Source organism: Salvelinus fontinalis, chromosome 3 (assembly GCF_029448725.1).
Source record: "Salvelinus fontinalis isolate EN_2023a chromosome 3, ASM2944872v1, whole genome shotgun sequence".
NCBI lineage: Eukaryota > Metazoa > Chordata > Actinopteri > Salmoniformes > Salmonidae > Salvelinus > Salvelinus fontinalis.
Genome location: NC_074667.1, coordinates 21,583,426 through 21,700,677, shown reverse-complemented (window position 1 = coordinate 21,700,677; position 117,252 = coordinate 21,583,426). Strand labels below are relative to the sequence as shown.

The window sequence follows — 117,252 nt, the reverse complement described above, 5'->3', positions numbered from 1 at the left end:
TTATTTCTTACTTTTCTAGGTATTTTCTTAAAACTACATTGTTGGTTAAGGGCTTGTAAGTAAGATTTTCACTTGTCGTATTCCAAGCATTTGACAAATAACATTTGATTTGATTACGTTCTCTGTTTGTTGAGGTTTGTTTGTTTAGATTGGTAGTGACCAGATGTACGGTGTCCATACTAGGATATAAATGAGTTGTTAAATCAGGTACAGGGGTGTGACATTTGAGGTGGACACTGGTGTGGCCTTTGTTTGGAACCGTCTACATGGAGACAATCTGTTAGATCACAATGGAAACTTTTCCACCGTGGTGGGGGCCTTGGTGGAAAGAGTCAAACCCTCTTTTTTTCTGACAAACACATTTTTTTTTTTCATTTGCTCTGTTGTGGTCGCGTAACGTACCAACTCTGGATTCCAAGTTAACATTTTTAGCTCACCCGACCACATGAGAGGGTGCCTAGCTAGTGAGCCTCAGTGGAGAGTTAGAGAGTAGAAGGTCAGTGTTAGGTGCGGCCTTCAAAATCACATGGCCACCTGACAAAAAACTTGTCAGTTGCAACTTTGGTTCTGTGTTAGAGCGAGAACAGGAAATGTAGGCGGTTTTGACAAGAACAGGGTTTCACTTTGTGTTCATTTAATCTGTTTGGTGTCTGGAGATTCAACAGTATGAAATGATTCCTAAAAGTGCCCGTGCAACTTGCACTTATAGCATTTCTTTGGTAGAAATGCAGTTATTACAAAAAAATGTGTCGAGACCAGGCTGTGAAAAATATGTGAGGTTTCATACAGTCAATGTTATATTTATGATCAAATGTGCAATATCAAAAATGTTCCTTTGATATACTGTATGTGTATGTATTGTATTCTATCATAACAATAATGGGAAAAAGTTTTATTGTACAGATTATTTTCCCATCCCACTATCAGGTTGAGTGTAAATGAAAGGATATGTACAGTATTGTGACATAATTATCTAAGAATATGGCAAGGTGCCATGTTTCTGATGCTAAATGCCCCTAAGACAGATTCTGAAACTCCAGGTAAGACTGAACTTCTCTCTATGACTGATCACCAGAGCAGTGTGCTGAATATTACCGTTGCCTTCAAATTACCATATTACCAGTATTTAAGAAGCTCTTTAAGATCTTGATAACACTACCTCATAAAATGTACATCTTTATGTCTCTTTTAGTCTCTTGTTTGATTATATTGCCTTTTCTCCTTTTTGTTTTTTCCTGACAGCTGAATACCTTTCGCAGCTCTGCAAATGTACTGTAGTTATGGCCTTAACAAAGGAAATCATGAACGGATAACATACATTGATTTAGTTCATGATCAATGAATGTATTGTAACGACCCTGTGTTTATAAGCGCGGAAATCGACTCTGCCGCTCGAGCATGCTTTTGCGGCACAGTCGATAGCACGCCGGACCTCGGGCTAGAAGGTTGAGGGTTCGAGACCTGCTCCCTGCCTGTTTCATTACATTGGTGTCAGAAGTGGGATCGGACCTCGCATCCACGACAGTGCGTGTGCTTGGCCGGTGAGCGCGTTCCTGTAAGACGTAAAGTCGCAAGCTAGCGTGAGGACGCGCTCTTTGAAAGAAGGGAGTAGTGTAACGACCCTGTGTTTATAAGCGCGGAAATCGACTCTGCCGCTCGAGCATGCTTTTGCGGCACAGTCGATAGCGCGCCGGACCTCGGGCTAGAAGGTTGAGGGTTCGAGACCTGCTCCCTGCCTGTTTCATTACAGTATGAATGAACTACAGGCCTTAGGACTCTTCCCGTTGAGTGGGGATACCATTTATGATGTTTATTCCACATCGAAATAGCCGCCATTTTACAACTTCAGGAAATTAATAGCATTGTTCATCAAGGACTATTTAGAGGGCCTTCAGAAAATATTCACACCCCTTGACTTTTTCTAGTTTTTGTTGTGTTACAGCCGGAGTTTAAAATGGCCGACACACAATACCCCACAATGTCAAAGTGGAATTATGTTTTTATGATTTTTACAAATAAATGGAAAATGAAAAGTAGAAATTTCTTGAGTCAATAAGTATTCAACCCCTTTGTTATGACAAGCCTGAATAAGTTCAGGAGTAAAAATTAACATGTCACATATTAAGTAGCATGGACTCACTTTGTGTGCAATAATAGTGTTTAACATGATTTTGGAATGACTACCTCGTCTCTGTACCCCACAAACGTACGGTCCTCAGTCGAGCAGTGAATTTAAAACACAGATTCAACCACAAATACCAGCAAGGTTTTCCAATGACTCGCAAAGAAGTTCACCCAATGTTAGATGTGTAAAAAAACTAAACAGACATTGAATATCCCTTTGAGCATGGCGAAGTTATAAATTACACTTTGGATGGCGTATCAATACACTCAGGCTCTACAAAGATACAGGCATCCTTCCTAACTCAGTAGCCGGAGAGGAAAGAAACCGCTCAGGGATTTCACCATGATGCCAATAGTGACTTTAAAACATTTACAGAGTTTATTTGCTGTGATAGGAGAAAATTGAGGATGGATCAATAACATTGTAGTCACTCTACAATACTAACCTAAATGACAGAGTGATAAGAAGGAAGCCTGTACAGAATAATAATATTCCAAAACATGCATCCTGTTTGCAATAAGACACTAAAGGAAACCCAGTCTGCTTTCCAACAGATGCTGGGAGACAAATTCACCTTTCAGCAGGACAATAACTTACAACACAAGGCCAAATATACACTGAAGTTGCTTACCAAGACAACATTGAATCTTCCTGAGTGGCTTAGTTACAGTTTTGACTTAAATCGGCTCAGAAAATCTATGGCAAGACTTGAAAATGGCTAGCAATGTTCAAAAACGAACTTGACAGAGCTTCAAAAATGTGTAAAAGCTTAATGTTCAAATATTGTACAATCTAGGTGTGCAAAGTTCTTAGAGACCCACCCAGAAAGACTCACAGCTATAATCACTGCCAAAGGTTTTTGGAACATGTATTGACTCAGGGGTGTGAAAACTTATGTAAATGACATATTTCGGTATTTCATTCTCAATAAATTTGCAAACATTTCCCCCAAATTTTTTACACTTGTCATTATGGGGTATTTTTTTAATTATTTTAACCAGGCAAGTCAGTTACGAACAAATTCTTATTTTCAATGACGGCCTAGAAACAGTGGGTTAACTGCCTTGTTCAGGGATAGAACGACCGATTTTTACCTTGTCAGCTCGTGGATTCGACCCAGCAACCTTTCGGTTACTAGTCCAACGCTCAAACCACTAGGCTACCTGCCACCCCACGTATTGTGTGTATATGGGTGAGAAAATGTTCATGCTGTAACACAACAAAATGTGGAATAAATCGAGCGGTGTAAATACTTTCTGAAGGCACTCTTTGTGTAGTGTCACTCTTGGGGGCTGGCTATTGGGGCAGCAAAAATGTCTTATTTCCGTTTGCACTTGTTCTTTTTCGCTTGCTACAAGATATATTGCTATATTGAGGAGTATGATTCATGTAGGTATTGCTTTGATTTAATAGATAAATGGCAATGTAGATATATTACTTTATTCAGGAGTACAATCAATATATTACATTGTTTATAATATACACTAAAGAATCAGGACTAAGGGCGGTATCCATTACTTTATTGAGGAGCACGATCCATATATTGCTTCGTTGTAATGTATCAATAAAATAAAAAAATATGATGATCCAGATATTGCTGGTGTGTCCCCAGGTTTGAGAGCACAGTCCACATCATCAAGCTGCTGCAGGACCTGGTGAACCGTAGTAAGATGGCCCGCTGCCGAGAGAAGTTCGTCTGCCCAGTCATCTTCTACAATGGCAAAGTAGGATGTATACAGTACCAGTAAAAAGTTTGGACACACCTACTCCTTCAAGGGTTTTCCTTTATTTATACTATTTTCTACATTGTAGAATAATAGTGAAGACATCAAAGCTATGAAATAACACATACGGAATCATGCAGTAACCCAAAAACTGTTAAACAAATACAAATATATTTTAGATTCTTCAAAGTAGTCACCCTTTGCCTTGATGACAGCTTTGCACAATCTTGGCATTCTCTCAACCAGCTTCATGAAGAATGCTTTTCCAACAGTCTTGAAGGAGTTTCCACATATGCTGAGCACTTGTTGGCTGCTTTTCCTTCACTCTGCGGTCCGACTCATCCCAAACCATCTCAATTTAGTTGAGGTCGGGGGATTATGGAGGCCATGTCATCTGATGCAGCAATCCATCACTCTCCTTCTTGGTCAAATAGCCCCTACACAGCCTGGATGTGTGTTGGGTCATTGTCCTGTTGAAAAACAAATGATAGTCCCACTAAGCGCCAACCAGATGGGATGGCGTATCGCTGCAGAATGCTGTGGTAGCCATGCTGGTTAAGTGTGCCTTGAATTCTAAATGAATCACTGACATTGTCACCAGCAAAGCACCCCCATACCATCACACCTCCTCCTCCATGCTTCACAGTGGGAACCACACATGCGGAGATCATCTGTTCACCTACTCTGTGTCTCACAAAGACACGGAGGTTGGAACCAAAAATCTCAAATTTGGACTCATCAGACCAAAGGCCAAATTTCCACCGGTCTAATGTCCATTGCTCGTGTTTCTTGGCACAAGCAAGTCTCTTCTTATTGTTGGTGTCCTTTAGTAGTAGTTTCTTTACAGCATTTCGACCATGAAGGCCTGATTCACGCAGTCTCCTCTGAACAGTTGATGTTGACATGTGTCTTTTACTTGAACTCTGTGAAGCATTTATTTGGGCTGCAATTTCTGAGACTGGTAAATCTAATGAACTTATCCTCTGCAGCAGAGGTAACTCTGGGTCTTCCTTTCCTGTGGCGGTTCTCATGAGAGCCAGTTTCGGCATAGCGCTTGATGGTTTTTGCGACTGCACTTGAAGAAACTTTCAAAGTTCTTGAAATGTTCCGGATTGACTGACCTTGATGTCTTAAAGTAATGATGGTCTGTCGTTTCTCTTTGCTTATTTGAGCTGTTCTTGCCATAATATGGACTTGGTCTTTTACCAAATGCAGCTATCTTCTGTGTACCATCCCTACCATGTCATAACACAACTGATTGGCTCAAACGGATTTGGGAAGAAATTCCACGAATTAACTATTAACAAGGCACACCTGTTAATTGAAATGCATTCCAGGTGACTATCACATTAATCTGGTTGAGAGAATGCTAAGAGTGTGCAAAGCTGTCATCAAAGCAAATGGTGGCTACTCAAAATATATTTTGATTTGTTTAACACTTTTTTGGTTACTACATGATTCCACATGTGTTATTTCATAGTTTTGATGTCTTCACTATTATTCTACAATGTAGAAAATAGTAAAAATAAAGAAAAACCCTTGAATGAGTAGGTGTGTCCAAACTTTTGACTGGTACTGTACATTGGTCCTGTTCTAATACTCTTCAAATACACCCTTTTTTTCTCGCATTGCTTGAGGTAATCACTGATCTGATGAGGCATAATTAGTGAAATCAATCCAGCACTAGCCTAATCCTGTCATGTCAGATCAGTGACCACTCTGAGGAAGGAAGGATGCATTTTAAGAGTACTTGAACAGGACCCTCAAGTCAGCGCTAGCCGGCTAGGCACATTCCACATTCCTTTCTGAGGAACTTTTGAAAGTGTAATTCATAGTTAACAGTTCAAATCCCCCATATTGTTTGATGATCTTGTTCCTGAATGGGAATGCCAACACAGGGACGTCTTTACTTCACTTATATCATTTTGACGACTAGGCCCATTACTACTTTGTTATTAGCCTCTATGGCTGTTATGATCAAGTCTGTCAATTCAAATCAAATTGTATTTGTCACGTGCGCTGAATACAACAGGTGTAGATTTTACTTTGAAATTCTTACTTACAAGCCCTGTCCCAACAATGCAAAGGTAAAAAGTAAGTAGACAATGGCAATCAGTGATATCAACATTAGGTGGTCAGACTGAAATACTTTGGTAGTGTCAACATTTTTGACAGATCTCGAAGGGATGGTTTTTGATTGACACAAAAAACGGCACGGACAGTTGAACTGTCACGTTCCTTCTATGTGAAAACTGTGGTGGCGGTTGAGAACATTGAACGTTTGGTGGCCAGTTAAGACTTGACTGACAAGAAGTACTCTTTCGTTTATTAACTCTGTTTCATTTTGCTGCGGGCTGCATAAACCCACATCCAAGCAGAGAAACCACTGTGCTCACTTAGTGTGAGCAGAAAAAGAATAGCACCACTGTTCTTTCTTGTCTCAGTTGTTGCTAACTCTCCCCTTGAGGATGACTCAAATGGAGAACCGCAGACATAACTATCTTCTCATCACATTGTGTACTGTGAAAGTAGGATCGTGTTATTTCTGTGAGGGAACTTTTTTTATGTTCACCACAGATATGGCCGTGGATAAACTCAAATTAGAACAAGTGAAGTTGGAACAGTTTTTTTGGAGTCATTTTAAACACTTACTAAGCGTTGAGATACACTATTTCAGCAATATCACCCGTACATATATTTTAGACCCTGTGGCAGATTTTGAAAATGTTCAGGAGGAATAGGTATTTGATCCAGTTTGTGAATATATTTGTAGTAAAAAGCATGATGTATTGACATGACTGCAAATATTGATGCACTTTTGATTGGTGCAAATAGAAATATTTGATCATTGCTTTGGGATGCATCTTGTTCAAAACAGCTAAGCAATATTTTTGGTAAACTATTAGAATTCAGAACACAGCCAACATGACACGTTGACCTCCAGAGTTGCAAAGGTAAAGTAAAGGTAAGCTTTGGTAAGGTAAGGTAAGCTCTATTGGGTTCAACATTGACTAAAGGACAGTTGGCGAGGACAAAATAGATTGTATTGTTAGGCTTGTTGTGTCCGTTGTCTTTTGCCTCTGCTGGTTAGAAGAGAGGAAGTGTCCTTTTTCGAAGAAAGTTAGAAAGTTCAATGCGATATTCATATTTCATGGCCATTCTCTTTCTCGTGTTCTACTCCACCCTCTCTCTCCCTATTTCCTTCTCTATCTATAAGTGGCAGTGCTTCCACTCAAAACCTTCTTCATTCAGTGTCACATATATCAAAGAAAGCCAGAGGTGGTGTTTGGACTTAAAAGGCAATGGGGTAAAAGAGGGTTGGATTAAGAATCAACCCAAGGCAATGTCATTAATGCCAATCAAACTAAACCAGGTAATACCATGCTTACAAAGGGTACACAATAAAGTCTTACAACTTGGGAACTGCTAGCGATGAAACCTCCTTTGTAGAAAGAGCAAAAATACCCCTTCTTACAGTTTGCTCAAACTGACTTAGAGATCCAGAGACACCCTATGGCCCGGGTCTGTACTGCTGAGAATGGGCTTGAAGCCAAAATGGAGGGGCTGTTGCTAGGCTCTTGGGCCAAGTCTGGTGCACTGTACTGTAACTGCAAATAGAGGATGAACACTTCACGCTGCAGCAGACAGGAGGACTTCACTGAGTAGGATACTGTGGGACTGAGACAGCTGTATCCACAAATTGGGCCAAGAATTGCCTCTACTCAAAGCTTATACTTTGGCTCTTACAGTCCAAAATAGGGTTTCCCCTTAGCCACTTTACAGCTTTAAGGGGAGCTAAATTGTTTGATATTCATAGCAGGAATCAGATTTTATAATCCCAAAGTGGGTGTCCTACCAATCCTATCTAGGCTGATCTAGTCCAATAGAAGCATCGATATGGGGAAAGGAGAGCTCTCATTGGTTTAATAAGAGTTTGATGATTGACAGGATATGATAATCCCACCCATCAGGGGGTTTAGAAGCTTCAAATCCCCCATATTGTTTGATGATCTTGTTCCTAAATGGGAATTCCAACGCAGAGGCGTAGGGACATGTCAAATTAGCAGTTTCACATATGAAAATCACATGCTGAGTTTAAAATTAATGTAAAAACATTTATTCACATGCATTAAATTTAGAGCTCACATGTATACACCCCCTTCTCACGTGAGAGGAAAAACATGTTTTCACCTCACATGTGAATCTCAGTTGCACGTGAAATTTACAGTTTCACATGATAAAAACTTTCACAGGTCTAAATCAAATTTGCAGTTTCATATCTAAGAAAACTCCACGTGAAAATGTCACTTTCACATATGGAATTGCCTTTTTACATGTAAAGAACAATCACAGGTAAAAATCACATTTGCAGTTTAACGTGTAAGAAAACTCAATCTCAATATCACACATGTGGAATAGCAAGTTCACATGTGAAATCCATTCACATGTGACGACAAAGTTGCAGTTTCCCATGTAAGAAACATCCACATGTGAAAATCTACCTTTCACATGTGGAATTGCAAGTTGACACGTGGTGGTGAAATAATGTTATTCTCCTCACATGTGAAATGGTGGTGTTAACATGTTGCAGTATCAATGTATCTACATATGGAATCACTAATTCTATAATGCCATTCTGTAAAAAGGTAATTTAGCCTGCCTGAATAAAATAATTCAAGCGTGTTAAAAATGATCATCTCTTAATTCTGAGCCATCTATTTTGAGTGTTACTTCCGCAGGCGCACATTTCTCTTCTTCATACGTTGGTCAGTGACCATTGGAAGAAGCCCAAAGAAAAAAATAGCACTGTCAGAGTTAATCAGTTAACTCAAGTCAACTTTTTGTCATTTTAGTGCCCACTTTTTTTTTTGCGCATTGTCTGAAAGCATTCAAAATACACTGAAAACATTCAAAATACATAAACTATACAGCTAAAAACAACAATGTGATGTCAAAACAAGCTGACTTCAAATCAAATCAAATCAGGCTCTAACCAACAGTGCAAAAAAAAGGTATTTTGAGGTTAAAGAAAGTGTGTTTTTCGATTTACCTACTTTTGCTAATGGTTACTTTGGACAAAATCAAAACAGCAATATTCTTGTCATGCTTTTTGTACAATAAATATCTTAAATTAGAGCTCAATTTAAGCAAATTAAGAATTTCAATCATGATTAATCACAACAAATCCTGCAACAAGCTCAATATTTTTTTTTTTGTTTTTTTTGACAGCTGTAGTTGACATTAAAATATCAAAATATTAATGAAGGTGAAGTGGTCATGGTTGCTCATAGTCACCTGCATCTTCAAAATGAATGTTGGTCCTCTTGGTCCAATGGTCAAGACTTTGGCTTCCAAAAGTACATGTAAAACTCATAATAAATATCACATGTGAAATGTTGGGAAACCACATGTCTGAGTCCTGTGAGAAATTAACACACACAGGTCTTACTAGAATAGTGTTGAGTGCCCTGAAATCCACTCGTATTTTGGGGACGTTTGTGTCTGTTTTTCCCCCCACATCAGCCAAGAAGCATAATGACTTAATCTTGTCGTTCAACTCCCACTCCATTCGCCTATCACGAATGACAGATAATATAAAACTAGAATCCACTGGAAAGGCATAACGTTTTTATTGGATTATCAAATTAATCGAAAAGACCAAATAAACAACGTGCATCAACGTGCCATCCATGAATCCTCCGCCCTAATTGAATTACGTTTTCTTATTTTATATTTTCTGTGTTTGTTTTTGGCAGTCGCCATCTGTTTGCTTGGACTCTATTAATATGCCATTCAGTTTTGATTGGGCCTTCGTTTTTTTCTCCTCCACCAGCATTTCTCAGCTTCTCTCTCTCCCTCAATTGTCATGGAAATCATTAGAGGCGCCAAAGCAAGAAACAAAAGAACGAGCGTTCGTTCGTAGACCTGAGCCAAACCCCCCAGAACTGTAGCCTAATTATGACGGAACAATTAAGGACTGTGCATATTTATTGACGGAGGACTTTACACATGAACATATGCTCATGAATACCAACAACGGAAGAAAAAAATCCTCTTGAATGTCTATCTGATGTCGTCGTTATCAAACACCCCTGGTTTTGATAGGCCCTCACACCTTCCCCCTCCCCTCCTTTTTACACTCCATGGTTGACAGTCATATTCTCCTTTTTTTTAAGAGCCCGTGGAACAAGAATTTCCAATCTCGGCATTACTCAGAATTCAGATCACAACCCGCTCTCCAACAGTAATACCAGTCTACTTTAAAATTCATAACTACATTTGGAAGAATAAAAAGGCTCTGATGGAATATTTCCAAGAAGCTTACTTGAGCAAAAATAACATATTTAATAACCCTAACCTGGGTCTTTAGTACATACTGTAATGATAACAATAATACAATCGAAAAAAACTCCCAGCCATGCTTTAGTCTTGTTAAAGTTGGCCAAGTCAGCTCACTCTGTGATTCGCTCTGTCCTTTTTCATTTGTCCGGGAGCCAGTTTGAATGGGATCAAACAAACATGATTGAAGCTCGGCTGAGTTGCGCTATGCTGACAAGGGTTGCTGTTTTAGCCTGAGCTCCCCACTCTGCAAATAGTCAACGTTGTTATTGAAAGTGGTGTTGATTTGAAAATTATTTGATAGTCCTTCATGTGGGGATAATGTAAAGCCCAGAATTCCTCTTTTTGAATATTTACCAAACTGTCATCTTTCATCTGATTATTGAAAGTCCTGTTCTGATTTGACAATACCTCATAGGAACAACTGCACAAGTGTGTGAGGTAAAAAAGATAACATGCTTTTCCAATATGAATTGCACTGCTAGTATTAATCTCACACACTCTTTCTGGCCTTTCTCCTATTGTGCTAGTTGCTCTCTCTCTCTCTCTCTCTCTCTCTGTGTGTGTGTGTGTGTGTGTGTGTGTGTGTGTGTGTGTGTGTGTGTGTGTGTGTGTGTGTGTGTGTGTGTGTGTGTGTGTGTGTGTGTGTGTGTGTGTGTGTGTGTGTGTGTGTGTGTGTGCGTGTGTGTGTGCGTGTGTGTGTGTGTGTGGTGTTAGAGAGAGCGCATTGTGGGACGTCCTGAGCTGAATTAGGTCATCGCTAATCAGAGCTCCAATTCTCTCTCTCTCACTCTCTCCACTGTCTATCCCCCTCTTTCTCATCAAACACTGATACCCTTTGTGAGGCAACATGAATAGAGACACAGAGACCCCTAGTGGTTCTGAATAATAGTACATCAAGACCACAGAGAAGACTAAAGATGTGTACTCCATATGCTCTTGCACCATCTGTTTCTTGCACTTAGCACTGCAGCAGAAATGAGCAAAATATGATTTCCTTTTTTTATCACTTTTGCACCACATCTGTAGTAACAGTTATATGCTGTAATTAAACATGGTATTTTAATAAACGAAAGGGGGGCAGCACTAGCATTGACGCTTTATCACTTTAATATACGGTGTTGTATATGTTGATGTACTGGATGTCCAATCATCAACAATAGTCAACAGAGGTCATTGTTTTTTTTTATTTAAATGTATTGCTAATGCATCTGTTGCAGGTCAGCATTATGGTTCATTCCAAAAGAGATTCCACAGTTGGTATCTCTAGTCCCTTTGTTTGCTCGGTAAACAACATAGCAAATATTCCATTTTATCTCCACTTTCTACTTTAATGCCAAAATGACCACCTCCGAGCACATTCACCATTGGACCAAAGCAATTTCTGAATCATGACGCCACCAGGTCAACGAGATGGCTAAACGTAAACAAAGTGAGAGCATGAGCAATGTCACCGATATTCCATTCTGGGCTTCCGTTAACAAGGCCCTTTGAGAAAGACATAGGTCATTCCCGAATTCCCTAGTGTGCTACTTTTGACCAGTGCCTTATACTGTACTGTATTTGAGAAATAGAGTGTCATTTGAGACACAGCCAGTGTGCAATGCCTGCAGGCAGAGAATCCTGTGTCATCCCCTCATGCTGCTGTGTGGCTGTGGCTCACTGCATGGCTCAGTGAGCAGTGGAATGGACTGATGAGGTGACCTGAAAGCAGAGGTGAGGGGAGGAAAGGAGGAGGAGGAAGAGTAGGGGGGGGTGAGTGTCAGGCAAACTGTAGAATCACTGCTCAACGTTCCCCTGGAGACCGGTTGACATGAGTTGACAAAGGTGCGAACGGACAGGCAGAGAGGTTAGAATAGCCTCCGGTGAGGCTTGTGAAGCCGTGTTTGCTGGTGGTGGGCGACATGACTGTACAGGTATTAGTCTGACAAGGAGAGGTTCTGAGGTGTTTTACCAGCTGTCTGTAGAGGCAACAGAATAAATACCACAGGTAAACCTCCCTTATTCAGTTCATGGTATTTATTCTAATACATTTCTATATTTATTAATTGAAGAGTAGTAAATAATACTGCCAAATTGACAACAAAAATTGGCGGGAAGAATCTATATTGAAATAGATTTATATCAATATATCAATATCCTAATCCTTCTGTCTAAAATCTAAAAATGTTTTACTCTCCAGACAACGGCTAGCCATAATTGTAAGAAGCCCGATGCGACCTTTGCTGAATACTGATGCGGATCCCACCGCTGCCACCAATTTTCTCCTTTTTCTCTCTCTCGTAAGTGGCCTCCCATTTTTTAATCAAAATATATTCACACAATCTTCCGCGGCCTCCCTTCCAGACGGTGGATCTAACGGGCTGATTGGCAATTTTTCCAGCTAACTGATAGAACACTGAGGCCGCTGCCAATCTCCTAGACCCCAGTTGCCATGGCAACCCCTCAACCACGGTTATCGACGGGGGCTAATATGGATTCTCCATCCTGATTTGGTAGTCTGATATACACTATTATTATTCCCTCTCTTTGTTGTGCCGTGGAGCTAGTGGAGCCATTGAGACTAGATTTACCGGCATGTGGCGCCTGCACTTCACTGATATTGTGCCATTACTGTAAAAATCTAAAAGGAGGTGTTATTTGAAATACTGATTTACAATGGAAAGGGTATCACACTTCATGGATATCCTACTGTTCCCTCAGCAGTAGACTGTAAAGCTATCATGGGCATCCCAAATAATATCCTATTCCCTACATTGTGGACTACTTTTACCAGAACCCTAGTCAAAACTAGTGCACTACACTCTTTTGGTTTCAGGCAGAACCTTTTTGGGTTCCATGTAGAACCCTCCGTGGAAAGGGTTCTACCTGGAACCAAAAGGGTTCTATCTAGAACCTAAAAGGGTTCTTTGGCTGTCCCCATAGGAGAAGCCTTTGAAGAACCCTTTTCGGTTCCAGGTGGAACCCTTTTGGTTCCAGGTAGAACCCTTTCCACGGAGGGTTCTACATGGAACCCAAAAAGGTTCTACCTGAAACCAAAAAGGGTTATACCTAGAACCAAAAAAGGGTTGTCCTATGGGGACAGCCGAAGAACCCTTTTGGAACCCTTTATTCTAAGAGTGTAGGGAATAGGGTGCCATTTGGGACATAGAATCATCTCAGCTGTAGTGGCTGGGGCCAATTTGCCTTGAGTTAATAAACTGTCAGATTACCCACTGGTTTTGAGACTGCACACATCTGCTGTACATGCAGAGTAATTTTGTAAATTTTGGGGTTTCCTTTGTTGCCAACCAGAAATGTGAGAGAATGTGCACTATACACTCAGTGGCCAGTTTATTAGGTACACATCGAGTACTGGGTCGGGCCCCCCTTTGCCTCCAGAACAGCCTGAACTCTTCCAGGCATGGAAATGTTACTCAATTGGTATCAAGGGATCTACTGTGTACCAAGAAAACATTCCCTGCTCTACTACACCACTGCCACTAGCCTGTACCGTTAACACCAGACAGGATCCGGACTCTGCCATTAGCATGATGCAATAGGAAGCGGAATTCGTAGGACTAGGCAATGTTTTTCCACTCCTCAATTGTCCAGTGTTGGTGATCGGATGTCCACAGGGGCCGCTTCTTCTTGTCTTTAGTTGATAGAAGTGGAACCTGGTGTGGTCATCTGCTGCAATAGCCCATCCATGACAAGGACCGACAAGTTGTGCGTTCCCGAGATGCCGTTCTGCACACGACTGTTGTACTGCGCCATTATTTACTTGTTTGTGGCCCGCCTGTTAGCTTGTACAATTCATGCCATTCTCCTTCAACCTCTCTCATCAACAAGCTGTTTTCGCCCACAGGACTGCCGCTGACTGGATCTTTTTTATATGTCACACCATTCTCAGTAAACTCTAGACAATGTCGTGCATGAAAATCCCAGGTTGGCCCAGGTTGGAACCGGTGCACTTACCACCGACGATCATACCACACTCAAAGTCGCTTAAGTCACTCGTTTTGCCCATTCTACCGTTCAGATAAAAAAAAAATACTGAAAATGTCTGCACTGGTTGGAAATATAGGATAATTTGATGAATCTGTGGAACAATGGAGTTCTTACACAGAATGTTTTGAGTACTTTGTGTTGGCAAATATAATTAAAGCAGAAGTAGTTGTGCCAACATTTTCGACTGTTATGGAAAATACAAACTACTGCGCAGACTAGTAATGCCTGAAAAACCTGGTGACAAATCATATGATGAAATTGTGGCTACCTTAAAAGGACATTATTCTCCCAAACCACTGATCATGGCAGAGAGATTCAGGTTTCATAAGAGAAATCAAGAGGAGGGGGAGTCAATTTCACAGCTTGTGGTTGTATTGAAAGTGTTACAAATTCTCTGCCGGTGACTGTTATCAGGACCTCACAACCTTGAGCTGCACACTACATTCCCCATCCCCCAGCCCCCACGACCGGAGCCTGAGAGTCTAGAGGGTACCATAAACCTGTCTCTCAAACTCTCTCTGACCTGAATGACCTGCACCCTGATAGGTTGCTCGGGAGGTTACTAGGGGGCTGGACATCTGTCCATCCTCTTGACTCTGCAGGTCACACAATACTTGCAGTCTGCGGTGGCAGAGAGCAACATCTCTGTCTCTGCCCATCAACAACTGGACTCACTCATATCTCTGGACTTGTGGGGTGGAGTGCGTGCCCAAAGTGAGTTGTGTGACATTTGTATATTGTTCTTCACAGTTAGTTACTACTATTGCTTATTGCATACTACACCAAAAAAAAAAAAACGCAACAATTTCAAAAAAATGTTACTGAGTTACAGTTCATAGAAGGAAATCATTCAATTGAAATAAATTCCTTAGGCTATAATCTAGGGATTTCACATGGGTGGGCCTGGGAGGGCATAGGCCCAAGAGACAGGTCCACCCACTGGGGAGCCAGGCCCAGCTAATCAGAATTAGTTTTTCCATACAAAAGGGCTTTATTACAGACATAAATACTCCTCAGCACCACCCCCCTCCCAGCTTCTTGATATGCCACACCTGTCAGCTTTTTTGTGCGTATGGAACATTTCTGGGATCTTTTATTTCAGCTCATGAAAAATGGGACCAACACTTTACATGTTGCATTTATATTTTGGTTCAGTATATGTTCCCCTTCTGAGTTTACTGTGTTGTGTAATACTCTGCAGGTGACAAATGCAATTTATACAGTCCTTACTGCTATATTTTGTAAGATTCTGTATCGGTGCCTTTGTGCCCTGGTGAATTCATTCGGTATGTGTGTATTCATTACCTCTGTTACAGAACCGCTACCATTCCATTACCTTACCCACTTTTCATCCCCAAATTCATCTTCCTCAGTGTGTTTAATTATTTAGAGTCGACGCTGACATATGGAATAGTTTTAAGATGGTCATAATATGGATAATTTAGCTATGTCACGTTCCTGACCTGTTTTCTGTTGTTTTGTATGTGTTTAGTTGGTCAGGGCGTGAGTTGGGGTGGGCATTCTATGTGTTGTGTTTCTATGTTGGGTTTAATGTGTTGCCTGATATGGTTCTCAATTAGAGGCAGGTGTTTGACGTTTCCTCTGATTGAGAACTATATTAAGGTAGGCTGGTTTCACTGTTTGTTTGTGGGTGATTGTCTTCCGTGTCTGTATGTATGTTCGTACCACACGGGACTGTAGCGTTTGTTTGCAGTCTGTACCTGTTCGTGCGTTCTTCGTGTATTTGTAAGTTCTCATGTTTTAGGTCAGTCTACGTCGTTTATTTGTTTTGTAGTGTGTTAAAGAGTTTTCGTGTTTCGTCGTTCTGTTAATAAATATTCATTATGTATTCATCACCCGCTGCGCCTTGGTCCGCTCATTCACCACAAGACGACCGTTACAAGCTATTTGATTTTAGGTATCAAAAAACTATATAAAAAAATGTATTTTATAAAATATAGATTTTGGCCTTTACTACTAAAGCCCATTGAAATGCATTGAATAACATCAATAAATGGCAAAACATTTATCATAACATTTATCATAATGATATCTGTCCTAAATTTAGGAGATATTAAAAAAAACTCTGAAAAAAAATATATATTGACACATATTTAACCCCTTTTTTAGGTAGGCTCAAAACTACCTTTATACTTGATTTTTTTTTTTACCATACCGGTTACCTTCAGAGAGTCCCTTGTGGAGGTCCTAGAGCGAAATGGAGAACACCATGTTCGTGAGAGTCTCCCCTTTCCATAGACTAGTTTAAAGGTCAAACCGTTCAGACGCTACGTCTGAAAAACACGGCTCTAGCTCTGCCACCTCTCACTGCAGATGCGGAAGTGCGGCACTGGTGGGTGTGGTGGATTGAGACGCATCCAATGCAAAAAAACAGATATCTCTAGCTTAAATTGACTGATTTTGATGGGGATTTATTGTTATGTAACTTAGATTGACGCTCCAGCGCGTCAATCGACACTATGGGGTTAAATAACGTTCCTGTGTGTTAACTCTTGGGCTGATTTATTCACCTTTAACCGGGGGTGTAACAATTGTTGTCGGGAGAAGGAGAAGAGGACCAAGGTGCAGCGTGGTAAGTGTCCATATTAACTTTTAATAAATACTAACACTTCAACAAAACGACAAACGAACAGTTCTGCAATGTGCACTACACTAAACAGAAAACTACCCACAAACACAGGTGGGAACAGGCTACCTAAGTATGGTTCTCAATCAGAGACAACAATTGACAGCTGCCTCTGATTTAGAACCATACCAGGCCAAACACATAGAAATACAAAACATAGAACAAAACATAGAATGCCCACCCCAACTCACACCCTGACCAAACCAAAATAGAGACATAAACAAGGAACTAAGGTCAGGGCGTGGTGCCAGTGAGTCACAAACCAGTAAAATATATACAGTTGAAGTTGGAAGTTTAAATACACTTAGGTTGGAGTCATTAAAACTAGTTTTTCAACCACTCCACAAAATTCTTAACAAACTATAGTTTTGGCAAGTCGGTTAGGACATGTACTTTGTGCAAGTAATCTACTTTTGTTACGCACGCCTCTGAGAAGAGGGAACGCAACTCCCTGCTATAACTCAACTCCCTGAAGTGCAAGAGGTATGGACTGTAGGTGCGAGCAAGGATGACACAAAAGCAGATTTTACCGTTTACTTGGATTTATTTTCTTACACGGTAATATGGGGAAAAGGGGCTGGACGGAACCAAAGCAAAGAAAGTAAATATCAAAAAGTTCCCCCTCTCCTATCTAACCTGCCTACCCACTTAACTTACCTAATTTAGCACCGTCTGGTGCCCTAACCAAAATACAGGGGGTGGTCCGCCCAGGTCTTACCTAGTGTGCCTAGACAGTAAATATACTACGGGTATATGTATGCCCGCGGGCCTCTTGCCTAAGCACTCCCAAAGTGCCTTCTCCTTCCCCCCTGGGAACAAATGAAACAGAGTAATTATTAATGATTTCACAAACACTCAAACACAGGACATAGAAAAACTGCTACCAACAATAACGGTACATACCACACTTTCTGATACACAACCCACACTATATCACAATCTAATTTTTCTCTCTCTCAATCTCCAAATCTCTACTCCTTATCTCATCTCTCTCCCCTCTCTCTCTCCTGGGCAGAACACTGGCTTTTATCTTCAGGTGGCAATGGTGATTAGAGTCAGCTGCTTCTTGACGAGGGGGCGGGGTCAGCTCCAATCACCAATTAGCCTGGGGTTGACCAATCAGCTGGTTGGGGAGTACTTCAGGAAGCCATCTCCTGAAACACACACTCAAATACAAAACAGAACACAGAAACTGGGGAACGTAACAACTTCGTACAAGTAAAATTTCCAACAATTGTTTACAGACAGATTATTTCACTTACAATTCACTATATCACAATTCCAGTGGGTCACAAGTTTACATACACTAAGTTGACTGTGCCTTTAAACAGCTTGGAAAATTCCAGAAAATATGTCATGGCTTTAGAAGCTTCTGATAGGCTAATTGACTTCATTTGAGTCAATTGGAGGTGTACCTGTGGATGTATTTCAAGGCATACCTTCAAACTCAGTGCCTCTTTGCTTGATATCATGGGAAAATCTAAAGAAATCTGTCAAGACCTCAGAAAAAAAATTGTAGACCTCCACAAGTCTGGTTCATCCTTGGGAGCAATTTCCAAATGCCTGAAGGTACCACGTTCATCTGTACAAACAATAAAAGTAAGCAAGTATAAACACCATGGGACCACACAGCCATCATACCGCTCAGGAAGGAGACGCGTTCTGTCTCCAAGAGATGAACATACCTTGGTGCGAAAAGTGCAAATCAATCCCAGAACAACAGCAAAGGCCCTTGTGAAGATGCTGTAGGAAGCAGGTACAAAAGTATCTCTATCCACTGTTAAACAAGTCCTATATCAACATAACCTGAAAGATTGCTCAGCAAGGTGGAAGTCACTGCTCCAAAACCGCCATAAAAAAGCCAGACTACGGTTTGCAACTGCACATGGGGACAAAGATCGTACTTTTTGGAAAAATGTCCTCTGGTCTGATGAAACAAAATAAAACTATTTGGCCATAATGACCATCATTATGTCTGGAGGAAAAAGGGGGAGGCTTGCAAGCCGAAGAACACCATCCCAACCGTGAAGCACGGGGGTGGCAGCATCATGTTGTGGGTGTGCTTTGCTGCAGGAGGGACTGGGGCACTTCACAAAATAGATGGCATCATGAGGCAGGAAAATTATGTGGATATATTGAAGCAACATCTCAAGACATCAGTCAGGAAGTTAAAGCTTGGTCGCAAATGGGTCTTCCAAATGGACAATGACCTCAAGCATACTTCTAAAGTTGTGGCAAAATGGCTTAAGGATAACAAAGTCAAGGTATTGTAGTGGCCATCACAAAGCCCTGACCTCAATCCTATAGAAAATTTGTGGGCAGAACTGAAAAAGCATGTGCCAGCAAGGAGGCCTACAAACCTGACCCAGTTACACCAGCTCTGTCAGGAGGAATGGGCCAAAATTCACCCAACTTATTGTGGGAAGCTTGTGGAAGGCTACCCAAAGCGTTTGACCTAAGTCAAACAATTTAAAGGCAATGCTACCCAAATACTAATTGGGTGTATGTAAACTTCTGACCCACTGGTAATGTGATGAAAGAAATAAAAGCTGAAATAAATCATTCTCTCTGCTATTATTCTGACATTTCACATTCTTAAAATAAAGTGGTGATCCTAACTGACCAAGAACAGGGCATTTTTACTAGGATTAAATGTCAGAAATTGTGAAAAACTGAGTTTAAATGTATTTGGCTAAGGTGTATGTAAACTTCCGACTTCAAATGTATGTCGCTCTCTTTCAGAAACAGTTATCTGAACACTGTGAATTTGGGCGATGACAGAGTGACACTATATGTGATAGGTTAGTGTGTGGCACATGCAGTGAGGCAATTCAGAAACACCTTTTTACTGGGAGTACCTTAACACTGCAGAGAGCAATAGAAGTGAGTACGTCAATGGAAATGACAAATAAAGACGCACAGCAGCTAAGTGCATCGGCCCAAGTGCATAAATTATCTACGGATTAAAAAACAAGGCAAGCCATGCTATCGCTGTGGGAAACCAAGGGCCTCATTTACAAACCGTGCATACCTACAAAATATACCCCCAAAATGTGCGTTGGCATTTATAAAGTTGGCATTTATCCAAATTTAACTTGACGTGAGAATGTGCTCACCTCCCCGCAAACTTTAGACCATGCTAGGCTTGGGAGGTATACCGTATATACGGTGTATTTGGAAATAGCCATGGGATGGTTTTTCAATACTGTCACGTTTCTGACCTTATTTCCTTTGTTTAGCCTTGTTTAGTTGGTCAGGACGTGAGCTGGGTGGGCATTCTATGTTATGTGTTTCTATGTTGGGTTCATTGCATTAGCCTGATATGGTTCTCAATCAGGGGCAGGTGTTTTACATTTCCTGAGCCTTCAAAGCTGCCCGTCTGTCCTGAGCCTTCAAAGCCGCCCGTCTGTCCTGAGCCTTCAAAACCGCCAGTCTGTCCTGAGCCTTCAAAGCCGTCCGTCAGTCAGGAGCCGCCAGAGCCGTCCGTCAGTCAGGAGCCGCCAGAGCCGCCCGCCAGACAGGAGCCGCCAGAGCCGCCCGCCAGACAGGAGCCGCCAGAGCCGCCCGCCAGCCAGGAGCCGCCAGAGCCGCCAGCCAGCCAGGAGCCGCCAGAGCCGCCAGCCAGCCAGGAGCCGCCAGAGCCGCCAGCGAGCCAGGAGCCGCCAGCCAGCCAGGAGCCGCCAGCCAGGCAGGAGCCGCCAGAGCCTGCAGCCAGCCATGACCTGCCAGAGCCGGTAGCCAGCCATGACCTGCCAGAGCCACCAGCCAGCCATGACCTGCCAGAGCCGTCAGCCAGCCATGACCTGCCAGAGCCGTCAGCCAGCCATGACCTGCCAGGGCCGTCAGCCAGCCATGACCTGCCAGAGCCGTCAGCCAGCCATGACCTGCCAGAGCCGTCAGCCAGCCATGACCTGCCAGAGCCGTCAGCCAGCCATGACCTGCCAGAGCCGTCACTCAGTCCGGAGCTGCCCCTCAGTCCGGTGCTTTTTTCTCCTCTCTGTTGTCAGTCTGTCTGCTCCTCCCCCCTCTTCTCCAAACAGAGCAGGCAGGCCCGTTGTCCTAGCGAATCCACACAGACACACCCTGTTGACATGCTGTTGGAGAGCCAGTACTGTCAAAACTTTGCATCAAACTTTGTTCATTTGCACAAAAACACTCTTGGTAGATTAGCTGTAGACCACACTATCTACCAAGAGAGTTCTCATCTATATTTTTCATAGCCATCTATGTACCACCACAAACCAACGCTGGCACTAAGACCGAAATCAACGAGCCGTAGAAGGCCATAGGCAAACAAGAAAATGCTCATCCAGAAGCAGCACTCCTAGTGGCTGGTGACTTTAATGCAGGCAAACTTAAATCTGTTTTACCTCATTTCTACCAGCATGTCACGTGTGCAATCAGAGGAAAGAAAACTCAAGACCACCTTTACTCCACACACAGAGATGCAAACAAAGCTCTCACTCTCCGTAGCCGATGTGAGCAAGACCTTTAAACAGGTCAACAGACGGATTACCAAGATGTGTACTCAGAGCATGCGCGGACCAACTGGCAAGTGTCTTCACTGACATTTTCAATCTCTCCCTGACCGAGTCTGTACTACCTACATGTTTCAAGCAGACCACCATAGTCCCTGTGCCCAAGAAAGCAAAGGTAACCTGCCTAAATGAATACCGCCCTGTAGCACTCACGTCGGTAGTGCTTTGAAAGGCTGGTCTTGACTCACATCAACACCATCATCCCGGAAACCCTAGAACCACTCCAATTCACATACCGCCGCAACAGATGATGCTATCTTAATCGCACTCTACACTGTCCTTTCCCACCTGGACAAAATGAATACCTATGTGAGAATGCTGTTAATTGACTACAGCTCAGCGTTCAACACCTTAGTGCCCACAAAGCTCATCACTAAGCTAAGGACCCTGGGACTAAACACCTCCCTCTGCAACTGGATCCTGGACTTCCTGACGGGACGCCCCAAGGTGGTAAGGGTAGGCGACAACACATCTGCCATGCAGATCCTCAACACGGGGGCCCCTCAGGGGTGTGTACCTGTTGTATTCGGCGCATGTGACAAATAAAATTAGATTTGATTTGAAAATGTCCAAACTCACCAAAAATGTAATTAGGTAGATCCTACCTATATACGTATAACTTTGAGCTGGATTGCCTGTATTTGCAATTATTTTTTTCCCATTTGCGCTCGATAGCATATGTAGCTAGCAGCCTCCATGGAAATTCGCTATTACTTGTGCTGATTTTGCTAGCATTCTGGTAATAGGCGCCCTTTTTTGTGATTTGTTTGGCGGCCCCTTGTGAACTGAAATCCCAGGGCGAGAGAAGGATGGTATGATGAAGTGAAAATCTGGATACCGCCCAACCCTAGACCATGCGTATGCACATCTGCTAATGGTTGAAATATTGTATTACAAGTAAGTATTTTGCGCAAATGGGGGATTAAAACATTAGATTAGATTAAAACATTTTGCCAACACAGTGAATAGACTGGTAGTTTATGTCAAATATTTGACATTATGGGTAGGTTACAGTATTGCTGTGCATGCGATAGGAGCGCGACATCATTGCCTATTTAATCTCAGAGCCTATACCAAGGCAGGACATTGAAACCCAATAATCTATTGATAAACTAAATATTGAACAACAATTTGTCTTTTGCATGCCATGACCTAATCCCAATAGTTCCCAAATATACAGCAAATAAAGGGCATTATTGACACCATAAAAGGTGAATGGAGGTGTTTTCCCGGTGTTGTTTCAATGCTCATTCACGCGTTTTACCACAGGTGTTGATTTATAACGAAGACATGCGTATGTATGGACGTGCAGCAAGTTTATAATCTCAATATTGTTGTACATGCCCAGACTTTTCTGAAATGGAGCACGCATATATTTAGTGTGACATTTACGCAATGGTTATAAATGAGGTCCCTGGTCGCCAAACGGAGAAGTGTTGGTGCAAATACTGCAGAAGTTGTGGCCAAAAGGGTCACATTGAACGTGCACGCAAAAACTAAAAGACACAATCAAACAAAAGTACCGAACAAACGAAAAGTGACTTCAGGAAGTACAAAAAGAAAGAGCATAAAATGGAGCACACAGAGGGTGAACAAAGTGATACCCTGTCTGAAGTGGAAGAATATTTGCATATTTTGCCCATTTCAGACAATGGAAACGGAGCTCAACAAACAGAAGTTAAATCTACCACCCTACATCATGAGAGGCAACCATCCAGCTTTGTTAGGACAAACCTGGCTGGAACAGATCAAACTGGCATGAAATTCATATAATTCAAACCTACAAGGGATATTGAAGCAACACTGTGTTCAATGGAAAACTTGGCAGTATAAAGGACATAAATGTTAAACTGACCGTAAAACCAGACAGCAAGCCAAAATGCTTCAAAGCCAGAGCCATTTGCCATAAAACCCGAAGTTTAAAGTGAGCTAGACAAATTAGTTAGAAGTGGAGCATTGGATCCAGGTGTTAGTGAATGGGCTACACCCGCCGTTCCACTCCTGAAAAAAGACGGAGCCCTCAGACTCTGTGGCGACTTCAAAGTCACCGTTAACCCTGATGAAAACTATCCATTACCCCTCAATGATGACCTCTTTTCTGGTTTAGCTGGAGGACACAAATTCAGTAAGAAAGACTTGTCAGGCCTATCTACAGATGCATGCTGACCAAGAGTCACAAGAACTGTTGACCATAGTGACTCACATAGGACTGTACAGGTACCGGAGGCTTCCTTTTGGAATCACCTCAGCTCCAGTCTTGTTTCAGAGAGCTATGGACCAGATACGGAGAGGGCTCACCACGGTCCAATGTTACCAGGGTCCAATGTTATCTACTCAACACCGGCAAAGACGAGCAGGAGCACCTGAGAAATCTGGACGCTACACTACAGAGACTGGAAAGGTACGGATTGAGGGTCCGGAAGGACAAATGTGAGTTTTTCCGGCCTTCCGTTGAGTACCTGGGCCACGTCATCGACAGTTCGGGGCTCAGTATGGCGCCATCATGGAAGCTCTTACTGTGAATCAGCTGAGATCATTCTTAGGACTACTGACATATTACGCAACGTTTGTGCCGGACTTAGCTAACATGCCAAAGCCGCTGCATGTGCAAACCGTGGAAGTGGACAGACAGTTGTGAGGAGGCCTTCAAGTGAAAACAGCCTTAGCTCAGTCAGAGGCCCTAACCCACTTCAACCCCAACTTGCCATTACAGTTGGCATGTGATGCATCACCGTATGTGTTGGTGCTGTTGTCTCACACATCATGCCATCATGAGAGCCAAGAGCAATTAAGCACAGATAGAGCGCCATCGTGTTCAGAGTTAAAAAATTCCATCAATTTCTGTTTGGACAACGATTCACACTGCTGACAGACCAATTACTTCCATCTTTGGTCCCCACACCAGCATTGCGTCGCTTGCAGCCAGCTGCATGAAGCGATGGGCCTTACTGATATCTGCTCACCAGTACAACATCAAGTATAGAATGTCTAAGCATCACTGCAATGCAGACGGCCTCCCAAGGCTTCCCTTACCTGTCGCACACCACACAGAGCACTCCCAGGCTGAAATCTTCTACTTCAAGGAAGTGATGAACACCCCGGTTACGTCAGCCCAAGTGAAGAAGTTCACCTGCAGTGATCCGGTGACGTCTGTGGTCATGGACATTGTCAATCGTGGGAAAGGACAGGAGCTGTCGGACAGCCTCAAGCCTTACCCGGTGAGCAAAAACGAGCTCACAGTTCAGTCCGGATGCTCGTTATGGGGCTTTCGAGTCATCATACCACTGCCACTGAGAAAGCAGGTATGTGAAGAAGTCCATTCAGGGCACTTTGGCATGGTGCCAATGAAGGAAATTGCATGCAGCTACTTTTGGTGGCAAAAGGCTTGAGCGCAGCTATCGAAGACAAGGCTAAGTCATGTTGTGCAATGTCAAATTATGAGGAACATGCCTAAGCTAGCGTCGCTACACCCATGGAGCTTCCCAGAGGAGCCTTGGCAGCGAGTCCACATAGACTATGCAGGCCCACTGGAGGACCATATGTTATTTTTTATTTGATGTATTTTTTTTAGGGGGAAGATCAGCTTTAATATTGCAGATAGATTGCGGCTTCTATCGGTGTAATTGTATTCCTCATTTCCAATCTCCAAAATATATTTTTTGTGTATATACACACGGTATATATTATTTCGAAATCGTAGTCGACACACACAGCAAACGGCCTGAGGTCACAGTGATGAAGAGCACTTCAGCTGAGCGAGCCATCAAAGAACTGCGATCAGTCTTCCGTCAGGAGTGTTAGCGATAATGGCCCTTCAAACTGTTGTCTCAATAGTTCCTGTCATTCAAGGAAGCAAACGGAATCCAGTACATAAAGTCAGTGCTATGACCATATTACTGCCACACTGGCAGTCATGAGTCATGACCGCAGTAACATTTTGTCACGGTAATCTCCTCTTATGCACTCTGGATATGTGTTGGTAGCACCCGACTCGCTAACGACCGTCAGGTTGCTAATGGCCCGGTACTCAGCGCTCTATTGTTCCTCTGACATCAATGCAAGTGAAATGAAAATCACATCCAACAATTATCATTAAAACGGTATCATGTTTTTAAAACTCATCTCACCGTGCTCGATCAATTTGAAGAAAGAAGTTCAACAAAACAGGTTGAAACTGAGTGGAAAACATGGTCGTTGTGGGTCTTGTTTCAAAGCCTGACACAGCAAAATGGACTTTCTAAGGTGGTGATTCATTCAAAACATCCAAACATGCATAGGTATAGGCCTATATATGAAGCCCAAGCCCGATAATGTTATTATTAATTTAAATAACGATTGTGCCCTTATACAATACATAGCCTAATTACGCATGGCAGATTTAAGATGTTTTGTTACATTGGTCTAGCCTATACTTCAAAATTAAACAAATTCTAGTAACCACCTTAATTAAGTGTGGACTGTATTATTATGCATACTGGATGGACTGGTTACCTTGTGCTACCCACCAAACGTTCTATCCATGAGTCTGGGAGAGAACGTATAGACCTAGGCAATGCTATTGGCTCATTGATGTGCAGGGCGGCTTACAGTCAGCCTAGAATTATAGTGAGTTTGCATTTGATTTTGAATAGCCTAGTAATAGGGTATTTTTTATATTTTCAGAATTAACAGGTCGATGCATTACCTTAGCTACAGAATATCTCACCACTGTATGTTTTCATCTCCTCCTCTTTCTCCCTCATTCCTTTCCCGAGCGCATAAAGAGAGGGATTGTCAACAGTTTAATGACATATGTTTTGTTGTGAAAACATGTTACTATCGATGTTCTCGAACAGATATCACTTGAAACAGTCAGAGTGCCTACTCGGGGTGCTGTTGTACCCTAGTCTGGCCATACAATGTGACTTTAGACTCACCTGTACGTCGTCATTAGCCTGCAAGAGAAAGACGACCCCCTGAAAGATTGAACATTTGGTTTAGAGACTAACCTCAGACATTAGGGCAGAATACAACCCAGTGTTAAGTGAGAACTGAGGCATTCTACCCTCTTTCCCTAGTTCAGGAAAGGTTATACTGAAAAGTTACATTGTTACATTGGGAGAACTGTTCTGGTAAAAAAAGATATGTTACTTAAAGATAAAGACTATAAAGGGCCTCCCGGGTGGCGCAGCGGTCTAAGGCACTGCTGCGCAGTGCTAGCTGTGCCACCAGAGACTCTGGTGCCCAGGCTCTGTCGCAGCCGGCCGTGACCGGGAGGTCCATGGGGCGACGCACAATTGGCCTAGCGTCGTCCGGGTTAGGGAGGGTTTGGCCGGTAGGGATATCCTTGTCTCATTGCGCACTAGCGACTCCTGTGGCGGGCCGGGTGCAGTGCACGCTGACCAGGTCGCTAGGTGTACGGTGTTTCCTCCGACACATTGGTGCGGCTGGCTTCCGAGTTGGATGCGCGCTGTGTTAAGAAGCAGTGCGGCTTGGTTGGGTTGTGTTTAGGAGGACGCATGGCCTTCGTCTCTCCCGAGCCCGTACGGGAGTTGTAGAGATGAGACAGTAACTACTAACAATTGGATACCACGAAATTGGGGAGAAAAAGTGGATAATGTAAAAAAAAAAAAATAAAAAAAAAATGAGGACTATAAAGAAACTAAAGAAAATAATATGCAAAACAGTGAATATTTACTTTTTCCTTATGAGGCATCAAAAGTAAAGAGGGAATTCCAATGTCCCTTAAGTACATTGGAATGCTTGGAATGTCTTGTCCTGTGAAATGCATTACAGAACGCCCACGTTAATTTCTACTCCTGTCTCATGTCCGGTCCTTATACTTGTTGTATAAGTAATACAGTGTGCTATACAACGTCTTTGCGGTGAGCAAGTTATAAAGCATAGGATAGGAAACACCAAGTTAAGCGGAGTGTAATAATATTATTGTTGTTCTTTTTTTATGACGTTTTGATAGTTTAATTCATTTATAAAAACCTATTAGCATAGAAACAGAGGACTCCAACGAAGGTTCACACAGTGTACCGCAATTGTAACTTGCGGTTGTTAAGGATATGTTTAGAAAACTGAAAATGACATGATGAAAATGTATTTATGAGAAATGATTATCAATAGCTTTTTACAAATTGCTTAGTATGATGGCTATTTAGTAGACTAGTTAGTTGAATGAGAGAGAGAGAGACAACTGAAAACTGTATTGAAGAGAGAAGCACCAGATAAACATTATTTTAAACCTTATCTTCAAGGTGTCAGACTACATTCTTCTCACCGTACCCTATTCACATCCAAAGATTTAATCGGGTACACTACACTACTAGACCACCGGTTCTCAATCTTTTTGGGGCCGTGGACCCCTTTTTGATGGCTACAACCAATGGCTACTAGTAGTAGTAGTTTGAAGGATAATAAAAAATATAAAAAACTGTGGCGCACATTGTTATAAACTTATCATTCTATTCATCACTATCGCATCAATTCAGGCAATTTATCGCATTACGGATTTTTGTCCCTATCGGCCAGGTCTTTTTGTCTCTATCTCCCAGCTCTTTTTGGCCCTATTGACCAGCTCTATGTACTACCATGGTACATTTTTGGAAGAGAAAGAAGCCATGGCCATCCAATGAGGACTACCTTGATAGTTCATTTGATGGCATGTCAAAATTTTGCTTTGTGGGTATGAAGTGGACTCGGGTTCCCATCCTGGGTTGCCCGTACGTTCCTTTTACAAAAAAAGATTGTAGTTAGAGTGCAGTATAACTGCAGTACACTATACTGCAAGTACTGTGTCCAAAATAACACTGTTTTTCTGTTGTGCAGTATGCTTATTTTGCAGTATATAACTGCTGTTAGAGGAAGTTTAACTGCAGTACAATCCACCAATAGAGTACCTTTCGGGTAGTGAAACTTGGTCCAAAAAAACCTATTAATTTCACCTAATTTTAACATTCTGTCATAAAGAACACATGTTCAACTTCATAAAAAACATGTTTTCCTAACTCAAACGGTTAAATAAATAAAAAGATTATAGTAAGTGCCAATTAAGTGGGTTAAAATGTTCCTAGAAGTCTGAAAAACATGAGGGATGCAGATATTTGGCACATTAGCAAGTCAGATTTAATTTTTTCCCCATATGGTCTATATTAAAGGGCCGTTCACTTAACATAACAGGCTTAAATATCTGTGAAAAATGTCTACTTAAAATATCAAAGGGAAGCAAAACGTACGCTACTCATGGAATGACCCAGTTATACTTCAACTGCAGTACACTGAAGTTATTAGGAAAGCACTGCTTCCAAAATAACACAGTACACTCCAGCTACTCCACTTTTGGGGGCGGGATCCCTACTACATATGCAGCTTGTTAATCAAACTGATATCTAAAGATCTACCAATAAAACCCTGTAAAAGTTAACAATCAAAGTTTATTACACTTTTATATACAAACAACCCTGCAAGGCACACCTTTTGTTGAAATAAGAATATACAATAAATGTTTCTTATTGAAAGCAAACAAGTTTTAGTTTGAAATATATATTAATTTAGGTTTGTTTAGCATTGTAGAGAGAAGGCCACGAGTAGTGAATAGTCCGTTGACACAAAAGAAATGGGGGCAATTGAACACAGATTGTCATGTAAACTATAGACCCCATCTCTGTTCATTTTAAGTTGGTGTGATTTCTGTAAATGCACACTCCTAACAAAAGGACTAACACTGTATAAAAACTGCATCATGAGTCCCCAACAAGCTTATATCGTTGAAATGCATCAGCGATTTTGGCTGTAGTTGTTAAGAAGAGAACATAATGTGTATTCAACTAGGACTTAAAAAAGGTTTAAATATAACACAACTCAGTACCTGTAGCATATACTCTGATAACTCTTTTAATAGGAAACACTTTCAATGTATTCATTGATAATGTTATACCCAGAGCCAAATACATACATATACGTATACTATAGAGTTACATACACCTATATGGCTGGTTATACCTATGGGAGAACCATTCCATCGATCTTTGCTCAAACGATCTAGTTTTGAGGGACAACTTCCTAAATCAAAAGAAGTCGTAGTATGCACTCCTTTGACAGAAATGATAACGCATCAAATTCTGTATATACTGTATCTATAAATGCATAGTAATCTTATGCATAAAGTAATTCCAGTTAGTTGGAGGGTGGAGCTTTTGTTAAGTGAAATTACAGTGGCAACAATCCGTTTGGTGCCTGTATCTAAATGTCTGGATTTAGGTGTTAAACTATATGTCAGAAAGCACATTTTAAGTTATTTTCATGTTGATATTGGTTAAGGGAAACATTTATAAACCTACTAAAGAAATGCAGAGTCAAAAGGCTTTTCGCTGCACTCAAAATGTATCTGAATCAGTACTTGGAAAACTGCTCTAATAGCAGACATAAAATAATGGTTCTCCAAATGTTTTATGGCAAAACAGTAAACCCTCTGAATAGTTCAACACAATCAGTCAATAGTGCATGTAACAGTTTAAAATTGTGTAACTTTTTTTGAAGCCGTTGTAAAATCAATGGTGCCTGTTATAACCACTTCTGAGAGGTTATATCAATTGACTTATCACTTATGACAACGGACATGCTATGACCCATGAAACAATCAAATGCAATTCAAACATTTAGCCCCTTGATCTTGGCAACAGTGCTATGTAGGCTGTCATAAGTGTACTTTTGGCTCTCGTAAGTTAATATCCTCTTAGGACAGATGTTGCCCTTACGACTGATAAGGACCTTTGAAAGCATCATTATTGCAGGTACAGTATATCTTCAATCCACTCGCTTCCCACTTTGATTCTGACCAACGGTGGCCCTTGGTAAGAGTTTGGTGAGGTTTGAAACAGAGCGGTGACATCATATCCTCTGCAGTGACGTCACATCCTCCTAACGTTAGTCATGGCTGCGTGTAAATACGCATGGGTGGTTCGGTGGTTTTTCAGGGAGGGTGGGGGAGGTTATCATGCTAACAAGCCTAGCCGCTTGACCTTAGCGGAGAGGAAGGAGTGGATGATGAACACCATGGTCTTGGGACAGGAATGGAGGTCCAGTTGCTGCAGGAGAGGGAAGAGAGGGTAAGAGAGAGAAAGAAGGGGGGAGAGAGAAGTTGAAAAGTTTAGTCTGTATTGAAATGTTTTTGGGGGTTTGAAAATGGGGTTCATCATGGGCCCGATTCAGACTTAGGAAATCTATTTCCTTTTTACACGTTTTGATTTAAGCTGGTGCAGGGGGTGCTGAGATGTTGGCCAGGGTAGGGGTAGCCAGGTGGAAAGCATGGCCAGCCGTGGAAAAATGCTTTAATGAAATGATCGATTATCGTAGATTTATCGGTGGTGACAGTTTTTCCTATCCTCAGTGCAGTGGACAGCTGGGAGGAGGTGCTCTTATTCTCCATGGACTTTATAGTGTCCCAGAACTTTTGGAATTAGTGCTACAGGTAGAAAATTTCTGTTTAAAAAAAGCTAGCCTCAGCTTTCCTAACTGACTGAGTATATTGGTTCCTGACTTCCCTGAAAAGTTGCATATCGTGGGGGCTATTCGGTGCTAATTCAGAACGCCACAGGATGATTTGTGCTAGTCAAGGACAGTCAAGTGTGGGGTGAAAAAAGGGCTATATCTGTTCTTAGTTCTACAATTTTTTGAATGGGGAATGCTTATTTAACCTCTCTGGGGTAGGTGGGACGCAATCGTAAAATTATATAAAAATCAAACTTTCATTAAATCACACATGTAAGATACCAAATTAAAGCTACACTCGTTGTGAATCCAGCCAACATGTCAGATTTCAAAAAGGCTTTTCGGCGAAAGCATAAGATGCTATTATCTGATGATAGCACAACAGTAAACAAAGAGAGTAGCATATTTCAACACTGCAGGCACGACACAAAACGCAGAAATAAAAATATAATTCATGCCTTACCTTTGACGAACTTCTTTTGTTGGCACTCCAATATGTCCCATAAACATCACAAATGGTCTTTTTGTTCGATATATATCCAAAATGTCCATTTATTTGGCGCGTTTCATCCAGAAAAACACAGCTTCCAACTTGCGCAACGTCACTACAAAATACACTGCTCAAAAAAAAAGGGTACCGGTCCTGCTGCTGGATTGTTGCCCTCCTACGGCCTCCTCCACGTCTCCTGATGTACTGGCCTGTCTCCTGGTAGCGCCTGCATGCTCTGGACACTACGCTGACAGACACAGCAAACCTTTTTGCCACAGTTCGCATTGATGTGCCACCCTGGATGAACTGTACTACCTGAGCCACTTGTGTGGGTTGTAGACTCCGTCTCATGCTACCACTAGAGTGAGAGCACCGCCAGCATTCAAAAGTGACCAAAACATGAGCCAGGAAGCATAGGAACTGAGAAGTGGTCTGTGGTCACCACCTGCAGAATCACTCCTGTTTTGGGGGGTGTCTTGCTAATTGCCTATAATTTCCACCTTTTGTCTATTCCATTTGCACAACAGCATGTGAAATTTATTGTCAATCAGTGTTGCTTCCTAAGTGGACAGTTTGATTTCACAGAAGTGTGATTGACTTGGAGTTACATTGTGTTGTTTAAGTGTTCCCTTTATTTTTTTGAGCAGTGTATATCAAAAGTTACATGTAAACTTTACCAAAACATTTCAAACTACTTTTGTAATACAACGTTAGGTATTTTTAAACATTATTAATCAATCAAATTGAAGACGGGATGATCTGTGTTCAATACAAAAAGAAAACAGACTGACGCAACTTTTCTGGTAATGTCCCTCTCTCAAACAATTTACTTCAAGTGACCCTCATTTAAGATGGCCGTACTTCTTCATTACACAAAGGAAAAACCTCAACCAATTTCCAAAGACTGGTGACATCCAGTGGAAGCGGTAGGAACTGCAAACAAGTCCCTTAGAAATCTGGTGTCCCAATGAAAGTTCATTGGAAAGACAGTAACCTCAACAACAACAAAATATTCTGAATGGTTTGTCCTCGGGGTTTTGCCTGCTACATAAGTTCTGTTATACTCACAGACATGATTCGAACCGTTTAAGAAACTTCAGAGTGTTTTCTATCAAAATATAATAATAATATGCATATCTTATATTCTGGGGATGAGTAGCAGGCAGTTGAATTTGGGCATGCTATTTATCCAAAAGTGAAAATGCTGCCCCCTTCCCCGAAGAAGTTAAGATGGAGTGAAAATCACTTTTGAAGAGCAACCAGGCATCCTCTACTGACGGCATGAGGTCAATATCCTTTCAGGATACCCGGGCCAGGTCGATTAGAAAGGCCTGCTCGCTGAAGTGTTTTAGTGAGCGTTTGACAGTAATGAGGGGTGGTCGTTTGACCGCGGACCCATTACGCATGCAGGCAATGAGGCAGTGATCGCTGAGATCCTGGTTGAAGACAGCAGAGTTGTATTTAGAGGGCAAGTTGGTCAGGATGATATCTATGAGGGTGCCCATAGTTACAGATTTAGGATGGTACCTGGTAGGTTCCTTGATAATTTGTGTGAGATTGAGGGCATCTAGCTTAGATTGTAGGACGGTCGGGGTGTTAAGCATGTCCCAGTTTAGGTCACCAAACAGTACGAATTCTGAAGATAGATGGGGGCGATCAATTCACATATGGTGTCCAGGGCACAGCTGGGGAATGAATCGGGTCTATAACAAGCGGCAACGGTGAGAGACTTGTTTCTGGAAAGGTCGATTTTTAAAAGTAGAAGCTGAAATTGTTTGAGCACAGATCTGGATAGTATGACAGAACTGCTGGAGGCTAACTCCACCCCCTTTGGCAGTTCTATCTTGGCAGAAAATGTTATAGTTAGGAATGGAAATGTCAGGATTTTTGGTGGCCTTCCTAACCCAGGATTCAGACACGGCTAGGACATCCGGGTTTGCAGAGTGTGCTAAAGCAGTGAATAAAACAAACTTAAGGAGGAGGCCTCTAATGTTAACATGCATGAAACCAATGCTTTTACGGTTACAGAAGTCAACAAATGAGAGCGCCTGGGGAATGGGAGTGATGCTTGGGGCTGCAGGGCCTGGGTTAACCTCTACATCACCAGAGGAATGACTGGATTTAACTAGGCAAGTCAGTTAAAAACAAATTCTTATTTACAATGACGGCCTGGACGACACTGGGCCAATTGTGCGCCGCCCTATGGGAATTCCAATCACGGCCGGATGTGATACAGCCTGGATTCGAACCAGGGACTGTAGTGATGCCTCTTGCACTGAGATGCAGTGCCTTAGACCGCTGCGTCCGTGTGTGTGTTAACTATTTAACTGTACTAGAATGCTTAAAAGGACGCTTTTTTTTTTTTTTAATATCGGTCTAGTTTTTTTGGCAAGGAAAATATTCAGTACTTTTTCAGTACCAATCGGTCAATTTAAATATACTCTGATATTGTATATTATTTAGGGTTAGGAAAGTATTCATGAATTTAAAAAAAGATTTGGAGAGCCTTTATGCATGAAATATATTGGCGGATAAAAAAACACAGTGGTTTGATTTGTCCTGAAAGTTGCCATATTAAATTGTTTAATCCATGATATATTGGAAGGTGAGAAAAGTGTACAGTAGGGGTTGATCAGTAGTCCTCAATCTATTCTAATTCTCACTAATCATGGAAATGTATGACAACTGCCCAGTCGTTGTGAAACGTGGGCCAGGCTACAGGTTTAAAGTCGCTCTGGATAAGAGCGTCTGCTAAATGACTTAAATGTAAATGTAAATGTAAACTGCTACTTATGGTCTGCATTAAATAATGAGTCAAATAGGTTGTACTACGTTAGCCTAATATGATCCACTATTGCTAGCGATCCTCAGGAACAACCACACAAGCATGACAGAGGAAAGAAAGGTGAACTAACGATGTAATGGAATGATGCAAAATGTAAGGAACTAAGACTAAAATGACAGTTATAAATGTATGTTGGTATTACTGACGGTGGCTAACGATAGTGGCTAATATTTAAACATGTAACAAATTGTTTAGAAAATACCGTGAAAAGTCTGGGCATATAATTCTAGAAATCATAAATCAACTCGGTAGGTTTGGCACTATACTGTCGTTTGCACATGGCTACAGAAGCCTAATAGCTTGGGTCTCCACATTTCATATCTGCAAGTTATAAGGCCAACATTTCATCAACTTCACTGTGGAAAAGGTGATATGTTGACATGCTTCAGTTTGCTGCCATGTGACTGGTTTCACATTTGTCTCCAGAGATCATAAGGTGAAATAAATATAAAAGAATTGTCATTTATATTTACAATCTCCTTATCCAAATGGCTTACTAATTCATACAGTGGGGAGAACAAGTATTTGAAACACTGCCGACTTTGTAGGTTTTCCTACTTACAAAGCATGTAGAGGTCTGTAATTTTTATCATAGGTACACTTCAACTGTGAGAGACGGAATCTAAAACAAAAATCCAGAAAATCACATTGTATGATTTTTAAGTAATTAATTTGTATTTTATTGCATGACATAAATATTTGATCACCTACCAACCAGTAAGAATTCCGGCTCTCACAGACCTGTTCGTTTTTCTTTAAGAAGCTTTCCTGTTCTCCATTCATTACCTGTATTAACTGCACCTGTTTGAACTTGTTACCTGTATGAAAGACACCTGTCCACACACTCAATCAAACAGACTCCACCTCTCCACAATGGCCAAGACCAGAGAGCTGTGTAAGGACATCAGGGATAAAATTGTAGACCTGCACAAGGCTGGGATGGGCTACAGGACAATAGGCAAGCAGCTTGGTGAGAAGGCAACAACTGTTGGCGCAATTATTAGAAAATGGAAGAAGTTCAAGATGACGGTCAATCACCCTCGGTCTGGGGCTCCATGCAAGATCTCACCTCGTGGGGCATCAATGATCATGAGGAAGGTGAGGGATCAGCCCAGAACTACACGGCAGGACCTGGTCAATGACCTGAAGAGAGATGGGACCACAGTCTCAAAGAAAACCATTAGTAACACACTACGCCGTCATGGATTAAAATCCTGCAGCGCACGTCCAGGCCCGTCTGAAGTTTGCCAATGACCATCTGGATGATCCAGGAGGAATGGGAGAAGGTCATGTGGTCTGATGAGACAAAAATAGAGGTTTTTGGTCTAAACTCCACTCGCCGTGTTTGGAGGAAGAAGAAGGATGAGTACAACCCCAAGAACACCATCCCAACCGTGAAGCATGGAGGTGGAAACATCATTCTTTGGGGATGCTTTTCTGCAAAGGGGACAGGACGACTGCATTGTATTGAGGGGAGGATGGATGGGGCCATGTATCGCGAGATTTTGGCCAACAACCTCCTTCCCTCAATAAGAGCATTGAAGATGGGTCGTGGCTGGGTCTCCCAGCATGACAACGACCCGAAACACACAGCCAGGGCAACTAAGGAGTGACTCCGTAAGAAGCATCTCAAGGTCCTGGAGTGGCCTAGCCAGTCTCCAGACCTGAACCCAATAGAAAATCTTTGGAGGGAGCTGAAAGTCCGTATTGCCCAGCGACAGCCCCGAAACCTGAAGGATCTGGAGAAGGTCTGTATGGAGGAGTGGGCCAAAATCCCTGCTGCAGTGTGTGCAAACCTGGTCAAGAACTACAGGAAACGTATGATCTCTGTAATTTCAAACAAAGGTTTCTGTACCAAATATGAAGTTCTGCTTTTCTGATGTATCAAATACTTATGTCATGCAATAAAATGCAAAATAAATACTTAAAAATCATACAATGTGATTTTCTGGATTTTTGTTTTAGATTCAGTCTCTCACAGTTGAAGTGTACCTATGATAAAAATTACAGACCTCTACATGCTTTGTAAGTAGGAAACCCTGCAAAATCGGCAGTGTATCAAATACTTGTTCTCCCCACTGTATAGCTCTTATCAATACAGTGCATGGAGAATGCTTTTACTTCTATCGGGAAAAAGAAAGTAGATGTGGTTCCATTTGGAACCGACAGGTTGCTCAACCTTATTCATCATTTCATTGTGCGTTAAGGTGGTGGAATTATGAGGGGAATTAAGTCAAGGTCAGAATACGGCGTATCTGTAGACACACCTCCGCCATACCTTCATTTTTTATTTGATATCCAAACCAAACTAATAGCGGGTGAATAGCATGCTATTTTCACACTTAAGTTCAAGCTCAGAATTCGCATGGAGAGAAATGTGCATAAAAAAGGAATTACGTTCCCTTTACGCACACTTAACTCGGGTTGGAATTAGCATCCGTGTGAACAAGAGAAGGACACCAACAGCAAAGAAAGAATGGCAGGGAGAGATGGAGAGAGAGAATGACAGGGAGAGGTGGAGAGAGAATGACAGGGAGAGATGGAGAGGGAGGGAGAGAGATGGAGGGAGAGAATGACAGGGAGAGAGGGAGAGGGAGGGAGAGAGATGGAGAGAGAATGACAGGGAGAGATGGAGAGAGAGAATGACAGGGAGAGAGGGAGGGAGAGAGAGAGGTGGGATGGGGGACTGAGGGACTGAGGGACTGAGGGAAGGTAGGAGGTGTAGGATGGCAGTAACCTGAGCCGGGCACACTCGTTGTTATTCTAAGGAGGCTCTTTGTGATGTGCTGATATCCCTGACATGATATTGTAGCAAAAGAACACAGCTGATGGCTTTAATTAAAGAGAGAGCAGGAACCCAGCCTTCATCAAATAAAGTGGAAATACAGACATTGTCATCCTACAAGAAACATGGTATAGAGGAGAGGGAGCCACTGGTTGCCCTCTAGGTTACAGAGAGCTGGTAGTCCCATCCCCCACACTACCAGGTGTGAAACAGAGAAGACACTCTGGGGGTATGCTAATTTGGTATAGATCAGACCTAACCCACTCTATTAAATTAGTCAAAACAGGAACATTTTACATCTGCCTAGAAATTAATAAGGAAAAATGTCCTCATGTGTGCTACCTACACGCCAATAGAATCCCATACTTTAACGATGACAGTTTCTCCATCCTAGAGGGGGAGATCAGCCATTTCCGGGCCCAGGAACATGTACTAGTCTGTGGCGACCTAAATGCCAGAAATGGACAATAACCTGATACTCTTAGCACACCTACCTGGAGGTGACAGCATTCCCTACCAAATATGCCCTTCTAGACACAACTATGACAAAACAACCAACAAAAACGGGTCATAACTCTTGCAGCTCTGTCGCATGCTGGGTCTGTACATAGTCAATGGTAGGCTTCGAGGGTACTCTTATGGTAGGTACATCTACAGCTCATCCCTTGGCAGTAGTCCTGCAGATTACTTTATCACTGATATCAACACAGAATCTCTCAGAGCGTTCGCAGTCAGCCCACTGACACCGCTATCAGATCACAGTCAAATCACAGTCTACATGAACATGAGGCATCAAAGCCAAAGGAACTGCATAATATTAAGAAATGCTATAGATGGAAGGAAACCTACCAAAAAACAATTAGGCAACAACAAATTCAATCCCTTTCAGACAACTTCCTGGACAAAACGTGTAAACTTGGCAGTAGAAAACCTAAACAGTATATTTGACCTCTCAGCTTCCCTATCAAATCAAAAAATGTCAAGCAGACAACCTAAGAAAATGAACAACAATGACAAATGGTTTGATGAAGAATGCAAAAAATTAAGAAATAAATTGAGAAACCTATCCAAACAAAAACATAGACTATAACGCTCGTCGGAAGAAGACCAAGGTGCAGCGTGGTAGATGTTCATGCTTCTTTATTAAAAAAACGAACACCAAACAAAACAACACAAGCACAACCAACGTAACGTATTGAAGGCTCGCCAGAGCTAACAAAAACAACATCCCACAACCTAAGGTGACAAAACAGGCTGCCTAAGTATGATTCCCAATCAGAGACAACGATAGACAGCTGTCCCTGATTGAGAACAGTACCCGGCCAAAACATAGAAACACAAATCATAGAAATAAAGAACATAGAATGCCCACCCAAATCACACCCTGACCAAACCAAATATAGACATAAAAAGGCTCTCTAAGTTCAGGGCGTGACAGAGACCCAGAAAACCTGAGCCTACACCTTCACAATGGCGAATCCCTAAAACAATACAGAAATACACAACGGGATACACAACACCGCTCCCGAGTATACTACTCGCCAATGTCCAGTCTCTTGACAACAAGATAGACGAAATTCGAGCAAGTGTTGCCTTCCAGAGAGACATCAGAGATTGTAACATTCTCTGTTTCACAGACACATGGCTCTCTGTTGTCGGAATTGGTTCAGCCACCGGGCTTCTCCATGCATCGCACCGACAGAGATAAACACGTCTCTGGGAAGAGGAAGGGCGGGGGTGTATGCTTTATGATTAACGACTCATGGGGTAATCATAACAACATACAGGAACTCAAGTTCTTCTGCTCACATGACCTAGAATTCCTTACAATCAAAGGCCGGCCATTTTACCTACCAAGAGAATTCTCGGCAGTTATAGTCACAGCTGTGTACATTCCCCCTCAAGCGAACACCAAGACGGCGCTCAAGGAACTTTACTGGACTCTATGTAAACTGGAAACTATATATCCAGAGGCTGCATTTATTGTAGCTGGGGATTTTAACAAAGCAAATTTGAGAACAATGCTACCTAAATTCTACCAGCATATTGATTGCACGACACGCAGGGCTAATACTCTCGACCACTGCTACTCTAACTTCCGTGATGCATACAAAGCCCTTCCCCAAACTCCCTTCGGCAAATCCAACCACGACGCCATCTTGCTCGTACCGTCTTATAGGCAGAAACTCAAACAGGATGTATCAGTGACGAGAACCATTCAACGCTGGTCTGACCAATCGGAAGCCACGCTTCAAGATTGTTTTGTTCACACAGACTGGAATATGTTCCGGTCATCCTCAGAGAACAACATTGACCTATACGCTGACTCGGTGAATGCGTTTGTAATGAAGTGCATTGGAGATGTTGTACCCACCGTGAATATTAAAACCTACCCTAACCAGAAACCGTGGATGGATGGCGGAATTTGCACAAAACTGAAAGCGCGATCCACTATATTTAACCATGGAAAGAGGTCTGGAAATATGGCTGAATATAAACAGTGGTGTTATTCCCTCCGCGAGGCAATCAAACAAGCGAAATGCCGGTACAGGGACAAGGTGGAGTCACAATTCAACGGCTCAGACATGAGACGTATGTGGCAGGGACTACAAAAACAAAAACAGCCACGTCACGGACACGGGCGTCATGCTTCCAGACAAACTAAACACATTCTTTGCCTGCTTTGAGGATAATACAGTGCCACCATCGAGGCTCGCTAACAAAGACCCCCCCCCCCTCCTTCTTCCTTCTTCATGGCTGACGTGAGTAAAACATTTAAACGTGTTTACCCTCGCAAGGCTGCTGGCCCAGACAGCATCCCTAGCCGCGTCCTCAGAGCATGCGGAGACCAGCTGGCTGGTGTGTTTACGGACATATTCAATCACTTCCTATCCCAGTCTGTTGTCCCCACATGGTTCAAGATGGCTACCATTGTTCCTGTACCCAAGAAGGCAAAGATAATTGAACTAAATGACTACCGCCCCGTAGAACTCACTTCTGTCATCATGAAGTGCTTTGAGAGGCTAGTCAAGGATCATATCACCGCCACCTTACCGGCCACCCTAGACCCACTTCAGTTTGCATACCGCCCCAACAGGTCCACAGATGACGCAATAGCCATCACACTGCACACTGCTCTATCCCATCTGGACAAAAAGAATACCTATGTAAGAATGCTGCCATTGACTACAGCTCAGCATTCAAGAGCATAGTACCCTCCAAGCTCATCATCAAGCTGGAGGCCCTGGGTCTCAACCCCGCCCTGTGCAACTGGGTCCTGGACTTTCTGACTGGTCGCCCCCAAGTAGTGAAGGTAGGAAACATCATCTCCACTTCTCTGACCCTCAACACTGGGGCCCCACAAGGGTGTGTGCTCAGCCCTCTCCTGTACTCCCTGTTAACCCATGACTGCGTAGCCATGCACGCCTCCAACTCAATCATCAAGTTTGCAGACGACACAACAGTAGTAGGCTTGACCACCAACAACGACAAGACAGCCTACAGGGAGGAGGTGAGGGCACTCGGAGTGTGGTGTCAGGAAAACAGGCTCTCACTCAACGTCAACAAAACAAAGGAGATGATTGTGGACTTCAGGAAACAGCATAGGGAGCACCCCCCTATCCACATCAAAGGGACAGCAGTGGAGAAGGTGGAAAGTTTTAAGTTCCTGGGCGTACACATCACAGACAAACTGAAATGGTCCACCCACAAAGACAGTGAGGTGAAGAAGGCTCAACAGCGTCTCTTCAACTTCAGGAGGCTGAAGAAATTTGGCTTGTCACCCAAAACCCTGACAAACCTTTACATATCCACAATCGAGAGAATCCTGTCAGGCTGTATCACAGCCTGGTACGGCAACTGCACCGCCCTCAACCGCAAGGCTCTCCAGAGGGTGGTGCGGTCTGCACAACATATCACTGGGGGCAAACTACCTGTCCTCCATGACACCTACAGCACCCAATGTCACAGGAAGGCCAAAAAGATCATCAAGGACAACAACCAACTGAGCCACTGCCTGTTCACGCCGATATCATCCAGAAGGTGAGCTCAGTACAGGTGCATCAAAGCTGGGCCCGAGAGACCTTGTGAAGACTTACAGAAAACGTTTGACCTCTGTCATTGCCAACAAAGGGTATATAACAAAGTATTGAGATAAACGTTTGTTATTGACCAAATAGTTATTTTCCACCATAATTTGCAAATAAATTCATTAAAAATCCTACAATGTGATTTTCTGGATTTCTTCTCTCATTTTGTCTGTCATAGTTGAAGTGTACCTATGATGAAAATTACAGGCCTCTCTCATCTTTTTAAGTGGGAGAACTTGCACAATTGGTGGCTGACTAAATACTTTTTTGCCCCACTGTATATACTGTATTTTATACCATCTATTGCACCTTGCCTATGCCGCCCAGCCATCGCTCATCCATATACTTATATGTACATATTCTCATTCACCCCATTAAATTTGTGTGTATTAGGTAGTTGTTGAGGAATTGTTAGATTACTTGTTAGATATTACTGCACTGTCGGAACTAGAAGCACAATTATTTCGCTACACTTGTATTAACATATGCTAACCCTGTGTATGTGATTTGATCTTGAGCCCCACCCTCTTCAACATATACGGTGCATTCGGAAAGTATTCAGACCCCTTCACTTTTCCACATTTTGTTACGTCACAGCCTTAATCTAAAATTGATTAAATAATTTTTTCCCTCATCAAATCTACACACAATAAACAATAATGACTAAGCGAAAACAGGTTTTTAGAATTTTAGCAAATGTATTAAAAATAAAAAACAGAAATACCTTATTTACATAAGTAGTCAGACCCTTTGCTATGAGACTCGAAAACAGGTGCATCCTGTTTCCATTGATCATCCTTGAGATGTTTCTACAACTTGATTGGAGTCCACCTGTGGTAAATTCAATTGATTGGACATGATGTGGAAAGGCACACACCTGTCTATATAAGGTCCCACAGTTGACAGTGCATGTCAGAGCAAAAACCAAGACATGAGGTCGAAGGAATTGTCTGTAGAGCTCCGAGACAGAATTGTGTCGAGGCAGAGATCTGGCGAAAGGTTCCAAAAACTTTCTGCAGCATTGAAGGTCCCCAAGAACACAGTGGCCTCCATCATTCTTAACCTTTTCACACATACCAACAAATGGGTTTGATCATTCTAAAGTGGTCCCTGCAGCGTAGGCTGTGATTAGAACGCTTATTCAGAACGTCCAGTTTCGATTGATGCAACAATCAGCATTTGAGCTGGACACACTGTTTTTTCACAGAAACATTTTACACAAACACAGTCCTTACAAAATTATGTCGTGAATGTGACCAGTTCATTTTTGGATGCAATGTTCAGACATTCACTGAATAGCTACAGCATAACACAATCATCCAAACTGGAAAATGTAGGCTACCTTTGTCCTCGCGCTAACTGAGGAAAGATTGACGTAACACAAGCGGTCATGTTTAGATAACTCTCGGCTGACAGAAACCACAATATGAATTAGTTAATAATAATGACTATTTATAATTCATCACATCACGGATGAGATCACCATTGAATAATTGAGTAAAACACTTTCTAGAAATCGAAAGTAATACAAAGACAGGTGGAGATAATAAGAGGAGACAAGATGAGTTTGGTCTGTTTGCAGTATGCATGTTGAAGGGGGTGTGTCGTCTACCATCGTTCACATCACTTCCCGGAAGTTTACTCGAAAAATGAGTGAACCCTTCCTCACATCATCACGTCAAACCCAGAATGCATTCTATGTCAACAAACATGGCTGCACACATAGCTGGAATTAGCTTAGCTCATCATAATCAGTACAACCTTCGAAAAAGTATTTTACACACATAATGTGTCCATTACAATCTATGCAAGAATTAGAATGCATGATTAGTAATCAGTACTTGAAAACATATGAATAAAACAGTAAATAAATACCACACCATGCATTTTCTGATGGTGATTTATTGATTATTTGCTATGAGCGACGTGAAGACAGGATTTGTCCAGGAAATTATAGTTTGCACAGGATCCAACATTATGAGGGGCTTGGGGTGTCCGGGTCCGTGGTGATGACCATGCTGTCTCATCTCAGCAAGGGACACACTTTGTATGTGGACAATTGGTACAGCTGTCCCACACTCTTCTAGCATCTGCTCTCCAACAGTACAGGGGCCTGTGGCACAGTTAGGTCGAACAGGAAGGGGGTGCCAGAATTTGGATGCAGGATGATGCAGAGAGGGGAGGTGGAGTTCAAGGAGAACGGTCAAAAGCTGGCAGTAAAGTGGCATGACAAATGAGACGTCCATGTCCTCTCCACTGTCCATACAGCAACCATGTTGGTCACAAGGAAGGTGGACCACCTGATGGGATAGAGAAAATAAAAAAAACAGACTGTGTGCTTGACTATAACCTCAAAATGAGGGCAGTGGATAAGGCGGACATGATAAACAGCTTTGTGGAATGCACTTGGAAAACTACCAAGTGGTATAAGAAGATATTTTTCCATCTGATCGACACTGCTGCCCTCAACGGTCACATAGTTCACCACCAACTAACAGGTGAGATGATTACTGAACAAGGTATTTTTTTGTAATTGGACGTACAGTTAACATACAAATCACATACAGTTCCATTATGCAATTATAGTGACAATATCTCACCCACCTTCCCACTGCCTCATCATCCTCTCCCTTCCCTCATCCTCCCCACTCTCTCTCCCCCATAGGTAAAGTAATTACCTACCAAAAGTACAGAGAGAACCTCATGAGAAAGCTGCTGGAGGAGCACCACACCCCTCGGCGCCCATCCACTGGGGGCCGTCCTGCTGTGGACAATCCCCTACGCCTCACTGCACAGCATTTTCCCCTCAAACTGCTGCTCAAAGTAGTCACACACGGAGGTACTGCAAAGTCTGCCTGTCTGGCACCAGGAGAAGTTAGCAGAGGTTGACAAAGTACATGTGCTTAGCTTGTGACACACCTCTATGTGTTTCACCATGCTTTGGGGAGTATCATATGCTCAAGCACTATTGAGCACATCTGCAGCAATAAGTGACTGACTGACCTGACGGGTGACTTGACAGGTGACCTGCCGTGATATTATGCCTTTAGAGGTGGGGGGGTGGAAATGCAGTTGTTGTTCATTCACTGCATGAATATGAATTATGGGTGATGCATATTCCGTTTTTTTTCTCCTTCAGTAAAACAAGTTTTTGTTGTTGTTGTTCAACATATTGGCCTATGTGTTTTCTTGCTGTGTTTTCATCCAGTAAAACTGTTCAGGAGTGTACGCTAGCATACAAAAGCTGGCCTCAATCTCCAGCTCCAAAGATGCCCAGTTCCAGTTATGATATTGGCAAATAATGTTTGTTTGTGTGTGTGGTTTCTGAAAGTACTTCTCTGACGCAATTAGCATTGTTTTACGGAGCTAATAGCACAATTGAATAGAACACCATAAAGGTTATGAAATTAGTAACGTTACCTCGCGTGTCCGCGGTTATAAGGGATAAACACAAAAATATTATGCTCCATACACACAGTGAGCTACAGTAGAAATGACATAACACGACATACAGAAACTATTATAACATAATAAGGCACTTACTTTGATAGAAACGGATACATTTCCAATGATCATGTTGTAATGAAAACAACGATGAATGCGATGTGGGCACCAGACGGAAAATGTGAACACGTGTGTGCAGGTCTTGTTCTGACTGGAGATGCGCAAATGTCTGCAGAAACAATTGGGAAGTGCTTGGGGAAGTTTGTCCGGGTCAGTAATGCCTCAAAAATAAATTGTCCGCAAATGTGAAATGGCCTAATTTTATGTGAATTAATGAGGAGGCGGAACACACCTCAAATCAAACTGTTGTTAGAAAACTAAAGTTGTTAGAAAATCATTTGAAATTGACAAGATGAAACAACTTATAAGTATATACAGGCTGCGTGCCTTGGTTTGAGGGCAGTGCAGATGAACTGTCCTGTTGTGTAACAATCACATTTTGGAACAGTGAGCGCAATCTGACATCATGTGAATAAAAAAAACACTGGGGCGAACGATAGAGATATTTGGAACTCACATGTGAAAAAGGTTAAATGGAACAAGTTTGGAAGCACCAAGACTATTCCTAGAGCTGGCCGGCCGCCCGGCCAAACTGAGCAAACGTGAGAGAAGGGCTTTGGTCAGGGAGGTGACCAAGAACCCAATGGTCACTCTGACAGAACTCCAGAGTTCCTCTGTGGAGATGGGAGAACCTTCCAGAAGGACAACAATCTCTGCAGCACTCCACCAATCAAGCCTTTATGGTTGAGTGGCCAGACGGAAGCCACTCCTCAGTAAAAAGGAACGTGGTAGACCACTTGGAGTTTCCCAAAAGGCACTAAAGGACTCTCAGACCATGAGAAACAAGATTCTCTGGCCTGATGAAACCAAGATTATTTGTGCTGAATGCCAAGCGTCACATCTGGAGGAAACCTGGCACCATCCCTACAGTGAAGCATGGTGGTGGCAGCATCATGATGTGGGGATGTTTTTCAGCGGTGGGGACTGGGAGACTAGTCAGGATCGAGGCAAAGATGAACAGAGCAAAGTGCAGAGAGTTCCTTGATGATGCTCCACAGCACTCAAGACCTCAGACTGGGGCGAAGGTTCACCTTCCAACAGGACAACAACCCTAAGCACACAGCCAAGACAATGCAGGAGTGGCTTCGGGACAAGTCTCTGGATTTCCTTGAGTGGCCCAGCCAGAGCCCGGACTTGAACCCAATCGAACATCTCTGGAGAGACCTGAAAATAGCTGTGCAGCGATGCTCCCCATCCAACCTGACAGAGCTTGAGAAGATTTGCAGAGGAGAATGGAAGAAACTCCCCAAATACAGGTGTTCCCAGATTGTAGCATCATCCCAAAGAAGACTCGAGGCTGTAATCGCTTCAACAAAATACTGAGTAAAGGGTTTGAATATTATAAAGTTTTTGCTAAAAATGTTTTTGTTGTTTTGTCATTACGGGGTATTGTGTGTAGATTGATGAGGGAAAACAACTATTTAATCATTTTTAGAATAATGCTGTAACGTACATTTTTTGGGAAAAAGTAAAGGGGTCTGAATACTTTTCGAATGCACTGTATACCAACGAATTGGCGAGGGCACTAGAACAGTCTGCAGCACCCAGCCTCACCCTACTAGAATCTGAAGTCAAATGTCTTCTGTTTGCTGATGATCTGGTGCTTCTGTCCCCAAACAGGGAGGGCCTACGGCAGCACGTAGATATTCTGCACAGATTCTGTCAGACATGTGCCCTGATAGTAAATCTCAGTAAGACAAAAATATTAATAATGATGTTCCAAAAAAGGTCCAGTTGCCAGGACCACAAATACAAATTATATCTAGACACTATTGCCCTAGAACACACAAAAAACTATACATACCTCGGCCTAAACATCTACATACCTCAACCTAAACATCCGTGACACAGGTAACTTCCACAAAGCTGTGAACGATCTGAGAGAGAAGGCAAGAATGGCTTTCTACGCCATCAAAAAGAACATAAAATTCGACATACTAATAAGGATCTGGCTAAAAATACTTGAATCAGTTATAGAACCCATTGCCCTTTACGGTTGTGAGGTCTGGGGTGCACTCACCAACCAAGAATTCACAAAATGGGGAAAACACCAAATTGCGACTGCATGCAGAATTCCGCGGAAAAATATCCTCTGTGTACAACGTATTACACCAAATAATGCATGCAGATCAGAATTAAGCCGATACCTGCTAATAATAAAAAAACAGAAAAGAACCGTTAATGTCCAAAAATCACCTAAAAGGTAGCGATTTTTAAATCTTCCATAACAAAGCAATCACATACAGAGAGATGAACCTGGACAAGCTGGTCCTGGGCTCTGTTCACAAACACGAACAGACCTCACAGAGCCCCTTGGACAGCAACACAATTAGACCCAACCAAATCATGAGAAAACAAAAAGAATTACATGACACAATGGAAAGAATTGACAAAAAAACTGAGCTAACTAGAATTATATTTGGCCCTAAACAGAGAGTATACAGTGGCAGAATACCTGACCACTGTGACTGACCCAAAATTAAGGAAAGCTTTGACTATGTACATACTCAGTGAGCCTAGCCTTGCTATTGAGAGAGACCACTGTAGGCAGACCTGGTTCTCAAGAGAAGACGGGCTATGTGCACACTGCCCACAAAATGAGGTGGAAACTGAGCTGCACATCCTAACCTGCCAAATGTTTGACCATATTAAAGACACATATTTCTCTCAGATTACACAGACCCTAAAAGAATTTGAAAACAAATCCAATTTTGATCAACTCCCATATCTATTGGGTGAAATACCAAAGTGTGCCATTACAGCAGCAAGATGTGTGACATGTTGCCACAAGAAAAGGGCAACCAGAGAAGAACAAACATTGTAAATACAACCCATGTTTATATTTATTTATTTTCCTTTTTTGTACTTTAACTATTTGCACATCGTTACAACACTGTATATAGCCATAATATGACATTTGAAATGTCTCTATTCCTTTGGAACTTTTATGTTTACTGTACATTTTTTATTGTTTATTTCACTTTAGTATATTATCTATTTCACTTTGGCACAGACAGACAGACAGACAGACAGACAGACAGACAGACAGACAGACAGACAGACAGAGAGAGATGTCCCTCTCCCTTTGAAAGTAGACATCCTCTCATGCTTCTCTATGATCTTTACATTACATGATGTGTGCTGCGCCTGCGCACAATTTGGCCTTGGTACACAATAGTTAGGCTATTACCCTCAAGTTACGTGAAATAAAGTTGTTCTGTGCAGCATGGACTTCTTAGCTCACAGTGTTACTGTTGAGTTGACAAAATGCAAAGCATCACCCAGTTGTTGAGAAGGACTGTTCCATATCCTCATATATTGTAGGGACCATTATTTTCTCATAATTTTGCCCAACACCTGCACATGGAACAGACCGTCCTCTGAAGTCAACAGGGGTGATGTAACCCCTCTCTACTCGTGTCCAGGGCATCATTTACGAGGCGTAATCTTTCTATGGGTAGAACGTCGGCGTGAACCAAAATGGATGAGGGAGAGAGAGAGAGAAAGACAGAGTAGAAGCGAGAGAACGAAAGAGTAAGCGAAAGAGAAAGAAGGAGAAAAAGAGAGAAAGAAAGACAGCCAGACCAACCAAACAAAGAACCAACCGACCAACCAGTCGTCAGTCCAACTCACAATCTCCGCCTCGGGCCCTCCGAAGTCGAGGAAGATCATGCGCACGCCGTCGTCGGAGGACATGCGCAGGCGCTCGAAGGGCTGCTGGAGGAGCACCGTCTTCCTGATGCCCATCTCCTCGGTGAACAGGGAAAAGCCCTCGTCGATGTGAACTCCCAGGTTGCACTCCTTCCCGTTCCAGCTGCAGGCTGCCAGGGACCACAGGGGGGGGAAAGGGTAACACAGGTTGGTTGGTCACTAAGGGCCAGTTTCCCAGACACACATTTCTTCATTCTTCATGAAGATTCTTCATTGATCTTGCGTATTAGCCTAGGACTAGGCTAAATCTGTGTCCAGAAAACCACCCCTAAAAGTTTTTATTGTAAGGCGTTCTAGATGAAAGCATCTGCTAAACATTGTAAATGCGGTCATGACTCCCCTTACAAAACGAAATACTAAAAGGTACAGTAGTTTATTTACTGATCTGTTCTCTGAAAAATTGACAAGGACAGCTCTTATGAGACATACTTCCCGATATTGATCATATAGTCAGTATGAATGCAGACAGTTGCAATTCATTTATTTTGTAGGTCCAGCTTAGATGTGGCTGCCTCCCATGAATGCAATGAGTGACTTTTTATTGACAATATGTTGCACCACACCACAAAACCAGTAGAGGGCAGTACTACCCTATTTAAACAGCCAGACCTGCACATACTTGCTGTCGGTCTTTGCTAGACTATCTGCTGTTGTTTTGCAGGAATCCATGATGACATATTCACTTACAGTTGGAGCATTTAAATGTTACTTTTCAAAATACCTGTTCTGCAGCAACGATACATCGTTAGTGTGACAAACTCTCTCCGAGGGTGATGCCAAGCACCAAGTTGAATAGCAATAATGAATAATGAATGAATGAATAATACAAATAATTTATAATAATAGTGTAATGAAATACATTTCTAAAACATGCCCCTGAAGATGCAGTAACATCCAAAATGTAAATTTTTTTGTATTTTTTTTTTTGTGTGGGGGGGGGGGGTAGATCAGCTTTAATATTGAAGATAGATTGTAGCTTCTGTCAATGCAATTGTCTGCATCATTTCCAATCCCCAATGTTTTTACCTGCACTGCAGTTGGCCTACAGATTAACTTTTGAAGACCGTGTTAGCCCTCTGAGCTAAAAGCCTAGACATTTTCTCAAGGAGCTAACGTAAGTCCTCCTGTCTCAGACCCCTCATGACACAAGCATGGTTCCGTACTGAAACCCTGTTTGAGACCTGAAGACTTGTGTTAACTTCCCGAGCTCATGCCTAGGCTTATGCTCAGCGGGCTAACTTGGCGGAGGCTCCTCGTTCCGTACCTTGTCTGAAACCTGAAGACTCGCATTAGCTCGCCTAGGCTTTAGCTCAGCAGGCTAACTTCCTCCGCTACTCCTTCATCCGTACCTGTGGTGACTTCCTGGATGAGCTCTGCGGCGTTGTGGCAGCCGTCCACCAGCATGTGGGTCCAGGTTGAAAGCTCCTTGGCCGAGTTCACCCGGAACACGTGGGTCTCTACACCCTGCTTGGTGCCCATGCGCAGCCCAAAGGAGAGCTCCGAATCCAGCAGGGGAGAGCTCTTCCCCGGACCCGAGTGGACCAGTCTGGAGGAGGCGGGGAAGGGGAGAGGGAGGGTAAGAGAGGGGGAGAGAGATGGCATGGAGAAACGGGGCATAGGGAAGGGATAGAGGGGGAAAGGTGGTAAGAAGGTGGAAGAGAGAAAAGGGTGGAGTGAGGGGGGAGAGGAAGTGTAGGACATGAAAGAGAAGGGAGGGAGGGAGAAAGAGGATAAGTAGAGAAAGAGCGAGAAGAAAAAAAGAGAACAGAGAAAGAGTGGAAAATGAGAAAGAGAACCATGAGGGGTGGAGAAAACCCAAAACACAACTTGCTGGTTTTCCTAATCATTTGCACATTAATATGACAACATGCGTGAACATTTACAATGGGCCATTTATGGAAGATTATTAAGTATGCCAATAGCCCAGTTTGGGGTGTGTTTAAGTATGATTTGCTGTTTGGCCAGAATGTCTTGACAGACTGGCTTTAAATACAGTACAGGCAAACAAGGTAGTGTGTGTACATGCGAATGTGTCCCTCCTAGTTATGATGAGATAATAACTTTTTGACCTAATGATCTTAAGCCGTGGCTCGTCATTTAACTGACTTGGCTGGAAGGATATTTGACTGTCTGGTTTCAACCCTACACAGTGTGACACTCCCACATGTGTTAGGTGACAGGCACGTACACACTTATACATGACTGGTTTAAAGTTACAAAATCTTGCAAGGTTAAACCTTTCTAAGTGTCTTTTCAATACTGTTTATGTGATGTACTGTATCTGCCAGTTCTGACTGCATTATTTGCACTGGAAAGCACTGGCAAATCAAAGATGGCCACCATACCCGGTTCCATTGCTCATCCCTTTAAGAGAGCATGTCCCTTTAAGAAAAGGTAGCTTTTTGGGGAAATGTTTGGTGTGTACCTGGGGCTAAGGTTTTAGATAGTGTGTGTGTCCTACCTGGTTGTGATTAGTGGGTGGCTCTTGACTGGGCTGTTGATGCTGTCTTTAGTGTCAGGCAGGGTGGGGTATAGCAGCAGGTCTCTCTCAGTCAGCAGAGCCAGCACCGGTCTCTCTGGACCCTGGGTCGCCTTGGGGGAGAGGACAGACAGACACACACACTTTTTCTGAATCAAATATCACAACACAACTACCGGTCAAACGTTTTTGAACACCTACTCATTCAAGGGTTTTTCTTTATTTTTACTGTTTTCTACATTGTAGAATAATAGTGAAGACATCAAAACTATGAAATAACACATATGGAATCATGTAGTAACCAAAAAAGTGTTAAACAAATCAAATTATTTTATATTTGGGATTCTTCAAATCCTTTGTCTTGATGACATTGTCGCATATTCCAATGCTTCTTTGACAAAAGGTTAAGATCAAATATTAAAGTACAAACAAGGGGATTTGTAACAACATCATTTATTCAGCAGAAACAACAACGAGTGTCTAGTTTCTGACAATTTGAGGGCAGTTACATTTCGCTCCTTTCATCCCAAAATGTATCGATTTGTCAGCATTCACGGTAGGCAAGGCTGCTTTACAACATTGAAAGAAATATATTCTTTGTGGAAAATTCCATGTGTTGTGGTGCTTGACGATAATGTTCAGTCCATCAAGGGCTTTTACTACATTGTTTTTGGGTTTTCAACAATATGAACCGAGTCCAGAATTAAAAAGCAGTCTCTATGGCTATTCTCCATAAAAATAATTCTGATTCCAGGACTTAGTCTGTCTCTGGGAAACCGGCCCTATATGTTACATTCCTTGAACAACGTTAATTATTTTTCCTTTTTAAGGCACATACTACCTATTAGATGGTAGCTCCTTAGCACAAGGCTAACGTTAATGCTAAACCTATTCTCAGAAAACACAGAAAGTTGCTTTCAATAAACTAAACAGACATGTGGTACAGTCTTCAGTCGGCTGCTTCTAGGCTAGTCGCTAATGCATTTAAACAGAACACAGTGTTAGAGTCAGTATTTCATTCTGTTCATTGCTAATCTGGCTTTCGCATTGCTAAAATGCTAAATGCTGAAAAATATACATAGGAAAAATTTCAACAACAAAAAAAATGTGCCAAATAATAAATGTCCATACAAATGTATGTATTACAAATACATTTACAAATGTATGTTATGCATTAAAATACATTATTTGTGGATTTTGTTCCACATACAGTGCATTCGTAAAGTATTTAGACCCCTTGACTTTTTCCACATTTTGTTAACGTTACAGCTTTATTTTAAAACTGATTAAATCGTTTTTTCCCCTCTTCAACCTACACACAATACCCCATAATGACAAAGCAAAAACAGGTTTTTAGAAATATTAGCAAATGTATAAAAAAAAAACGCTACAAGCTTGGCACACCTGTATTTGGGGAATTTCTCCCATTCTTCTCTCTCTCTCTCTGCTCCGTTCATCTTTCCCTCGATCCTGACTAGTCTCCCAGTCCCTGCCGCTGAAAAACATCCCCACACCATGTTTCACCGTGGGGATGGTGCCAGGCAGTGAAGGCTGCTGAGGGGAGGATGGCTCACAATAATGGCTGGAACGGAGCGAATGGAATGGCAACAAACACATGGAAAGGTTCTTCCATCTCCACAGAGTGACCATTGGGTTCTTGGTCACCTCCCTGACAAAGTCCCTTCTCCCCCGATTGCTCAGTTTGGCCAGGCGGCCAGCTCTAGGAAGAGTCTTGGTGGTTCCAAACTTCTTCCATTTAAGAATGATGGAGGACACTGTGTTCTTGGGGACCTTCAATGCTGCAGAAATATGTTGGTACACTTACCCAGATCTGTTCCTCGACAAAATCCTGTCTCAGGGGCTCTACGGACAATTCCTTCGACCTCATGGCTTCATTTTTGCTCTGACATGCACTGTCAACTGTGGGACCTTATATAGACAGGTGTGTGCTTTTCCAAATCATGTCCAATCAATTGAATTTACCAATCAAGTTGTAGAAACATCTCAAGGATGATCAATTTTGAATCTTCGAGTCTCATTGCAAAGGGTCTGAATACTTATGTGAATAAGGTTTTTCTGTATTATTATTTTTTTATAACTTTGCAAAAAAATCTAAAAACCTTTTTTTGCTTTGTCTTTATGTATTGTGTGTAGATGAATGAGGATACAAATGAATTTAATCAATTTTAAATTAAGGCTGTAACGTAACAAAATGTGGAAGAAGTCAATGGGTCTGAATACTTTCCGAATGCACTGTATATCCTATAATGCATTCCCCCCAATGTTCTTTGGAACACACTCAAGGGACACATTAGCTGACAAACCAATAGAAAGGCCTTTCTTGGTTAGGGTTGAATAATATAAGTAATTGGGTTCAAATACTATTTGAAATCATTTCAAATACTTTATCTGTGCTTGATTGAGCTTGTCTGTTGCAATATAACAAATAGAAAAGTCTCAAAAGTGCAAAGCCCGCCCATCTGGCACTCCTGGCACGCTAAGGGCTCAGACACAACAATAGTTTTTGCTGGCGGAGAGTATTTAGCACATCTGAACAGCCTTAAAGCAAATGCTCAAAGTATTTGAAAGATTTGAAATATTATTTGAACCCAGGCTTGCCTGCCATATAAATTCATAAAACCAAACAGAAACAAAAATGTGACCTTTGACTCGTTGTACCTGTTCAGTGATCCAGCCCATGTGTTTGACCTCCAGGCCCGCCTGCATAGCCCTCAACTCATCCCTGACGCGGGGAACCAGGCCCAAGACCCCTACCTGGATGGCGTTGTACCAGGACTGGGCCATGACGGGGTCCTTGGCCCTCAGGAACACTGAGCTCTTTCTGCTGGACGAGATCACCTCAAAGTACCTGTGTGAAGGGGAGGGGACAGAGGGAGAAAAGAGAGGGGACAGAAATTGGGGAGGAGAGAGACGGGAGAGCGAGAGACGGGGAGAAATAAAAGAGGTAAGAAGAGAAAGGGGGGAGACGAACACAAGAAAACAGTATTCACTGTGGTCAGGTCCCTTGTGAATACACTAAAATCCACATTTTGATGACCCTTGAAGTTGAGGAGTGTCGATTAGCTATCCTCCTGTGACAAATTAATTGACATACTATTAAAGGAAAATATTCTCATCCACTTTACCTCTGGACAAAGTAGTCATGGTAACTTGACGTGAGGTGATTCTAACCTAAACATAGTTTGTCGGGTATTTGTCATTCAAGGTCTTTCATACTTGGAAAAATAAACACTAGCCCCCTGGTATGCTCCACAATGTGTTAACATTGACCGAAACGTTGGTTTGAGCCCCAATAAAGCTCATTGTGGAGAATGCAAGTGTCCAAAAACCAGTGTGCTTCTTTTTGACTGAATTTTTCATACCAAAGGTGAGATACAAAGAGAGATGAAGTAGGACACACACTAGTGCTCCACTACATACCTTTAACTAAGCTTAGTAAAACAAAGCTTCAGTCATTTTCATCAGGTCATAGGCTACTAAAAGTCAAACCAACAGGGACGGCAGACGGAGCTCAGAACTTGCTGTGAAAAAGGAGATAAAACAGAGCAGCACTACTTTGCTTCAGGTGAAGTAGGGTGCTCGTTAACTCCAACGGACCTTCGTTTCTATTCCAAAAGGAGTGCCTTGTGGGTCTTTTGACTTGATGAACATCTTACTGAATTCAAGATTACAAGCCATTGTACCCAGTTTCTCTCTCTAACTCTCCCTCATCGTGGAACTCAGTTCCCCATTAGCCTGTGCCAAGTCCCCAACAACCGAATGCTCCGGTTTTCAGGGACTGGTTTTCACCCGCAGTACCTGTTCTCTGTGTCCGGGGGGCACTGTTTCCTAGTCACCTGGCACATTTTCAGCGATATGGTCCTGGCCTCCAGCTCGGCAGGGGCGTGTGCGCCTTTCTGTGATGTGGCAGGGGGGGAATCCCAGGGTAAGGGTGCGCCGGGGGAGGTGTTCTTAAAAAAGGCCGACATCTCCTTGATGTATTTCACTGAGAGGAAAAAAGAGAATTTGTATTAAGGAAGGTGTCATATAAGGTGAATTGCAAGCCGTAAGAACAATTATGTGGATTTTGGGGTTTCCCAGACACAAATTAAGCCTAGTCTTGGACTGAAAAAGCATACTCAAAGGAGGATTTTAATTTAAATGGATTTTTAATCCACGACTAAGCTTAAACTCAGTTATAGAACAATTGAGGGTCGGTTTCCCAGACCCAGGTTGAGCCTACTCCTATACTAAAAATATCCAATGAGAATGCTTTTTAGTTCAGAACTACGCCTTATCGGTGTCCGGGAAACCGCCCCTCAGTGTTTAGCTGATGGAGTATGGAGAAGGTTAATTAGCCAAATGGAGTTGGAGTTTGAACTATAGCCTTGGCTCCTATCAATGTTGCGCATTTCATGAGCGAGTATTCTCTTTCACTGCTGTGACCAAATCCTGATCCTCTGCTCGCCTTGCCTGTCGTTCAAGCACCCGCCCTCTGTCTTACACATGCTTCTTACACATGGCCTATGCCCACACAGACGCACCACAGCCAGCCTGCTCGTTCACTCACCAGACACACACACTCACATGGCAACCGCACGCACACACGCACAAACACACATGCATGCATTCAAGCCCACGCACACGCACTCATATGCACGTGTACGCTCAAACACACAAACGCACACACAGCCTCCTCCTCCTCCAGAGTGGTGGCAGTTCTGCTGCCCACTAGGCTGTGGTATGGGGAGCCAGTGCAGGCTGGGGTATAAATAGACCAGAGGACGGGAGAGAGGGACCAGAAGGGTACGACTCAGGTTTCACTTGGGAGGTGTGAAGTGGTCCTCTCTCAGGGGACAAACAGAGGCTTCCTCTGACCCCAAAAGTCAGTCAGTCAGTTAGTCTCTAAGAGACCTACCAAAGAGTCAGAGGCAGCAGTGTGCTCCAGTGTTTTCCGTAAGCGCCGTCCGTCGGCTAAATAGCCGATAAAAGAATATGTAAGCCGGCTACTTTTTCCACTTCATGAATGAAGTAGGTTTCTATTCATTTAAAAGTTTCAATTCGCTTGTCAGAAAAGACAGTTTAGCCTTCTCCAGCTAGAATGAACAATATGAATCTTCTAGTGATCTATTGATAGGTCAGGCGCCTGTCAGTCACAAAGTGAGCAATGAAAGGGAAATATTGCTGGTTTGTCAGTCTGCTGCATGTCCCGCCTCTCGGTACATGTGTTATTTTTGTGAGCTGTGGTTGGCTACAGTCTAATTTCTTTTCACGGAGGAGGGAGAGCATGATGCTTATTCATCGTTTCCTGTGAGTGAATTTACACGTCCCATGTAATGTACTGTAAGTAATAAAGATGAGTTGAAATCCACTTAATTTCTGTTTTGTGGCACATTCATTTATTTTTTTTTAAAGTCAGTTAAGAACAAATTCTTATTTACAATGAACAATGCATAGGAACAGTAGGTTAACTGCCTTGTTCAGGGGCAGAACGACACATTTTTACCTTGTCTGTTCGGGGATTCGATCAAGCAACCTTTCGGTTACTGGCCAAACGCTCTAACCACTAGGATACCTGCCGCCTTCTTTCAAGTGTTTCATAGGCCTATATAGTCACGGAGGCGGGGCCCATAGGCTATTTACTGTGCTTTGATTGACAACTGAACAGCAAGTGTTGACTAATTCATAAAAGGTGTCAAACTGACTGAATAAAGTAAAAGGTGTCAAACTGACTGAATAAAGTAAATCTCCTTTATCCCTTTGCTATTTCCAGGCTGTATTACGACCGGCCGTGATTGGGAGTCCCATAGGGCGGTGCACAATTGGCCCAGCGTCGTCCGGCTTAGGGTTTGGCCAGGGTAGGCCATCATTGTAAATAAGAATTTGTTCTTAACTAACTTGCCTTGTTAAATAATGGTTAAATAAAAAAGTACTTAAAAAAAAATATATACATCATACAACGTAGTTATATGTCCATGGTATCGCATCGGGACAAGTAAACCAAAGATCTTATTTGTATTTTCCTAGGATTAGGGAAAAAGGAAACCGCACATTGCTCTTGATAGTATCACTGATCTTTAATAAACTTTACGTATCGGCCTCACGGCCTTCGTCAGAGCTTTGTATTTTCATAGGATTCAAAGCCCATGTTGAGACTTGCCTGTGATCACTGAAGACACTCGTCAGTATAGCCCAGTGATGGGTTCATTTGGCTCCCTAATTTGCATACTGGTAGGGTACTAATGCTATTTTCCGATTACCTGCAGATAAATTATGAAAACACTCGATGAAGATATTGAATCCTCAATACAGGAACAATAGGTAGTGGAGAGAGAGAGCCTTATTCTGGTCCAAAATATGATAAAATAAAGCAGATTGAAGGTTATAAAAGCTAATGTCATAATACTAATATGGTATTATAAAATGTATTGCTATAGGACTACTGATTTGATTAAAGTGTCGACAATGGAGTAGTCAACAGTTGCTTTCTGTGTAGTAAAGCCCATGTTTAACACCTGCTTCATTATTCAATCATACCTGTAGGTTTATTCATTGTTGCCTGACTGTATAAAAGTAAGGGTGCACAATCTGGTGGGGGTCCTCCTTCATTTTTAAAACAATTTTCCTGCAATTCTATGTTGTTTCTCAACAGGGAATCCATGTTTACTTGACAGAACACAACCTTTTTTTTAGGTTTTTGCCACAATAAACGTCTTTTTGGCTGCCTACTCCATGTACTTACGGGAAACACTGATGCTCTCTATACTGTATATCTTGCATTCTCTCTCTTTCTCCCAGTCCCCACCCCTCTCTCTCAATCTCTCTGTGGCATAATACATGCTAGTCTAACACCCCTCACACTTGTACCAGACTACCAACATGGTTACCTGGGCAACACTTTCACACCACAAACTCTGACCCACACACACACACACACACACACACACACACACACACACACACACACACACACACACACACACACACACACACACACACACACACACACACACACACACACACACACACACACACACACACCTGACAGCCCACCAGTGTTTCAAGCCTCGATGACTCCTGGATACTATGCTTCTACCATGCTTCTAATTGCCCTTCTAGAGTTTAGCCTAGCTTCCCATTTGTGAAGTAGCTTAGCCGTGTGTAGAGTTCTGACAGGGAGAAGCTATATTCCCTACAGTGAGCCTTCGATCCCATAGAAAACACAGTTGACAGTGCATGTCAGAGCAAAAACCAAGCCATGAGGTTGAAGGAATTGTCCGTAGAGCTCCAGGACAGGATTGTGTCGAGGCACAAATCTGGGGAAAAATGTCTGGAGCATTGAAGGTCCCCAAGAAGACAGTGGCCTCCAACATTTTTAAATGGAAGAAGTTTCGAACCACCAACACTCCACCAATCAGACCGTTATGGTAGTGGCCAGATGGAAGCCTCTCCTCCGTAAAAGGCACATGACAGCCTGCTTGGAGTTCGCCAAAAGGCACCTAAAGGACCCTGACAATGAGAAACAAGATTCTCTGGTCTTTTGAAACCAAGATTGAACTCTTTGGCCTGAATGCCAAGCGTCATGCCTGGAGGAAACCTGGCACCATCCCTATGGTGAAGCATTGTGGTGGCAGCATCATGCTGTGGGGATGTTCTTCAGCGGCAGGGACTGGAAAACTAGTCAAGATCGAGGCAAAGATGAACGGAGCAAAGTACAGAGAGAACATGATGAAAATCTGCTTCAGAGTGCTCAAGACCTCAGACTGATGCGAAGGATCACCTTCCAACAGGACAACGACCCTAAGCACACAGCCAAGACAATGCAGGAGTGGCTTCGGGACAAGACTCTGAATGTCCTTAAGTGGGCCAGCCAGAGCCCGGACTTCAATCCGATTGAAACATGTCTGGAGAGACCTGAAAATAGCTGTGCAGTGAAGCTCCCCTTCCAACCTGACAGAGCCTGACAGTTCTGCAGAGAAGAATGGGAAATGCTTGGCCGATACCGATATCAGATATTTTCCTTGCCTAAAAAAACAATACCGATAGAGATAACCGATATTTAAAAAATGTGCGGCCTTTTAAGAATTCTAGTACAGTCAAGTAGTTAACACACACACACACACACATGGATGCAGTGGTCTAAGGCACTGCGTCTCAGCGCAAGAGGCATCACTACAGTCCCTGGTTTGAATCCAGACTGTATCACATCCGGACATGATTGGGAGTCCCATAGGGCGGTGCACAATTGGCCCAGCGTTGTCCGGCCTTGGCCGGGGTAGTCCGTCATTGTAAATAACACACACACACACACACACACACACACACACACACACACACACACACACACACACACACACACACACACACACACACACACACACACACACACACACACTGACCAAAAAGTAATTTTGTTGGCATTTACATATGTCCCCATTACCAGTAAAACATAATCAAAACCCATTTCTTTAACTTACTTGCTGTGCTGTTTCGTTGTTCATTTGTTCAGTCATTTCATTCTCAACCAGAATGTCTCATACTATGGAACGCCGTTTGGGTCTTTGCGTGTCAAATAACACTATCAGGACCTGAATATGACTGCACGTCACATAATAATTTAACACGTTCGTAAATGTACGTTGTTATTACACATTGATCACACTATCACTCCTATTTAATATGTCACGTATGCTATGAAGCTGGTAAAGTTGTCTCGCGCACCTACAATGCTGGTCATAAAGCTAGCTAGCTCATGGATGCGAACAATGTTCTTCCCCAAAAACATAGCAAAACGACATAATCTGTTTCAGTAGCTACAGTTAGCTAGCTAACTATATAGCTAGGTGTCATCATCTAAAATAACCATAATTCATAAGACAGTTCTTATTTAATTAATGGTGGTCAGACCTATCTATGTTAAGCTAGCCACAATAAGGATTAGCCACAATAGTGGACATTGCCTTCAAAATAAAAGAATGTCATTGACAGTGACGCAAATTAACACAAGTGGTAGAATTATGCCATAAATGAATGCTAAATGAAGTTGGAATGTTATAAAATCAACAAAAGACAATAATTTGTTAATTTTACAAAAATCTGTTGAAAGCACACTGGATGTATTATACTTTAGAATTGCGTTTAGGTCATACTTATTTCACTGTACAGCCTTACCTATGGATCAATGACATGGGGTATCAGTCTACTCAGTGACACCCAGAGAGCATTAGCGTCGTAGCTCTTATTGCGGGACTCTGAAAGAACTGTGAACTGAGGCCCATTTATTGTCAACATATGTGTTTTGAACACTATTCCCGAGGAAAAACAATACTGTGTGTCATGCCTGATCCCGCTCCCGCTCCCTGGCGCTCGAAGGCGCCAGGCTCCCCAGCATTACGCACACCTGCCTTTCCCCGTCACGCGCATCAGCGTATTATTGGACTCACCTGGACTCAATCACCCGTTTATTACCTCCCCTATATTTGTCAGTTCCCCATCTCTGTTCCCCACTGCTGCATTGATTGTCGAATGTCGTTGTTTTGCCCGTGTGCTGACGTTGTGCCTGTCTTGTTTCATGTCTGTTCCTTCTTAAATGTTGACTCCCAATACCTGCTTCTCATCTCTGGCGTCGGTCCTTACACTGCCTGGATGTTTTGGAGTCTGATAACTCTGAGGAGGACGTTGGGAAAAAATATCTTGTGTATTGAGTAGACTGATACCCCATTTCACTGATCCCCAATCCTTAGGTAAATCTGTACAGTACAATTTGAATGTAAATACACACAATAGGCTGACTGGGGAGGTGATTTCACACAGTCACAGTCCAGCGATAAGAGCTACAATGCTAATATTTGCGCAAACTCTTCACAGTTGTGTTCTGTGTGTGTCACCGAGTAGACTGATACCCCATTTCATTGCTTCACATTGTTTAACCTTGTTTAACATTATCTAGTCTAAATATGGCATGATTCCACCAATTGTAACCTTCTGCATCACTTTCAAAGAGTGAAGGCAAACCGCAAATTCCACTATTGAGCCTAATCCTTATTGTGGCTAGCTTCACAACACATAACCCGGTCCGGTCGAGCCTCACTAGCCAGATGAAGCTAGCTGGTTGCTTATAACGTTAACTTTGGGCAACAGGGTTAAGAAGCTGGCTAGCTATGTATTTTCATGAACTAAAGTTCAATTTCAATACGTGAACAACAAGTGGCAACCTAGCTAATACTTCCTCACAAGAATTCCTAAATCATTGCCAAGAATAATGACAATGACTGCAGTTTCTACTGGTCATTGTTTTCAGGATGGTTGTATTGGTGCTAGCTAGGTACCAAGCTAAAGCTAGCTACCCCAGAAGTTGCGGTCGAACAAATAATGCTTTATTACCAATGCGGTATTGTAAACACATTGTTCGTGGCCGGTGTTTGCTTGTTTGCAGACTTTTTTTTACAGCTTTGACAGTGCTACTGATAGTAGTGGTGGCGCTTGGCTTGTACATGCAAATTCAGAACACACAACATTCTATAATCTAACTGTGTTATTTGACGTGTATCTTTTTTGACACGCAAAGACCCAAACGGCGTTCCATAGTATGTCGTGAAGCTAATAGCAGTGACACTATTACTGTGTAACTCCGGGAGGGCAACATGTGTACCAGTCGGCGAAAGCCAACATCACCCACGACAGAGAGTGCTTGATTGTCAAGTGCAATGAATTCCATTATTTTGGAGTTAATGGATTTCGCCTTTGAGTTGTCTCGCTGAAATGTTCTTATTCTTTCAAATGACTGCTCGACTGCTCGATCCACCCAGCAGACATTGTGGGCTAGGTTAGGAATGCTGTGTTGCACGTGTAGCGCAACATTTTACGTGGCGTCATTACGTACCTACCTCAAATAGGTATGCACGTCGGCTTTGACATCGGTTTTGCACATCGGCATTAAACTAGACATTGGGCCGATACCGATGTTTGCTGTAACGTAACAAAATGTGGAAAAGGTTTGGTGCAGGGTAGAGTACCGGGTGGGAGCCGGCTAGTAACTAAGTTCAGGGCAGGGTACTGGGCGGAGGCTGGCTAGTGGTGACTATTTAACAGTCTGATGACCTGGAGATATATTTTTTTCAGTCTCTTTTTTCAGTCTCTAAGTTGTGCCAAGAGCACTTTTTTTTTTTGGACAAGCTATGTTTTCAAAACTGTTATTTTCACATGAATTCTGATTATTTCCAGGGATACACAACATCCTGAAATCTATGTACATCTTTGTTATAAATAATACTATATTTCCCTTGACAGAGTGATGCTGAATGTAAAAAAGTGCTAAATTTACCCCACTCTCCCTGTTACAGAATCCCCCTGCCGAGGGCGCTGTAGGACTCATTTCCAGCGTGTGTTGTTGTTTATGTCTGGCTGGAGCCGCGCTGTCTGACTCTCACTCATCCTCGCCCTTTCTCCTCCTCACGTGAGAGATCGATATCGCCTCCAGCTCATAGCTTCAGCCAATCGGACAATAGCTATGTGTCTCACCCCTGTGCACGCTCTAACCATGCAGTCTCTCCAGGTTCTGATTGGCTAGCCAGCCTGACCCACACTCTCCACGGGAGTAAATATTGCCGTACCTGAACAGTGTTATTCCAGTCTGTGAGTATGGGTGGACATACGTATGTGCATGGAATGCGTGAACCCAGAAACCATACCCGTGTACATACCAATGTACATACCCATGTTCATCTTCTCCTGTGTGTGTTAACTCTCGGGCTGCTTTAATTCCCCTCTAACCGGGGGCGGTGTCAGTGAGTCACAAACCAGTAAAATATGTAGAGCCGGGTCACTCTCTTTCACTCCCCTGCATGAGACAGATGTCTTTTTATTTTCAGAAGTTTCTTCAGGTAGCTTATATACTGTATAACCCTTGGTGTTGGTAGATGGTGCATTGTAGGTACTGAGTGAATGGGCTTGGATGATAAATTAAAAGTAGGTAGGCATACATATGTTTGGATAAATTCCCATTATCCAAAGACTAGGAGCGGGAGAGATTCATTGGTATTTTCCAGATGAATAGTATTAGGTATTTTCTATTTCTCTACATCACTAATCGGAGCCAATGGAAAGGGAAGGGAGGAGGCCACCGCTGAATAGCTTGGCCCTGTAGAGAGTAAGAGAATGCTGGGGTGGAAAATATGACTAAGCTCGATTCAACCAGAGGCAAATTATGTTTAACAGAATCCAAATGTTTCCATGAATACCAGTGGCGGCCACATTCAATGTAGGGCTAAATTTAGCTGAAACAGCACTGTTATTACTTTAGCTTATCTGGCAGGCCTCGAAAGTAGTTCTATGTGTGCGTGTGTGGAGTTTCTTTGCTCCAATTGCAGAATCTCCCACTAAGCTTTTCTTTGGGAGTCTTTACATTGAACTCACAAATCCCGACTATACATTTCCTACCCAATTCAGTTAGACTCTATTCACTTAACTCGGGGCGTTTTCCTAAAGCGTTCACTAAATCGCCAGACGGGCCAAAAAAGAGATCACAGCAGTCGCCACTGTAACGGGTGTCGTAATCCTCCTCCTCAAACGAGGAGAGGAGAGAAGGATCGAAAGACCAAAATGCAGCGGGTTGTGAATACATAATGAATTTTAATAAACAAGACGAAACTAAACACACGAAGAACACTTGATACTTTACAAAACAACAAAACGAAGTAAACAGACCTGGACACGAACTTACATACAACGTGAAGAACGCACGAACAGGAACAGACTACAAATACCTAACGACAATGAAACAGTCCCGTATGGTGCGCACATACACTGACACGGAAGACAATCACCCCCAAACAAACAGTGAGAACACCCTACCTTAATATGACTCTCAATTAGAGGAAAACGCAAAACACCTGCCTCTAATTAAGAGCCATACCAGGCAACCCAAAACCAACATAGAAACAGAAAACATAGACTGCCCACCCAAAACTCACGCCCTGACCATCACACACATACAAAACAACAGAAAACAGGTCAGGAACGTGACAGCCACTTAAATTGTCAAAAAACTCAAAAAGATGGGGTAAATGGAAACATATTTAACAAATCCCCCTTTGGTGATATTATCGGGGGAGATGTGCTATGGTGGTAAACCATGTCACGCACACTTTTGGGTGCACATCACAATGCTTGTCCACTGGCGACCGGGGGGGGGGTACACTGCCGTAGTCAGTCAGCATGGTGGACCGGGTTGGTCCCGCTTTAAATGACATGCAGCTTATAAAGGCTTCATAAAGCCTTCATAAACACTACATAAATGTGTCACTATAACCATATGTCATGCTCTATAAAAGGTTCATAAATGTGGCATATCTGTGTGACATAACCACCAATGTCAAATGTGACAGAACCCACTACGTCAGCTATGACATAAACCTATATTTTATAAAGGGTGGCATACGCAATGCTTAATAAAGGCCTTATAAATCATATTAAATTGAGGCTTCACACAGCATTTATAACCTTGTTATGCATCTTGGTAGAGCATTGCAACGCCATGATAGTGGGTTCTATTCCCGGGACCACCCATATGTAAAAATGTATGCACGCATGACTATAAGTCGCTTTGGACAAAAGCGTCTACTAAATTGTATATATTATATTACTCTAAAACATTTCTAGGATGGCCCAACCTCTTTCCGTCTTGGGTGCATAACCAATATTGAACCTGTCCTCAACTGTCCCCAAAATGCTGTGCTGCAGGATGACAAACACATAAAAAATGCAGTCATGCACAGCCAAAAACGTTAGTAGGGCCTTTCAAAATCCGCTTATATTTTTGCCCAATTTCTTTGATTTTTTTTAAATTCTGTTTTCTCGGTTTTGTTTCTCCGGGTTTTGGATTTTCTCTGTTTTTTCACACTACTTTATAGAAAAACAACAAAATTAGATTTTCTGAGTTCACAACAATTCTTAAGTGACTTCAGGGGATGACTTTTGAGGTCTTGGAAAAATCTAAGAAACTTTGATTATTGAGTGTAGTTACCCTTTAATTCAGTGCGCTGTTGTTTGGTTAGCAGTGTTTCTGTAGCGCAGTATAGGCACGCGATGAGTTTGCAAATCAAATGCCCACTTGTGGTGCCACTGGACAGCGAAAAATGTGTAAGTTAACCTTTATCTATTGTAATTTAAATTAGTTTGTAGATGTTAACTGTTGAGTTAGATTACATAGCTACCTCAATCGTTATTTCAAATAATTTCAGTGATTTCACAACAATTGATAGCTAGCTAATGAAATTTAGCTAGCGAGCAGGCTCAGCTAAATAACCCCCCCCCCCCACCCCCCCGCCCCGTAACAATTTACTTGACACCCAGCATCATAACATGGTCATAACCAAGAAATAATATGTTGTAACACTGTCATGACCCATATACACTGCTCAAAAAAATAAATGGAACACTTAAACAACACAATGTAACTCCAAGTCAATCACACTTCTGTGAAATCAAACTGTCCACTTACGAAGCAACACTGATTGACAATACATTTCACATGCTGTTGTGCAAATGGAATAGACAACAGGTGGAAATTATAGGCAATTAGCAAGACACCCCCAATAAAGGAGTGATTCTGCAGGTGGTGACCACAGACCACTTCTCAGCTCCTATGCTTCCTGGCTGATGTTTTGGTCACTTTTGAATGCTGGCGGTGCTCTCACTCTAGTGGTAGCATGAGACGGAGTCTACAACCCACACAAGTGGCTCAGGTAGTGCAGCTCATCCAGGATGGCACATCAATGCGAGCTGTGGCAAGAAGATTTGCTGTGTCTGTCAGCGTAGTAACCAGAGCATGGAGGCGCTACCAGGAGACAGGCCAGTACATCAGGAGACGTGGAGGAGGCCGTAGGAGGGCAACAACCCAGCAGCAGGACCGCTACCTCCGCCTTTGAGCAGGAAGAGCACTGCCAGAGCCCTGCAAAATGACCTCCAGCAGGCCACAAATGTTTTGTGATCTTTCAGCGGGGGAGTGGGTGAATGTGTGAAAGACCTGACTGGGCCCAGCACTGCATGGTATGGCTCATTATATTGTTGGGTCAAATTACCTGACTGGGCCCAGAACCCCACGGAATGGCTTGTTATATTGTTATGTGTGTGTGTGTGTTTGTGTAATGAGGAACATGTCATTTGGTTCCAGAATAAAGCCACTTTCAATTGCCTTATGTTGAGGGCTTTCATCAAGGTAATTGTAATTTGGTGTAACGTCATCCCCAGGCTATTGTGCACACAGCACATGTAAGCCTGGTATGTCAACCTTTCAAAGTTGGCCTTAGTGGGAGTGACCATAGAATTCTATGGGAGTGCCTTACTGAGTAAAGTATTAGTCATCATTCCCCCTAGTCGTCTCTAGTTAAAACAGCCACAAAGTCATGATTATGGCTAAACCCTGCCCATTTCCACAATTACTCTTCTTAAAATTAGATTTGAAACCTGACCCTAACTAATGAAGGCCACGTTTGATGCGTCGGGCCACCAGACCTTCCGCACATTTGGGGCGGAAGTGTCTGGGAACAAAATTAGGTGTAATGTGACTAACATGACTTCACTTTGGAGAGTGTGCCACAACATGTCACCCTTTATAAAGCACATGTTTATATCACACAGTTATGCCATGTTAATGAACCCTTTATAAACCATGACATAGGGTTATAGATGCTTTGTAACACATTTATGTAGTGCCTTTATAAGCTGAACGTCATTTAAAGCGGCACCAGTAGGGTCCATTCGTTTCGCGGTCTGACTTGGCAAACACAACTCTCCGTTGCCAAGTCAAAGACAACAATGCTCTGTGGCTGAGCTCCCTGCTTCTTGTTGTTGCTGTGGGAGCCGCTGGAATTCCGTTTAATTCGCTACACTGTGACTTTTGAAGCATGCTGTTCGCCCCGTAAGCTCTATTAGCCAGTGGAATGTCCCTTAACCTCCCACGCAAAATGTCCCTGGCAGACAAAAACAATATATAGTACAGTCCCTAATACAGTCCCTGTGCAAATACGAACACCCCAGTGCTACACCAGACACACAGTGCTCGGTTCCCTTTTCTAAGTGATTGTGTGTGTGTGTAAACAATGTGTCATGGTTGCAGTCAAGACACAATGTTGCGTTATTTTCACAGAGACTTCCATTGTTCCAGCTCATTTGTTTTTTCTTCTCCTTACTAACATGTGCAATGGAGTCTAGTAAAGCCACATGTGATGTGGTGTGTGTGTGCGTGAGGGTACAGTATGTGTGTGGTCTTTCCTGAACTTAATGGGATAAGATTGATAAGAGCCAGGCCTGTAATGTGTGTCCAATTATGTGGACTGACTCACTTGGCTAAAGTGGGTAAGGAAGTTAGGTATTCCCTCCAATAAAAAATGATTTAACTCCAAGTGCGATAGGCAAATCATCCACACAGTCCAAATCATTACAATCATGGACAACAGCCAAGTGGGTCACAGTCAGTATCCCAAATGGGGCTCTGGTCAAAACTAGTGCTCTATGTCAGGAATAGAGTGCCATTTGGGACTCAGCCAGAGGGGTTACTTCCTAACTTATTCAGATATACAGCATAACTTAAAAATGTGATTGCTTTGCATAAAATGTAAAGAGAGGTAATTATGTACAATTTCGTCAAAGTTGGGAAAGTTAACTGAATTCAGCACTCATTTTCCCACTTTTCAATATGCATCTACAGTTGCGATTCCGTCAGCCTTCCACTTTTCAGGCTTTTTTACCACAGGTAAAAATACACTGCTCAAAAAAATAAAGGGAACACTTAAACAACACAATGTAACTCCAAGTCAATCACACTTCTATGAAATCAAACTGTCCACTTAGGAAGCAACACTGATTGACAATAAATTTCACATGCTGTTGTGCAAAAGGAATAGACAAAAGGTGGAAACGTCCTCCACGTCTCCTGATGTACTGGCCTGTCTCTTGGTAGCGCCTCCATGCTCTGGACACTACGCTGACAGACACAGCAAACCTTTTTGCCACAGCTCGCATTGATGTGCCATCCTGGATGAGCTGCACTACCTGAGCCACTTGTGTGGGTTGTAGACTCCGTCTCATGCTACCACTAGAGTGAGAGCACCGCCAGCATTCAAAAGTGACCAAAACATCAGCCAGGAAGCATAGGAACTGAGAAGTGGTCTGTGGTCACCACCTGCAGAATCACTCCTTTTTTGGGGGTGTCTTGCTAATTGCCTATAATTTCCACCTTTTGTCTATTCCATTTGCACAACAGCATGTGAAATTTATTGTCAATCAGTGTTGCTTCCTAAGTGGACAGTTTGATTTCATAGAAGTGTGATTGACTTGGAGTTACATTGTGTTGTTTAAGTGTTCCCTTTATTTTTTTGAATAAAAAATGCTAAAAATGCTGGACATTATTTTCGCTACCATGGCTATGCCCCCATCCACAGGGCATGAGTGGTCACTGAATGGTTTAATGAGCATGACAACGATATAAACCACATGCCATGGCCGTCTCAGTAACCAGATCTCAGCCCAATTGAACACTTATGGGAGATTCTGGAGCAGTGCCTAAGACAGTGTTTTCTGTCTCTATCAACAAAACGCCAAATTATGGACTTTCAATCACTGGCGTAAATTAGTGTCGCATCCCTCCAATAGTTCCAGGCACTAGTAGAACCTATGCCAAGGAGCATTGAAGCTGTTCTGGCTCGTGGTGTCCCCGCTCCCTATTAAGACGCTCTATGTTGGTGTTTCCTTTATTTTGGCAGCTATCTGTCTATGCACTGAGTCTACAAAACATTACGAACACCTGCTCTTTCAATGACAGACTGACCAGGTGAATCCAGGTGAAAGCTATGATCCTTTATTGATGTGACGTGTTAAATCCACTTCAAATCACTGTAGGTGAAGGGGAGTAGACAGGTTAAGGAAAGCTGTTTAAGCCTTGAGACAGGCGCAAGAATTGCAACGCTGCTAGGTTCCCGCTCAACAGTTTCTGTGCGTATCAAGAATGGTCCACCAGGCTTCAATATTAGCAAGGTATTCTTAATGTTTTGTACACTCAGTGTATCTCATAATATTTGTCATTCCACTAATAGAGTGCCTTTTGGGTAGTGTAACTTTGTGACAAATAACTTTTTATAATTTATCTGTCATAAAGAGCACATGTTCAACTTCATAACAACAACAAAAAAATGTCCCATTTCAAGAGGTTAAATTAAGAAAAATGACTATAAAAGTCACCATAAAAGTGACAAGGTTGACAGTATCAGGGTTGACGATTTCATCTTAAATCAGCCTTTACTGCTCTTGTGAGAGGGGGAATGGAAGCTTTGAACATGTTACATTTTTTTGTTGCCTATCTATCTATGGGAAACAACCTTGTATAGATAGATAACTGACGTGCTCACTGACGTGCTCAGTTTTCCACCACAAAACACTGGAAAATGGTAGAAAAAGAGTAGAACCAGCTCACCTGCTTTTACACTATGCTTTGACTATAAATGTTTAATGTTTTATTTTGAAAATAATAACTTAAAAATAACGTTAGCCAACTTTTGGCTAGCTCTAATGGTACATCAACTGGCGAAAACTAGCCAAGTTTATTTACTTCTGTTGAAACGGGACAAAACAAAGGCTACAAAACATTTCTATACACACAACAGCTGTTTGATACTGCTACTTGACAGATAGCTAGAGGATAGAGCTGGCTGTGGTAGCTACAGAACTTCAGTCGAGAGGGGATGAAAGATTAGCTAATGTTACATGTCAGTTACACTACTAGCTCAGCACTGGGAATAAATGCTTTTTTTCTGTTAAGTCAAACAGCAGTTACCTTGGCAGCCAAATAAAGTCAAATAAAGAGTAGCCAGTTTCTGCTCTGCTTGCTTTTACAACTCGGAGAAAAAGCTAAACACACACAGACAGCAGCTGCCTCTGTTCAACTCTCCTGTGCCAGTCCTATAAGGCAGCCTTTCAGAAGCTTGCCTTCACACAGCCTGTCTGAATGCTCTGTGGCGTCCGCCTGGTCCTAAATCCAGCTATCTGAAACAGCCAAACAGCTTAACCGACTGCTCTGAAGCGGCCTCATGGTCCTAAAGCACACCGATGGCACTTTTTGTATCACAGCGCCACAATAAAATTGGGGGGGGGGGACAAAAAAGCAATTTCAGAATGTGTGGGGGGGGGTCATGTCCCCCAGTACCCAGTTAAAGTTGTGCCCCTGGATGTATGTGATCCAACTGTTAGTGTTTTATCAAAATGTACACTCATAATGTCTGAAGGACATAAAGGGACTCTACTGATGGAATGACACATTGATATGTCTATGGGTCAACATAATAAGACATACTAATAGACACAAAAGACTTTTGACCAATTTGTTAGAAGGGGCTGTTGTGATTACATGAAGGCACAGGCATCAGTGATTTTAACTCATGGCACACATCTCTCCATACACAAACTCAGCCAGCATGAGTTAAAACCTGTTGAGGCTAGGGGGTGCTGTTGTCACTATTTATGGTAATCGTGTAATTTTTGAAACGGCTTCCTACAAAATTCTTGATCGTACAATATGCATATTATTATTATTATTGGATGGAAAACAGTCTATAGTTTCTATAGGAGTTGAAATTTTGTCTCTAAGTGGAACAGAACTCATTCTACAGCAATTTCCCTGACATGGAGTCAGATTTCAGAAATTTTGGCCTCTGTTCTGGAGTCAGTTTTAAGGCCACTGTTATTCCTATGAGTATATGGACACTGCTTACGTCTTCCCCTGGATGCCTTTACGTGATGACGATTTGAATGGTGTCGATTGCACAGTCACAGGCACTATAAATGAAAAAACCCTGTATGTAGGAGCTCTTTTCTTGGTGCGTCATGCGCGCGGAGGATACCGACCCACTGTTTTTCCAAGCACTAGTGAAGCCAGTTATATTTCTCCGGTCATATTTCTACTCGTTATAGGAGTTAAAAACATCATAAGGTAGTTAATTTAAAGCGTTTTATAGCAATTTATATCCGTTTAGTGCGATTTTGGGACATTTATTTCTGAGACGCTGTGAATCTCTGGGCACGCTTCCAGTTCATGCCGAACGCAGTTGGCATTTCCACATGGCAAGAGGACAGCTTTCCACCAAAAGACGATTATACCCAAGAAAGGATGCTTCGCCCAAGATTCTGATGGAAGAACAGCTCAAAGTAGGAACAATTTATTATGATAAATCGTGTTTCTGTCGAAAAATGTTAGTGGCTTAGGACGCCATTTTTTTTTACTTAGCTTCGCTTGGCGCAAACTGTATTGAAAAGTAAGGATAATTTTAAAAATGTAATTCCGCGATTGTATTAAGAATTAAATTGTCTATCAATCGCTGTCCACCTTATATTTTTTAGTCACGTTTATGAGTATTTATGTATACGACTAGATCACTGTCTAATATGGCGCACGAACATTTTCTCACCAGCTGGGCTACTTTTCTCATTGTCTAACCATGATTTTGGTGGCTAAATATGCACATTTTCGAACAAACTGTATATGTATGTTGTAATGTGATGTTACAGGAGTGTCATATGAAGAATTCTGAGAAGGTTAGTGAAAAAATTTATATATTTTGGCGATGTTTACGTTATCGCTCTCTTTGGCTAGAATCAATGCTGGGGTAATGTTTGCACATGTGCTATGCTAATATAACGATTTATTGTGTTTTCGCTGTAAGACACTTAGAAAATCTGAAATATTGTCTGTATTCACAGGATCTGTGTCTTTCGATTAGTGTATGCTGTGTATTTTTACGAAATGTTTGATGATTAGTAGTTAGGTAAACACGTTGCTCATTGTAATTATTCTAGTCCATTTGTGACGGTGGGTGCAATTGTAACCTATGCCATCTACCTGAAATATGCACATTTTTCTAACAAAACCTATCCTATACCATAAATATGTTATCAGACTGTCATCTGATGAGTTTTTTTCTTGGTTAGGGGCTATCAATATCTTAGTTTAGCCGAATTGGTGATAGCTACTGTTGTTGGTGGACAAAGTAAAGATGGTGGATTATGCTAATGTGTTTTTAGCTAATAGATTTACATCTTTACATATTGTGTCTTCCCTGTAAAACATTTTAAAAATCGGACATGTTGGCTGGATTCACAAGATCTGTGTCTTTCATTAGCTGTATTGGACTTTAATGTGTGAAAGTTAAATATTAAAAAAAAAAAAATAATTGAATTTCGCGGCTCTGCCTTTTCAGTGGGGGTGGAGGGGGTGTGCCGCTTGCGGGACGTGTGTCCTAGACAGGTTAAGGAGTTCTTGTGAAGAACTAGGCCTCTGTGAGGGGGTAGGGTGGGGGCACTGGTCCTTAAGGGGTTTGCCTGCTTGGAGGGGGTGTGGGGGTTCAGGGGGCCCCCGGCCCCCAAAAGCAAACTTCACGCTATGGAAGAAAAATGGTCAAGGTGAGTTGTAATTTAATTGAACCATTTTCTTTTGTGGTACTAATCCACATATGAGCCTGACCAAAATGTGCACTCAGTCCAGAGCGTCTTTGGGAACAGGACGTGCAAATCTTTCCCCTGGCCGGTGGTCTGACCATGTAAACACATACTGTAGAGACCCGAGGATCCCAACCCCAATAAGGTTTTGGAGCTAGTTGTTGTTGTCAGTGGCACACCACTAGTAGAAGTAGTCAATGTACTCATGCTAATTATCTTCTTACCAATTACTTTACCTCTTTGCACCTGTTTTTTCTAAAAAAGTATTAATCATTGAGGACAGACCAAAAAGTTAAGTGAAGGTTAGGAGAAAGAAAACAGTATCATGTTTTAGCTTTGTTTTTGGTGTTTTATTGCAGAAATAAATTATGTGGTGCAAACACTTAGTAAATCTGGCCCTGTTTCTTTCTACTTTAGCCAACTCCTGGCCGTGTGGTTGTCATGACTACACCACAAAATACAATTCTGATGTATACTCTAAAGGCAAAGCTGTGTTGCCCAAGTCTTACAGAATTCCAAATTAATTAACATAATTTCAATGGATTTCCTGAATGCACTAAATGTCATTGACCCTCACCTAACAAGCAACCAACCAAAGATCTGACTAAAAGGTGGCAAAAGAACAGTCTTTATCACTTTATAGCAAAGTAAGTCACGTGGGGCGACTTACTTCGATATCAAGAGATGACTGGAGACTTGTGCTAAATACCTGTGTTCTCTGTTTGTCTGTTGCCAGTTCGTTTTGTTTCGTGAAACCTACCAGCGATTTTCCCCTTGCGTTTCTCTGTTCTAGTTCTGCCCGGTTTTGGCCATTCTGCTCTGAGCCTGCCTGTCCTTCTGTACCTTGCCACACCACACTGGATTATTGACCCCTGCCTGCTCTGACCCGGAGACTGCCTGCCATTCTGGACCTTTTGCACCCTATCTGGATTACTGACCTCTGCCTGCCCTTGACCTGTCATTTTCCCTACCCCTGTACTAGTAATAAACTTTGGTTACTTCGACACTGTCTGCATCTGGGTCTTACCTGAAACGTGATAGTTATTTTAAAAAAAGAGTCTGCATGACTTGGTTCTCTTCACAACCATACACATATTATGCATAGCTAAATAACAGGCTATTATTCCAATTATTATTAATCAAATCAAGACTCAAACACATGCAGGACTGCCCCATCCACAAAAGCTCTCTTTCTTCTTATTACTTGGGAGCTAGGCTGGGCCGTTGAGAAAACAACAGTAGCTTTTTTAACCTGCTACACTGGAAGCGTAACTGTTACACTGGAAGGGTAAATCTTTTGGCCAGCAAGAGCAGTGCTCGAGCCACTTTATCAAGGGTTCTCGGGCCTGAGCTGCGTGTAGAAATGTTGAAAATGGAACCAGAGCAGCGCAAGAAATGAATAGGGTTATCTCACGGACTGCAAAAGTTACACGTCTAGTGTAGCAGGCCAGATAGGACAAGTGACTTTGTCCACTGACCTAAGTAAAGTAAAAGTTTGAATCAAACAGAGCCTTCTATAAAAGCGCCTCTGTGTGGTCATTAGTCGCTTTCTGTGTATGGAGTTGAAAGACAGCTGGACATTTCACCTCTGGCGATATCATGTATCAACACCTTGGGCACTACAATGCCAGAGGAGAGGACTAGTTCAGGGAACAAAGCATGGTGGTCCTTCAAAGGTTAGCGGTTAGCTCCAATTAATTTGTGGGGGGGGGGGGGGGGGGGTAATACCGTAACTGGCTCTTCAGCCATTTTGTTGGCACCATCCTTGGTTGCTTTGATGTGGACCACTGAGATAGTGTCATCGAGTTTCACCAGCCAATTTATTTTGATTGACAGGCTAATTAACCAGAAAACCTCTGACAAAACAACCTATGTTTGTCAGCCTGTAGTGATCCGTGTGGCGTTGCTTAGCAGGGAGCTTAACAATTCCCTGTAAACATTTTATATTTTTAACCCTTTAGAAAACCATTCTGAAGAGGAGGTTAGCAACTCTCAACCAAATTCATGTTTATGCATTCTTGCTGTTGGTAAGAAGTTAGAACCAGCCAGTCACTAAGCTTACAGTAAAGCTACAAGCCTTGCTAAGTTGATTACATGTTAGCAGAGGCTAGCCCTGCCGCACGAGAGCTAGGGTCAGGTTAGCTCCGGCTGTTACCTCACACAAGGCTGCGTGGGCACAAAGCTGGCACCCAACTGCCAATTAATCAAATTGCGCTGCCTTACTGGCAACCTCAAACGGAAGAAAAATAGGTAGGACAGCTGCGTGTGCCAAGATGCGGAGGCTCAATTACTTTAGGGAAATATAACAGGCGAGAAATGTCGAAAAAAAGATCAATGTAAAGTCTGCAGCACTGCCCATGTGTCATAAGCCCTGGGGAGTTCTGGCTTTTCTCACTTCGGCCTTTGGAAAGAACAGGAACGTCGGGATGAGAGGAATTACCACAGATCCTATAGTGCTTCCCGGTTTCCCAGCCTTCAGGGATTGGGATATGCAGGGAAGGGGAGGGAGGGGTGGACATAGTTGCTCGCCATCACCTGTTGCTTCAGTGAGGGAGTTTGGCTGTGGCTGCAGTTGAAGAACTCTGAGAAGAACATGGAGGACCAGGGGGGAATTTGGCACTGTGGGAAGCTGTGTATGTCACAGAGATGCTTGACCCCCTCAGCCTTATTTGTTGGACAAAACACACTTGGCTAGGCCATATTAGCATCATTGTCATGTGGACTGAGAAACACACACACATTTTTGGCATGAACACACATACACACTAAACTACTCATAAGGCACACATGCACACACACATTTTTGTGAACTACTCAGAGGCACATACTTGCACACACACACTCTCTCTCTCTTACACACACACACTCCAATAAAGAGGAACACAGAGGGACTTTTCAAGTGCCCGATTAGTTCGAGGAGAGCCTGGTTGTGGTTGTAATAGCTCCAGAGTTATTTGTCATTGCCTTGTCAGTGTAATGCTTCAATGGTCGACATTTTACAGCCTGGTCTACACTGTCCTCAGAGCCCCATTAGCTATGTGTGAAGGCAGGCTGGGCCGCTCTGTCAGTCGTGACCAGTGTGCCTCGTTAAATGGCTTGGCAGTGGGCACCAGCACATTTCACCCACGGATTTACTGCCATTGCCAGAGACTGGTCCAGTAAAATTCAACTGAAAGTTAGCCTGACAAAGGCCCAGCGCAGTAAAAAAAATTTTTTCCCTGAAATTATGAAAATTATGATAATACCCCTTTAGTGTAAGAGTTGTTTGAAAAGACCGTCTGAAATTTCATCTTGTTTTGGTGGGATGGAGTTTTGGCTTGCCTGGTGACATCGCCAAGTGGTAAATTAGTTAACAGATCAATAAGAAAATGAGTTCCAAACCTCAATGCCAACAACAGCTAGTTTTCGGTTTTCCCCTCCCCACTCAGACCACTCCCAGACAGTCCTAGGAATCTATCTTTGCTCGGAAGCTATTTTTATTTATTTTTGTCCGTAAAAAAAACCCAGTATGGTACTTAATTGCAACCCAGAAATGATTTGATATTGAGATTAAAAAATGGCTGCATTGGTATCACACACATGGTTATAGTTGAGGAACAGTGCTGCGATTGCCAAACTTTCTCACACTTTCTCGCTACTTCCCCATCCGTTGGTCTCTACTGAATACATGTACCGGTAGGCTATGTTTATTATCGCATTAGCAGTAACCAAGGTTACATCCCAAATGGCACCCTATTCCCTATGTAGTGCACTAAGTAGGTAGTATCGGGCCTTTTGGGACACAGTCCAAAAACTTTTCACACGGTGGGCTATGTAGGTACCACCTACGGAGCTGAAGCTTACTGGTCTGGTGGGATTTAGGGAGAGCTCTTCCCTGTCCACCACCTTACCCTAGAAGCCTCGCATTCTGCCCCACGCCACAGCACATGGTGCACCATCAGCAATCTTGCCCGCCCAACCTCCCACAAAGACGCACTAAAAACTGCACAAACCTGTGTATGTAAGCTGTATGTACACACAGACACACTTTGTCTCTATCTCCTATCCATGCCACGGTGTCACCTCACTGGCACCCAGCCACCCCCTGTGACACCCAGTCGGGCCTGGTTGCCATATGGAGCATGCTTCCATCCTTCCTTCCTTTCCACAGGACGTTGGTGGCACATTAATTGGGAAGTTCGGGCTCGTGGTGATGGCTGGAGCTGAATGAATGGTATCACACACATGGTTTCTATGTGTTTGATGCCATTCCATTTGCTGCATTCCAGCCATTATTAAGAGCCGTCCTTCCCTCAGCAGCTTCCACTGTTCCCCTCTCTCCCCCTGGTTCACTCTCACTGTGTGGGGACGGTGCCTGGCTGGCTATTGGCAGCAATGAATGCAGTCTCAATAAAGTAGCCTATGTTATATAGTAGTAAGAATATATCGTATTATATTATATTGGATATATTGCAGGTGTGTGCCTATAGTGATAATAGGGTGTGGACACAAAGTATGCCCACATCAGGGGAGCCCCCCCCCCCCAACCCCCCTCTCTCTCACACACCCTGTTAACTCAGATAGGAAATGAAAGACAGCTGCGGCTTACTGATTTTATCTGTGATGCTTTGCTGTTATCTGTATCTGACCTTCTCAGGTGTTTATGTCGCCGAGTTGGATTGGTTCTTCCATTTCCACGTTGACTGAGGAATGACTGGAATACACCGAAGAGCCTTTCTACTCTCCGCTGAAACCTCTACACTCCTCACATATCTGTGAGTAATGTAATGTAGTAATGTTTGCCCATTATGCCATTTGTCTTAGGCTACATGATCATCACATTATCATCACGAACTCGGTGGTACAATAATCGACAGTAGAACACCACAGGCTTGAAATAGGGATATCTGTTGCAAATTATACAAATCAAATGTCCATTGTAGCTTAAGTTTGACACGAGCGCCATTAAAAGCATTCATTAGGCATAACAGGTAAACAACACATATGCCTGTTTTTGAATCTAATACCAATTCTAGACGTAATTCGTTCTAATAAAACAGTCACGCTGTGGTCAAATGCTCAAGTGGAATTATAACGGCTCATCATGAGGTGTTTGAGCTAAATGTGTGGAAGTGATGTCTTTGTATTTAGTTCAGCACTCTATTTAGTGAAGTGACTTAAATACTCCCGACAATAAAAACGTTCCCAAAGATGCCATATGGAGGGGCTTTCACGAACAAGATGATCTGATTGAACTCGATGGAAAGCTATGGAAGTTCGTGGTTAAGAGGAGCACTCTACAATTCAACAGAACTACCTACAGTTTAGCGCTGTTGTTTACAAACTGGTGGATAATGCCGGTGCTGCAGGTGCAATTCCAGACACAATAAAAGCCTCTCAATAACCTCCACCACTGCAAAGTCCCGAAACCTCTCGACTCATTTGCTGCCACGTCTGTTCCTCAGTGTGAGTAACCTATGAAATGATTTCTGACATTAATGATCACAGGCCTGGTGGATGAGCTGTCTGACATCAATGCTTTTCTGCTCTAGTGTTGACAGGGAAGAGGGATTTTGAGTGACTTCATCTGCTTGACTGCCGGGCTGTAGAGCACTGTAGCGTTGTGGGACTTAGCCGTAGGGTCTGAAACATTTCCTCTGACGGTCTGTCTCCCTCACATCAATAAACTGGTTTATCCACCCACTGTATGTCTCAGTGGGCGATCTAGACTGGACTGGAGAGGTTGGTGGTTTACAGCCTAACTAAACATTACAGAAATCGACTTAAAACTATTCTTGTGGATATTGTGCTCCCCTTCTAGAGCATTAGCACAATCTTAATCAATTAGCATTGTTTTACGATTTAGATGCACTATTGTAAAGTGGCTGTTCCACTGGATGTCATAAGGTGAATGCACCAATCTGTAAGTCGCTCTGGATAAGAGCGTCTGCTAAATGACTTAAATGTAAATGTAAATGTAAATTTTGTAGAGCGTAGAATACCAGCTCTGACCAATGATGTGCATTTTCATTATGTACATAAAAGATTGGGAGAGAACAGCTGTCATGCAATCGATGGACAACATGAAAGCCTTCTATTAATCCCACTCCCTGCAGCTAAAGACCTCATCTCCAATTCAATACTGTCTGTTTCCCTTCACCTGCTGTGGGCGCTGCCTGGCCTGTGTAACAGACAGAGAGCAGTGAACCTACAGGATCCCCTCCAGGACTTTCTCCACATCTCTCCCCCGCAGTGCCGACCGGCAGCCTAGAAGTCTCCAGAAGTTTCCCGATTTATGACAGGATCTCATTTCGGGATGAAACAGTTACAGAACTAATGAAACTGAGTGGATTATCAGTTATCCAAGACGTTTTGATGGGTTCTGATGAGATTTGCGGCAGCCATTATTTTTGGTTCAATAGGATTGACTCTGAAAAGCCCGCTCTACGGCCCCCAAAATAAAACTACGGACCGCTCTATCTCAGTGTTCTTAGAGGCATTTCCTCTAGGTGAGACCTTTCTATTTCTTGGCAGTTGTTCGCTACTTACTGTTCACTCACTCACAATCCATCATCTTGCTTCTAATTCACTGAAGGAGAAGGAATCTACCTCATGGCTATAAGAGAACCAAAGCAGTACACACCATGCAATTCGGGGCTTGAACCTCTACACCAGTGTTGATAATTGACCTGGTCACGCTAGAACAATTCCTGGAACACCGGCCATGCCTTAATATCCTGGTGTTGCTTACCCTCTAGGATGACTTCTTTGCCCGTCTTCTTCAGGGCCTGCACGGCCTCGTCGTGTGTGGCGTCCCGGAGGTCGGCGCCGTTGACCGACAGGATGGCGTCACCCACGTACAGGGCCTCCGTCTGGTCAGCCGCCAACCCCTTGAAGATCTTCGAGATGAGAATGGGCATTTTGTTCTCTTTTCCACCTGTAAAGTAGGCCGTCATTGTAAGATAAGAATTTGTTCTTAACTGACTTGCCAAGTTAAATAAAGGTTCAATCTAAAAAAATATATATAAAGTAGAGCACATGGCATTGGCTCGGTTCATATCAATGAGACACAGTACGCTTCACGTACAAACTACAAAACCAGATGGTTACCAGGCTTAGATTGTGCATGAATATAAAATATTGTGGTCTACAGGATTAGAATACATACTCTTTATCCTAGGGCTTAAAGTAAGTCCCTCCCCACTGGGCACATTAACATTTGGTTTAGTTGTCAACTAATGTGAATTCAACGTGAAATTAACATGTCATTGGATTTAGGTTAAAACTTTTTGAAAAAAAATGTATTCAAAAATTGATTCATTGGGTTGAAATGGCGTGGAAACAATGTTGATTCAACCAGTTTTTTGCCCAGTGGATCTGATACTAGTGACTAACATTTGAGGTGTATCTTGGGAATCTTAGAAAGTTTGTTGAAAGTTGTTTAAGAGAAAGGAACGTAGCAATGCACAAGGAAGGTTTTGCTCCATGGGTGTAGGTACTCTTGAGACTGACTAGATTGGCTGACAGAACAAAGTTCATAGTAAGTACATAAGACTGCATCACTCGCGACAGTGCTCAACGGTTTAATTTGAAAAGCTGAGCAAGGGACTGGTTTCACATTTAGACTGCAGTTGTAGAGAATACGAGGACACCAGTCATCCACTTTGCCCGGCTGCAGTCCCTTCTCTCTAACAGGATAATGAAGGTCAGTTCATAGGCTGATGAATCTGCCCATTCCAGAGGGCCCTTCGTGGGAAATATTGTCAATAATGTCAAGTGCCAGTTGGGTCTCGGCCTTGGGGTGGCTGAGAAATGTTCCGAAAGAGGATTAAATCAAATTACCTCCGAATATATATTTCAAAGGTTGGCTCCCACGGGCGATTCTACGGATTTAATTCATGCATCGTCTTCAGAGACTAGAGCCAGGTGCCCTCAATAAAAGATGCCGGGGCTGACACACCCATGCATCTCAATCACAGTGGCATCGCCACAGACTGCGACTCCCTCCGCTGTCAACATGATCTATGCCTTTTCTGAGTGGGGCTAGCGTTGCACGCCAGTGTGACATTTGATGGTTGTTTGATCAGTGATTGAGATGCAGAAATTATGGCCACCAAATTGAGATTCTGACGCCTGGTGAATTGTGTGGGAGGTGAGAGCAGAAGAAATCCTCAGTGATTCAATTGATAAAAATAGAACTACCAGATAATGTAATGCCAGACTGTAACATCACCAAATCGAAATCACCAAGGAACAAACTCCAAATAGACTTTTAGATTAGATCATGAACAAATCATAGACAATATGCAATATTGGGCTATATGTCATAAACTACATTTAAGCCAATCAACTTGAATATGTGAAATTCGAGAAGAAAAAAAATCACACTTCTCTTATTATTTTTTTGTCTGAATCATTTCCAATCCCTCTATATATTTTTTGTAAATATTTATACAGTATACACAGTACCAGTCAAAAGTTTGGACACACCCACTCATTCCAGTTTTTCTTTATTTTTACTTTTTTATACATTGTAGAATAATAGTGAAGACATCAAAGCTATGAAATAACACAAATGGAATCATGTAGTAACCATTTTTTTTTTAATCAAAATATATTTTAGATTCTTCAAAGTAGTCACCCTTTGCATTGATGACAGCTTTGCACACGCTTGGCATTCTCTCAACCAACTTCACCTGGAATGCTTTTCTAACAGTCTTGAAGGAGTTCCCACATATGCTGAGCACGTGTTGGCTGCTTTTCCTTCACTCCGCGGTCCAACTCATCCCAAATCATCTCAATTAGGTTGAGGTTGGGTGATTGTGGAGGCCAGGTCATCTGATGCAGCACTCCATTACTCTCCTTGGTCAAATTGCCCTTACACAGCCTGGAGGTGTGTTGGGTCATTGTCCTGTTGAAAAACAAATGATAGTCCCACTAAGCGCAAACCAGATGGGATGGCGTATTGCTGCAGAGTGCTGTGGTAGCCATGCTGGTTAAGTGTGCCATGAATTCTAAATAAATCACAGACAGTGTCACCAGCGAAGCACCCCCACATCATCACAACTCCTCCATACTTCCCGGTGGGAACCACAGGACAGATTTCCCCCGGTCTAATATCCATTGCTCGTGTTTCTTGGCCCAAGCAGGCCTCTTCTTATTATTGGTGTCCTTTAGTAGTGGTTTCCTTGCAGCAATTCGACCATGAAGGCCTGATTCACACTCTCCTCTGAACAGTTGCTGCTGAGACGTATCTGTTACTTGAACTCTGTGAAGTATTTATTTGGGCTGCAATTTCTGAGGTGCAGTTAACTCGAATGAACTTATACTCTGCAGCAGAGGTAACTCTGGGTCTTCCTTTTCTGTGGCGGTCCTCATGAGAACCAGTTTCATCATAGCGCCTGATGGTTTTTGTGTGACTTCGTATTATATGTTACGAATTTGCAAAACACAAAATAAGTTTTAATTTTGCAAAATGTATAATATGTTACAAATTTGCAAAATGTATGATATGTAACAAATTCTAGCTAGGTGTTTAATGTCAGCTAGCTAGCTAACATTAGCTAGGCTAGCGGTAAGGGTTAATGTTAGAGTTAAGGTTAGGGTTATGTTTAGGAGTTAGGTAAAATAGTTAACCTGTTGAGGATGGGGGCGCTGTTGTCACTATTTATGCTAATCGTGTAATTTTTGAAACGGCTTCCCACAAAATTCTTGATCGTACAATATGCATATTATTATTATTATTGGATAGAAAACAGTCTATAGTTTCTATAGGAGTTGAAATTTTGTCTCTAAGTGGAACAGAAGTCATTCTACAGCAATTTCCCTGACATGGAGTCAGATTTCAGAAATTTTGGCCCCTGATCTGGAGTCAGTTAAAAGGCCGCAGTTATTGCTATGAGTATACGGACACTGCTTACGTCTTCCCCTGGATGCCTTTACGTGATGACGATTTGAATGGGGTCGATTGCGCGTTCACAGGCACTACAAATTAAAAAACCCTGTAGCTAGGAACTCTTTTCTTGCTGCGTAATGCGCGCGGAGGACATCGACCCGCACTTGTTCCAAGCATTAGTGGAGGGAGTAATATTACTCTGGTCATGTTTCTACTCGTTATGGGAGTTAAAAACATCATAAGGTAGTTAATTTAAAGCGTTTTATAGCAATTTATATCCGTTTAGTGCGATTTTGGGACATTTATTTCTGAAACGCTGTGAATTGCTGGGCACGCTTCCAGTTCATCCCGAACGCAGTTGGCATTTCCACATGGCAAGAGGACAGCTTTCCACCAAAAGACGATTAGACCCAAGAAAGGATCCTTTGCCCAAGATACTGATGGAAGAACAGCTCAAAGTAGGACATTTTTATTATGATAAATCGTGTTTCTGTCGAAAAATGTTAGTGGCTTAGGACGCCATGTTTTTTGACATAGCTTCGCTTGTCGCAAACTGTATTGAAAAGTAAGGATAATTTAAAAAATGTAATTCCGCGATTGTATTAAGAATTAAATTGTCTATCAATCCCTGTCCACCCTATATTTTTTAGTCACGTTTATGAGTATTTATGGATAAGAGTAGATCACTGTCTAATATGGCGCACGGACATTTTCTCACCAGCTGGGCTACATTTCACATTGTCTAACCATGATTTTGGTGGCTAAATATAAACATTTTCGATCAAACTCTATATGGATTGTGTAATATGATGTTACAGGAGTGTCATCTGAAGAATTCTGAAGGTTAGTGAAAAATTAATATATTTTGGCGATGTTGACGTTATCGCTCACTTTGGCTAGAATCAATGCTGGGCTGCTATGTGTTATGTGCTATGCTAATATAACGATTTATTGTGTTTTCGCTGTAAGACACTTAGAAAATCTGAAATATTGTCTGTATTCACAGGATCTGTGTCTTTCGATTAGTGTATGCTGTGTATTTTTACGAAATGTTTGATGATTAGTAAGTAGGTAAACACGTTGCTCTATGTAGTTTTTCTAGTCCATTTGTGACGGTGGGTGCAATTGTAACCTATGCCATCTACCTGAAATATGCACTTTTTTCTAACAAAACCTATCCCATACCATAAATATGTTATCAGACTGTCATCTGATGAGTTTTTTTCTTGGTTAGGGGCTATAAATATCTTAGTTTAGCCGAATTGGTGATAGCTACTGGTGTTGGTGGACAAATAAAAGATGGTGGATTATGCTAATGTGTTTTTAGGTAATAGATGTACATCTTTACATATTGTGTCTTCCCTGTAAAACATTTTAAAAATCGGACATGTTGGCTGGATTCACAAGATCTGTGTCTTTCATTAGCTGTATTGGACTTTAATGTGTGAAAGTTAAATATTTTAAAAATATATTTTTTTTGAATTTCGCGGCACTGGTTTTTCAGTGGGGGTGGGGGGGGAGTGCCGCTAGCGGCACCCTCATCCTAGACAGGTTAAGGTTAGGGTTAGGGGAAGAGATAGCTAACATCATAAGTAGTTGTAAAGTGCAATGAACAAAAATATAAATGCAACATGCAAAAAATTCTAATATTTTTCTGAGTTACAGTTCATATAAGGGAATCAGTCAATTGAAATAAATGAATTATGCCCTAACCTATGAATTTCACATGACTGGGAATACAGATATGCATCTGTTGGTCACAGATACCTTAAAAAAAGGTAGGGGTGTGGATCAGAAAACCAGTCAATATCTGGTGTGACCACTATTTGCCTCACGCGACACATCTCATTTGCATAGAGTTGAGCAGGCTGTTGATTGTGGCCTATGGAATGTTGTCCCACTCCTTTTCAATAGCTGTCCGAAGTTGCTGGACATTGGCGGGAACTGGAATACGCTGTCGTACACATCGATCCAGAGCATCCCAAACATGCTAAATAGGTCACATGTCTGGTGAGTAAGCAGGCCATGGAAGAACTGGGACATTTTCAGCTACTTGCAATTGTGTACATATCTTTGTGCCATCTTTGTGCCGTGCATTATCATGCTGAAACATAAGGTGATGGCGGCAGATGAATGGCAATGGGACTCAGGATCTCGTCACGGTATCCCTATGCATTCAAATTGCCATTGTTCATTGTCCGTAGCTTATACATGCCCATACCACAACCCCACCGCCACCATGCGGCACTCTGTTCACAACGTGGACATCAGCAAACCGCTCGCCCACACGACACCATACACGCTGTCTGCCATCTGCCCGGTACAGTTGAAACCAGTACCCACCTGTGAAAACCACACTTCTCCAGCATGCCAGTGGCCATCGAAGGTGAGCATTTGCCCACTGAAGTCGGTTACAACACCGAACTGCAGTCAGGTCAAGACCCTGGTGAGGACGACCAGCTTCTGACAGTTTTTGCAGAAATTCTTCGGTTGTGCAAACCCACAGTTTCATCAGCTGTCCGGGTGGCTGGTCTCAGATGATCCTGCAGGTGAGGAAGCCGGATGTGGAGGTCCTGGGCCGGCATGTTTACAAGTGGTCTGCGGTTGTGAGGCCGGCTGTACATACTGCCAAATTCTCTAAAACGACATTGGAGGAGGCTTATGGTAGAGAAATGAACATTCAATTCGCTGGCAACAGATCTGGTGGACATTCCTGCAGTCAGCATGCCAATTGCAAGCACCCTCAACACTTGAAGACATCTGTGGCGTTGTGTTGTGTGACAAAACTGCACATTTTTGAGTGACCTTGTACTGTCCCCAGCACAAGGTGCACCTGTGTAATGATCATGCTGTTTAATCAGCTTCTTGATATGTCATACTTGTCAGGTGGATGGATTATACTGGCAAGGAAGAAATGCTCACTAACAGGGATGTAAACAAATTTGTGCACAAAATTTGAGAGAAATAAGCGTTTTGTGCATATGGAACATTTCTGGGATCTTTTATTTCAGCTCATGAAACATTGGACCAACACTTTACATGTTGCATTTATATTTTTGTTCTTTAGTGTAGCTAAAAAGTAGTAAGTAGTTGAAAAGTTGCTAATTAGCTAAAATGCTAAAGTTGTCCGTTATCAGATTCGACATTCTCGTTATACACCTGCCCATCCACCCAAAACCAACCACCCTACTTTCGTTTTGCTTAAGGCAAAGCATCGGTCTTATGTAACCATACCAAATGTAACATATAATACTAATTTGAGTGTCTCGGATATACATTTACGTCTAGTCTATGAGAATGGAAAAGGAGGGCCCCAATTGTGTTTCGCTTTGTTACCCTTGAGGGATACAACCAATGCTTATTCAAACTGACTAACTATTTAACATAAGATTTGTTGCATGAACTGAACATCTGAGTTGTGCACTAATTTCTACACACCGGTCTACTTCTACCTATCGTACAGTATATGGTGTCAAAACAAACTTTAGGCCTCAAGCCTATCCGGCCTTAAATGCACTTCGGCACTTTGGACCAAACGCAAGGTCGACTCCATGCCTCCCTCCACCGAACCAGGGTAGGCTTCTGAAAATAAACATCCCAGACAGACTGCTCCACTGCCATCAAATAGCTTTCATCTCAGGCCAATGACAACTGCATTCTGGGAGCTTCTTGTCAGCTGTTCGCATTGTGGTGTCAGCTGGCCGCCTCCTGCCTTTTGCTCGCTCTCTCTCGGCTTGACGTGGCAGCGCCACTCTGTCGAGACAGTGGGGAGTCACCGGTTGGTGGTCGGTTTCACTTATTTAAACAGTTCCAATTGATGTTCAAAGCCGCAAAAAAATATATTTATGTCATTAAATGTTTATGTCATTAGGGGGAGTCATTTTGTAAAAGGGGGCTGAAACTAATACAACACCAGCCACACCATTCCTGCCAAACGGTGAAGCATTTTGCATTGCAGTAGGTCCAGGCCGTCTATCAAAATGGACCACTGTCCTGGGCAGGTTGCCAGAGCGATGAGATGGTCTATGTATACATGCAGACCTTCCAGAAAGTAAATATCACCCCCCCCCCTTTATTCTCTATTATATTGCATTATTTACAACAGCCACGATAAACACAACTATTGATGTTTAAGCCACGATAAACACAACCATTGACACCTACAGATTGAAGGGTTTTTCTATATTTTTACTATTTTCTACATTGTAGAATAATAGTGAAGACATCAAAACTATGAAATAACACATATGGAATCATGTAGTAACCAAAAAAAGTGTCATTGTCCAGTTGAAAACCAAATGATAGTCCCACTAAGCGCAACGCAGATGGGATGGCATATCGCTGCAGAATACTGTTGTAGCCATGCTGGTTAAGTGTGCCTTGAATTCTAAATAAATCACAGACAGTGTCACCAGCAAAGCATCCCTACACCATTATACCTCCTCCTCCATGCTTCACGTGGGAACCACACATGCTGAGATCACCCGTTCACCTACTCTGCGTCTCACAAAGACACAGAGGTTGGAACCAAAAATCTCAAATTTGGACTCATCAGACCAAAGGACAGATTTCCCCCGGTCTAATGTCCATTGCTCGTATTTCTTGGCCCAAGCAATTCTCCTCTTATTATTGGTGTTCTTTAGTAGTTGTTTCTTTGCAGCAATTTGACCATGAAGGCCTGATTGACACAGTCTCCTCTGAACAGTTGATGTTAAGATGTGTCTATTACTTGAACTCTGTGAAGCACTTATTTGGGCTGCAATTTCTGAGGTGCAGTTAACTCTAATGAACTGATCCTCTGCAGCAGAGGTAACTCTGTGTCTTCCTTTCCTGTTGCATTCCTCATGAGAGCCAGCTTCATCATAGCTCTTGATGGTTTTGCAACTGCACTTTCCGGATTTACTGACCTTCATGTCTTAAAGTATTGATGGACTGTCGTTTCTCTTTGAGCTGTTCTTGCCATAATATGGACTTGGTCTTTTACCAAATACGGCTATCTTCTGTATACCACCCCTACCTTGTCACAACACAACTGATTGGCTCAAACACATTAAGGAAAGAAATTCCACAAATTAACTTTTAACAAGGCACACCTGTTAATTGAAATGCATTCCAGGTGACTACCTCAAGCAATTGGTTGAGAGAATGCCAAGAGTGTGAAAAGCTGTCATCTAGGCAAATGGTGGATACTTTGAAGAATCTCAAATATAAATATATTTGTTTAACACTTTTTTGGTTACTACATGATTCCATATGTTATTTCATAGTTTTGATGTCTTCACTATTTTCTACAATGTAGAAAAAAATTAAAATAAAGAAAAACATGAGTAGGTGTGTCCAAACTTTTGACTGGCACTGTATTGTCATTGGCTATACTGAGTAATTTTCCTAACCAGCTTTGCTGCTGATTTAACTGAGCACAGGTACAGTGCCTTGCAAAAGTATTCACCCCCTTGGTGTTTTTCCAACTTTGTTGCATTACAACCTGTAATTTAAATTGATTTTTATTTGGATTTCATGTAATGGACATACACAAAATAGTCCAAATTTGTGAAGTAAAATGAAAAAAATAACTTGTTTAAAAATGTTTAAAAAAATGTAAAACGGAAAAGTGGTGCGTGCATATGTATTCACACCTTTGCTATGAAGCTCCTAAATAGATCTGGTGCAACCAATTACCCTCAGAAGTCACATAATTAGTTAGATTGCATACAGGTGGACTTTATTTAAGTGTCACATGATCTGTCACATGATCTCAGTAAATATACACCTGTTCTGAAAGGCCTCAGAGTCTGCAACACCACTAAGCAAGGGGCACCACCAAGCAAGCAGCACCATGAAGACCAAGGAGCTCTCCAAACAGGTCAGGTACAAAGTTGTGGAGAAGTACAGATCAGTGTTGGGTTATAAAAAAATTACCAAAACTTTGAACATCTCACTGAGCACCATTAAATCCATTATTAAAGAATGGAAAGAATATGGCACCACAACAAACCTGCCACGCACCAGGCAAGGAAGGGCATTAATGAGAGAGGCAACAAAGAGACCAAAGATAACCCTGAAGGAGTTGCAAAGCTCCACAGCGGAGATTGGAGTATCTGTCCATAGGACCACTTTAAGCCGTACACTCCACAGAGCTGGGCTTTACGGATGAGTGGGCAGAAAAAAGCCATTGCTTAAAGAAAAAAATAAGCAAACACGTTTGGTGTTCGCCAAAAGGCATGTGGGAGACTCCACAAACATATGGAAGAAGGTACACTGGTCAGAAGAGACTAAAATTGAGCTTTTTGGCCATCAAGGAAAAGACTATATCTAGGGCAAACCCAACACCTCTCATCACTCCGAGAACACCATCCCCACAGTGAAGCATGGTAGTGGCAGCATCCTGCTGTGTGGGTGTTTTTCATCGGCAGGGACTGGGAAACTGGTCAGAATTGAAGGAATGATGGATGGAAATTATTGAGGGAAACCTGTTTCAGTCTTCCAGAGATTTGAGACTGGGATGGAGGTTCACCTTCCAGCAGGACAATGACCCTAAGCGTACTGCTAAAGCAACATTCAAGTGGTTTAAGGGGAAACATTTAAATGTCTTGGAATGGCCTAGTCAAAGCCCAGACCTCAATCCAACTGAGAATCTGTGGTATGACTTAAAGATTGCTGTATACCAGCGGAACCCATCCAACTTGAAGGAGCTGGAGCAGTTTTGCCTCAAAGAATGGGTAAAAAATCCCAGTGGTTAGATGTGCCAAGCTTATAGCGACATACTCCAAGAGACTTGCAGCTGTAACTGTAGCTAATGTTAACTAGCCAACGTTTCCCATGAAAGGAAGTTAGGCTAGTGAGCAAGCATTTTAGCCAGGTAGCCTAGGACAACAAAAATGAAAAGCGTGTAGTGTATGACAGAGTCATAGACCGTTTCGTCAACATGAAAGAGAGGAGGATGGCATTGGCATTTCTCTACAAGTAGGGTGAGTCAACATGTTTTTCTACTTGCACAAATGCACGCACAAAAACACACACACAGAAATCAGAACCATGGACAGCTGCGCCATATTTAGCTTACGTTGATTGGACTAAATTATTTTTGGTATCTTGTAGTTGTCACTGTATTAGACTAAGCACAGGTGATTTGATTATGTTGAAATGTTGAAGTTTAAATGGTTTTGGACTAGTGCAGGCAGCTCCTGTTTTCTTTGCGACTTGCGGTAACTCTCCATGGTCCTAAATCAATAGTTATTTATTAGTCCGAAAAAGGTCAGAAACATTACCTTGCCTGACCTTGCTGTAGATCATGTAACTGTTTGTTACATGCAATATGCTTTGTGGACTTCACCGGAGAGAGGTTGCGCTCCGGTTTTGTGATGAAACAAAAGTGTCGTTGAATTTATTCCGCCACTGTGTTTTCTTTTGTCTCGGCCTTATGCCTATATATCACGGCGTCAAGGCATATGAACTAACAGGTTATCGAGCAAACAACACAGTTATCACAACACATAGCTTGTAATATGGCTTTTTTCCCTGGCTTGGCTTCCCCAGTGATTTTACCCACACACCGCTACTGCTCTTCACAAATAAACAAACAAGCACACACCTTCTCAAGCTCAAACAGGAGTAGGGATGTATTCTTAGAAATACAGTATTTTCAGGTTGAGACCTCAAAAGTCTTACTTTTCCTACAAGCATGTTCCATCACCTTATCTGATTGCATGTGCATACTACAACGGTGTACAATACATAGTCACGAGGCTACATTAGATTGAAAGGGTGCGTCTCAAAGGGGTTTGTTGACCTGCTTTTCCATCGCGATCATGCAGGAAGCAGTTAGATGATTTGTTTCCTAATCACAAGTTTGTGCCATAACGTTGACTGTGGAATACTCAAAAAAAACATGGGATACACTGAGTACAAAACATTAGGAACCCCTTCCTAATATTGAGTTGCACCCATTTTTCCCTCAGAACAGCCTCAATTCGTCGGGCCACGAACTCTACAAGGTGTCAAAACCGTTCCGCAGGGATGCTGGCCCATGCTGTGTCAAGTTGGCTGGATGTCCTTTGGGTGGTGGACCATTCTTGATACACACAGGAAACTGTTGAGCGGGAAAAAACCCAGTACCGCTGCAGTTCTTGGACTTAAATCTTTTGTCTTACACATTCACCCTCTGAATGGCACACATACACAATCCACATGTCAATTGTCTCAAGGCTTAAGAATCCTTCTTTAACCTGTCTCCTCCCCTTCATCTACACTGATTGAAGTGTATTTAAGAGGTGACCTCAAAAAGTGATCATAGCTTTCACCTGGATTCACCTGGTCAGTCTATGTCGTGGAAAGAGCTGGTGTTCCTAATGTTTTGTACATTCAGTGTATGTGGAGACATTTTGATGTTGGTAATAACTTGTGAACACAATCATTAAAAGAAAAGCAGGTCACCTAATAAATAGATGTCCTAATTCAATTAGACATGCAGACCGTACTTTTGTGATGTAGCAGCTGCGCCAAATCATCTTAAATGTCAGCTTTTTGTATGGACATCAGGCTCCTTGTTCCCATGGGACTACATTAGGCAACATTTCACTCCCAGGACATCATGTAACTATTTAACAGTGGTGCTTGTATAACATCAGCTCGTATTTCTAGACGAAGAGTTTACTATATGCCATTATTGCACAGCAGCATGGCAGATAGGCTACCTTTCTCTTGAAGTTACCATGCATCCTGACAAAATTTCTTGGTGGGCTATATTCACCCGATCATAACATGTTTAGGGGAGAGAATCGGGTCGTCAAAATAACATTCAGAGAAATAGACCGTTGCACGGTTTACTGGAATAGCTTCCAATAGCTTTATTGGTGAGAACAGTTTGAGATGTTTTTTCAAAAGGTTCCGCTGTTGAACAACTTAGGCTATCACAAACAGCCTAGTCTACTGCACTTCAGCATGAAACAGCCTAGTCTAGTGCACTACAGAATGGCCTTTTCTCAATTATTAAGCGAATGGAAGAGTGTCCTCCCCTCGATAAACACCTTTCATCTATGATAGTCATGTGTATCCTACCCAAGTTCTTCCTGTAATTGTTTTTAAATCTGCCACACCTCATTTGAATCAGCTTTTGTTTTGTGTGAGGAGAAAAGCATGTACACGTTTAAAAACAATATGCTACTTATCATTTTATCTATAAAATGTCTTGCACAACAAGTATTATTATTTATTTTTGTATCACTTTACACATTTATTTTGGGATTCCACCCTGTAAATGAAATTTGCCTGATGACAACCAAGTCTCATTTCATACAAGCGCATTTTCTCCCAACGTTCACTCTCGCAACCTCTCCTCGATTACCTTCAAAAGGAGTGGAGAGGACTGAGGAAAGCGGACGCGGGAGTTGAACAAATCCAATTGAGAAAAGACCCATAGAAAAACTTCAACCCAATTATTGACCTTCGAAAAGTTGAACTCTTCGGTGAGGGATGTTGGTACTTTCAATGTTTACTTTTAGTCAAGTCCAACGCAAGTGTCTAGTAGCTTACATTGTTAAACTTGAAAAACGGACCAAATAAATGTTTTAGAGTGTCGTTTGATTACGCACTACATTGAACCTACCTTTAATACTAATTCCAAGTCCTCCCACATCTTGCTTGGTAACTCGCACCGTGCGCTTAACGTTGGTGATTGTTTCTGGGACCGGAGAGGAGCTGAGGTTGCCTGGGTCTCCGTTAATGGCACCGGCGGGAGTTGGGTTGGGTTTAACTATGTCTTCGGCGACCTCTCCGGGGCTCACGGTTAAAGTCTCATCCGTAAGTGTGGCTAATACACGGATCCAACGGTCCACGGTAATTCGAAGTTCTAACAGTCCCGTTTTCTGTGCCTTCATCGTGGCAGCCATGTTCAACACATTCCTGGAATAACTCTAGACGGGTTGGCACTCGGTAGTCGTGTAAAGAGATATGGGTGGGGGAGATGCCAAGAGGCGCAGCCCCCTCCTCCAACTCTATCTCTCTCTCTCTCTCCTCTTCAAAGAGGTTTAGCCTAGTACTCTCTACCAAGTATTGAAGTTAATTGAGCATAATACGATTAGCAAAGATAAAGGGGAGATTTTTTTTCCATTAATTAAGTTTAAGCAGTGGCCAACATACTTTTTGTAAGTGGTGGGAAAAGTACCCAATTCTAAAATTAAAGATATCTTAACAGAATGACTCAAGTGAAAGTCACCCTGTAAAATACTACTTGAGTAAAAGTATAAAAGTATTTGGTTTTAAATATACTTAAGTATATATACAAAAGTAAATGTATTTGCTACAATGTACTTAGGTATCAAAGGTAAAAGTATAAAAAATATCTAATTCCTTATATAAAGCAAACCAGATGGCATAATTTTATTTTTATTTACGGATAACCAGAGGCACACTCTAACACTCAGACAGCATTTATAAACAATGCATGTTTGTTTAGTGAGTCCGCCAATCAGGATTACCAGGGATACAGTTGAAGTCGGAAGTTTACATACACCTTAGCCAAATACATTTAAACTCAGTTTTTCACAATTCCTGACATAGTAATAATTCCCAGTCTTAAGTCAGTTAGGATCACCACTTTATTTTAAGAATGTGAAATGGCAGAATAATAGTAGAGAGAATGTTTTATTTATTTCATCACATTGCCAGTGGGTCAGAAGTTTACATACACTCAATTAGTATTTGGTAGCATTGCCATTAAATTGTTTAAGTTGGGTCAAATGTTTCGGGTAGCCTTCCACAAGCTTCCCACAATAAGTTGGGTGAATTTTGGCCCATTCCTCCTGACAGAGCTGGTGTAACTGAGTCAGGTTTGTAGGCCTCCTTGCTCGCACATGCTTTTTCAGTTCTGCACACACATTTTCTATAGGATTGAGGTCAGGGCTTTGTGATGGCCACACCAATACCTTGTTGTCCTTAAGCCATTTTGCCACAACTTTGGAAGTATGCTTGGGGTCATTGTCCATTTGGAAGACTCATTTGCGACCAAGCTTTAACTACCTGACTGATGTCTTGAGATGTTGCTTCAATATATGCACATAATTTTCCTGCCTCATGATGCCATCTATTTTGTGAAGTGCACCAATCCCTCCTGCAGCAAAGCACCCCCACAACATGATGCTGCCACCCCATTCTTCACAGTTGGGATGGTGTTCTTCTGCTAGCAAGCCTCCCCCTTTTTCCTCCAAACATTACGATTGTCATAATGGCCAAACAGTTCTATTTTTGTTTCATCAGACCAGAGGACATTTCTCCAAAAAGTACAATATTTTTCCCCATGTGCAGTTGCAAACCGTAGTCTGGCATTTTTTATGGCGGTTTTGGAGCAGTGACTTCTTCCTTGCTGAGCGGCCTTTCAGGTTATGTCGATATAAGACTCATTTTACTGTGGATATAGATACCTGTTTCCTCCAGCATCTTCATAAGGTCCTTTGCTGTTGTTCTAAGATTGATTTGCACCTTTCGCACCAAAGTATGTTCATCTCTAGGAGACAGAACATGTCCCCTTCCTGAGCGGTATGACTGCTGCGTGGTCCCATGGTGTTTATACTTGCGTACTGTTGTTTGTACAGATGAACGTGGTACCTTCAGGTGTTTGGACATTGCTCCCAAGCATGAACCAGACTTGTGGAGGTCTACAATTTTTTTTCTGAGGTCTTGGCTGACTTCTTTAGATTTTTCCTTGATGTCAAGCAAAGAGGCACTGCGTTTGAAGGTAGGCCTTGAAATACAACCACAGGTACACCTCCAATTGACTCAAATGAAGTCAATTAGCCTATCAGAAGCTTCTAAAGCCATGACATAATTTTCTGAAAATGTTCAAACTGTTTAAAGGCACAGTCAATTTAGTGTATGTAATCTTCTGACCCACTGGAATTATGATATAGTGAAATAATCTGTCTGTAAACAATTGTTGGAAAAATTACTGGTGTCATGCACAAAGTAGATGTCCTAACCGACTTGCCAAAACTATAGTTTGTTAACAAGAAATTTGTAGAGTGGTTGAAAAATGAGTTTTAATGACTCCAACTTAAATGTATGTAAACTTCCGACTTCAACTGTAAGTGTGTGAATTGTACCATTTCTGTCCTGCTAAGCATTCAAAATGTAACCAGTACTTTTGGGTGTCAGGGAAAATGTATGGAGTAAAAAGTATATTATTTTCTTTAGGAATGTAGTAAAGTAAAAGTAGTAAAAAATATAAATAGTAAAGTTCAGATACCTCAAAAAACTACCTTAGTATTTTTACTAAAATACCTTACTCCACTGCTTTTTGTGAAAGAAAATAGTTTTTTTGTGTGCTGGACTTTCATAATTCACAATAAGACCGTTATAAAGTCTTATAAATCATTCTATGAACAGACATCACGAGTTACCATGAATCAATGTATTGTTTGAATAATAGTTTGTAACAATAATGATATCAGAAGAATGCTGCAATGCAGTAGCCTACCTATTTCTGTTTTTGATGGGTGAAACGTTATCTTTGACCTCACCCTATTTTCCCATGATTTGGGTTAGATGTTTTCTCAAATAAAAGATTGAAATCATGTTATAACTCGTTCATTACCCTTTTATGAAACAAACATGATGTGTATGGTGTTGCATTGTAGCTAATGGGGATTGGTGTAGATCTAAATATCCCAATACCTTTAGTAGAAATGTATTACAATACAATCACATTTTAGTGATAATACACTGCTCAAAAAAATAAAGGGAACACTAAAATAACACATCCTAGATCTGAATGAATGAAATATTCTTATTAAATACTTTTTTCTTTACATAGTTGAATGTGCTGACAACAAAATCACACAAAAATGATCAATGGAAATCAAATTTATCAACCCATGGAGGTCTGGATTTGGAGTCACACTCAAAATTAAAGTGGAAAACCACACTACAGGCTGATCCAACTTTGATATAATGTCCTTAAAACAAGTCAAAATGAGGCTCAGTAGTGTGTGTGGCCTCCACGTGCCTGTATGACCTCCCTACAACGCCTGGGCATGCTCCTGATGAGGTGGCGGATGGTCTTCTGAGGGATTTCCTCCCAGACCTGGACTAAAGCATCCGCTAACTCCTGGACAGTCTGTGGTGCAACGTGGCGTTGGTGGATGGAGCGAGACATGATGTCCCAGATGTGCTCAATTGGATTCAGGTCTGGGGAACGGGCGGGCCAGTCCATAGCATCAATGCCTTCCTCTTGCAGGAACTGCTGACACACTCCAGCCACATGAGGTCTAGCATTGTCTTGCATTAGGAGAAACCCAGGGCCAACCGCACCAGCATATGGTCTAAAAAAGGGGTCTAAGGATCTCATCTCGGTACCTAATGGCAGTCAGGCTACCTCTGGCGAGCACATGGAGGGCTGTGCGGCCCCCCAAAGAAATGCCACCCCACACCATGACTGACCCACCGCCAAACCGGTCATGCTGGAGGATGTTGCAGGCAGCAGAACGTTCTCCACGGCGTCTCCAGACTCTGTCACGTCTGTCACAAGACTTTCATCTGTGAAGAGCACAGGGCACCAGTGGCGAATTTGCCAATCTTGGTGTTCTCTGACAAATGCCAAACGTCCTGCACGGTGTTGGGCTGTAAGCACAACCTCCACCTGTGGACGTCGGGCCCTCATACCACCCTCATGGAGTCTGTTTCTGACCGTTTGAGCAGACACATGCACATTTGTGGCCTGCTGGAGGTCATTTTGCAGGGCTCTGGCAGTGCTCCTCCTTCCACAAAGGCGGAGGTAGCGGTCCTGCTGCTGGGTTGTTGCCATCCTACGGCCTCCTCCACGTCTCCTGATGTACTGGCCTGTCTCCTGGTAGCGCCTCCATGCTCTGGACACTACGCTGACAGACACAGCAAACCTTCTTGCCACAGCTCGCATTGATGTGCCATCCTGGATGAACTGCACTACCTGAGCCACTTGTGTGGGTTGTAGACTCCGTCTCATGCTACCACTAGAGTGAAAGCACCGCCAGCATTCAAAAGTGACCAAAACATCAGCCAGGAAGCATAGGAACTGAGAAGTGGTCTGTGGTCACCACCTGCAGAACCACTCCTTTATTGGGGGTGTCTTGCTAATTGCCTATAATTTCCACCTTTTGTCTATTCCATTTGCACAACAGCATGTGAAATTTATTGTCAATCAGTGTTGCTTCCTAAGTGGACAGTTTGATTTCACAGAAGTGTGATTGACTTGGAGTTACATTGTGTTGTTTAAGTGTTCCCTTTATTTTTTTTGAGCAGTGTATTTAATTTGCCCATCACCACCCCTCTATGCTTCCAGAGGGCAACTTTATATCATTAATTTACATAGCCTATTAGTCCACCACAGTTTTTCACCTCAAAAGGTTAAGAAGTGACATGATATGTATCCATTTTCGTTTTATCATTGGAAAAGACACATTAAATGAACTAAGTGAAGCATATGCCTACTTTATTAAAGTGCTGAGAAAGAGCAAGCCAGTTCACTTTCAGATTAAAATTGCCAGTGTAATAGGATCATCAATAACCTATAAACTGTTTATAGAAGACAACCATCTCACTAGTCCTATACAGTATTTGTGAAAGGCAGAATCAGCACCCTATTCACCATTGGACCCCAATTAGCCCTGGTGAAAAGTAGTGCACTCCCTATATAAGGAATTACATTTGGGATGCAGACTATATTGACCGCTTCTTGGGCTCTTAGCATATGGCGCTTCCTCAAAACGAGTTAACACCGTACTGTAAATAGGGCTCTGAAAACTGAATCAATACCAACCCTATCTGCCAACTATTCCAAAGAGCCTGACACAGACAAACTGTAAATCCCTGAGGGGTGAGAAGAGTGAGCTCTTAGTAGATCAGACAGACAGAGGGCCTGTCCCAAATGGCACCCTATTCCTTAGTAAGTGCACTACTTTGACCAGGGCCCTATAGAGCTCTGGTCAAAAGCAGTACCCTACATATAGTCCATGAGCCAGACCCCCAAATTTGGGCTGTCAGGCTCACTTGGGGTGATGTTTCATAGGGATCTTTTTTAAGGTTTATGTCCCTAGAGTTGGAAAATGTGTGATAGCAGTACAGCAATGGTAGCTTTGTGTGTGTTATCAGTATCACTCCTTTCATCCCTCCATCCCATTCACAAACAATGTCATTATACAAGAATGTATTTCTTACTTATACCCTTTTATCATAAAGCATTAGAAGGCTTAGATTCACAACTATCCATCAGACATATTTTCAGAATGTACATGTAGGGTACATAGCAGAATTATCTGTATAAATGTCTTTAAATAGGAAACCCTGATACATTTCTAACTTTATTTTACAAGTGGTTCTGAAAGGTCATGAAATTACCATTCAAATTATATATAATATAACTAACTTTAAAAGCACCAGCTAAAACTATTGTTTAAAAGTTGCCTATAATGTGCAATTGACATTCGAATGTTGGAAGCTTAGCCATAGAATTCCATGTAAAGGGGCAGCTATGTTTTTGGATTGTAACTGGTGATTGAGGCACCAAATTTCACACTCAAAGCTAGAACAGGGTTTAAAAAAGATTTGTAGATACAAGAAGGCAATCACAGAATTCACACATTAAAGGGAAATGGAAACACCTTAGGAAGTGTAATAAATAATATCCTTAATTAACAGCATTGGACTGTTAAAACCTGTTATAACTACTTAGAACCTGTTATAAGTACTGCTTGCATAAGTGTACGCTGTTCCTCAATTACTCTTCGAGGTTACACACAAACACAGGTGCGAATAGCTCAGACAATATTGCAGAAGCTGTCTGACCTCAGTCTTTGGGGTGAAGGAGCGTAATCTACACAGCAACAGCGTCGGGACATCACATGCGCTAAGGGGCCAGCACTGGCTTAAGGCGCCAACATCAACGATAGGCTGGGACAAAGAACACTGCCAAGAACCAATGGAGCATCAACACCAGGCCCGGACGGGACCGCCCTCAACCCTCATCGACCAGTCAGGAGAACAGAACCACAAGAATCAACCTACGTCATTTAATGTATAAAATGTAATGCACACTATGTTTAGGGGCTCTCTTCTGCTGGTTCCCTCTGACCCAAATGAACGAGCCTGTGCACGCTTTGCAAGATATCTTTGACTCTAAATAAACTGCCTTTACTATATCTAAGTCCACCCTGTCCAGCGTCTTGACTTGGTCTCATTTCTCTAGTAACGAATCATCAACAGAAGTAAATCAAAGCAAAGACATGTATTCAATTCACTAATACCAAACATGTGCATTTAACATAAAAACATCTCTATATTTAGTATTTTGATCGTCGACAAGGTTTATTTATGGTGTAGGGGTTACCAACCGACCATCATCAACATCGCTGACTTCGGTTTCGGAGTCAAACAAAAGCCGAACTAAAAGGAGTCAATGGAGCCTGAGGTAACGTTAACCGTTCATGAGCCATGACGGTTGTTGACTAGGCTAGCGTTAGACACTGGACAACCTTGTTTCAACTCTAGTTGAAGGTAACTAATTGCGTCTGAAGTGTTTTGTGTAACCCTCCCATCAAACTAACATAACTCAACTGCAACTAAAATTGCAACACAGTTTCTCTGTGTAGCCCTGTTATTAGGTAACTAGCTACTGTAGCTAGCTTCCACCTCATATGGTCAAGTACTGTAGTACATTTTGTTGACAGTTTTGTTTTTTGAATGTTTTGTTAGCTAATGTTTGCTGAAAAATAAATGTCCCTGTACTGGCTGTGTGTTGCCATAGCATACAAGACAGGTAGCTTGTTAACGCCAACTGATATATTTGGGTTCAGTTGTCTTAATTAACAAAACATTTGTTTCTTTTCAGGATGACATCTTCATCCCTGAAAATGTTTTCATCCTGGAGGAGACTGTACAGGAGGAGGCACAAGCAAATCCATGTTATTTCTAAGGCTATCGTTTATTTCAAGACACAATAGGTCATCCCTGGATATACAATTGGCAATACACAGTATATGTAGTGATTCTTGAATAGACCGATAGCCTAATAGATGCCTTAATTGTTTTCTACCAACAGGAAAGAATGGTTAGTACCGCATGCCAAACTGACCCCTGGGTGCCAGAGTGTTCCTATGCTGCAGTGGAGGAGAGGTCCACCGAGACCATCACTAAAGAGCTTGGGGCCCAGCTAGATTGCGCTCACGACCATCAGTATACAACCGAGGCCTGCCCCTATACACCCCAGATGGAGCTGAGTGAGAGTGAGATCAATGAAGACCAGAACTTGCTGTATGAACCTAAGAGCTCAGAATCAGTCAACACAGTGCGAGCCAAAAATATGCTATCGAAGAGTGTGTGCAAGATCCGAAATACAGTCTTTTATAGCAAGCTGAAGGAGTTGTTCAATGTCTGCCATGAGCCATGATGTCGAGCTGGTGTCATCAGTTCATCCCCGAAAAGAAATGGTTTTGCCATCACCATGGAGACAGTGTGTCGTGGGCCACAGGAGGAAGTGGGAGTCCCAGACCAGAGTGGGAAAGTTGTTTGCGGGGAATCTGTTGTTGCCATCAGCGGTCTTCCTTACTGGTGGCTCCCACTCCACTTTTGTGGAAACATGTCACCTCCTAAGCCTGGTGTACATGTCGCTGCGACAGTTCGCAAACCAACAGTGCATCTACATTGTGCCAGAGGATAACTACACGTGGACACAGCTCACGGAGGCCAATCTGGCTACAATTGTTGACAGTCCATTTATCATATCTGGAGACGCACGGTGTGCGTCTCCAGTGGACAGACAGCAGGCTACAACAGAAGAGGGAGTGCAGCGTTTCAGGCAAGAGTTCTCAAGGCTGCCAGGGCGTTTGTGGTGAAACCCATCAAGGAGGAGAAGACATGGCGTTTCCCTTCTGAGCTCCTACATGGCATCATTGACCGCGGTGCCAATGGTAAGTGTATTATGTCAAATGTAGACATGTAGAGAGAAATTACCTAAAATGATTTGTGTAGCTTATATCTGTCTCTAGGACCATCCCAGCGGACTCTCCTGAGTGCCCAAAGAGAGAGAGTGGCGGTCACTTTGGGGGAGCGGGCTGGTGTTTCCCGAAATTGGAGAAGGAGCAGGCCTTTCAACAGCAAATTCATAGATACACACATCCATAAAGGGAATCGGAGTGGAAGTGTTTTTCCACAGATTTTTTTTTTACCCGTTTCAATGGACGTGCAACCTTGTCCCAGACCTGCTGTTTCGACTCTCTCCTTTTCTCCCGGACCTGCTGTCTCGATCTATGAATGCACAGCTATGAAAAGCCAACTGACATTTGCTCCTGAGGTGTTGAACTGTGACACCCTCTATAACCACTGTGGTTATTATTTTGATGTAAAAAGGGCTTTGTAAAATACATTTGATTGATTGTTTGCATGGCTGCATGCTGTGTATTCACTAACTGTCTGAGTGATGTGACATTTTTAGAGTATCTGTAACATATTTTGGTGTGTATTTAATCTGTAACAACTTCTTAAAGTGGCAATCAGCAGTAGAAACAATAACAAAGTGTCCTTCCTGCTCCTCTTCCGGTAAAAAGCTGAGGGATAGAGCTGGAGAAATGTAACTAGGGCTGGGCGATACATTTCAGTTTGTTTTAGCGCGATATGGAAAACGCCTGTATCGCAAGAATCAAGGTTCTGTTATTTAAAAACATTTTTTTTTTTACATTTCACCTTTATTTAACCAGGTAGGCAAGTTGAGAACAAGTTCTCATTTACAACTGCGACCTGGCCAAGATAAAGCAAAGCAGTTCCACACATATAACAACACAGAGTTACACATGGAGTAAAACAAACATACAGTCAATAATACAGTAGAAAAATAAGTCTATATACAATGTGAGCAAATGAGGTGAGATAAGGGAGGTAAAGTCAATAAATAGGCCATGGTGGCGAAGTAAATACAATATAGCAATTAAAACCCTGGAATGGTAGATTTGACAGTAGATGAGTGTGCAAAGTAGAAATACTGGCGTGCAAAGGAGCTAAATAAATAAATACAGTAGGGGAAGGGGTAGTTGTTTGGGTTATTTATAGATGGGCTATGTACAGGTGCAGTGATCTGTGAGATGCTCTGACAGCTGGTGCTTAAAGCTAGTGAGGGAGATAAGTGTTTCCAGTTGCAGAGATTTTTGTAGTTTGTTCCAATGATTGGCAGCAGAGAACTGGAAGGAGAGGCGGCCAAAGGAGGAATTGGCTTTGGGGGTGACAAGTGAGATATACCTGCTGGAACGCGTGCTACGGGTGGGTGCAGCTATGGTGACCAGCGAGCAGAGATAATGCGAGACTTTACCTAGCAGGGTCTTGTAGATGACCTGGAGCCAGTGGGTTTGGCGACGAGTATGAAGCGAGGGCCAGGCAACGAGAACGTACAGGTCGCAATGGTGGGTAGTATATGGGGCTTTGGTGACAGAACAGATGGCTCTGTGATAGACTGCATCCAATTTGTTGAGTAGGGTGTTGGAGGCTATTTTGTAATTGACATTGCCAAAGTCTAGGATCGGTAAGATGGTCAGTTTTACGAGGGTATGTTTGGCAGCATGAGTAAAGGATGCTTTGTTGCGAAATAGGAAGCCAATTCTAGATTTAACTTTGGATTGGAGATGTTTTATGTGAGTTTGGAAGGAGAGTTTACAGTCTAATCAGACACCTAGGTATTTGTAGTTGTCCACATATCATAACCGTCCATAGTAGTGATGCTGGACGGGCGGGCAGGTGCAGGCAGCGATCGGTTGAAGAGCATGCATTTAGTTTTACTTGTATTTAAGAGCAATTGGAGGCCACGGAATGAGAGTTGTATGGCATTGAAGCTCGTCTGGAGCGTTGTTAACACAGTGTCCAAAGAAGGGCCAGAAGTATACAGAATGGTGTCGTCTGCGTAGAGGTGTATCAGAGACTCACCAGCAGCAAGAGCAACATCCTTGATATATACAGAGAAGAGAGTCGGCCCAAGAATTGAACCCTGTGGCACCCCCATAGAGACTGCCAGAGGCCCGGACAACAGGCCCTCAGATTTGACACACTGAACTCTGTCGGAGAAGTAGTTGGTGAACCAGGCGAGGCAATCATATGAGAAACCAAGGCTGTTGAGTCTGCCGATGAGGATGTGGTGATTGACAGAGTCGAAAGCCTTGGCCAGGTCAATGAATACGGCTGCACAGTATTGTTTCTTATCGATGGCGGTTAAGATATCGTTTAGAACCTTGAGCATGGCTGAGGTGCACCCATGACCAGCTCTGAAACCAGATTGCATAGCATAGAGGTTCTGTTATAATGTTGTAATATTTTACAAATGCAGCATCTCACGGTCTCTTCTCTGTCAGCCCAATGTCGAATCATGTCCTAATTGCGTGACAACACGTGCACAGAGGGTATCCACCAATCACAACCCTAGACAGCCTTTCACAAATTGTAACCATGCCGGAGAAGTGTAGCGGCGGTAAGAGTTTCACCAAAATGAAAAGTGAGGTAGCCAGCTCAGCCTCTTGTGAGGATCCCCAAAAAGGGGAATATGGAAGTGATATGGAAGTGGTTCAGGTTTAAAAGGTCTAATGTTAAGCAAACGAATGCCCTGTGCAAAATGTGTCGAAAGACAATTGCTACGAAAAGCAGCGGCACAACCAACCTCTTCCATCACCTGCAACTGAAACACGCGGTGGAATGGGAGAAATGCATGAGACTACGCAATGCCGATTCCAGTCCCTTCCCAAAACGTCTGCTAAAAGACAAACTACCATAGCCGCCTCCTTTTCAAACGTAATCCCTTATGACAAGAAAAGTTTGAGGTGGAAGGAGATAACGGATGCAGGGACCTATTACATAGTGAAAGATATGGTCCCAATCTTTACAGTAGAAAAGCCAGGCTTTAAAAATATGCAAGTTATAGTTGACCACAAATATCAACTGCCAAGCCGCAAGTATTTCACGGAAGAAGCCCTGCCGCGATTATACACTGCTACCCGCGAAAGAGTCCGAGAAGCTGGCTAGTGTTTCTTATTTTTCCACCATAGCCGATCTATGGTCGAGCAGAACGTCAAAGCCATACATACCTACGTTTGACAGTCCACTACATAAATGAAGACTGGAAATTGCAAAATGTCTGCCTCCAGACATCTTACTTCCCCGATGATCATGCGAGTGAAGTAATAGCCCAGGGTCTCAAAGACTCTCTGGCATTGCGGTAGATGAGCGAAGACCGACAGATGTGCATGACAACTGACAGCGGGAGCAACGTGATAAAAGCATTGCGCTTGAACAACTGGACCCACCTGCAGTGCTTTGGGCACAGGCTTCACCTCGCCATCGGTAAGTGTGACATTGGATAATTAAAGTTCATTAAAAAAAGTTATGTTCAGGCCAGCTGTAGGCTGATGTTTTCGTCGTTGTGTCATTCTGACAATCCAATAGCAAATAACCACAGGCTGTTTTAATTATAACAAATTAACTAAATGAATACATTTTCAATCAAAATGATTATATAAATTACATATTCAAACAGCTAGCGGTCAAACATTCCTAAACAATAGACGTGTGGGATGAGGTGGTGTTGGTTTGACAGGTCAACTGAATGCTGTACTTTCACATTATTGAAAATGCTGCCATTCTTAGAATCCTTTCTTTCTTCATTCTTTTCAGAGAATGGTGTGAAAGACCCACGAGTTGACCGTGCCATTGGATTGTGCAAGAAGTTGGTCAGCACCTTTTCCTTCAGCTGGAAGAGGAGAGACTTGTCTGTAGCACAAGCTCAGCTCAGTCTACCCCCTCACCAGCTCATCACAAAGTCCCCAACCAGGTGTGGGTCAAGACAGAAGATGATAGAATGAATCCTGGAACAAGAAAAGGCCATAGGTCCTGGGCTCAGAGAAGAAAAGCAGGCACCTGGTGCCCAACTATCAGGATATCGAAGTGTTGGAGTCGGTGAACAATGCCATAGGCCCACTACAGGAATTCACTGACGCTCTGTCTGGGGAGCACTACGTTAGCATCTCCTACCTCAAGCCTGTGCTAAACATGTTCAACAGCAGCCTCCTGCAGCCAGAGGAAGGTGAGGGCACGCTCACAAAGAAAATCAGGAGTGCCACACTACAGTATCTCAACAACAAGTACGAAGATCCTGCCACAGTTGAACTCCTTGAAATGGCCTCGCTGGTGGATCCCCGGTTCAGGACAACATATATAGCAGATGACAAGATTGAGAGCATCAAACAAAGAGCTGTTTTGGAGCTGAAGTCTCTGCTAGCTGAGGAAAGCACACGTCACCCTGGCATAACTGTGCGCCAAGAAGAAAGTAAACCTGTGTCTAAGAAAGGCAAGAAAACACTTGCAAGCTTCTTCAGGAAGACAGTGCTGTCTGGCCCACAGACCCAGACAAAGACCCACTTGAGTGGTGGAGGCTCCATGAGGCCAACTTCCCAAGACTGAGTAATATTGCTAAAAAAGTACATGTGCATTCCTGCTACAAGTGCCCCTTCGAAAAGGGTCTTTAGCACAGGTGGGAACATTGTAACATGTCACAGGGCATGCCTCAAGCCAGAGTCAGTAGACAGGCTTGTGTCCTCGCCAGCAACTTGTGGAGAACAAAGTAAAAGAAGATATTTTGTTTGACAGAATTTTTATAATTTGGTTTATTATTGTGCAAATTCTTAATTTTTTATTTGATTTGCATACAATGATGACAGCCTGGCAAGTTTGCACAAATAGGCCTTGAGGCCTGGTATCTTTTTTAAAATTTTAATAAGAACATTTGGTTAAGAATTATGTCTTGGTCTTTTTTAAATTGTTTACAGAAAAACAAGAAAAATCGAGATATATATCGTGAATCGTCCAAGCCGCTGAAAAATATAGAGATATTACTTCGAGGCCATATCGCCCAGCCCTAATGTCACGTTCCTGACCTATTGTTCCTTTTTCTTTTATTTATTTAGTTGGTCAGGGCGTGAGTTGGGGTGGGTTGTCTTTGTGTGTTTTTGTATTGTCTAGGGTGTTGTATGGTGTAGGGGGTTAAGTAGAGTAGATGGGTTAGTGTTTAGTATAGGTGTCTAGGAAAGTCTATGGTTGCCTGAATTGGTTCTCAATCAGAGACAGCTGGTTATTGTTGTCTCTGATTGGGAGCCATATTTAAGGCAGCCATAGGCTTTAGCTTTTTGTGGGTAATTGTCTATGTGTAGTGTTTGTGTCAGCACTATTTGTCTTATTAGCTTCACGGTCGTCAGTGTTGTTATTTTTGTTAGTTCGTTTATAGTTGTTCGTTTCTTGTTTGTTTCTCTCTTCTTTTAATAAAGAAGATGTATTTTGCACACGCTGCGCCTTGGTCCAATCTCTCACAGCAAGACGATTGTGACACCTAAATGTAACCACACTCAAATTCACAGACAGAGTTATAGATGTGAGGACTGACCATCCATGATATCAAAATTATAGTTTTGACCATGTTTTGAGGCTATATTGTGTTTGTTTACATTTTCTTTGTTTACAAATGTTGGAGTGAAACAAGCTTATATTTGGGGTTCTGATGGGGTACGACCGTTGAACTAAGCTCATGAGGCCTTTATAAGTTAGATTCTTCAAGAATCAATGGTTACATATCATTGATTTATAAGTGCATAATGGATGTAGCAACTGCTGATTGCCCGTTTTAAGGTATACTACAAGTTGTTTGTCTATTGATCTTGAGCATGAGGCAAATACTTGCAATCACAAGGCTTTTTTGTGAATCCTCTTCTTGTTTCATTGGAACTTGTAAAAACACCTTAATAACCCTGTAATGGAATATGTATTTTGTAATCCTGTTTCTATGATCTGTTTCCACTACGATGTACCCAGTTCGCTTTGAATAAAGGCGTCTGCATATATTATCAAATTCTCCTTTGACTCTGCCAGCTAGCTGTCCAGTGTAGTTACCATTCCTTTCCAATAGATGGCAGCCAAAGCTAGTTGAAGTCACTACTCTAACCACAGGGACTCTGCGGTTATTGCGCGTTAAAAGTTTTTATCTTCAAAGCAAGTTTATCTGGTTACGCTTCAACCTATTGTTATAGTGGCCAAACCTACTAATACTATTTTTACATAAGGCGCAGGTATTAGACCTATGTCTTGACCTATTCTCCCTTGTGCCCATAGAGTGAACTGGCGATAAACTGCCAGCCTGTATGCTCTGCAAACAAAATCATAAGAAAAGGTTAAGACTGATACCGAAACTAAATCACAATGCATTTATAATGAGCACTCCATTATTGGGTAGAATGAGATTTCATGAATTAATGATGCTGTCTGCTATTCGAACTCCGGTCGTGGAATCAAATGGTGAATGAGTTATCATCACGCCAAACATAAGGTGACCAGATTACTGAAATGGAAACCGGGGACATTTCCAGTTCGGTGGTCAATATATCATTAAAATAGCCAATGTTATTATCTATGGGGGGGAAAATGGGGACAATTCCGGTTTAATGTATTTAGTCTAACAGGCACACTGTGATAGACAGAGAAAACAACTATAGTACAGAAACATTACAGGCAAGACAGAACTGTCCAATCTGAACAGCCATTCATGAGAAAAATTGAAAAAACACAATAGTGTATGTGAAATACTTAACATAATAAAGAAATAAGATGCTGATGACTGGTAACTACATAATATACTTATACCAACCTAATCTGTATATTTCTCAGAAGAATGTATTTTCTTCAGGATTGCTCTGTCTTTGGCCAGCTTCTCCATGAACTCCTGACAGGGAGGTTGACTTTTGTCTTCACAATAAGCATGGGCTTGATGGTAGGACCAGTGAACCTATTTCTTGCTGCTGTCCATATATCATTAATTTGGGAGAACACTTGTAAAGGCAGTCAGTGTTGTTCTCCCCCTTAGACGAGGAGGAGCATGGATAGGACCAAGATGCGGATTGAGGGAAATAAGCCATCTTTTAATGAAAACAGCAAACAAGACACTACAAAACTACAAAACAACAAACGTGACGAACCTTCAACCGTCCATGTGTGGACACAGGAACAAACACCCACAAAACCCCAGTGAAACCCTGGCTGCCTTAGTATGACTCTCAATTAGAGACAAACGATACACACCTGTCTCTAATTGAGAATCATACCAGGCCGAACACAAAAACCCAACCTAGAAATACAAAACATAGACTGCCCACCCAAAACACACGCCCTGACCATAAACACATACAAAAACAACATAAAACAGGTCAGGACCGTTACAGAACCCCCCCCTCAAGGTGCAAACGCCGGGCGCACCAGCACAAAGTCCAGGGGAGGGTCTGGGTGGGCAGTTGACCACGGTGGTGGCTCAGGCTCTGGACGCTGTCCCCACACCACCATAGTCACTCCCCGCTTCTGTCTTCCCCTCCCAATGACCACCCTAAAACTAACATCCCCTAAATGAGCGGCCAGCACCGGGAGAAGGGGCAGCACCGGGACAAGGGGCAGCACCGGGACAAGGGGCAGCACCGGGACAAGGGGCAGCACCGGGACAAGGGGCAGCACCGGGACAAGGGGCAGCACCGGGACAAGGGGCAGCACCGGGACAAGGGGCAGCACCGGGACAAGGACCAGCACCGTGATAAGGACCAGCACCGGGACAAGGGGCAGCACCGGGACAAGGGGCGGCAGGTCCTGGCTGAGGGACTCCGGCAGGTCCTGGTTTAGGGACTCCGGCAGGTCCTGGCTGGACGGCTCTGGCAGGTCCTGGCTGGACGGCTCTGGCAGGTCCTGGCTGGACGGCTCTGGCAGGTCCTGGCTGGACGGCTCTGGCAGGTCCTGGCTGGACGGCTCTGGCAGGTCCTGGCTGGACGGCTCTGGCAGGTCCTGGCTGGACGGCTCTGGCAGGTCCTGGCTGGACGGCTCTGGCAGGTCATGGCAGGACGGCTCTGGCAGGTCATGGCAGGACGGCTCTGGCTGGTCATGGCAGGACGGCTCTGGCTGGTCATGGCAGGACGGCTCTGGCTGGTCATGGCAGGACGGCTCTGGCTGGTCATGGCAGGACGGCTCTGGCTGGTCATGGCAGGACGGCTCTGGCGCTAGGCAGACGGCAGACTCTGGCCGGCTGAGACGCACTATAGGCCTGGTGCGTGGTACCGGAACTGGAGGTACCGGGCTGAGGGCACGCACCTCAATGCGAGTGCGGGGAACAGGAACTGGGCACACTGGACTCTCGTGGCGCACTCTAGGCCTGGTGCGTGGTACCGGAACTGGAGGTACCGGGCTGGAGACACGCACCATAGGGAGAGTGCGTGGAAGAGGAACAAGGCTCTGGAGATGCACTGGAAGCCTGGTGCGTGGTGTAGGCACTGGTGGTACTGAGCTGGGGTGGGAAGATGGCGCCGGATATACCGGACCGTGAAGGAGGACACGTGCTCTTGAGCACCGAGCCTCCCCAACCTTACCAGGTTGAACGGTCCCCGTAGCCCTGCCAGTGTGGCGAGGTGGAATAGCCCGCACTGGGCTATGCAGGCGAACCGGGGACACCACCTGTAAGGCTGGTGCCATGTACGCCGGCCCGGGGAGACGTACTGGAGACCAGATACGTTGGGCCGGCTTCATGGCACTCGGCTCGATGCCCAACCTAGCCCTCCCAGTGCGGCAAGGTGGAATAGCCCGCACTGGGCTAAGCACGCGTACTGGGGACACCGTGCGCTTTACCGCATAACACGGTGTCTGACCAGTACGACGCCCTCTTACTCCACGGCAAGCCCGGGGAGTTGGCTCAGGTATCCAACCCGGCTTCGCCACACTCCCCTTTAGCCCCCCCCCAAGAAATTTTTGGGTGAGCCTCTCGGGCTTCCAGCCTCTCATACGTGCTGCCTCCTCAATCCACCGCTCCTGGGCTGTGGCTGCCTTCTTCTCCTCCCGCGAGCGGCGATTCACACCAACCTTAGCCCAGGGTCCTTCTCCGTTGAATATTTGTTCCCAACTCCATTCCTCTTCTCTCCATTGCTTTAGTTCCTTTTCTCTCTCCTCAATCCGCTTGGTCCTGTTGTGGTGGGTGTTTCTGTAAAGGCAGTCATTGTTGTTCTCCCCCTTAGACGAGGAGGAGCATGGATAGGACCAAGATGCGGATTGAGGGAAATAAGCCATCTTTTAATGAAAACAGCAAACAAAACACTACAAAACTACAAAACAACAAACGTGACGAACCTTCAACCGTCCATGTGAGGACACAGGAACAAACACCCACAAAACCCCAGTGAAACCCTGGCTGCCTTAGTATGACTCTCAATTAGAGACAAACGATACACACCTGTCTCTAATTGAGAATCATACCAGGCCGAACACAAAAACCCAACCTAGAAATACAAAACATAGACTGCCCACCCAAAACACACGCCCTGACCATAAACACATACAAAAACAACATAAAACAGGTCAGGACCGTTACAACACTCTCTCGACTGGTGCATTACTTCCAGGTAAGCACATGACAACAGACGCTAATCTAGCCAGGTTAGTGTGTGGGATGTCATTCTCTTTGAAGTGGGTAAACACCATGCTCCATCTCTGACTAAGCGGTGTCTCAGATGTTTTCTATTCTTCAAGCGATCCCCCCTTTAGGAACTCTTGCAGGCCAGTAACTTCGTCACACAATGCATCCTCATTGATGGTCACATTGGGGCATTTTTCCTGCAGTGTGCCTGTTGCCTTCTGGATCTCTTCACGAGAGGTTGCCTTTTTAAAATAAGGCAATGTAAATCTTTTAGATTATCTGTGTGCTTGAAAGTAGTTCACAGCCATAGTGAAGAATGATCGGGATGTTTTGAGAAAGCTCTCTTTAGACATGGCTCCATTTTCCTCGAGCTCTCTCAGAAGTCCTCTGACCAAAACTGGAATGAAGTTGTCATCACGTCTTGCAGTCAATTTTGCCTCAACGTTTCTCAGAATTGCAGCGGACTCCACAGCACAGTGGTCCTGGCCTCCAGACATCTTGATCGTGTCACTGAATACGGTCAGGTTTCCATGGACAAAGGCCAGCCAAAGTTCAGTCAGTGGATCTTCGAACACTGTTCGCAGGACAACAGGGCATTCGTCTTCAGAAAGAAAAAAGGATTTCAATGGCACATGCATTTTCAGCACTCTTTCTAGAGCAGGGAGCATGGACAGCCAGCGAACATCGCTGTGTCCTAAAATGTTCTGGTACTTCCGGCCAACAAACTCACAAAAGCTCTTCAATCTTTCTACTCTGACGGTGAAAATATGAAAATATCCATATATCTTTGTGAGCAGGTACTCAACATCATATCCAAGGCTGTTCTGGCTGTTCTAAGCCAATCACCTCCCGCTGCAGAGCATTTTTAACTTTGGTATGGACATTGACCCTCCCCAGCTTATTCACTCCTCCAAAGTTGGTATTTGTGTTGTCGGCAGAGAATGTTTTCCAGGTTACATTTTTGGATGACCACCAGGACCTCAGCTGCAATTTCCTCTGCCGTTTCTCCTTTCAATTCAATAAAATCAAGCTGTTTCCACAGATGTGCTGCCATCATATATCTTACAATATCTGACTACTATTGGCAGCAGCTTTACACGTCCATGATTGGACGCATCAATGGACAGGGACACAAATTCAACCTGGTCTAGGTCCTGTGTTACCTAAGTAGTTGTCCATGTTGCTAACACATTACTCACTATGGTGTCACATTTTGTCCTAGCACATGTAAACTTTGGCTCATTAAGCTTCCGTGTCAGTTGTGCTGTGCAGTCCATAGATCTGTACCTATGATTGTGTCGCATAGTGTGGTTTGCAAAGACACCCTCCTGCACAGCTAAACCATATTCTTCTTGAGAAGGCTCTACCTTCTTGAACAATGTGGTGACAGAGGGCATACCAACACGGGCAATCAGAGGCTTTATGCTTTTTCGTCTGCTGATGTTCCACCACTGCCGTTCTTCCCCGGCTGCCAATTGAAAGAGAGGAATTACAAAGGATGCAGTGAACCATTCTATCCTCTTGACCTGAGCATATAAATGGAAATGCTCTCATTATGTTTTTCATAAAAAGTGCATTTCCGTTTCTTGGAAAGAGTCATTGTACCTCCGTCTGCTCTTCTTCACTCTCCTTGTGTCACCCTTCTTACTTTCTTCTCCTCCAATCGTCTTCCTGATCTTTCTTCCTTTCCTTCTCTTTACCTTTCCACCTCACTCTTCTACACTCTCCTCGCTTCACTCTTTTTACTCCCTTCATTTTCCCTTCTCCTTCCTCTTCAATCTTTAATAATAAATAGTACACTATTAGATATAATACTTTGGTTCACAGATTCCCATTGCTTGCCTCATTTCTGTATTTTATCTCAAAAACATTGTTTGGAATAATAAATTGGCAGGCTCTGTAACCATATCTTTACCTTTCCTCCTCTATCTCCTTCACTCTTCTTCCTCTCCAGTCTTCCTCCTCTCCTTCCTCTCCACTGCTAATGTTATCCATGAAAATGTTTTCCACAGCAGTTTTCTCTAAAACTATCACGAGCGTGTAGTTAGTAGAAGAAGAAGAGTGAATGAAGCTGCTATAGCGAGCGGCCCCCTCTGTTGGCCAAAACAAGCACAACGCAATTGAGACGTCAACCGGGGACAGCTCAAACCGGGGACAGGCCACCAAAAACGGGGACTGTCCACCGGAAAACGGGAACGTCTGGTCACCCTAGTTTGAAACAGCGCTTGTGATAAACATAGGTAGGTTACTGATTTATATATATTTAGCACCTACCCACTACTGATGTTAACTTTAAACAATTTATAATCAACCAACATTTCAGCAATTATTTAACTGGCATACTGGATGCTGACTGGTCGAGTAACCTCTTCTGCCAGGAAGTCCTTCACAAGGATTAGCGACACGTCCAATACATCGCCATCCAGACAGACTGACAGGAACCCCTGACTGGATGTAATACAGCCACCATCCGCTTTTGTGCTGTATCACCACCATCTCTCTACAACGCACATACTAATACGCTAGCCATTATCTGGCAGTATCCGCACTCAAACCAGTTTGTATCACCGCTACGCCGACCCTCTAGCTGAGGTGTTTCAGGCGGCACATCTGTGTTGTTACTGCAACGAGAACGAACACTTTGATCTGAGGCAACGATCGGCTCAAACATGAACGGCTTCAGTAGGTTTATTGGCTCCCTAACTAACGTTCTTTCATTCTCTGTTATAAACTCATTCTCAGACTCAGCGCTACTCTCGATGAATTCAGTCATTTTTGGAAGTAAAATACAAAAAAATTATAATAATGAATACTTTTTCATATTCTTTTTTAACCATTTTTGGTGAGTTCCAAACTTTTCTCTCCTGTCAGTGACGCAACAATGCAAAAATGGCGATTTACAGTTAGCTAGCATTCTAAATCCTAGAGTTTCCATTCCCCTTTAACCCCACAGAAAACTTTTTCCAATAAATATAATTGTAGTATACCCTAAAACATCTTTAAAATGTTCATAGTGATGTATAGTACACAACCAAATAAGCCAGGTGTGCCAGATATATAAAGATGTTAAATTATTCACAGAATTGTGGTAAGAATGTTCCCAACATTTCTAAAGATGTTATGATCAATATTTGCAACATTTCATCTTCAAACATGTCAAATTGATATGTACATGTAAATAGTCATGGATGTGAGATGATTAAAATGATAAACAATGTTATCCTAGGTCACATCCATGACTATTCACATACATATCGTATATATCATGTCTACTCCCACTCCCCCGCTTCGGCGCTCGAGGTCCGCGGTCTACTAACCACCGGTCCTGGCAACTCATCATTAAGCACACCTGGCAACCTTCATTACGCACACCTGCGCCTCCTCATCAGGCACACCTGGACTTCATCACTTCCCTTGATTGCTTCCCCTTTATCTAGCACTTCTTTGTATCACCCATCAGGCAGTATTGTTTCTGTGTTCATGTTCAGACTCTATGCTTGTGCTTGTATTTGCTCTATGGTCGGTCATATTAAACTCACCGACTGCACCTGCTTCCTAACTCTCTGCATCTTCGTTACAGAATACTGCCTCATCCAGGAGGCTCTCCAACAGGGTTTCATCTGCCCATCCACCTCCCCTGTGTTTGCAGGCTTCTTCTTCGTGGCCAAGAAGGAGGGTGGTCTACGTCCGTGCATCGACTACAGAGGTCTCAATTCCATCACCACCAAGTACCACTCCCCGTTGGTGCCGGCCGCCATGAAACAGCTCCGCGGTGCCTGTTTATTTGTATTTTTACTAACCTGGACCTGTGGAGTGCCTACAATCTTATCCGCATCCGGGAGGGGGATGAACGGAAGACGGCCTTCAGCACGATGTCTGGGCACTACGTCGGTGTTACAGGCCTTCGTGAACGAGGTGTTCCGGGACATGCTTGGTGGTCGTGTATATCGACGACATCCTGATCTACTCGGCCACCTTTGAGGATCACATCTCCCACGTCCGGGAAGTCCTGGAACATCTCCTGGAGAACCACCTGTACGTCAAGGCAACGATGTGTCAGTTCCATCAGGCCGCTGTCTCCTTCCTGGGATACCGGATCAGCCCGCAGGGAGTGGTTATGGATGAAAGGAAGGTCGACGCAATCAGCTCATGGCCAGTCCCAACCACCCTAAAGGAACTACAACGGTTTTTGGGGTTAGCCAACTTCTACCACCGCTTCATTAAAATCTTCAGATCCATCATCTCATCTCTCCTTAAGGGTGGCCCCTGTAAGTTGGACACCTAGGTATCACCCGCACCATTCAATCAATCTCCGCTACGTACTGGTGGCCCACCTTGGCGCAGGATGTCGTTTGCTATGTCAACTCCTGCTCCGTTGTGCCCAAACCAAATCTCCCCGGCACGCTCTAGCAGGGAAACTCCTTCCCGTACCTCATCTGTCCGTTGATTTCACCACTGATCTCCCTTCTTCTGATGTGTACACTACTATTATGGTTCTTTTGGACAGATTCTCTAAATCCTGGTGTTTTTATCCCACTTTCTGGTCTCCCTACCACTCTCCAGGTTGCTGAGGCACTGGTCCAGCAGGTCTTCCGGCACTATGGCCTCCCGGAGGACATTGTTTCCGACCATGGCCCCCAATTCACGTCATGGGTATGGAGAGCCTTCATGGAGAAGCTGGGGGTCACGGTCAGCCTCACTTCCAGGTACTGTCCTCAGTCCAACGGGCAGGTGGACTGAGGACTGTCTCCCTTCCTGCCTGTCTCCCTTCCAGCGCATCCTGGGGTACTAGCCGACCCTGGCTCCGTGGACGCCAAGCCAGACCGCCGCTCCTGCGGTGGAAGAGTGGTTTGGAACGCACAGGACAAAGATTTAAGATCAAGGGCCTGATTACCTGCATGTCCACCAATGTTATTTACATGTTGAAATGCCCTTGTGGTCTATCTTACATAGGGAAAAGCCTTAAGACACGGATCAGTGAGCACCGCAGCAATATATGGACAGGTGAGACAAAGATCTGGTTGCTGCGCATTTTGTACAAGCTGGACATCCTATTAGTTCTCTGAGATACATTGGAATATAAATGGTCAAGATGTCATGCAGGGGAGGGGACATTGAGAGGAAACTTCTTCAAAGGGAATCTTTCTGGATCCACAGGCTCAACACACTGTCTCCTCTTGGCCTTAACCTTTCATTGCTACCCATCCCGGATCCGGGTTTTCTGTCATTAAAAACCCTGACTAGCATAGCCTAGCCTAGCGCCAGAGGGTAATCATAAAATATAATTTCATGAAATCACAAGTGGAGTATTGCAAAACACAGCTTAGCCTTTCCTTAATCCATCTGTCGTCTCAGATTTTGAAATGATGCTTTACAGCGAAAGCAATCCGTGCATTTGTGTAAATGTATCGATCGCTCGACAAAACAATAAGAACAGCTAGCATCAGGCAACTCGGTAACAACATCCAGCAAAGCAATCAAATGGATCGTTTACCTTAGTTGATTTTTCGGTTGGTTTCACTCACGAGACTCCCAGTTAGACAGCAAATGTTCCTTTTGTTCCAGAAAGATATGTTTCACATCCAAATAACTCCGTTTGTTTGTTGCGTCATGACCCAGGAATTCACAGGAAAAAGTGTTTGCGACAACGGCGAAAAAATTTCAAATGATATCCATAATGTCCACATAAACATGCCAACCGTTGTTTCTGATCCAACTTCATTGTGTTTTTCACAAATCTATTCGATAATAAATCAACCGGCACAGTTGGCTTCTCACTAAGGCGAGAGAAACAATGGCTACCTTTTCAGAATTACGCATGATTCACCCGGAGAGCCCCCACCTGTCCACTTGCTCAATTTGCTCTTACAAGCTCATCCTTCAAAATAAAGGCCTGAAACTACGTCTAAAAGCTGTTGACACCTTAGGGAAGACATAGAAAAAGAGGTCTTATTGATGAGACTTCACATATGCAATAGGAAGGCTTTCGAACACAGAGCTCTCAAAATTAGGTTTTCACCTGCAATAAAAGTTCTGTTTAACTCACAGACAAAATTCTTACAGTTTTGGAAACTTCAGAGTGTTTTCTATCCTAATCTGACTATTATATGCATTTTCTAGTTTCGGGGGATGATAAATAGGCAGTTTAAAATGGGTACGCATATTTTGCCATATGTTTCAATTGCACCCCCTATCAAGAAGAAGTTTTTAAGTTTGACTTGAAACCATTTTTATTGTATATTTAAAAAAAAATCCTAATTGAATATTTGGATGTATGGAGGCCTGATGAAGACCTCAGGGTCAAAACGTTGTTGTAAATAAATATCACCTGGGAGCATGAGCAGCAGTGGGCGCCGTTTAACTTTCTGCTTTCCATGGTTTGGAACGCTGCCCACATGAGGCGCCACCAGAAGGAGCAGGCGGCCCACCACTGCAGTGAGGCTCCAGTGTTCCATACAAGGTGATCACGACTGGCTCTCCACCAGTAATCTCCAGCTCTGCTGGAAGCTGAGCCCCCAGTTTGTGGGGCCATTCCATTGTATCACCCATCAGGCAGTATTGTTTATATGTGTTCAGACGCTACGCTTGTTCTTGTACTCTATGTTCGTTCATCTTAAACTCACTGACTTCACCTGCTTCCTGTGTCTTTGTTACAATTTCACACATTTGAAGATGAATAATTGCAAGTTATTGATCATAACACCTTCAGAAATCAGTGATTTGGACAGATTTTGGGCACAGTCTTACCACAATTCTATCAATAATTGATCATCTTTACATATCTGGCTCATTTTGTTGTGTTATACATCACCATGAACAACTTAATGTCTTTGGGCACACTATTATATTTCATACAGGTATGGTCAGGTGAAGTTGTCCAGTAAGTCCCCATTAAGTTTAGTGGCCATATAAGAAAATGGCTCCTGTGGGTTTAATGCGTGAATTCTGGGCCTGTATCTATACATCTTTTTAGAAACCTTGTCATGACGTGTGTGTAGGTGGCAGGGAAGTCGGGCGCAGGAGAATCAAACTTGGTATAATGGAGTAGTTTAATAACGTAAAAAAAACTCCAAAACCAAAGTACATAATAAAATAAACGTGGGTACAAGAACCCGTCGCACACCAGTCCATAAATCACGAGCATAACAATAAACCATCTCTGACAAGGACATGGGGGAAAACAGAGTTAAATACACAACAATAAATGAATGGGATTGGAACCAGGTGTGTAGGAAGACAAGACAAAACCAATGGAAAATGAAACATGGATCAATGATGGCTAGAAGACCGGTGACGTCGACCGCCGAGCACCGCCCGAACAAGGAGAGGCATCGACTTCGGCAGAAGTCGTGACAACCCTATTCTAGCTGTGTGTGTGTTTCTTATTTTTTTTTTTTATTCTAATAATTAGCAGGTTGATAAACTCAATCAGGTTAGTTACAACTGGGGTTGAAACGAAACCCTACTGGAGGGTAGCTCTCCAGGAACAGTGTTGGAGAGCCCTGGGATAGAAGGATGAAAGAGAGTAATAACACATAGACACCTACCACTGCTGCACTACTTTCACACATTTTCCAACTAGGGACATAGACCTTCAAAAATCACTATGAAACATTGTCACCCC

The 117,252-nt window shown here is 42.8% G+C and overlaps 1 protein-coding gene across 1 annotated transcript; it reads right to left on the bottom strand.

The window, feature by feature from the left end:
- Positions 1 to 28,764: 28,764 nt before the first annotated feature.
- On the bottom strand, positions 28,765 to 92,126 carry LOC129840945 (alpha-1-syntrophin-like). The gene is made up of 8 exons (XM_055908998.1): positions 91,764 to 92,126; positions 79,016 to 79,201; positions 54,622 to 54,808; positions 53,482 to 53,671; positions 50,785 to 50,915; positions 49,673 to 49,869; positions 48,246 to 48,433; positions 28,765 to 30,437 (listed from the first exon to the last, which is right to left on the bottom strand). Exons 1-8 carry the CDS (start codon positions 92,044 to 92,046, stop codon positions 30,345 to 30,347), a joined length of 1,455 nt encoding a protein of 484 aa, XP_055764973.1. The 5' UTR covers positions 92,047 to 92,126; the 3' UTR covers positions 28,765 to 30,344.
- Between the last annotated feature and the right edge of the window lie 25,126 nt (positions 92,127 to 117,252).

Bases quoted from the DNA above. Each gene is read 5' to 3' on its own strand.
- LOC129840945 (XM_055908998.1), bottom strand. From the start codon at position 92,046: ATGGCTGCCACGATGAAGGCACAGAAAACGGGACTGTTAGAACTTCGA. The intron at 79,202-91,763 runs GTAGGTTCAATG...CCTACTTTACAG, and splicing joins ACTTGGAATTAGTATTAAAG to GTGGAAAAGAGAACAAAATG. The intron at 30,438-48,245 runs GTGAGTTGGACT...CCTCTCCTGCAG, and splicing joins GAGGGCCCGAGGCGGAGATT to CAACTGGACCTCCATTCCTG.